The sequence below is a fragment of the Corvus hawaiiensis genome, chromosome 2, assembly GCF_020740725.1.
Source record: "Corvus hawaiiensis isolate bCorHaw1 chromosome 2, bCorHaw1.pri.cur, whole genome shotgun sequence".
Lineage (NCBI taxonomy): Eukaryota > Metazoa > Chordata > Aves > Passeriformes > Corvidae > Corvus > Corvus hawaiiensis.
In genome coordinates, this window is record NC_063214.1 from 679,697 (window position 1) to 806,275 (window position 126,579).

The 126,579-nt window shown below is 48.6% G+C and overlaps 1 protein-coding gene across 3 annotated transcripts; it reads left to right on the forward strand.

Moving 5' to 3' along the window:
* Positions 1-7,831: 7,831 nt before the first annotated feature.
* LOC125337154 (glutamate receptor ionotropic, kainate 1) lies at positions 7,832-116,417 on the forward strand. 3 transcript variants are annotated; one of them, XM_048326522.1, is made up of 18 exons: positions 7,832-7,973; positions 62,343-62,510; positions 65,120-65,377; positions 68,126-68,307; positions 75,478-75,531; positions 77,097-77,270; positions 80,081-80,224; positions 87,265-87,372; positions 88,060-88,104; positions 90,670-90,783; positions 91,791-91,994; positions 92,366-92,589; positions 95,607-95,725; positions 100,093-100,310; positions 104,783-105,008; positions 109,228-109,478; positions 110,814-110,978; positions 115,951-116,034. In XM_048326522.1, the coding sequence occupies exons 1-17, from the start codon at positions 7,847-7,849 to the stop codon at positions 110,961-110,963; spliced, it is 2,766 nt and encodes a 921-aa protein (XP_048182479.1). In that variant the 5' UTR covers positions 7,832-7,846; the 3' UTR covers positions 110,964-110,978; positions 115,951-116,034. The 3 variants fall into 3 exon arrangements, with proteins under 3 accessions (XP_048182479.1, XP_048182470.1, XP_048182488.1); XM_048326513.1 differs by lacking the exon at positions 110,814-110,978 and having other exon boundaries at positions 115,951-116,417; XM_048326531.1 differs by lacking the exons at positions 88,060-88,104; positions 110,814-110,978 and having other exon boundaries at positions 115,951-116,417.
* Positions 116,418-126,579: the final 10,162 nt, after the last annotated feature.

A 126,579-nucleotide genomic window follows, 5' to 3' on the forward strand; every position in this document is an offset into this window, starting at 1 on the left:
ATTTCAGCTTTGGTCTTTTAATAGAAATGCTCTCCGTAATTTTGTGTGGGTTTTTTTCCCCTCTGTCAATTCAAGATTAATGAGATTCGATACCAATTAATGTGGATACTTAAGAAACTCATGGAGGACTCGGTGCTCTCAGAAGTCTTTTCAAACCTAAATGATTCTGATTTATGGGTTATGAGCAAAGGTTTTGAGCTCAACAAACAAGCAAGTGCATATGTAGGTCACCCCTTGTGGAGGAGCTCACACTTTTCCTGCTGAATAAAGGCAGAAACTGGGTATTTTTTACCTCATTTTGCTGTTGCACAGAGGAAGTTTTTAATATATTTGGAAGGTTTTGCAGCACAAACCCTTTGTCCCATTTTTCATCTGGTTTAAGATGGCTTCTCACCAGGACCCTGAAGGTAAGAGGAGATGTTTTTACTGTCAGAGTCATCAGATGCTGGTACACGCTGCCCCTGTCCTGGGAGACACTGAAAGCCGGACTGGAAGTGACCCTGAGCACCCTGGTTTGGGTGGAACCAGACAATTCCCGGGGATGTCCCCAGCTCCAGCCACTCAGTGATCCAGAGATGGTGCTCGGGTGTGGATGTGGATCCCACATCCCCGACTTCAGTGGGAGCCTTTATTAACTGCACCAGTAAAAACGCCTATTCCTGCAAGCCAGATGGAAACACCAACGTGGGAACATGACCAGGCATCCTGGCATGGCCTCCCCAGGCTTCCTCCTCCCAGAATGCCAGAAGGGGCTCTGCTAGCCAGAGCACCTTAACAATGCCATCACTGCCATTTCTTCTCATTGATATTTTTAATCAGTAATCTCCCCTAAAATAGTCACACCTGGAGATGGCCCAGCAAGGTTATCATAAAATTAATAGAGCTGATAAAAATCATTGTGCAGGAGCTAATGCCACCATAAATAAGATCAGGGTGTCTGTGCACGTTAATCAGCAGCTCTCAGAATAAACCCAGCCCCACTGAGGCTGAAATCCACTGCAGTGAACACCAGGTGAGGACACTGAGTACAAAATATCAGAAGAACACGTGAAGATTCTTGGCCTCTGCCTGCTTTCAATGCAATACCTAATCTGAGGGGGGGGAAAAAAAAAAAAAAAAAAAAAAAGAGCTCTTTGGAGTCCAGTGCCAGCAATTTAATCCCAAATCCCCCAAGGGAAAGCCCTCATTGCTGCCGGTGAGGATGGATTTATCTGGGTTGTTTGACTGCCCCACAGTTAAACTTTGGTGTTGTGTCAAGGACCCTGAGAATTCCCTTCCCTGCCACAGGGGATGACAGCAGCTCCTTATTTTTAATGGCACTCCTCCAGGGATAGAGGTTGGATTTTTGTGTCCCTGGACTGTGTTGGAGCTCAGGATAAGAATCTGATTGATTTCACATCATTATGCGTGGCTTTCAGGTTGTTTTGGCTTGTAGCACTGAAATACTCCATCAAATGGGCAAATTCCATCCATCTGGGAGATGGAACATTCCTCTGCTGTCACCAACACAGCCCAAGGGACACCCCCCAAGGGGCTGGGGTGGCACGGGAGCTGTGCCCTCAGCAGCACAGGCTGGCACAGGGCCGTGGCAGGCACACAGATCTGCCCTCAATTATCTTGCCCTGAGTTCTGTGCACGGTTTAATGCTGTTAATGTGCATAATCAGGGAGACCTGTAAGCACATCCACTTCCAGGCACAAAATAATGAAGCTTTCTCTGCTGCTTTGGGGCTTTTTCCAATATTTTGTGCAATACCTCTCCATTCTTCTTTCCTCCTTGGTCAAAGAAGTAAGAGTGAGAAACAATTTATTTATCATGGCTAGAAAATCAGATTTGTATAAATTACGTGAGTAGGAGAGAATCAGGAATTAGTGCTGTGAAGGAAGATTTAAGTAACCCAAGGCAATAAAAACAACTGTGCTGATTAACTTCTCAGCTTGGGGAAGCATTTCATTCACTCCTAAAAGACACTGCCCTACATCAACTGGAATATTTCAATTGCACTTCAAGCTGCTTGAGAACCACAGAAAAAGAGAAAAAGAGGTCTGGGAATGCTGGCTGTGGGTTCCTCAGTTACAGCTTCACGGGTTCAGAGCTGATCATCTCCTCCTGCCCCTGCCTCGGGTCACAGAATATCAATGCCAAGGCGGGAGAGGGAGAAGCTGCTCAGAGGCACCTGAGTTTGTTATACAGGGCTTTTTCCAAAGGGATATTTCAGCAATTGATGATGCCAGCCCTAACTGTGTGACACAGCACAGGGAAAAAAGAGGAGTTTTGGCTGAAATGTATTATCCTGTCCTATTTCCAGCAGAAGAGTTCTTCCAGTGGGTCAAATCATGGTCTCTCATCAGCTCACTGCAGGGAGCATTCACGCAGCAACACAAGGGAATGGGCAGAATGTGAATTAGCCAGGACAGAAAAAGCCCAAAACAAACCCAAAACGGGCAGGAACGAAGGGCAGAGTGAATGTGACTCTTTCCACCTCACAACAAAATGCTCATACCAAAGTCTTCAGCATCACTGAAGGTGTCAGAGGCAAAAGGCAAAGCATGCAAGGAGCTGGTTTGCAGATGCACCAGAGCAGCTCGAGGTCAGTGGGAACTCGGCAGGGGAGAGGCACTTGAGGAACAGCCACAGGGCGCTGACAGAAAGGCCCTTGGTGCTGGGTGTGGGCTGCAGCAGCTGTACAAGGATACCCCATCAGACACAGCTCTCAGGAGAACATGATTTGTTCACTCCTGGCTAACTCTGGAAGGACATCCCCTCCTCCTGGCTGCTTTTAACCGGCATCACGTTCATGTAGAGCTCCTCTTGCAATTACAGCCAGTGTGTGAGGTGACAAAGTCCCCTCAGACATCAGGACATCCAAGAGCTTGGTGCAGCCCTGGAGCCAATGGAATGGACACCCCCGAGGAGCGGAACACCGCTGGAAAGGGAATGTTCTATCTCAGTGCCAGCAGGACACCGCGCCTGGAGCCCCTGGGAAGGACCAGGGGTCACTGGCACACTGGTGGTTCCTGGTGGAGCTGGGGCAAACGCCTCCAGGCTGAGCTGTGGCCTTGCTGAAGCCTGGGGAAGGGATCAATAATGAGGCCCAGGAGAGGCCCAGCTGGCTCCTCACGCTGCACCACAAATGGGACGGCAAATGGAACTCCCTCTTCTTCCTCCAAGGAATAAAATCCTTCTCCTTCCTCCCTGCCATATGCCAACCCAGCCCAGGGACTCCTTGACCCTTGGGTGGAAGCCACAGGAGTGGGAAGTCCCCAAAATTTATCCATGCCTGACTCCTCATTGCCTCCCTGCAGCTCCACTTCCCTCTTCTTCCTTCACCTTTCCTTCTGGGATCCAGCCCACAGGAATGAAGTGACACATTTATATATAATACAGACAGAGATTATATTTTATATACGTGCAAGTGTGTAATGCACAGCTCCTAAAATATTCTAAGTATCCTTTCAGTGATGTGCTGACACACACATAAATTTAAACCTGTTTATACACATTCTCAAAATCCCATCTATTGTTTTTATCACATATTTTGTGTGGATATATAAAATAGATCATGCAAATGCCAAGGGAGACACAAAACATTCACGGAGTAAACACAGCTTCCATGATCCTTAGAATGCAGAGATTTAAACCCCAAAACTGCAGCTGCCTGTGGGTTTAATTTTGCCAGGTGCTATGTAAACGATGATGTGAGCTATCAAAGCATGTACTGCACGTGTTTAAATTGAGACATTCCTCCTTGCGAGCACAGTCTTAGCAGTTCTTAAGCAGTAGAGCATTTTTTCCTTACCAAAATCCTGTCCCACATCTGCGGATGAGTGCAAAAGGGTCTACAATGCCAGGACCAAGGCGAATAAAGTGAATAAGGTGGAATACTCTCTTGCTGACATTTAAGTCACTCTTTTGAAAGAAGTGTGGAAGGAGAACAATGAGTTAGGACACATTGAAATGATGCTGGCAGAGATTTGGGACAGTCATTAATTTACCCCACCAGCTTACTCATAATTAATAGTAATGAATGGCAGAAAAGAGAAATATGCACTGGGAAAACAAGCCAGAGGAATAAAAACATTAAATGTATTCTTCTCCCCTCCTCATTATCTGCTAAAAGGCTGTTGTTTTGGGGGGTTTACTTCTCCTGTAAAAAGGAAGTACAGAAAGAGCTTCTCGGAGCAGAAGCACTGCCCTTGGTCAGAGGTTGGAGGCTCACACTCATTTCACAGAACTTTCCAGGTGCCTGTGACTAAGCAGGAATGAACAGAAGCCTCTCCTTGGATGGAGGATGTGCCAGGATTCTCTGACACCCAGGCGGGGGGTGCTTCTTTTCCAAAACTCTCCAGTGCATTGTATAGTGGAGGAAAAACACAGCAAGTCTCTGGCTGAGAAGGGTTTGCAGGGGGTTGTGTTTGAGTTGTGGGTTATTTGTGCCTTTTAGCTGAACACTGCGGTGGAGAAAAGCCCCCCCAGCTCAGGGAGAGGCAGTTCTGCAGGTTCATGTTACCCTGGGCCAGTGGGGGAGATCAGAGCTGGTTTGTTCAGAGTTTCACTGGCACATCTTTAGAGAAAAGGGGACTGCATTTATGGGCCTGGGAATATAAATAAAGACAGCACTTAAGCCCAAAAGCTTTTTAAAATGTGATGTTTAAACTTGTTGTGATCACAGTGCTCTTTTCATTGGGAGGATAATCTGTAGTTGCTTTCTTATGTGTTATGGTGCTCCAGCAAAAGTACTTGGGTCTTCACAATTTTGAGTTTAAAAATTAATTTTACCTCCTCACTTCCATGGAACTCAGTGCTGTTTTGGTCACGTGCTGTTAAAGAGAGGGAAAAAAACTACTAAAACTATTCTGTAGTGCCTTAGGCTGGATAGGGTCTGGTTAAAGTCCTGATACAACAGAGTCAAAATTTCTCAGAAATTGACCAAGAAATGGAGAAAACTTACAAGGTTTTTTTTGGAAAACTTCCAGCTTTCCCTACACACTTGAATACACGTGTTCTTCTGGTATTGTGGCTGCTTCCAAACTCGAACCAGAATCCCAGAAGGATGCAAAGGGGGAAGGAGGTGTTTGACATCCCCAAATTCAGTCATGAGGCCCCGATATCAGACAAGGCTTTAGCTACTGCAGTGCGTGTAATGATAACACATTGCATCCAACTGGAATTCCATGTTGTGGAACAAGAGTAAAGACTTCAAATTCCTGAGTAAAGGCCTCTGCCACCACTGGCACTGTTAATGTGCTACATGGCAAAGGCAGATTGTTGTTACTTTATTTTTATTGCTGCTACCCACCCTACCTTTTATTATTCCCTGCACAGCAATGGAAGAACAAGCGAGCACAGTGTGGGCTGAGCAGCATCTTACATCTTGAAGTTCAGGGCATCCCACCCTGGCTTCATGGAAGGAAAAGGATTGCCCAGGGACCTGGGCTGCGGGAGGTCCCTCTGGGCACCAGCACCTGCTGCTGCCTCTGGGCAGTTCCCAAGGAAAGGGTTTCTCTCAGGGAAACAAACAAGAAACCAACAGTGCTGATTTCAGGCAGGAACTGTCTCTGGTGAACCCAAACCATGCCCTGAGTGTGGGAACTCACACCTTCTGACCCACGAATCAATCTGATTACACAGAAGCTCCTTCGTGTTTAAAACACCCCTGTGCTCACACAGCTCACAGCTTCGACATCAGACCCTACTTATACACCTTACTTACTGATCCATTCTACCTACTCATACATTTCACTCGCTTATCTTATACTACTTATACAGACACGTACCACAATACTTATGCGTTTTTTACTTGTACTTTTTACAGCTTCTACATACCACAGTACTTACACACTGTACCTACTTACACACTGTACCTACTCTTACAGACTGCTTTACCTATACATTTTACAACCTTCAAATAACGCAGTCCACACACATTTTGCAACTGCTGTGCACGAGACCTCACAGTGCTGGATTGGTTTCTCTGTTCTGTCCATGAGCTCCACACACACTTTCTGATAATAGGATTGGTTTTAATGCAGTGCAGCACAGTCCCTTTTATCTGTTCCTTGCTGCCTTGGTATTTAGTTTTTCAGCCTCTCCTTTCCCAATTCTTTCCCAATTCAGCACAGTTTACCTTTCAGTCCTTGATGAATTCCTGAGGGCTCTAACAGGTGGGGCTCCTGATGCAGGCAAGCAGCATCGAGATGATGGCAGCAACAAAACCCATCCGGTGCTCAGCAGCCAAGTTAGTCCAGGAAATCCAAACAACAAGAGAGCAAAGGCCAGGGAGCAGAAATAAACCTGTCCCACATCTCCCCCTGAACCTTCAGACTGGAGCTGAAACCCCTCTTGGGGCTGATGTGCTGCAGCTGAAGGTGGAAAGGCCAGGTGAGGCTGGTGAGGGTAATTCCAGCCTGGTCCCACTCTGAGGGCTCTGGTAAAACTACCCAAAAATGGTTTGTGTGGGGCACACTATCAAGGTTCAAATACTTTACAACATGTGAGAAACAGAAACTGGGGCTCTAACTGGAATCCTGCCTGGGAATCTGATCACTGGGAACTCCCGCACAGCCTCCATCACTCTGTAAACAGGAGGCAGCTCTTTCCAGGATCCATTTGAGACTGACTGGGAGATATAATGTGGATGCTTTTCTTTCCATTGCGTTCCAGCATGTGCTGCCACCGCTCCGAGGAGTTAATTTCTGCAACAATAGTTAGGCAGGCTGGAGAGGAATACAAAGTAAACAAATCTAAATGATTTCAGTTTTGGATCTCAGCTATGCAATTTTAGTTCTGTTGCTAGGTGGGAGTCATTCTCCTCTGGTGGTGTTTTCTTTTTTCAGAGCAGCTCAGGACCCATATATTTGCTTTATGTGAAACACTCCGAGTTTCATCAAACCTTCAAAAACCAGACGGAAAAAACTGTTTGAGAACACCAAGTCACCAGGCCAAGCCAAGGACAGGGGATGTTGTGATCCCTGTCACCGAGCGTTCAAAGTTGGCCTCGAGGATTCATTGCTTGGCGGACACCTGGCCCCAGCCCTGCTGTCCCCTCGCTGAGGCTCCTGCCACGCTTGGGGACGGGCGCTGAGGGGACGCATTTCTTGTCCCTTACTTGGCTGCAGAGCAGCAAAGACACTGCTGAAAGCGCTTCCTTCCCTCCCCCTCGTCCCCAGGGGTGTCCCTCAGCCTGCCAACCCTGGGCACCCTCATCCTGTCCCACGCCAGGCGCCCAGGACGGAGCTGCCGGGCACAGGACATCCCCCCAAAGCCCCGTGCAGCTGCGGGACTGGAAGGCACGGGGGGAAAGCTTCTCCCGTCCTAGGAGGGGCTGCGGGGAGAGACCCGCGGGGGCTGGACGGACGGCGACAGGGACAGCTCTGTCCCCGTTCGTCTGTCCCTGACAGAGAATCGCGGGATCGCAGGGTGGCTGGGGCTGGCAGGGACCTCTGGGGAGCATCCAGACTAAACCCCCTGCCGCCACCTGGAGCAGGTGACACACATCCCGGTGGGTTTGAGATGTCCCCAGGGGGGAGACTCCACGCCCTCCCTGGGCAGCTGTTCCAGGGCTCTGTCCCTGTCCCTGTCCTAGCGCTCCCGGACTGCTCCGCGCGTGTGCGCGCGCGTGTCCCCGCGTGCGCGCGGAGCCCGGAGCCGCCTGGCCCCGCCCGGGGCCGCCCCGCGGGAGGATCCTCCCGCTCCCTCCGTCCCTCCCTCCCTCCGTCCCTCCGTCCCTCGGGCGCGGGGGGCGCGGGCAGCGCGGCGGCGGCAGCGCGGAGCCCCCGCGCCATGGGCGGGCGGCGCGGAGCGGCGCGGAGCCGGCCCGCCCGGGGGTAGCCGGCATGAACTGAGCATGGCGAGCGGCCTCGGCCCGCGCTGGCCCCGCCGAGCGGCCCCGGGCGGCGGCGGGGGGCTCCTGCTGCTGCTGCTGTGCGCCGCGGCGGGGCTGCCCCGGAGCGCACAGCAAGTGCTGCGGATCGGTGAGTGCCGCCGGGGCGCGGCGGGGCCGGGCGGGGACTCCGGGCATCTCCCGGGCCGCGGGGAGCTCGCCCGGGCGGGCAGCGGGACCCGCGCGGCTCCTGCTCGGCGCAGCCGCCGCTCCGGGGCCGGGGATGCTCGGGAGTGCTCGGGGATGCTCAGTGGTGCTCGGGGATACTCGGGATGCTCAGGGATGCTCGGGATGCTCGGGGATGCTCAGGGATGCCCGGGGATGCTCAGGGATGCCCAGGGATACTCGGGATGATCGGGGATGCTCAGGGATGCTCAGGACGCTGCGCTGCCGGGGCTCCGCGGGGCCGCTGCCCAAAGTTGGCTCCGGTGAGCGGTGCCGGGGTAGTTGGGTCCGGGGATCCCGGCGGAGCATCCCCGGAGCCTGCGGGGTGTCGGCTCCGGGCGCTCCGCGGGGCACGGTGCGAGGGAGCCCGAAGCCGGCTGTCACTGCCGCAGGAAGGGTTCGGTGACCGTAAAATCCGCGCCGACGGCTGCGGGGCGTCCCGGCTCGGAGCGGAGGGCGGCTGCGGCTCCGGAGGGGAGGTGGGGAATGCGGGACGGGCTTGCTGCCGCTGCCCCCGGGCGGGAGCGGCTCCGCGGGGCTGCGCGGAAAACTCCGGGAAACGGGAATTTATTTTTAAGTAGAAAAGTCCGCACCATGGAAACGGGGCTCGGCTCACAGGAAGCCTCTCTTCCTACAGTGGGTTTCTTGTGTCAGTCAAGTGCGACGGTGAATACAAAGTATCGGAAGAGTTCGGGGTTAGGAGAGACTGTGGGAAAGATGTAGGCAGGATGTGGCACGCTGCTGTTTTTGTCTATCCCTCTTTCGCTTGACAAACACTGAACATGAGGGGCGAAAAAAGGAAGGAAACAAACAAACAAACCAACAAACCAAAAAAAAAAAAAAAAAAAAAAAAAAAAAAAGGAAAAGGAAAGAAGCTGTTCACGGCACCGGGGAGAGCATCCCTCAATTCCCAAAGGCGCCTTCCCCAAGGTGCCGAGCTAAAGATCCATGCCTTTTGACCGGGCAAGCCTTAACCCCTCTCAGCTCCCCCACACCAGCGTTTCCTGAAACACCACGGGAAGGTTCCTTGTGCTCAGAGAGCGAAGGACCCGGAACATTTAAGTAAAGGACGGGTGCAGCCCTTCGGAGCGCTGGGCAAAGGCAACGCGGGCTGAGGGGAGCGAAGCCGGGGGCACTCGGCTCCTCGCAGCGGAGAACCTGCCGTCAGCTCCCCGCTGGCCCCTTTCGGGGTGGGCTCGCCTTTCCCGGAGGGTTCAGGTGAAGTTTGCTGTTCCCTGCTCACCCCTGCAGGGGAGCCGTGCACACACCGCACAAAGCTGGGTGATCCCACAAACACAGGGGGAATTCAGGGCCAGTGAAACCCGGGGAAGAAAATCGTGTTCAAATCCCTGAGCCACGGGCACCGGCCGGATGCTCTGGAAATGCACAAAACGTTGCCTTAACTTACTCTGGTTATGGGGAATAGCCTCCGAAGCAAGGAGGAGCGTGCCAGCGTTTAAAGGGCTTGAGCTCAGCCGAAATGCCCGTGTGCAGGATGAGAGCTCGGCTTCGCAGCTGCCTCCAGCCTCGCAGGGAGCCGGGCAGAGCTTTGGGGTCCCCCTTCGCCACCCTGTGCCCTGCAGAACTTTGCTGCGTCTGCTGTGTCCAGCCCGGCCCCGGGCGATTGCCCGCGTTGCTTTCCCCAAACTGCTCTCCGTGGGGTGCCCGCAGGGCTGGGCGAATTTCTGGGTCAGATTTGCTCTCTCGGGGCACGCGGGGATGGGACCCCAACACTGACTCCCCTCTCTCACTTCCGCCAGGATGGAAAGAGCCACAAACCCGACAAACTGCTCTGCTTTCAGGCACACCCATGCAGAAGGATGCGCAGGGGAGTCGATGCTCCGGCTCTGTCACGGGGCTGGGAATGCATAAAATATTAAGGGTATTCTTATTGCTGTGGTTACGCTGCCTATAAAGGAACGATGCTATAAAATATTAATCCTTCACATCCGTTAACAGCAGCAAAGTTTCTCATGGAATCTGTCACTCTTGGAGGTGGCAGAGAGGAGTAATGGCAGTAACTCCTCCAAATCTCTTTGTGATAACATCATAAAATCATCCCCAAGCATTTCTGACAGCGAAGGAAATGCCATTAAGCCATCAGAGTCTCTTCCCCGTGTTTCAGTTAATTAAGGGAAGAGAAGCACTGCCGTACAATGGTGCAGCAGTTTGCACCCAAATTCATACACTGAGAGCTTAATTGCGTTTGCCACTGTCAGGGAGCTTTCAGATTTACTTTTTAGTAATTTTTTTTTCTGGCTTGTAATAAAAATGGATTGTCTTGCTGGTGTTTAATTAGTTGAGAAAGGACGTGTGAGTGATATGAATTATAGTTATTCCCCAGCATCTAACTAACGACTCCTTTTCCAGCTCTCTAAACAAAAAAATGAGGGATGGCAGTGTGACCGGTAAAACTGACTCATTAGGATAAAAATAATGGATTCGGAGATAAGATAGAGTCTGAAGTTTCAGTAATAAAATAAAATGCTGGTGTCTTACTGGGTATTTCTTCCCCACTCCTGTTCCAAAGCTTTTCCCTTGACACATGAGCTAATGGGGCTGTGCAAGGAAATACTCTCTTTATCTGCACATTACCCACCAGCCTGTATTACACAAAAGTGTATTTCAAGTTCATGACCCCAATAGTTTTCATTGAATTCCAAGGAATTTTCAGTTTTTACACCGAGTCCTTACCTATCCTATTCGCACCACTTGTATGAAATAAATGATCTCCAAGGAAGAACGGAAATGAACTGGAGCAGATGCTCAGGTGCAGAAACAGCTTCCAAAGGTATCTCAGCACCAACAGAATCATCCATTTATTAGTGATGGATGCAGAGCTCTCATTCCTCACTGGACATCCATTGCAGGTTATGAATAGGCTGTGAGGGTATAATTCAGTGGAATAATGGGAGAATTTACAGATGGTCATCACCTGAGCTCCAGTCTGGGTTAGAATACCCAGCAGCAAGTTATAAACAAAGCACTGGAGTTATTCAGAAGAGGAAGGAAGTTGCTTGGACGAATCTTGGAATTATGTGTGAGATGATCAGCTCCTGGCAATGAACAGAGGAGCAGGTGTCAGGGTTTGCAGGAATCGTTCGAGGTGAGGAGAGAGAAACCAGAAGGGTTTTTAGTAATTCCTGTGTTTGTGTGAATGGAGTACTTATGTAAGGGTTCGTCCTTTGCACTGATTTACTCCTTATTCGAGCAAAATTCCCAGATGTAGGGAACTGTGTTCTCCTCAAGGCCAAGCCCCCTCTCATGTATCTCCGACCGAGAAATATCAGGTTTAAACCAAACACACGCAAGTCAACCTCACCCACAAATTACCAATTTCTAATAAGCTGAAATTTTCAGTATACATTTCAAAATCTCAGTTGGATTTCCCCAAGCAGGGCTAAAGCTGTGAGTTCTTTTCCTGTGTGAAATTACCATTTCCCCCTCACGAGAATCACAAAGAGAGAAACCTCATTAATTTCACTGCAAATCTGCTACTTTTTGCCAACTATTTGTTTGTGAAGGGAATGACACTAACACACATCTGAGCTTCATCAATGTGAAATGGCAAAAACCCCTTCTTGCAAAGTCTCTTAACGTATTTGAACATCAAGAAAAATGTTCATTTGCAGTATTTATTACTAGATATCTACAAGTTATGCCATTTTATGATATTATAGGGAGTGGGGTTGCATTTTTCTCATCAGATGATGAGACATTAAATACATTTTGTTCACTGGACTCTGAATGCTCAGTGGTTTATCAATTCACTGAGATACACTTTACCTAAGTTTCCTTATTCTACACTCTGGGAAAACTATTTTGCTGCAAGTATTTCTAAAGCATTGTTACCAAAGCATCCAAAATTTGATTTTCACGCCTCTCCCTCCTCTCTGGATTTGAGAGCACTGTACAAGTGGGAGGCAGGGCAATGTTTGGCTAGCTTTAAATGGGTAATTGAGTTAAAAATCCCTATAAAAGGCTGGTGAAAAATGCTTTGCAGCCCCTCAGCAAGAGAACTCCTGCTGCCTGGGTGAGTGGCCGTGCCAGGATGTCCTGGCTGCCGGGGAGGGGGAAAGGGCTGCTCGGGGTTTGGGGAAGCTGCACTCTCCGGAAAAGCAGCGCTTTGTGCCTCCCCTGTCAGAACGGCCTAAACACCTCCTTGGGCAGGGAACATTTGGGCTGGAAAGGTGCAGGATAGTCCTCAAATGTTCCATAATGCAGGGGCTGGGTGAGTTTGCAGCATCCAGCCAGGGCTGTGTGAACAAAACCAAAGGGTGTGAGCGACTTCTGTCCCACACCTGTCCCTAAAGGCTGGTGGAGAACAGCAAAGGAAAGGTGCTGAGGGCACAAAGTGCAAACTGAGGAAGGCAGGTTGGGTTTGTCCAGCCTGGACCAGAGCTGGGGTGGTTTAGGCAGGGCTGAGGGAGAGAAAAACCTGACAAATGCATAGTAAAGTGAAATATAAGTGTGGCAGTGCTGCGTTTCCCAGGAGCTCCGTGGGTGACCGCGGCAAGTTCCCCTCGCTCTCTCGGTGAGGAGTTGCTGGGCTGTCGGGAAGGAGCTGGTGCCTGTGCTGGGTAATTCACTGTCTCCCCCTCACTTACTCACGGTGTGTCCCAAGGTGTCCCCGTGGCTCCAGGCGGGCCGGGAAATGGGACACCCTGCGAGCCTCCCTGAGGTAGCACCCGGAGCCGCTCGGGCAGCCCGGGATGGAGTCCTGGAGCAACGGAATTCCCGAAATTCCACCCAAGGAGCAGAGTATTTTGGTCAGGTGTTTTGGGCAGGAGAAACCTTCCTGACAAACAGAATAAAATGCGATTTTCCAGAGTTTGGTCTCCTGCCCAGCAGCCTGTTTGTAGTGTTCAGGGGTGGTAATTGTTGTTCTAACTCCCCTGGCTTCCCCACAACACCCATTTCCCTGACTCAGAGGGCATTTCCCTCGGCAGCAGCCCTTGCCGGAGCTCTAAGCTCCTCCATATGGCCCTGTCCTCTCTCAACATTTCCCATTCGGGCTGCAAATACAATCCCAATACTGTTTTTCATTACAGTCTGTTTTGTATATCCTGGTCAGTAATAAAGCTTAAATCCTGCTCCCCCCTCAATACTTTAAACAGCTGCCTCTAATCTTCTTTTCTCAGAAAGGCTTGATTTGACCAACTAAACTATAGATTGTACTGCAGCAAAAGAAAAAAATCCCATCCCAGAACTGATTAGTTTTGCTGCACGGCTTTGGGGCTGTGACCAGCAAGCCCAGTCTGTCCTAGTTTGGGTCGACTTTAGATTTGAGTTTGCAGTAATGAGTTTATGATCTTGGGCAAGCTTTGCAGTTGGAGGGTTATTACCCTTCCCTTTCTCTCCCTGCTGAAGGTTATAGGGTATTTTCCAGGAAATGATGAGCTCTCAAATGATGAATTTGCATTCTCAGGGCAAAATCAAAATTCCAAATCCAAACAGCTTCATTATTCCACATTGGCATTGTTTTCACTTCAGCTGCAGGGGTGAGTATCTGACAGGGCTGTTAAACTCCTCCTCTCCCTCTCCCTCTCCCTCTCCCTCTCCCTCTCCCTCTCCCTCTCCTCTCCTCTCCTCTTTTTCCTCTGACAGTGCAGAAGATTCCTTTACCTATCTTTACAGCTTCACCTGTACCGAGACGCTAAATTAGGGTGGCACAAACAGTGGGAAATGTGAATCAGTTCTGTGGCCAAAGAGGCAGAAGGAGGTGTCAAAGGCTCAGGGTTTGAGCTTCTTTTCTGGGTCCTTCAGGCTTTTTGCAATCACACCTCCTAGTTGGGTTGTTGTTGGGTTTGGGTTTTTTTCCCTTTGAGCTTTCAGGCTGCACAAGTTTAAAAGAGGAGAGATATAAATTCCTTTAGCACTGAGATTGTTCCCACGTCCTGTCCCCGGCTCTGCACACCCAAACTTGGCCTATTTCAAGGCACATTCTGTTTGCAGCACACTGATTCTGGCTGGGGTCCAGGAGCAGCTCCCTCCCACCCTGCTGGGTGCCACTGAGGTCCTGCTGGAGGCCGGGTGGGTGGAAGTGACAGTCAGAGTGCAGAGGCACCCCCAGAAATGCAGAGTTTGGGGGAGCAAGCTGCAGAACTCCCCAGAGAGGGGCAGTGAGACATTCCATGGCCACTGTGTCCAGGTGCCCCCAGCTGGGAGCCTCAGCACCGCTCCTGGGCTCTGTTTTGGCTTTCAGGTGGAGCAGCACCGCTTCAAACACGGCAAAACACAGCCAGAGCCCCTCAGGGCACTGTAACTAACACAGGCTGCTCAGTTCCCGGTGTTTGGGGCAGAATAAGCAGGGACAGACATCCCTGTGTGCTGGGGATCAGAGGGTTTGGGGGAAAACAGATCTATTTCAGAAGGACAACATCAGGCAGCTGTAAGAAAAGGAGGAGAACTGTTTGAAGGTACAAGTCTATTGTCCTCCTGCCCTGGGGAGAGGGAAGGAGCAGAGTCCTGCCAGGGGGTTCTGGATCAGAAAAGTCAGGTCTAGTGTGATTCTGCAAGGCAGTACTGAGAAGAACAACTTCTAGACCTTATACTCTTGGGTGGTATAATTAGGAGACAAATCCCTGGAAACTGGTGCTTTTAGGGCCTTACAATACAAATTTTTTCCCCATTTTGGCACTCCCACAGACTGGTGCACTACGGCCCACAGGCCCTCTGTAGTTACACACGTTTTGGACACAGCAGCAGCATTCTGTTCTTTATGCCCTTTCAGGAGGGCACTGGGCACTTTGGGAAGGTGATGAAGGATTTTCCTGCTCTGTCGCTCGCTGGCAAACACAGAATGGCCCTGACTTGTTCTCTTACACCATGTCTGTTCCAGCACAGCGTTTCCCTCTTCTGCTCCCAGCAGGCTCCGAGCAGAGGCTTTTGGAGCACCTGAGCCGCATGCAGGGATGTGGGATGTGCCTCCAGACTCCTGAAGTCTCCATCAAAGCTGCACGTGTCCTTACACAATCATCCAGCCAGGCTGGCTGGGATTAACTCTGGCCTTGGGACAGGCACAGCTCGGTGCTCACAGCCCTTGGCTTTCACTGCTTCCCTCCCGGCCCAGCGAAGATCTGGAGAACTGGAAATGGGATGCACTGACATGTGAACAGCCAGAGGGAACACAGCCCCCAAAAACGCAGCTCCTGCTTTCCCAAAATAACCTTTTCCGTGCCCACACTCAGGAAAAAATACAATAAAAGCCAAATCCATTTTAGAAGTCCTTGCTGTGACACAAAGAGCTTTCTCCTGACCCTCCTGGGGCCCTGTGCCAGCCCAGCCATTCCCACAAAGGTTACACATGAGGGAGGGGGAACGGCAGGAATTTCAGGAGTAGTTTCCATGGAACAGTCACTTCATTTTCGAGGAACTGCAAATGAATCCCGACCTCCCTGGCACAGTCCCAGGGGATTAATCGGAGCCATCTGAGCCGGGATCAGGCAGAGCTGTGCCTATCAGCAGTCAGAGCAGCCAGGTTGCTGCAGCAACTGCCTGACACCTGTAAAACTCCCTTTGATCGTGTCACCATCACATGGGAGGCTGCTTGGGAGTTAGGTCAGGTTTTGGAGCTGTCCTACACTTTTCCAGGTCTGTCAGCCACTGCCACATCAGGGCTGGGACTCGAAATGCACCATGAATAACTTCAGCAGTCCCACGTGGATCGCAGCGTGGCTGGCCACAGAAAATCATGGAGCAATCATGCACCAAGAACTGTTAAGCACACCATGAGTGAGCCACCTCAGAATTCCTCCCTGCAATTTGGAGACAAAATTACAATTTCTGACCAAAACATTTTCAGTTTGGTTGCTTTGACTCATCTTAGAATTCAGAAAGAGCATAGGAAATGACTTAAAAATGAAAGAGGTGATCCGTAACAGTCTGTGGGAACGGGAGAGGAATGAGCACAGGGCACAAGAAGGATGTGGAGTCACTGCTGGGCTGTTTTCACTCAGGATTGTTCAAATGCATTTAGTGGGATAAACTGGGCTTGTGCCAAACAGCTCCAAGCCTGTCTGAATGCAAGAAGTGTTCGGACACCCAGGCACAGGGTGGGGTTCCTGGGGTGTCCGGTGCAAGGGCAGGAGCTGGACTGGATGATCCCGATGGATCCCTTCCAGCTCAGCGTGTTCTGTGACTCCCAGCAAAATGGCCTAACAGGACACTAACCCTCCCAGTGTATTTGCCTGTGCTTACCAATATGAAATGCAAAATGCCACACGAAAAGGCTGCAGTGAAGGAGGTAGAAATCTTGTGGAGTTGGTGTGCAGCTGGCTAACACAAGCGGGATTTTGGGGTTGCTCAGTCAACATTGGTGTGGTGTTTTCCATCCTCTGGGCTTTCACCTTCCCATCTTATTTGTTTATTAAAGACTTTAAGTGCAACTCTCTGTCCCTGCGTAGAACACAACCAGCAGTGTGCTCTGAGCTCCCCAGCCTGGCCCCTGTGTCCCTGCTGTCCCTGCTCTCCCAGCATGGGGCTGCTCAGCTGCCCTGGCACCTGCCCTGTGTCTGAGGCTCACCCCTGCCACTGAGGCCACTTTCAGAGTTCTCCTGTAAAAGTGATGTCTTTCTTCTTGCTATCTCCGATCCAACAACTTGTACACAAAAAGCTTTTTATTCTTCCAGCGCCGCTTCCTTTGAGCTGTGCCAAACCACCCCAAAACCTTATCAGTGGGGCACTGCAGCTGCAGTTTAACGGGAGCTCCTGCCTCCCCGGCTGCGACTATCTTGGAGAGTTCCAAATTGTTTACTTATCTGCCAGAAACACACGCCGAGGGGAGTTCAGGCTCTGCTGCCCAAGGTGCATTTTAAATCACGGGGAGAGCCGCTTCAGATATTTCACATTACATCTCCCAGCTTTATCTGCCGCTGTAAATTATGAGGCTGCCCCATTGAGCTGAATGAAGATTAAATTTTTGAGCAGTGTTTTCCAAAGAATGGAGATTTTTCTCTCTGAAATGAAGAGCCTGGCGTGCCCTGGCGTGGCTGGCTCTCGCTCTGCTGCCCAAGCCTCTCCCTTTCCCATCAGAGCCCTGGCAGCTCCCTGGGGACCACGGCCCCCGGCTGAGCCGTGTCCTGACGTTAAAGGCATCTGCAGATGGAGTGAGGGTGGGATGTGCCCTGAACAGTGAGTGCACTGGGGAGCTGCAATCCTTCTGCTGCCATCCTGAAACCCCAGCTGTCCTGAAGGAAAAGCAGCTGGGGCAATGCATCCTCTCCCATGTGCAGCCCTTCCCCTGCAGCGCCCGGCGTCTGTGGGGCACGGGGATTTTAGCTAAACCACTGCTTGCTGCAGCTCTCCCGTGGGTGCCTGCACAGCAGCCCCAAACGCTGCTGGCCGAAAATGGCAGCACGATTCCTGGGGTGGGCACATCCTGGGGCCAGAGGGTGCTCACGGGGTGGGAAGGGCTCCCCATGGACACCTCTGCCACCCACCGCAGACCCCCCTGCAGAGCTGGCCCACCCCTGGGGCCCAGCACAGGCAGGACGTGGAGCTGCTGGAGAGAGCCCAGAGGAGGCACCAGGATGATCAGAGGGATGGAGCAGCTCTGCTGGAGGAAAGGCTGAGGGAATTGGGATTGTTCAGCCTGGAAACAAGACTGTGGGATGACCTAACTGTGTCCTTTCAGTACCTGAAGGGAGCCCACAAGAAAGATGGAGAGGGACTTTGGAAAAGAGTCTGGAGGGACAGAACAAGGGGGAATGGCTTCCCACTGCCAGAGAGCAGGTTTAGATGGGAGATGGGGAAGGAATTCCTGGCTGTGAGGGTGGGCAGGCCCTGGCACAGGGTGCCCAGAGCAGCTGTGGCTGCCCCTGGATCCCTGGCAGTGTCCAAGGCCAGGCTGGACATTGGGGCTTGGAGCAGCCTGGGACAGTGGAAGGTGTCCTGCCCATGGCAGGGGGTGGGATGGGACGAGCTTTAATGTCCATTCCCACCCAAACCATTCCAGGATTCCATGACTGTCTGTGGGGTCCTCATGAGCTCCACAGGGCAGTCACAGGATCATTTTTCCTCGCTGGGCTTCCCTTCTCTCAGGAATAGGGAACTGAGGAGCAGTAGCAAGGAAGGGGAAGCAGAGGTGGCCCCTGGCACAGCTGGCACTGCTGCAGGCAGCGTTCCCTGGGTGGCTGGCTCGAGAGCAGCTCGTCCTTGCCAGGTTGTGCATCTGGAGGGCCTTCGGGAAGGGGCAGCACCGGGGTGAGCACAGGGCAGGGGCAGAGAGGAAACGCTCTGCACCGAGGAGATGGCTGTGGGCTCCCTGCCCTCTGGCTCCTGCTGCCAGGGGCAGTGTTCCCCTGTTTGAGCAGATTACTGGGGCGGGAATCAGGCTGTTCCACAGGCAAAAGTTCACCCAGTTTTCCAGGATGTACTGAAATACTTGGCAGGGCGAGGTAACGAGGTAACAAGAAAGAACAATTCTCGCTTTCCCTCTTCAGCCTTTCTTTGAACTCCCCCCGGCTGATGTGACAGCTGCTCTTTTAGGATGACTCGTGTGCTAATTGATTTCTACACGTCCTTGAGGAAGGTGAGGAGATCCCACCTTTTTCACTCTGCAGAGAGGGGATTATTTCAGGGAGCTGCTGCAGGAGTCTCTGCAGGACTCTGTTGCTGAGTGTTTCTGTGAGCACTAAATTGTTACCCTGCACTGTCAGCAATCAGGGGAAACTTATCCCTGGGCAGTGTGCTTGTTCCCAGCCCTGTCCCTGGAAGGCTGCAGCCCAGGGAGAGGCCCCACACTGCAGCAGGGAAAAAGGGGGAGGAGAAGGGGGTGGCAGAGAGGAGCTGCCCCGGACCTCATTCCCCATCACCTCGGTGCTGCTCGGGCAGGGGAGGTGGGGCTGGAGGTGTGAAGCTGAGCCTGGGGAAAGCTGGTGCTTTGACTTGTCTTTGTTTCTCACTGTCCCAATCTATTTTCATTGGATAAAACCTCAAAAAGCTGAGTCTGCTTTGCCCACGGCAGCAGCTGTTGAACCATGTCCCAGTCTTAACTCTGACCCAGCTTCTCCATCCTGGATTTGTCCTTGAGTCCTGGAGAGGAGAGGGAGTGAGGGAGCACTGGGGAGGCCGAGTACCCCTCCACAACTAGGAAAAATTGAGAGCTGTTACTTCCATGGCACATTGATTGGAATTGATGACTCTTAGCAACTCCTAATAAGAAGAGTGCGAAGCTTTTAGCTGGGGCTGAGCTGCTCTGTGGCACCAGCTGACAGTGCATCTGCACAGTGAGAACTGGGGGGTTTACATAATTTAAGCAAGGTAATTTAGGGGATGCGGAGCAAACTTTGCTGGGGAGCTTTAATTAATGCTAAAATTCCAGAGTTTTATGTTTGCACTCATCTGCTTGCAACACCAAGAGCGTATTTTATGGCAATTCTTAGAATGAGGCTCAAGTCCTGCTACACAAAGTGGTGCTGACAAGCTCATGCCTCATATTTAAAATCACTTCCTAGTGTTGGCAGGGCTGAAGAAGGGGGGCACAGGCTTTCAAAGAGTCAAAACTCCGTCCTTGTCCCATGGAGTGGCTTTGTTATACAGCTCATTGGCCACAGGTAGAGCCCAGTGAATTCACAGCCATCTTCTCCAGGAAATTTCAGTGACAGGAGCTTTAAATTTAGTAAATTAAACTGCAAAACTTCTTTGAAATTCCAGCCCTTGCTCTTATCTGTGAGTTCTTACAGAAAATCTGTGAGAAAATTGGGTACAAAATCATCTATTCTGGCTCCCTGCCCTTTGTCTTAAGTGGCAGAACACTTTTTCTCAGAAAAAAAAAAAAAGAACAAATGACCCAAAGGCTCCTTTAGCTCTGCCTGTGCCAGAGTCAATGGAGCTGCAGCAGTTTATAGTGATGAGCTTCTGGCAAGTGCATTATTCTGGCAGAAGAGAACAGTTGGGCAATTTACTGCAGCTCATCCAAACTGCAAATGAAGGTTCTGTATTCCCTTAGTTTGAGGAAATCAGCAGGAAAAGGCCTCCTCCTATTTTTTTTTTTAATCTCCAGCTGCTGATTTTGCCAAAGTCTCCCTCTCCTGCAAAGGTTTCCTTCTCTGCCTTGCCTGTTCTCAGCACAGGGGAGCAGGGAAAGGATGCCAGGATCCCCTGGGTTGTAGTAAGAACCAGTGCTGTTGGGCGTGAGTTATTCCAGCTAGGATGGAACGAAGAGGCTGGAACTGAAGAGCTGGGATGTCTTTTTAGCCACAGTCTCTAGAAATAACATTATTATTTACATACAATCCCCTGCCTGGAGCCAGGGCAGTGAGCAGTAAAAGCACAAGCCTTTCTTTATATAGAAAAATGCCTTAGAACTGAACCTGCCCCTGCTCATTCTGTACACGGATTTATCAAACAGGGTCAAGTGAGGCACAATCCTGGTGTCATGCTGAATTTGTGCTGGAGCTAATATTGTTACAGCCCTGTTGTGGCTGACATAAACCTGTCACATCTTCAGCAGGGTGATTCATGAGACACACAGGAGAATCAATGGAGATAAAAATAGGGAGTGCACTGACGGCATCCATCTCATCATCATTTTACTTGTATTACACTGAGTAACCTGATTAAAAGGGTCATATTTAAACATCATCTGGCACAACTGCTCATGCCATTGAGAGTGGGAGAGGAGGAGGCCAGACTGGGGAGCCTCCATCAGGCTGCACAGGGCAGCAGCAGTGGGGGAAAGGGGGCACTGGGCAGCCCCCACCATTCCCAAAGCCCGGACCCAGCTGGAAAACTGCAGGCAGCCTGGCATGTTCCTGCTCAGAGAGAGCCAAAGTGAAATAAAAAAGGCTCAGAGTGGTGTGCTCCAAAGTAGAAAATCCCCTCTGTATTCATGCCTAACGAATATTAAAAACAACAACAAAAAAGAAGCAATTTCCCTCCAGAATCGATCTCTAAATGCACACAGATACTTTTCCCTAGAAAATCTGTCTGGAAAAGGGACTTCAAGTGTCTGGATGAGCCTTGCCCACCAATTAGCTTACACCTAGAATAGCCGAAAGGCAGGTTTGCCCGCGCTGCACTCTCTGCAGACGCGCAATCAGAACCAAGGTAGCACACGAAGGTTGTGCTTTTGCTCAAGATGACATCTGGGGGATTCTCGTTCCTGGTGGGTTAAGGTGTGGTGCTGCTCCTATTCCAGCCGTGCAGAGACACACCCGCACCCCCTTCCTCCCCTGCAGCCTGAGTGTGGGCACACCGCGAAGGGAAGAGCTTGGACAGCAGCTTCTGCACTGTCAGACCCATCAGCGGCTCAGCTCCCTCCTCCTTGGAGGCAAACCTGCCTCGGGAAGCTCCGGAGCACACTGGCGCTCTGTGTGATCTGCATCCTCCCCACAGCTCGGTCTGCACGGCTGTGTTGGGGATGATCAGCACGAAAGCAAAGAGAGAACTTCCCTCTCCCCTCCCGGAGGTGCTGGCTTTTCTGGGATTCAGGACTGGAGTCCTGTCATCAGGAGCTCTGAGCTGCAGGCTTGCGATCTCCTGTCATCAGGAGCTCAAGCACCGGCACACAAAGAGGATAAAGGGAAGGAAGCAGAATGAAAGAAGTCTCAGATAAGAGGGAATTGGCAGGTTGATGATAATCTTAAGTACGTGGGACTGTGTTTGTGCCCGGTTTCCAGTGAAACTCCATTGCTTTCCAGCATGCAACATGCTTCAGAGATTGCAGGGTGTGGGGTTTATTGCAAGAGGTGTCAGGAAATTCTCAAACGCTCTTCTCTTATCCTGGCACACCGTGCTGTGCCCCAAACCTGAGAGAACACTGCAGTGGGAGCTCAGACATGCAGCAAATCACGGGGATGTGCTCAGAAAACCACCAAGGCAGTACCAGAATGGATTTGCTGCTGATGGGAAATAAAGGATTTCTCCATTTCCCTTTCAGGGATACCTTTGAATTAAGACCCAAAGACGTTCAGTGTTTCCTGCCAGGGTGAGACAAAGCCACGACCAAACTGTGAGGAGGACAGGGAGTTTCTTGTCCTTGGAAGGGTTAAAAACTGAGGTGGGTGGCAGTGCCTAGGCAGGGCAGCTCCGGGTGCTGCTGCCAGGCTGTCCCTTCACAGTCACCTTGCAGGGCCTCACTGCCGAGCAGCAGCCACAACAGTTGGCACAGCCAGGTTGCTGCAGCTGACAGGATCTTTACAAGGGGCAATCACGATGGCATCAGTGTTTATCCTCTGCAGCAAGTGGATAAATCACAGCAAATGGGCTTCCCCTCCGAGCTGGAATCTGCTGGGTTATTTCTGCCCAGCCACAAATATTTATCCAGCACACAGTGAAGTGCCAGGCACATCCCGTGCCTGCTGCAGCCAGAGACTCCTGCCCCCTGAGCACAAACCTGGGAGCAGGACGGCACTGGAGACACAGATGTGAAATGAAAGGTGGTTTGGGCAGTTATTGAGAGGTGTCCCACCTTCCTGGGAGTGATTTACAGCCTGTCAGGGTGAATGAACACGGGGTTTAACGGGGACTCCTCCTCCTGGGAGGTCACAGACCCCGGCCGAGGGGCTGCAGATGGGCCCCAGGGCACAGATCAGCCTCACTGCTGCCAGTGGCTCAGAAACAGAAGGTTCATTTTACCCAGGTACATACTGAAATGCAGTTTTACCTCCACGCTCAGGCAGTTTGTTTTCAGAGAACAGGCACTTCCCAGAAATGGTTACATAAATCAGAGGAATTACAATACAAGCATCCTCTGGAGCTTTTTCATTTCAGTTTTCAATGTCAAACAGTGTTCAGTCTTAGAGGTTTGAAAGGCTGAAATTAGAAACCCTGTAATGGAGTATTATGGAAAGATATCCCTCAAGAAAGCTCATTCCTAGCTCCTCACTCTCCGGTGCTTCGCCCATTACACACGAGCACGAATTCTGCATTTAATCTCATCTGATGTAATCAGAGCTGTTCTCACACTCCCCGAGCCTCCTCTTTTCCTGAATCCCCCTGAACCCTCAGCTCTCAGGATCACCTTGCAGCCACACATTCCCCGAGTTAATTATCCCTTGTATCAGACTGCATTTTCTTTTATCCCTCTCAAATTTGGTGCTTTCCCATTTCTCTGAGCATCTGCCTGTGCCCACACAAATGAAAAGGATCAACTGGAGAGGATAATCTTCTGCCTGTATCCCTCTTGCTATTCTCTGTATCTGCATCCCATTTTCTCTGCTCTGTTCCATCTGTTGGCTCCTCCATCCCCAAAGGTTGGGAGCCTGATTCCCCTCAGCACTAACTCAGTCCCAAATTTTAGTTGTGGTTAAATAAGATGCTTCTCTGATGAGAGGGAAGGAAAGAACCAGCTAAAAGAACAGAGGGTGGTTGCTTTTCCTCCTGGAGGCATCCTAATGGGAATTTTTTGGTCCTGAAGGAGGATTCCAAGGTTAAGAAACAGCAGCAGGAATTTCACAGCTTGGGGTGTGCAGGAACTCACGACTTCTGACCCACAAATCAATCTGATCATGCAGAAGTGTCTTACTGTTTAAAACACCCCTGTGCTCACACAGCTCACAACTTTGACATCATACCCTACTTACACACCTTACTACTGATCCATTCTACCTACTTCAACATTTCACTTGCTTGTATCACTCTACTTACACATTTTCTTACTTGTACTTTTTACAGCTTCCACATACCACAGTACTTACACACTTTACTTACTGAGACATTTTACCTACCTATACATAACATACTACTTATACACCTTGCTTACTTACACACTGCACCTACTCTTACAGGCTGCTCTACCTATACATTTTACAACCTTCACATAACACAGTCCATACACATTTTGCAACTGCTGTGCACGAGACCTCACAGTGCTGGATTGGTTTCTCTGTTCTGTCCATGAGCTCCACACACACTTTTCTGATAATAGGATTGGTTTTAGACCAGTGCAGCACAGTCCCTTTTATCTGTTCCTTGCTGCCTTGGTATTTAGTTTTTCAGCCTCTCCTTTCCCAATTCTTTCCCAATTCAGCACAGTTTACCTTTCAGTCCTTGATGAATTCCTGAGGGCTCTAACAGGTGGGGCTCCTGATGCAGGCAAGCAGCATCGAGATGATGGCAGCAACAAAACCCATCCCGTGCTCAGCAGCCAAGTTAGTCCAGGAAATCCAAACAACAAGAGAGCAAAGGCCAGGGAGCAGAAATAAACCTGTCCCACCTCTCCCCCTGAATCTTCAGACTGGAGCTGAAACCCCTCTTGGGGCTGATGTGCTGCAGCTGAAGGTGGAAGGGCCAAGTGAGGCCAGTGAGGGTAATTCCAGCCTGGTCCCACTCTGAGGGCTCTGGTAAAACTACCCAAAAATGGTTTGTGTGGGGCACACTATCAAGGTTCAAATACTTTACAACAGGGGTGTGCATCTGTGCTTTTGGTTGTGCTCTCTCCCTTCCCTTTGCCAGGAAAGGATGCCTCGAGGGGAACAGCATCTCCTGATCTCCTAAAAATCCCCTTTTCCTGAGTGCCCTGCTGAGGTGAGGTCTCTGCTGTGGCTTTCTGGATTTTTAGACACAGCACTCAGAGGTCACACCCCAAGATAAAGGAAGTGCTGATTTTCCATGTGTAAATCAGGACATCAGGGACATCACCATGCCTTGCATCTCACACAAAGTTCCCTCTTCTCCAAGGGGGCTGTCCCATCTGCCAGACAAGGTTTCCCTTGAAAACAACCTCCTGCCTTTCATTCAACATTCTGCTTTCTGGAGGTCTCTCCATTTTCCTGTTCTGAAGGGGTTTGGTCATTTTATGAGAAAGGGAATTTGGGCTCTTGCTCACTGGGTTAGTCCTCAGATAATGCTGTAATAGGTATTTATGCACCCATGTAAAAAGACCCAGGGACTTTGTGCTTGTCCAGGCCTATCCAGCTATATTAATATTTACCAATCCCTTTGCTTTTCATGCCCATGCACTAATTCTGGCCACTGCAGAGCTGCTGAGAATCCATTTTTTACATAAAAAGAAGAGCGGTCCTTTAAATCCTGACTACCATGTCAGGAAGCAATACTTGGATTTGTTCTTGTGGGGTTTTTTGGGGAAGAGGGGTAGTAACAGGAGGAATTTACACTGAAGGATCATGACAGTCGATTATGGACCTTCTCCCAAAGGATTAGGTATTTTAAAGTGCATTTTGCAGCCTCAGTGAGGAGCCCAGGCTCCTTTCTGTGTGCCAAGGAGTCACAGCACCATTCACTTGGGAGAAGACCTCTGAAAGAATCGTGTTCAAACCCTAACCCAGCACCGCTCAGCACAGCACTAAACCATGTGTGGTAAAATCACAAAATTTACTTCCCTTGCCTTTCCCTTCCCTGAAAGCTCTGTTCTTTGTGCCCTCTGGGAACTGGGAAACATCCCAGATGTCCCTGTGCCAGTCCCCACAGGGCTGTAAGGACACACTTGCTTGGGTGAGCACATGGAGCTGCGACCAAAGCAGCGTCAGTGAACCACTGCAGAGCAGCCCAGGCTGCCGTGCTGTGTCACGGGAGCCCTTCCCTGGCTCCACTCCAGTGCCTGCTTTCATTCCCCCGCCCAGGATGCTGATAAAGATGCTTCATATCCGTGTGGACAAGCCCTGACAGGATATCTGCTGAGCCAGGTGCTGGCCAAGCACACTCCTCCCAAAGGAGCAAATGTGAAATCCAACAGCATCGGGTTTCTATCCCTTAATGATGTAAAGATTGCAAATCAATAGACATAGAGATGCTTGTAGCACTGGGTGGCCTTGACCCATGCCAACACAGGGTAGTTAGGGAGGAAACTCTGGGGAGGTGCTTCATTTATACCTAGTGGAAACAGAAAAAACCCTTTATTATACTGGACACAGAAATAGCCCTTTACTGGACACAGAAATAACCCTTTACTGGACACAGAAATAGCCCTTCACTGCCCGGGCCCAACAGTTCATTTGTCCAATGGTTCGTTCTGATTTCTTAGAAGTTTCTGTCCCGCTTAGGAGGAGGTACATGAGGGCTTAAAGAGACAGAAGACACGCTGTGTATTTTCATTTTTGATTCCCTGGCTCACTTGATAGGCTCAAGGACAGTGGGCCAGGGAGCAGGTTCCACATCCAACCCAGCTTTCCTTTCTTTAAGGTGAATTTAGGAGATTGCTCGTGCCCTGTTTGGGAGCTAGCCCCACGTCAGGGCAGCTGCAGCAGGGTGGATTTTTGAGCTTCCCAACGATTTCTCCTGCAGGCTGTTCCTACAGGGAGCACAAGGGAGAACACAAACCAGGCTGTTTGCCTTCCTTTATGCCCCTGGCTCATGGGGCTTTCCGGAGGGGGTCAGGTTTAGGGCATTCTAAAAAAATCCTCCTTTGCCCTTTTCTTCTTTCCCTTGTCACAGTGTAAGATGCTGGTTTGGCTACTTTGTTCCTCTTTGCTTTATGTGTTTCCTAAAATAAGTGCAGAAATGGGCTGGGAACTTTCCCATATTGGAAATGCAGTGAAATGTTAATGCTGGGGTGGTTTTTCCCCAGAAGTTTTTCCCAGGCAGCTGTTTGCTGCTCCCTGTGGTTCAGCCACACAGAAACTGAAGAATTTGAAGTTTTATTCATGCCTAGAAGATTAAACCCCTATTTATATATCTCAATCCTATGAGCTATAAAGCTCTTTTTGGCTTCCTTTTATTTATTTTTTTTTTCTTCTAAGCTTTGTTTTTACTCTGTTCTGTGGGGTTTTTTGAGGTGTCAGTCACTCAGGTTTGGGAAATGGGCTGGAGCTGTTTGTTGTACGAAGGAGAGCGTCGTGGGGAAACTCAACAGAAGCTCACCATCAGTGCTTTTGCACTGTGCAAACACATTTCCCCCCCCAAGCCTGTCTATACAGAGAGGAAAAAAATTGGCTAAATAAATGGATAAAAAACCCAAACAGGCAAATAAATTACCTAGTGAGCCTCTAGAGAATATCCATCCTCATAGACCCTGCACTGGATGGCTCAGCACCACCTGATGTATTTTTAAGCACTGAAATATCACTTTTTAGAATTTAAATTTTTAATAGTTCTTCATAAATAAATGTGTGTGGAGCAGAGAGCAGAGTGTGGCAGGTCACTTGGTCACTGTGCTCCCTGCCCATGGGACTGGAGAGAGGAGGAAGGGCATCCCAACCCAAACGCCGCCCGTGCCCCACTTTCAGCTCTCCATTTCTGAGACGTCCCCCCCAGGAGCCACGAATTTGTGAGAACAGTGGGACACGGTGCTTTTCCTGAAAAATGGCATCAGGCAATATCCATCAATAAGCTGGGATTCTCCCAGCTGCCTCCAGGTCCCCCCTCCTGCATTGTTCCTTCTCGTGTGTGTACTCAGGGATGAACCTAAGTCTGCTATCCTCACATTCAAACATTTATTTTTTTATAAATAAGCATATTCTGCTGTGGGGGTGTCCATCTCCTAAAAGCAGAGTTTGTTATGTTTTGTTCACACGGGAATAAATAGTGAATGGTTTGTTTTCCATTTAACCCAATATCTCCTATTTTCTAATTCCTTAATCAAAGAAAATGGAAGGATAAATTGCAGTTTGATCAGATGGGAACAACTTCGATCCAGTGAGGCATTTCCTAGAGGCTGGATCAGCCTCAGGAGCTAAACTGACCACAAAGGAAGTTTGTGGGGAAAAAAGAAGCCACTTTGACAGGACTCGTTTGTCCAGATCAATGCTGTGCAACCCTGCTGGAAAACTGGTAACTGCAGGTTGTCCCTGTGGAATTGCAGTGATTTTTTTCTGCTGCTCTCCTAAGAAATATGAACCAGTGCCTGTCCAGGCGGAGAGCTACTTTAAGTGGCAAATAAAATTTAATTCTCTGAAGAGGTTTTTGTTGTAAGTATGGATTTGACTTAATAGCTTGAACACTGAAAAATTACTTCAAATTGCATTTTGTGCTTTGATTCCCATCCAGACATCTCTAAGCAGATGTGGTGCTTAAGCAAAAATTAAGTGGTTTGCTCTTTCCTGTGTTTATTTCGTTTTCCTTGTTGCCTTGTGGATACACACAGTGGCTTTTTCAGAAGGGATGCAGCTTCTCTTCAGACACGCAGCAAATTGGGCACTTCTCTCCAAGCAAACCCCAGGCAGGACTCAGCAGGGGGAAAAAATCAGCTTCTGGCACAAGAATGTTTTTGCTTCTGCTTTTGGGTGTGCTGAAGGCCAGAGGAGAGGGAGTCTGGTCACATGGTGGGTTTGCAGAGCTGTTCACATTTGGGAGAGATAAACTGTGTGCTCTCAGATGTCCTGGATCCTGCAGGGATGTTGGCTGCTCCTGGGGTTCCTCTGCCAGTCCTTGGAGAGGTGGGAAGAGTCCCTTGGAAGTGCTGTCTAAGCAAAGCAATGAAGGAATCTGGCGGAATAATTTCATTTAAAATAATTTTGAGGAAAAATTTTTTTGTGGAAAGGCTGCCCAGGGAGGTTTGGAGTCCCCATCCCTGGAGGTGTCCCAGGAAGGCCTGGAGGTGGCACTCAGTGCTCTGGGCCGGGGACAAGGTGGAGACTGGCACAGCTTGGACTTCTTCTTGGAGAACCATAGAATAACTCTGGCCACATCTTCCTGGTGTTTGCTTTTCCTCAGGCACAAATTCTTGTTAAACTGGCAGCTTTCTTAACCAGCCACGGGGCAATGGCATCACTGACATATCCTGTGATGTGTGCCCAGCTCTTCCCAAAGGGGCCATCTATTTCAAGGAATTAACTTTCATTTGGGATAGTCAGGAGCTTTTTTGTGTTATTTCTGCCTTTCAGACAGTGCTCCCTGACCTCTGTAGCACCATCCTCTGTGTGAGAGTCAGATGTGCTGCTTAGAGCAAGAATTAATATCCTCTTCCCAAATTCACTTTTGTGCTTTCCCCTCCCTGGGTTTTTTTTCCTCCACCTTGCCCAACATGGCACTTGCACTGCACTGGCTCTTCTTTGCCAAAATGGGATTGTTTTCCTGGTTTTGATGGATTTCACTTCCTCCTGTATAATCCCTGGCACAGATCCACCCCTCCCTGCTCAGCTTGCTGCTCCCAAGTGCCACTGAACAAAGTCCTGAGCACTGCACTGACTGCTTGACATAATAAATGTCCTTTCCCTGCCAGAGCAGCAGAGAGGCCTCCTGCCCTGCCCTGCATGGCAGCCTCTGCAAAGCCAGATCCGACTGTCCTCTGTCCCAGTGGCCCCACAGAGCAGGGACACAGAGAGGAACAGAGCTGGGGCACAAACACAAGGCTCACCAGGCTCATGCCCCTCTCATGGTGGAGCAAAGCGTTTCTCCAAGGAGATTTTCTGTTGTGCAGTAGAAAACATCTTTCAGTAGAAAACACCTCTCATTTTGTAGTCATCAGTTTGGAGCTGGTGAACAACTGGGAGGAAAAGCTGAATCCAGAAAATAATTGTATAGATGAGTATCTAACGTGAGAAAGATCCCTTCTGAGAAATCAGGCTTTTCTTCAATACTGCTGTGCATGCTTACAAAGACAAGAAAATCAGTGTATTAAGGTACCTGAAGACACAGGAAGTGTCTCTTTGTTTTCTTAACATCATTGATTCAGGGAAAATTTGTGTGGACAAATTTTCTCAGGGATGCACAGCGTGGGATTGCTGGGGTGTCTGTGGAGCTGGATCAATGATCCTTGTGGGGCCCTTCCAGCTCCGAATATTCTCTGATTTGATGATTGTCCAGTGCCAGGCTGGGATTTGAGGACAGTGCTGCATCTCACTGGAAACATCTGCCACGGAACACTTCTGACCCGCCCGAGCTGCAAGGCAGGAGTGCAAACGTGATCCTTCTGTAGGTACCACTCCCTTCTGCAGCCTCCCTTTCACACGGTGCAGGTTAGCACAGAGAACTGTGCCGTGACTGCTGCCCTGGGCAGCTGGAATATCCACAGGAGTGCACTTTGGGAACCGGCTTTGGTGCCCAGTTTAGGGACATAGTGGCACTGGAGATATTTCTCCCTAAGGCAATGCCCTGCTTGCCATTTGACTTTATCAGACTGAGGATTTAAACACCTCAGTTGCATGTCTAAACTGCAGGCTGAGAATCCTGCACTCTTTTGACACAATCCTGTTTCTGCCTCTCCCAGTCCCACTGACACTTGGCCGTTCTGGTCTGGCTTCACGGAGTCTGCAGCAGAAATATAAAATCCCAGGAAACCCCCTCCCTAAATCTTTAGAGGAAAATGAAAGCAGTGATCCAAAGATTATATTTCTCCCATGTTCTTCTGAGCTGATTTTACTCCTCTGAGGAACATGAAAAAAATGAGTAAGCCCCAAATTCGATCTCTGCCTTATGATCTTAGCACAGACATCTCGATGTGGTGTATTTTTTCTCATCTTGTGTTTACTGTGGAACTGGGAAGTTGAAAAGTACAAGATCTGTCTGTACTTAAAAATTCTTTTGACCCCTCAAAAAATACAAATTTAACCCCAAAATGGATTATTTGCTCTTGTGGCAAGATAAGGCATTTCTTCGTGCTAATAAATCCATGACTTTGCATCCTACTTAATAAAGGACAAAATAAAAATCAGTTTGCAAATTATTAGAATTCATTAAAATGTAATTATTTGTGAACTACCCGCTACTGATGTTCCTGATGAGCTGAGCTAATCCTGTGCCACTTCCAACCTGAATGGAATTGAAATGTAAAAGTCAGGACTCAGGGAATGCTTGGGGAGTTTTGGGGTAGATGCAAGCCATGAAATGATGAAACGTTTCCTGGGAGTTACAGGCTGAGCCAAAAGGCTGCAAAAATCTTTAGGCCTCATAACTTCACTATAGTTTTTGAACAATTAAAAGTAATATGATTTTTGTTCTGAAGGTAAGTGTGACTTAGTTAGGTGACAAACTTCAGAGGGATTTGGGTTTGGATCCAAGCTCTTGCTGAGGGATTGGCACTGGGTTTCCATGGACGATTCTCTGAGGGATAGAAATGGATAATCCCTCTTTGCCTGGTACCCATGGAAGTCCCTGCAGAATATAAATCCTGTGTCCAGAACGAGTTGTTTTTTCCTCACAGTCTTGGAATGAATAGGAGAAGCAAAGGCCAGAGTCCAGGCTGAGCTAATTAATGATATCCTTAAATAATGATGGATTGATATCCTAATACAGAGGCTGCTTTTTCCCCCTCAGTGTAGGAAATTCCTCTTAAACCTTTGTGTTTCTTTACCCAGCTGGTCAGAGAGCTCCACTTTTCTGTGTATTGATAGAAGAAAATTGATTGTTAATCCTGGCTTAACATCTCATTCAGGTGCCCGTGCCAGCATGTCTGACACATGTTTTGGATCCTCTCTGGAGTGTCAAGATGGGTTGGGAGGCAAAAGAAATGGGTAGGTTCTTTTCCAGTGCCTGTTCTCTGGTGAAGAACAATGTCCTGTGTTAGAGGCTCATAATGGCACTGCTGACACCCAGCATTTCTGTGCTGATTAATTTCCTGCACGGATGAGCTCCTTCTCTATTGCACGATGGCCTCAGAGTGCTGGTTCTGAGTGTGTAGCAGGGCTGTTGGAAAACACTGCTCTGGAAGGCAGTAAATTCAGAAACCACTGCTCTGGAAGGCAGTACATTCACAATTCCCCACATGTTTTCCCACTCCTGCCAGACCGTATGCAAGCCGACACTTTGCAGCAGGCCCCGGTGCCAACTCCTGAATTACTGCCGAAATAGAGAATATTTTGATCAAAGCAGAAAGCTTTCTGATGGCATTTCACACCCCATTAGAAGCTCGAGGAGCAATGGCTAGTGAGGTTATCCCAAATGTGCACTTTTCATGTTGTGCCTCCTCCCTGTGCCGAGGTCCCCAGGCTGCCCTGGCCTGAGCGTCGGTGCACAAGGAGAATCCATCCTGTGCATGCAGCCCCGGCAGTGAGGGCTCTGATGATGTGGGAGTGAAGTGCCACTGCATAACTCAGCCTGGCAGCTCTCTGGAGAGCTTCCTCTCCGTGCTGGAGAGGCTCTCGTGATGAGGAAATTCGTCTGCATCAGCTCCTTGTACCTCTGCTTGGGTGGCAGGCTCAGCGTTTGGGAGGGAAGTGCCACCCACAGGCACTGCTGGGGTGCAGAGGAAGGACAACGGAGTTCTGGGCTCAGTTCCTGGGAACTTTGAGCCCCAAAAACTGCTCTGCTGGAGAGTTTCTACTCCAGCTCACAAACCCCACCTCCAGCCGTGATCCAGGTGCCTTTGGCACGGTAGCCCCAGGCTTGGGCATCGACCACCTCCCTAGGAAACCTGTGCCAGTGTTTAAGCACCTTCTTGGTAAAAAAATGCTTCCTAAGGTCAAGTCCAAAAACTCAACATAAACTCCTAAATGCCCTTTCAGCCCCATCCTGCAAGTGCTGACTCCACATTCTCCTGGAAGCCCAGGGGTGCCACAGCGGGGACATGCAGTGGCTGTGCCCTGCAGCAAAGCAGAGACTCAGGGGCTCAAGTTCTGTCACCGGAGCATGTTCATGTTATAAAATTAGGGCCATCAGGCTGTCAGCACTGTTACATCAACCCCTGCACCAACAGGGGCTGTGCCCCTTTACACCTCAGCAGGGATCCACAAGAAGGAGGGAGAGGGACTATCTAAAACGACCTGGAGGCACAGGACAAGGGGAATGGCTTCAATCTGACAGAGGGAGGGGTTAGATGGGATATTGGGAAGAATCCTTCCCTGGGAGGGTGGTGAGGCCCTGGCACAGGGTGCCCAGAGCAGCTGTGGCTGCCCCTGGATCCCTGGCAGTGTCCAAGGCCAGGCTGGACGGGGCTTGGAGCAGCCTGGGATGGTGGAAGGTGTCCCTGCCCATGGGTGATCTTTAAGGTCCCTTCCACCATTCCATGACTCCAAGATCACCCACAGTGGTTGGGTGTTGGCACAACGTCAGGACCCAGAGCCGCAGTGGGAAGAGATCCAGGTTTTGTCCCAAAAGATGCAGCTGAGTGCTCTTTGTGAGTCTCTCTGAGTTGGGAACTTCATTTGATCTACGGGGTGTTTTTGAGCATTCTGCATGAATGCTCCTGTGTACCGTGCTCAGTGATTCCTTGCTATTCCAGCATCAGAATAATGAGGTCTATTATGTTCCTACCCGGCCTGTTGGGGCATTATTGCAAAATTATTGTTTTGTTTCTCCTAAACTCAGGATTTCTTTTGTAACGGTAATAATAAAAAAAGACATCGAGGCTGATGAATTATCCTCCATGTCAGACTGCAGCACAGCGGAGTCTGAAATAGCTGAGAGAGTAAAGCAGGAAAATATCTCAATTTACGAGTGGAACACTAACGCACACCAAACTTTTGCTGCACTATTCCTCATCTGATTTCTAGCTTTCTCTTCACAAGCAGACAAGACTCACGCTTCTCAGGTGATAAATCTTAAGCAGACTAAAGGGACATTCAGCACAGGCTTTCACTGGAAAGCATAAATTGTGATTTTTGTGCAGGCCAGGCTCAGAGAAAAGCACTACTCCTCAGTCTGGTAAGAGATGCATTTCCAAATGAGTGAATAAGCACTGCTGGATAATAGCTAACTTCCTGTATGATGTATCAGGTAGGAAAATTTGGAACTGAACTGCTGCTGCTGCTGGCCACGTGCAGTGACTGTTTTTCACTCTGTAATTCTTGGGAGCTGTACATCTGCAGGTGCTGGAGCTGGGAGAGCTGTCATGGGTCTTGATGGACACCAGTGGGCAGCTGAAGGCAGGGCAAGAAATGTGCCTTGGTGTCTACTTCCCACCTGAGGCTGCAGGAAGGAAGGAGGAGCAGGAGTGGTGGAACAGCAGGGAGAGACTCCAGGGCTGGACCTGCTCTGGTTCACATAGGTGTGGATGCAGCCAAGGGAAATTCCCCACCTGGGAGCCCAGTTGTGGGGCAGGAGCCCTCATTGTTGTGGGATTTGTTTGATACCCTCAAACCCTTCCATCTTTCCCGCTGGGGAGAGGATTTCAGTCTGTCTCTGCCTTAACCCCTGTGGTGCAGGTGCATCACCTGCCTTCCACCCCTGAAGGCCAAGTCCCATGGACACGAGGAGCATGGGTAGGTAAGAGCTAGCTGAAGAAATTCCCAGGTAAAGGTAGGAGTATTCATTTTCTGGCAAATACATCTGTCTTCCAAAGGGAACCAGGTGAGGTTTAACATCCCTTTCCATGAAGAAATTCCTCCTGACGTCCAAAAACATAACTTATGCAACTCTGCTTCCCTTCCCTTCCTACTCACCTGCCATATGCTCCACATCCTCCTTGGATCCCTCTGTGCTTCCCTGTGTGCAGAACTAACAGCAATCCTCCCTCTGTGCTGCAGAATTGGGAAGACAATTCAGCTTTCGATTAATTCTAGCTGCCAGTGATGGCAGAATATGCATGGACACAGCTACCCTTGGATCTCTGTTCAATCCCAAAGTTCCCAGCATGGAAACAGTAACCATTATCTCCCCAGCTGCACAGGATAAAGGGAGGGCTGGCTGATTATGGGGGAAATCACTTGATGGGTTGCAATGGAGAAGGTGGTGCTTAGTGTTACAGCACTGGGGTGAAAAGGGGCTTTTCTGTGCACACATCCTTGAGGATTCTAAGACAAAAAGGCCAGGAAAACCTACAGGACTCTCTGCCATTCATCCCCTCCTCTTCCAGCTTGTTTGGTGTCACAGAACACTGTGGAGGGTAATCTTGGGCTACCTGAAACTCGTGGAAAGAATGGGCAAGCTTTTAGGTGCATCATCCCTCCCACGTGATCTTTTAGTGTGGCCATCTCTGCTCTGCCTCCATGCACATCCTTTCTGTGAGCCTGACCCATAAGGTACCCTGCCAGTGGGCCTCTTGGCTCAATAAAGATGATTTCAGCTGGTTCCATTAAGAATGAAAGTGTCACTAACTCTCTAACAAAGTAACCACATCCACCATGGAGGTGGGATGAAGCCATGGCAGGGATCCACACTCACTGTGCCCCCCCAGTTGTGTATCAGATTTACCCAGAGTCAAGCAGCTTTCCCTGTCCTAAGCTCTCTGTGGACTCTGAGGCTCGAGGGGGTTTCTCTCCTGTCACTCACCACTGTTTTAAGCAGCCAAATTGTGCCCTCAGGTCCCTCTGTGCAGCCCTGCTGCCTTCCAGGTGCAGCCAGGGAGGTACAAGCTCATTGGGACCGAGGGGGTTGGCACAGGTTTGTCCAAAGGCACTGGCAGCAATGGACTCATGGAATATTGCATTAACTGCAGAATATCCTGCTGCTGCTGCTGGGCAGGACCCAGCTGTGCTGGCTGAACTTCTGAGGGGAGAGAAAATATTTGGAAGGAAAATGTGGGACACAGTAACTGCAAGCCTTTGATCTGTTTTTACAGCCCGTTTGAAACCGATTTTCTCAGCAACTCTCCCACTAAGCTGAGGTTTCGTAAAACAAGGAGTTCCTGGAGCTGCTGGTGATTCACATTTGCATGGGGCATTTCTTCTATGTCTCTGCTAAAGAAGGCATTTTGAATTGTCCCAAATGGTTCAGGCACCTGATTAAGAGAGACTCAGAAGTGCTAAGCAAAAGTAAACTCCAGAAATCACACGTCACAGAGGAACACGAAGGGTATATTAAAGGCAGCTTCATTTTTAGTAAGAGTTTTAATTACTTGCATTATGTCAACATTACCAGAGGAAATCCAAAGCCTCATCTCCTTGTGTGTCCTTTTCAAAAAAAGAGCTGCAAAGACTCATTTTGCTCCTCTGTGAGAATGGAGTGCAGATCAAGTTCAGTAAAACTTGTCTCTGATCAGACTGCAATAATTTCTCCAAATGGCTCTATAAATTAAAATATTTGCTCTGTGTTGAGCACCAAGGGAAGACAGATTGTAGCTCATTCACCAGGAAAGGTCAGCAGACCCAAATGAAAATGCAAGAGCATCAATTGTTTCCATTCACTAATCACATATAATTGGTCTGGCTCACCTGAACTAGAACACATTTGTTATTATAATGCATAATTAAAGTTCTTTTCATTTTGCTTTTTTCCAGATGCAATTATCTTTCTTTTAACAAATGCATGAGAAGGAAACTTCTTGTAAAACTGAAGATACATTTGACAAATTAGTATAATTAAGAAAATGTCCCTGAAAGAGGAAAAACTTTCTAAGCACGAACATTGTCAGCTCCCAGTACTTATTGCCTGTCCTTTGTGGCTCCCACTGACAGAAGGAATTCTGATTTACGCGAGGGAGGGAAGCGTCCAAATCAGCAGGGCTGAAACATGAACGACTTCGTTTTGCTCTTCACTTTCCAACCCTCTCATGCTTTCATTTTGGTTTAAGAGAAAGAGATTTTTTTCCTCTTATGTCTCCCATTCCTCGGACCCAGCGTGTCCCCCAGCCCTGCTGAGCTCTCCCTGTGCCACACTGACCTCTCCAGTCGCCTGGCTGGGCAGGGGCAGGGACATGGGAGCTGCACAAAATGGATTCAGGTGAAACATGAGGTAATGCCCTTTGGGAAACCAGAGGGGGGAAACCATTACAAATTGCACCTCTAAAGTGAGGTCAGACATTGAGACATGTTGTGCTGTCAGGCTTCTAAGTTCACCCAGCGTGGGCTGGGCTTGAGCCACTGAACCAGAGGCTCCTGATCCCAATCAAACATCTTGGGGTTTCTGCTCCTCTGCCTTCGGGAGACCTGCCCGTGTGCTGGATACCATGGGTTCTATAATCTATTAAGTATATAAAATATAGTAAAAATCTGTGCCCATGGGCTCCTGGGAGCCAGAGCAAGCCACTGATCCTGTCACTGCAGTGCCCCTCTGGGGACATCCAGGGAGATCTGGGATGAAATGACAACGGGACAAGGACACAGCCTCAGGCCGGGCCAGGGGAGGCTCAGGGTGGACACCAGCAGGAATTTCCCCATGGAAAGGGTGGTCAGGCACTGGCAGGGGCTGCCCAGGGAGGTTTGGAGTGCCCATCCCTGGAGGTGCCCAAGGAAGGCTTAGACATGGCACTCAGTGCTCTGGGCTGGGGACAAGGTGGGATCTGGGGACAGGCTGGACTCAGTGACCTTGGAGGGCTTTTCCAGCCTGGATAATTCTGTGGAACTCTGAAAAGAAGATTCTCTTCCAGCAAACTCTTGTTTCTCAAAGGCGGGGGTGTCCCTGTGCAGGGGAGGAGATGAGGACAGTGGGAACAGGGACATCTCTCCCTAAATTCCGGCCAGGAAGGTGAAGATCCCTGACTCACATTCTGAACCATCTTGTCTCTTTCTGGTGAATAATTTTGCCTTTTTCTGGTGCATAATTGCTTCCTGTAACTTAATGCTGATTTTAAATAATGATGTTAAAGTCAGTGATGGGTTAGAGAATTATTAGTATCTGCAGGGATCTAAGATTAAAGATTATAATATTAGGAAAATGCATGCAGTCATTAATGTAATTTTGAAGTGTAAAGCCTGTCTAATCTAATTTACTATATTACAGTATGAGCTATAATTTTGACTAATTAAATTTCTCTAATCTTTTGCTAGCTTAAGCTTCGATTAACGAATATTTACTTTGTTATGATAAGATTGAAAACCTCAGTTCCCAAGAAAAATCTTGAAAAAGTCGAGCATCCCAATTTCCATTGGATCAGTGAGGCACAGGGAAACCAAGAGCCATTTGAGAGAACCAGAATGTGCTCAGAGACAGAGCACAGCATCTGCCTAACAAGCACTATTAAGCTGGTAAAATGAATTTAATAGAATGTTGTTAGCACAATACTTTGTAATGCAGAATTCAGGGTGTGGAAAGAGGAAATTGCTTTATTCTGCTCTGTTTGTGCAGCTCACGATGTGAGGCAGGGCTGAGGCAGGTGGAGGTTCACCTTCTGTGGGTTTTCAGTGCCAACCAGAATGAATAATAACTATTTCTGTGCGCAAATAGGAGGCACTGCAGGGAGAAAATGCAGCATGACTGGAAGGCAACTGATTGAACTCCTCATTGCCCTTAAGTGCAGAATGAAAGTTGCATTGGCAGGCCAGGGAATGCATCAGACAGGACAGGAGATAGTAATGACATACAAAGGAGACAGCAGAAAACTTCTGCACAGAGATGGGCAGAGGCATCCAAGCAGGGCCCTGGCAGCAGCTATTTCATACAGAGACTCAGATTTAGGGCTTGTCAGACACACCTATTCCCTGGATAATAAAGCACCCCCAGAGCAACACAAGCAGTTCGTAAAGAGCCACCACAGGGGAGGCAGGCGCCTGGAAGGCATCGCCTGTCCTTCCCGCTGAGGGATGAGTCCACAGGAGCACAGCTCCCCTTCCCCAGCAATCCTGAGCACCCCCTGCTCCTGCTCCCACTCCCTCACCCCACCTGAACCTGGATTTTCTTAGGAAGGGGAGGAGCAGGGAGTGCAAGAGAGGACTTTTCTTCCCCACTGCCCTCTGAGAACTCAGTTTTCAATCTGAGCCTGCCAGGATGGGAGGCTGCTGCAGAACTGCCTTCATTCATTCATTTATTCATTCACAGCCCCACATCTCCTGTGCTGGTTGTGTCCTTCAGCCTCTCCCTCCTTTGTATCACAGCCCTCCACACCACCAGAAACTGGGATTAGAAGGAGAATCCTGGTGCTCTTGCAGCCTTTGTTGTGCTCCCTGATCCAGCCTGTCTCATCCATCCCCTGCTCAGAAGATGGATTTGTCCTCCTCTTGGGCACCTTGGCAGCTGTCTCTGCACACCAGTTTGGGATGTGCAGGTGATGGGGACTGTGTGCTGTGCTCCTGGGGAGCTCTCACCAGGGGGTTACACGTTCTAGGGGATAGAGCATCCAAAGATTTCATTTTCCTCGCTCATGGGTGCCCAGTCCAACAAGAAAATAAATGTCCACATAAACACCAGTCTCCTGCAACTTTGCCCCTTGATTTAGAGGCTGCACTTGGTTCCAAGGGAACATTCCCTTTCGGGAGCAGCTGTGGAAGCTCAGCAGCACTCTGAGATAAATCAGGCTGCCCCCTGCCCAGTCCCCATCTGGCTCTGCCTGCCCAGAGCAGAGCTGGGGCCCATTCTGTGACAGGTACAGACCACAGCCAGGCTTGCCAGGAGGGACGAGGGGAAAATGACACGGATTCACGGAGAAAGGAGATTGGGGAAAGCCAGTGGTGTTGGTACCCCCATCCCACCCCACAGCATCCCTGACTGGCTCTTGTGCACTCCTGGTAAGAGGCAAACAAACACCCACTTCTGGCCTCTCAGTCAGATCCAGGGTGGGTTCCCAGCAATCCCTGACTTTGTGCAAAAAGTGCTTGAAAACGATCCAGGCCAGATTTTGTTTGTTTGTTCAAAAGGTGTTTGTTTTCCCATCTGCTCTGCCAGTGTTTGTCTTGTTTGGGTGTTCTTTGCAGACAGTCCTAGCCTCAAAAAAATCCTGGAATGGTTTGGGTTGGAACAACCTCAAAGCCCATCCAGTCCCACCCCTGCCAAGGGCAGGGACACCTTCCACTGTCCCAGGCTGCTCCAAGCCCCAATGTCCAGCGTGGCCTTGGCCACTTCCAGGGATCCAGGGGCAGCCACAGCTGCTCTGGGCACCGTGTGCCAGGGCCTGCCCACCCTGCTAGGGAACAATTCCTTCCCAATATCCCATCCAGCCCTGCCCTCTGGCACTGGGAAGCCATTCCCTGTGTCCTGTCCCTCCAGCCCTTGTCCCCAGTCCCTCTGCAGCTCTCTTGTGGGCTCCCTTCAGAAGAGATACACTCAGAGGCATTTAAGTACAACCTACAGAAGTAATCGCCTTTTGAAGGCTGTTATGGAATAACACGGTGCTTTCCTTACTAATATTCCTTATCCCATACAATCCTGACTCAACAGACCAAAGCTGGGCTATGAAGCACAGAGCAAGCACAAACAACACAGAGGGATTTTGTTTTTCCCTGAAAATAATACAGTTTAAAAGCATTTTCCTCCCATTTTTCAGTGCAATGTGCACCAGTTTAGGGGTGTTTACAACAGTTGCTTTTATTTGGTTTAGTAAGGTGTAACCAATGGTAACATGAAGCAGTGCATGGTCTGTTTTGGCCACGGCAGTGGAACATAAATGATGAAATTAAAGGGGTATGATTGCAGTAAATACTACTGGAATGGAAATAGAAGTTGGAGCAATTACTGTGAAATGAAATTAAACCCGAAACAGAAAAAGTCCTGTAGCATAATGGCAAAAAATACTTCCATCAAGTGACCCTGCTCCTCCACAGCCCCTGTGCATCTCTTGCAGTGCTTGCACCTTGCTTGAAAAATGTTGTTTACACCCCAAAGCACTTTGTAAGAAAAAATGTCTTGGTCCATTGCTGAGTTAAACAATGCCAGGAATAGCGTACAGGAATTTTTAGCAGTGGGCCAGGGGTAGATAAAAGATGCTGCAGGTGATAGAGAGGGCCCGGAGGAATGTGGGTGGAGACAAAACCTCCGCCTGACCTGGAGCTGGCTGTGGCACTCCAGGGAAGGGAGGTGACAAATGGCCCCTCTTCTCCCTGGACACTCACAGATGCTGTTCTTCCCTGCTGGATCCAAGCCCTGGCACGTCAGAAAGTGGAGTCATCGCTGAGGGAGAGCAGTGTCAGCTCCTGCCTGGGTTTTCCCTGGGAATCTGCCACTCAGGAGGGGGCCAGAGTTGATCTGTAGAGACCTGAGGAAGGCACTGGTCCCCTAAAGGAATCCTTGGACGAAAAGTTGCCTGTGGGTGCAAATCTGAGAGCAAATACCCTATTGCTGATGGAGCACACTTTGGGGGGATTATCACTTCCTAATAACAATGCCTGAAGAAATGGGTTCATGTCTCATCATGCTAAGGGTATTTATAAACATGTTTAAAAAGCAGGAGGGGAAGTAGCAGGCAAGTTTGCTTCCAGAACACAAGTCAAGTGTGTATTATTAAGCCTAAATAGCCTGGATTAATCAAATGTCATGCTGGCACTTCTAATAATGGCTTTACATTGCAAATTCCATTACCTGGCTTTACCAGCCAGGAGAGAAGCTACAGAAGATCAATTAAACAAACAGGAAATTACCTTTTTTCTTTATAGTCCATGACTTTTAGCACTTAAAATGGTGCCAAGATCCTGAAAATTAAACAGGCATTTGCATAAGATTAAGACTCAGTCACTTTCATCCTAAGTCACTGTGGCTTGTTTAGGACCCCAGAGTTATCTCATGTCTGCTGGAGAGGCTGGGAGCAAATTAAAAATGGCTTAATGTGTCAGAGAGGATCCCAACATTTCAACAGGGCCCTGCCATTAATAAATGCACCTGCAGCATCCCAGAGATTAATGAGCAAGCTCTCAGCAGAATTAATGGAAGTAGCTCTTTAGAGGAGGGGTATGGAGGGGTGGAAGGAGGCACAAATTTCCTTTAGGGGCAGTTCTAGAGAACAGGCACAGAAAGTGGGAAGGCAGGAGATGTGGGGGTGAGGGGATGAGGGCAGAGATCTTTATCCAGTCCAAATGAGAACTCACTTTTGGCTCGGGTGAAGAACTATGAGCAACCTCACTAGAAAAAGAAAAAACCAAACCCATATCATTCCTCATTTTGGTACATGAAATGAATATACTTTAAAAAAACCCCAAACCAACCAACCAAAAGCACCCAAACAGGATTTGGCAGTTAATTCCTCTGTCATTAAAGGATGCCCAAACATGTGAGGCAAACCCAGCCTCTGAGGGTGATTTAATGCTGAAATGAACCCAGAGACCTTTGATAACTCCACAAGCAATTTACTGAAAGTGTTCCTTCTAATTCTGATGGCTGCCAGTCTTCACTGAAGGAAAAGAGGTTCAAGAAGCCCCCAAATACAGATTTTTTTATACACATATGGCTATATAATAGCTATAAAAGTGGGAGATTAAGAGTTTGTTGCTGCTGGGGTTTGGTTTGTTTGTATTCTGCGTTTGCCACCCAGAGCTGAAAATGCATTCCAGGGGAATCTAAAAATGCTCATATTTGGAAATATTCAATTAAGTCATTCTAGTTAACAGCTAATCTGCCTTTAAATTAATGATATGTAGGCACAACCTTTATGCCATCTTAATATGCTTTTGTCCTAGCATCTCCTTGGTTTTATTAAAATTTTAATAACTTCTCAAGAAGGGGAATTATGTCTGATATTGACTAAGTTATGGCTAAATTAGAAGCTGGCGAGTCCGGAACCTGACAGTTCATTTAATTCACAGTTCCAGACCTTATGGTCATAGACTGCCTGTACTGTCTTTAAAAGTTATAATCTCTTTTTGGGCTGGAATCTCTGTCTGCAGTAGATTTTGAGAATAGCAGCAAATTAGGGCTCTTATCTCTGTTCCATTATCCAGCCTCAGGCACACACTGCTTTGGGATGCAGGGATGAAGATCTCTCTACCCATGGCAAAACCAGTGCCAGGAGAAGGAACAAACTATTGGATCCCCATGGAAAAGGAGGGGGAGAGAGGTGGGGCTGCAGCAGGGATGGAGCTGGGAAATAGAGCAATGGTGGTGTGGCTGAGTGATGGAAACTTAAGGGAAAAAGTGAAGGGGACGGGGTGAGAGTGAAATGAAAAGAACAGAAGGATGGCCTGAGCTAAAAACCAAGGCGAGGAACAGAATAGCTGAACAAGGGTTTGAGAGGGGAGGTTGTGGAAGTTGTTATCACTCCAGGGCTTTTAAGGAAAGGAGCCTCAATTTTATGCAAGAATGAAGAATAAAATGTAAGACTCAAAGTAATATTGGTTGGGATGGGCTGGAAAGGGAATAAAGTGATTTAGGAAGGAAAATATTGGCAAGGAAAGTAAATATTGGCGCAGGGTAAAAGAACAGAGGTGGAGAGTGAATAAAAGGAGGGACGAGAAACAAACTGGTGCACAGAAGGAAACCAAATGGCTTTTTTGGGAACAGGGACCACGGCAGAAAGGAATGAGGGCACCAAGGGAAAGGAAACAAAACACCACAGATTTAGTTCTTAGTTTGTCAGAGACTGAACCAGGAGGGATGGGGGGAAGGAAGCCCAGAGGAGAGGTCTGAGGGGACCCTGAGCTCAGCCTCACCAGTCCTGGGGATGTTCAGAGCAGGGCAGAGGGGCCTGTGGCAGCTCCAAATTCCTGCAAGCACTTGGCTGCCTAACTCTAACCCTGCCCAACATCTTCCAGGTGGACACTGTGCAATTGGACACTGCCCAGAACACCATTACCCAAATTCACTGTATTTCCATAACAACACCTGCACTATGGCTAGGACTGAAAAAAATTGTAAAAGCCCTTCAATCCTTGTGGCTAAAGTGTTGCTATTTAATATTCCCCAGTTTTCTTGCTACACTTCCCCCGTGTCTAGAGCAGGGAGTGAGGAGCAGGCAAGGGTTGTTTGACAGCTTTAGCACATTGCAAAAGTTACCCATTTAATCGATGTTTGTGTGACCTTTGCAGGGGAAGGCAGAAGCCACAAGAGTAACACCGGCTGTCACAAGCCTTACCCCTTCCCTCCTTCCCAGCAGGGAGCTGGCACCTGCACTCAGCTTGAGAAGGCGGGGCAGGAAAGAGAGCAGCAGCCTCCCTGCAGAAGGACACATGCCAGCCACAGGGACATCATCAACCTGCCAGGGCAAGAAGGAACGGCCTCAGGCTGGGCCAGGGGAGGCTCAGGCTGGACACCAGCAGGAATTTCCCCATGGAAAGGGTGGTCAAGCCTTGGCAGGGGCTGCCCAGGGAGGTTGGCACTGGAGGTGGCACTCAGTGCTCTGGGCTGCGGACAAGGTGGGCATCGGGCACAGCAGGGACTGGATGGTCTGGGAGGGCTTTCTCCTCCTGCAGGTTGCCCTCCTGCCTTTCAGCCCCAGGAGGGATGCTCCTGGCCCTGCACACCCCCCTGGACCCGACCCAGTGCTGCCAGCTCATTTTCTGTCCAGCCCAAATTCAGAATAGGTCAAAGAAGAGAACTAATTCCTGTTTAACAAGCTGTCAGCTTCCACCTTCATTAGTGACAGAAAGAGCTCACAGCCATCAAAAGCCCAAAGAAATTCTGTCAGTCACCTCCTGGGGCAGTCAGAGTTTCTTCAGGAGATGGCAGCTGAGCTTCTGGGCCACCCTGACACATTGTCACCTTGCTCACAAGAGCAGCAGCATCGCAGGAGGACCTGGAACCTTCCCTGGATGCCCATATTCCCATTTATCTGGGAATAAATTGTGTTCTCAGTCAGTGGGAGCTTTCTGGAACCTTCTTTTTCAACAAAGTTTAGCCTCTGCTTTTGAACAATTCTTTTTCATACATATACTTTGAACAAAACATTCATTCCTGCAGGAACTCACACCTTCTGATCCACGAATCAATCTGATTACACAGAAACTCCTTCTTGTTTAAAACACCCCTGTGCTCACACACCTCACAGCTTCGACATCATACCCTACTTATACACCTTACTTACTGATCCATTCTACCTACTCATACATTTCACTTGCTTATCTTATACTACTTATACAGACACGTACCACAATACTTATGCGTTTTTTACTTGTACTTTTTACAGCTTCTACATACCACAGTACTTACACACTGCACCTACTTACACACTGTACCTACTCTTACAGACTGCTCTACCTATACATTTTACAACCTTCAAATAACGCAGTCCACACACATTTTGCAACTGCTGTGCACGAGACCTCACAGTGCTGGATTGGTTTCTCTGTTCTGTCCATGAGCTCCACACACACTTTCTGATAATAGGATTGGTTTTAGACCAGTGCAGCACAGTCCCTTTTATCTGTTCCTTGCTGCCTTGGTATTTAGTTTTTCAGCCTCTCCTTTCCCAATTCTTTCCCAGTTCAGCACAGTTTACCTTTCAGTCCTTGATGAATTCCTGAGGGCTCTAACAGGTGGGGCTCCTGATGCAGGCAAGCAGCATCGAGATGATGGCAGCAACAAAACCCATCCGGTGCTCAGCAGCCAAGTTAGTCCAGGAAATCCAAACAACAAGAGAGCAAAGGCCAGGGAGCAGAAATAAACCTGTCCCACCTCTCCCCCTGAACCTTCAGACTGGAGCTGAAACCCCTCTTGGGGCTGATGTGCTGCAGCTGAAGGTGGAAAGGCCAGGTGAGGCTGGTGAGGGTAATTCCAGCCTAGTCCCAGTCTGAGGGCTCTGGTAAAAATACCCAAAAATGGTTTGTGTGGGGCACACTATCAAGGTTCAAATACTTTACAAAACATTCCCTCTCCTTTTTGGATGGAATTCCTACTTTTTAAACACATTTTTCTACTGATGGAAGTTTCAGTAGTACCAAATGGAGGATATGGTGAAAAATGTTAACAGAGTTCCACTCCACATATTTCAGTTTGAATGCATCCACTAAATCCTGCCCTGTGATAGCTTTTCCTGGGAAATCCACGGTATATTTATGGTGTGTGCCATTTTGTGGATACATATGTTGCAGTATCTTTATCAGCTCTGTGGTGTTTGCGTTAAATTTCACTGGAGCTACCAGCACCTCTGGGAAAATAAAGGGTCACCCAATTAAAAAAAGACAGGGGCAAGTTTCAGATGGGGAGCTCAGCAGGTATGGATACAAATATTACTGCTAGCAAGAATTTTTCTCGCTTCTTTCCAGTCCCGTGGGATACTTTTCTCTCTCACAGAAGTTTTCAGCAGAGTTCTATAAGCCATGAACACCTGCGACTGTGCAGAGCTTTGTTTATGGCACAGTAGAAAAATATTTTGACAATGGATGTTTTAGGATTTTAGCCAATCACCCCCAAGGGGGGGCTGATCCTCTGTCCAATTAGACTATGAAGAAAAAAGTCTATAAAGGAGTTTGTAAAATAATTAAATAAATCAATCTTGCTGCACAATTCCTGCCTGCTGGATGTTCTCTCCTCCCTACCACTGCGGGATACCCTAATAAGCAGGAGATAAAAATCTTGTTTTTCTGAGTGGATTAGCCCAGGAAGCTGGGCCCTGGCTGCTATGATTGGGTCAGAAAAGGGGATCTGTCAGAAAATACAGAGTGATTTTGCCCAGAGAACCTTTTCTACACCTGAGTGAAAGCTGCAGCACTCAGCGCAGGGAGTATCTCAGCTCCTCAGGGTTTATTAGGCAGCATCCTCCTGCTGCCTTAGTGTCTCACTGGCTGCATATTTACTCACCTGGCTGGATAAGGATTGCATCACTTGCATTTGCAAAACGCTCCTTTTATTTTTCTCCAGGAGAGTTAACAGCCCTGACAAGACTTTCCAGCTTTGCCTGGCTTCATAGTGGGGAAAAGCCCACCTCAGCATTTCCTGCCTCCTTTGCATTTTCAACAGCACTGCTGGGGAGGGGGTGCATGAAAACCTCCATCAGACTGGGGTGTGAATCTGAGTAACTCACAATATTTAGATGTAAGCAGTCCCAAGGCTATGGAGAAGAGTGGAAATTAAGCCTTATAAAACCCCTGATGTTTTGCTCCTTTAACATAATACCTTTTATTTTGGTTGTTGTGTTCCTTTTATTTTTTACTTAATGGGGGCCCTATTTACTTTTTGTAAGTCTACTACTTTAAGATAAAGTTATATAATATAGCCCATGCTTCATAAATCCAAATGCTGGAACATGAAAATAGTTTTTAGAACAACATGAAGGAAGATCTGTCTTTTTTATGCGTACCAAAGGCACCACAGCGACGTTTTTAGGTGATGCACCATAAGTTTGCCTGTGCAGCAGACTCCAGGGAAATGATGATAACAATAAAGCACGTATTTAAAGAAAGATTTTTAAGATTTTTAAAACTGTGTTGCGAAAAAGATAGAGAGTAATTGTATAATTAATGCTTCACTTTGGGTTTTGGGTGGGGCTCTTTCCAGAGGACTTCAACTCAGGCTCGTATGGGAGCGATTTGCCAGAGACAGATTATTCTGGGAACATTTTATAGCACAGAACCATCTTTTTGTGGGATAATCAGGCAGGCAGAGATCTACACAGAGAAAACTGCCCTTGCCCCTGGTTGCTGGAAATTGTCCCTGTAATTACTTGCAGGCACAGAGGCTGAGCCTGAAAACTGGGGCCTTAATGCCTTGAATAATTTCTTGCAAATGGGATTGGGTAGTTTGCAAGTCGTAAAGGCATCCTAAAATCCGAGCCATTTCCTATATCCACGTGGACATTGGTCAGGATGGGCGAGCTTGGGGTGTAAAAGAGGGTTCAGCAGTAAAGAGGCAAAAGGGCTTTTTGCTGTTTGCATCAGCACTGGGCACCCACGGCACTGAGCTGTGGCAGTACCGGTGACATCAGTGAGCATTGCTGGAGTCTGAACATTCCCTGGGGAGCCCGCGGAGCTTCCCCGGCACTCCTGGCAGCCCTAAATGGGGCGTTCCACACCCTCAGGGCAGGGGATTCACTAGCAGGCTGCACTCGACACTCTTGGAGGTCTTTTCTTATGGATTCGGTGGGAAACGTAAATTCCCTTCCAACCCAAACCACTCTGGGAGTCTATGAATAGGAAAATGAAAAGGAAGAGGGAAAAAGAGAAAGAGAAGGTGTCCCTGCCCGTGGCAGGGGATTGGATGAGCTTTAAGGTCCTTCCCACCCAGACCGTTCCATGATTCCATGGAGTGTGCATTATTTCAGCCAGAACCCCCCTTCCCAAACCGTGGGGCTCTGTCCCAGAAAAGGTCCCCGGCTGTTCATGGGATCACTGAGGCTGGAGGGGACTCAGGAGCTCAGGATAATTCTGACTGTCACTTTGCAGCAGGTTGGAGCTTCAGTGTGATCCTCAGGATCAGGTTTTCACCAAAACCTGTTCTATTTTTATGAACCTCTTCTGTTGGGTGCTGTAATCACCTCCCCATGGAGCAGAGCTCGTCCCTCTGCCTGTCTTTCCACCTCCCAGTGGAGCTCCTCAGTGACTTCCAGTGCTCAAAAAGGAACAGAAAGCAGAGCATGCAGTGCTGTGCAGGGCAGGGGCCGCAGCAGGGCTGGGCTGGGTCCCAGCCTCGGCAGCACAGGGCACACTTTGCACAAGGGGCGCTTTGCTGGCTGAGGAAATCTGCGATTAATCACCACCAAGCCTCAATAATGCAAAGGAGGCACTTCCATAACAGAAGTCCCCACATGAAAAAAAACTCTGTTTCTTTAGAAAAGAATAAACCTTTAAGCAATTTAATCTTTAAAACCCCATTGCTGCTTGCAGATGATTTAGATATAAGGAACATCTCCAGCACATGCATGATTCAAATACGCTTTTCAAATAAAGTCCTTTGATGAAATAAGGGAATTAAACATGAAACCCAACATCTCCCAATTGCCAAAGAGTCCTTGGTGTGATGGCTGGTCAGCTGAGCAGCAGAGAGCTGACAGCTCCATCACTCAATTCATTATCCAAATGTCGCAGAACACGAGATGGTTTTATTAAAGCAGCGATGTCTAAGAGTTGTAAAGAAAACCTGCAGAAAATGTTCCCTAAAAGCAAAAAAGAAAACACCAGAAATGTGTTTGGCACTCTGGATGGAGCCATACAGCCTCCAGCTGAGCTGCGCTGCTTTTCATCCTAGTGCCACAATATAATTTCATGTGCTAAGGAAAAAACCAGTCTCACTGCTAGAACATCAAAGCAAGCCCAAACAATGCTGTGTTTTAAATAAAAGGACAAACCATTGGTTCCCCCATGTTCTTTTCCTCCTTGCCGGAAGGCTACATCAGCAATATTCCAAAGGTGTGAAATGCGGAAAACAATTTTTATTTTCTCTTCTGCAAATTCCACTGGTTTTCGGATGCTTCTCACCTCTCCATTTGCAGTGAGACAAAAAAGAGGGAGAAAATGAATTAATTTATGTTTGCACTGCTATTGTACAGCCCTCCTGATTTTTAATGTTTAGTTTGACGAATGTCACGGGGAAGGTTGCGTAAAGGTCATGTCACAATTTCCCAAGTTCATCTGGGTTTAGGCAGGGCATGTGGCAACATTCCTTCACGGGCAGGAGCAGCATGAAATTCATTTTTACATCCTGGTGTAAAAAATGCACAACAACCTTCAGACTAAAAATATTTGTGGAAATTACATGGGGCTTTCAGAGAGACAGATTCATTTCTTTCTTTCTTTATTTCTATATTTAGATTTCCAAAATAATGCCTTGGACAAGGAAGCTGTCCATCAGGTCATTTTCACCAGCCATTTTACAAATCACACCTTGTGATTTACCCTTTCCACTGATGTTCCAGGGAGCTGGGGATTCTCGACAGCGTTCCTGGGCACCTTTTCCCAAAAGCTTGTCCAGCAGTGTTTGCTGCCTCCGAGTCCTGTGCCAATTCCTGCACTAATGAGAAGCTGCATTTGCTTTTAGCAGCTCGGCTGGTTTGCTTTTCTGCTGGTTTTTCCCCCCAGACTTGTCCAATCCGTGCCATCTGGGCTCCTTCGCTGTTCAGAAGGGGCCTCGTTGCCACAAAAGGAGGTTTTAGAGATCTCCACCCCTTTGAAAAGATCCCAGTCATGCTCCAGGAGATCACCAGAAAACACCTGCACAAATAAACACTTGATTGAGGCACCAGGAGTTTGTCAGTCAGAAACTTTTTGATGATCTTTTTAATTTTCTCCTGCTCTTCATTTCTTGCCAGTTCTCACACATTGATCGAAATGTGTTAAGGACCAGCAGCAATTTCTTATATTAATAAGCTAACTCCACTCCCTGCTGCAGCTTTATTGAACAAAAATGAGTTCTAAATGCCTAATAATGTCTTTTTACTGCCTTGTCTAGAATTCAAACCTTCAGTCCACCTCTGCTCCCACTTTTGGGGAAGGAATTTTCCCTGACATCCAGCCTATCCCTCTGCAGGGCCCTCCTGCTCTCCAGCAGATCCACACTCCCACCCAGCTGGTGTCATCTGTGAATTACAGGGTGCCCTCACTTCCCTTCTCTGGAACAATGTAGTATTTCAGTGATGGCATTTGCTACAGTGGATATGAAGGCAAAGGTTTGTCTCAGGAAATACTCCATACTTTGTGCAAGACAGATGTAATAATCATCAGGGAGCAGAGGAGAATCAGAATGAACTGTTACGAGATACCCACACAGAGAGAGGTGTGAGATTTCACACTCCCATGTTCTAACTCTTTTTACTTAAAAAAGCTTAGCGTTTGTTCTCCTCTCAAGCCCATTTAGCTGGTTTCTATTTAATGGTCCCTTAAATCCCAGGTGGTTTTCTGTACAGGTTTCTCTGAGCAAGAGGCTTTTGATGCTGCACAGAGCTCAAGGTGGCTCCCTTCCGCTCAGGAAAAAGAGTGTTTCCAGAATGTTCCTGGGCTAGGAGGGAGTGCTAATCTCCTCTGTGGGGGCTGGGTTTGTAAGAAAAAGGGTTCTAGGGAGGTTTGGAGTCCCCATCCCTGGAGGTGTCCCAGGAAGGCCTGGACGTGGCACTCGGGGCTCTGGGCTGGGGACAAGGTGGGCATCGGGCACAGCTGGGACTCAGTGATCCTGGAGGGGTTTTCCAGCCTCAGTGATCCTGGGATTCTCTGATAATGAAATTAGCACTGCTTCAGCAGCCCTCAGCCTTTTCCAAGCCAGCTGGAACTGCGCTGTAGGAAACAAGGCATTCCCTCTGTTAGTGACCTTCACCTGCTGTCCCTGGTCCCCACCTGCCCCTGGATTTCCCCGGCATTCCTGCTGAGGGCCAGAGCAGGAGTGCTGGGGCCAGCCCAAAGGCCAGGGAGGTTCATGGAAAACCTTTCTACAGCAGATCAAACCACACCTGCAGCCCCAGACAGCTCCAGGGAGAGCTGTGCACTCCCCTCCCACGGCATTCTGGCCAGGGATGGGGCCCTGGGGGCTGCAGGGACCTGCGGGGTGGGTTTGTCATGGGATGTGACAGCCCAGGGCCCTGGCAGCTGCGGCCTCACACCAAGCTTGGGCTGCCACCAAATTTGGTGGTGACACTTCTGAATCCACACATTTCTTCAATCAGCAGCTCATGGAGGAGCGCTGAGAGACAGAGAAGTGGAGAGCTGGAAAGCTTCTTGAGAGGTTGGATGGCCAGTTCTTCCTAATTCTCATGGGAGCCAGATATCCAAAACCTGTTGCCATGGTGGCTTTAAAAATTGAAGATGTTATGATTAAATAAATAAAAACATCAAGTACCAGGATTGGGCGATTTTGTTCAGGCATCTGATTTTACAGCAGGTTCTGGTTGCTCCGGGAAGTGGTTGGACAATTGTACAGAGATGTAAAAGTGTGGCAGGAGCCCACAGCCGAGATCCTGCGGGAGACAAATGCAATGTAGGCAGCGGATGATCCTCAGCTGAGCACAAGCTGCGGGGTAAAACATAAGCTTCAATCAACTCTTGCAAATCATTTGAGCCCGGTGCCGTAAGTGCCTTAAATTAAATCCCCCTCAAGAGCAGCCAATGGCCATCATTAGACATATGTCACGTCGGGAGCCACAATCACCCAAAGAGCCGTGTACACAGCATTCCATTTACATAGGGAATGTATGGCCCTGGGTAATTTGACCATTTTTCCGTGTTCTGTGTCTCAGAAAACATGGAGTGAGAGCAAGGCTGGTGCTGGCACTGAGAGCACAGAATTCTCTCTGTGCTGTGATACACAAGTGTGCCACGAGCTGCCCTGCCCCACAGGAGCGTCCCCCTCTTGTCTGAGCTCCTGGCCAGAGTTTATTGCTGCTCCAGGATCTCAGGAAGTTTTGGGGCAGGCAGGAGCATCGGAGGATCTACAGTGATCTCTCAGCATGAACAAGCAGCTGGATTTCATGCCCTTACCCCAAAAGTGAGCCCAGCCAGTTGTGCCTGACTGTGGCCCAGCTTTCAGGGTGGATTTGAGTTGCTGGCAGCCTGGTGAGGAGCAGCACTGCTGGATTTGGGGTTTAAAACTGGACCTGGTTGTTAAAAAACAAACAAACACTTCTTACGTGTTAGGGAAAATAATAACCAGAGACGACTCTGTGTTCCCTGTGCTTCCTGCTCAGCTCTGGATTTACTGGAGCCCATGTGATGATGCTAAAAATGTGCGTGTGGGATTGATTTTCAGGGCAAGATTGGCCTCGGTGCCACTTTGAACAGACTTAAAATCCAGTTCCCCGAAAGTATAAACCTGTTGAAATGTGGAATCACAGGATCCTGGAATACCCTGAGTGGGAAATCTGACACACACACAGAGGAAAACTGAGCAAGGAAAAACATCAAGTGTCTCCTTCAGCTGAATTTTTGATTTTCTTTTGAAATTTAAGTTGTTCAGTCAGGAGATTGGTGGTAACACATTGGCCATCATTTCTTTCATCAATTATGGAAATGCTTAATTGAATTGAAGCCATCTTTACGCACTGGACTAATTACAGTTGCCTCTTCATGGCAAAGTTATTTCATGGGCTTCTGATGGAAATTTCTTTCTTACAATGAAGCTATGAGGCTAAAAATACTAAAGCTAAATCCAGTTTTTCAGATAATTGTCTTTTTCTTTATTTAATTTTTGAATTAATTGTTTAAATACAGTTTTAACCCCTGGGTAAAATTATCCAGGAGCAAATTTTCCTGCCATTTTTTCCCAAAGTACATCTCTAACTTCCCTATCAATAAGTGCAATAATTACAACTAAGAATACCTTGAACACAATAAATGTAATAACTGTAATTACCATCCTTAATTAGCGTCAATACTTCCTGATGAAGCTGCTCCCAGTGAAGCTGTTGCAGTGGAATGTCTCAATCTGAGTGTGATTCCTCATGAAGGACATTGCTGTGCACACACAAGGTGCAAATGTCAAACATTTCGTGGTTGGGATTCATCTGCATATAACATTGCTGCCTCAGGCATCCCCAAATTTGCCTGCACACCATGAAAGTGTCTCTGCTAAAAGATCCCCCTTTTTACAGCTCTCCTGAGTGTTTTGAGCAGGAGCCTCTCAAGGCCGTGGCACAGGGTGCCCAGAGCAGCTGCGGCTGCCCCTGGATCCCTGGCAGTGCCCAAGGCCAGGCTGGACATTGGGGCTTGGAGCAGCCTGGGACAGTGGAAGGTGTCCCTGCCCATGGCAGGGGGTGGGATGGGATGAACTGGGTCCCTGCAACCCAAACCAGTCTGGGATTCTCTAAGTTCTTTTTGAGGGAAGCACTACAAGAAGGAAGTGTTCCCAGAGTTGTTTGGGTTCCCACTCCATATTTCTCTTGGAGGTGTATAATTTAGCACTTGATGGAAAGTTGTCATCAGGTGCAGCCATGTTTTGTTTACACTTGGTGCTTTAATATTTGCAAATGTAGACAGTGAATAAGGCATTTTTCAGACTCAAATGGCCCTCGGTAGACTGAGGAATAGAAATGTTCCAGATTGATAATTACCAAGAAAGCTTTAAACTGCAGGCACCTCCAGTAAGTGTCTTTTCAAGATCATTACTATGAGGAAATGTGGCAGCTCAAAGCACAGGTGCTGATTAAACATTACTCGTAAGAGTGGATCTGTGGCAAAATCTGCACCCCCCGCCCTTAAGAGCATCATCTCAGATGAGCTCCTCAGATATTACACTTCCCAGGACTGAAAATGTACCTTGGTTTTCTTAAAGCCAGCTGCTGCTGAGGCTGCAAGATAAATAATGCCCTGCTTAGGAAAATGGCAGCCCATTTTCTCTGTGCTCCTTCCTGATACCTGAGGATTTAAGGATGAAACTGCATGAATGCCAGTTAAAGGGAGGCAGAACAATGCAGCAGCATGGGACAATATGCTGCTGCAAGGTTCAAAGGAAATCCTGAGCAAAACCTGCAAGTTTCCCCATGCCCCCCAAACTATGGAGTGCCCCACCCCAAATATGTGTCTGGACCTTCAGGACAACCAAACCCACGGATCCAGTGGGAAACCTGGTAACATTTGGGTTTATATCCTCCCTCTGTGCCAAGAGAAGCTAAAGGGGGGGATTTATTTCTTATACTGAAAATCAATCAAATCACTTATGTCTCTTTGCAGTTTTTAAACTTCAGGTTTATCCCTCCTTAATGCCAGGCCTGGCATGATCTGGGGAGAAGGAAGGGTGGGGACAATCAGAGGCAAAGTCCTCTCCAGTTTAGCTGAATGATTTTACGCCTTTTCTCCAGTGTGAGAGGAGGAACTCCAGCCTCAGAGAAATCTGCCATCATCAATTGTTGCATTTGGGATGGAAGGCAAAGCCAAAATTCCCCATGGCCTCGTGCAGAAGGTGTGACAACAGGGGCTGCTGTTGTTTGGGATCCTTAATGTTTTAACTCTCGATCAGGACACGATTTTTTGCACAGTTCAAGGTGCAAAGTGTGCCCAGCAGTCTCCAAATGGGGGACCTGCTGCAGCTCTGGAGCTTCCAGGCATCCCCGTGTCCATCATTCCTGGCTGGACAGGCACCTCTGCCTTCAGGGCACCTGCAGCTGCTGCAATTGCAAAGAGAACAGCCCAAGACTAAAGTCAGAGCTTGAAACGTCCCCCTGCCAACCTCAACCTCTGTCCAGCACCTCCTCGCTGGAAGGGATGTACTTTGGGACAGTCTGTGATCTGATTTTATCCATGCTTTTTCAGGATAAACTCGGATTTCTTCAGCTTTAATAAAGACCTTATGTTCCTAAGCATCTTAGAGATAATAGTGCTTAATGGGCACTCAAGAAAAGACAGACTGTGTCATTTTTAAAGATATAACCCTGACATTTATGCACAAAAACGCTGTTTGCTAAATAGCGCTCATTTCAAAGCATTGTCTTGGATTTTGAAATGTCTTTCTATTCCTGGCTAACAGCTGGAGAAAAATGGCTCATCCTGAAGCAGTTCCATTGCAAATGAAACTCACAACTGCTCTGCAGTGGGGCCATCTTCTCTCCCCTCGGGGCTCCTCTCTGGAGTAACTTTCCAGGGCTCAGTCGAGTGAATGTTTCTGTTTCCAGGGGTCATCTGCTGTCAGAGTGCAGAAAACCCTGCATGTATTGCTGCTATCTGTGAGTGTCACCTCTTGCAGCAAAGCACAGTGCAAAGCACTTTTCGCACAGATATCCTCCTGGTTAAACCGGGTGCCTGTGTAAAATCAGGCGGCAAAACCCTTCAGAGTTCTATTGTCCTTGCTGTTGTTTTAGATGGGGGCTCTAAAGCTTCGTTTGGTTTGAGCTTTCCTCAAGCGTAAGGTACAATCTGCCAAAAATTCTCACTATATTTGTAAGCAATTGAATGCATTTGATAAATGGACTCAGATAAAAGCAGTAAATAAAAATTCCACCAATGCCTGCAGCTCAGTGCCATCAGTCTGTCAGTCTTCATCCCACCTGCTTGCTGTCCACTCTCCTCCTCTGCTTTTTATTTCTGTCAAATTCTTTTCCCCTTCCTTTACTCCTCAATATAAGCACTGATTTTTTTCCTGATTGTCCCTTCCCCTCTGCTTTCCCGTTGCCTCTCCATTTCCAGCAGCACCCTGTAGCCCTGCCCATGATCAGCAATTAACATGTCAGGATGTCTGGGAAATCCTCTGACTCAGACACTGAGGGAAAGCAGATCTGTGAAGCAGGGCTCTGAAAGATTTAAAAGGACTCGGGAAAGTAAGTTTCTTTGCCAGTGGGACTATTTAAGTTGTTACAGCATGGTGGGAGGAATGCTCAGCCGTGAGGGAATTTGATCAAACCCTGCTGGAATCGGGAGAAGTGTTTGGAACAGCCCACAAGCCATGACATAGTGCAGGCAAAAGGAAATATAAAAAACAAAGGAGCAAGGACACAGTTTTAAAACTTTTACCAAATTGAGAGCTTGCACCTCGAAAACGACACTTTAGTTCCTGCCTGGCGTTGCAAGAGATACCTAAATCAGGTCAACCAGATTTTTTTCCTGTTAGTAAAAAGGAAAAAGGTCATCAGTTAGAAATTCTGTAACATGAATCATGCCAATTGTGCCTTTGGGAAATATCTCCACTCACAAGCTGAAGTGAAATAATTCCCATTGGAAAAGGCAGATCCTTGTATCTTAATAAGCTCAACTTCTTCTACCTATACATACACACAAGTATTTTTATCCCTCTGCTTTCCAAAGGATCAAATCAGGGCTGAATGCACCTTTCTGGAGTGCAGATGATTATAAAAAGCTGCCCTGGCTCTCACAGGGGCTGTTTTGGGTGGAGAAATGCTGTACCATTTTTACTGAGCCCTTTTTTTCTGTCCTCTGTGCTGGGTGACGGGTTCAGACCCCTCGTGAGGGGTTGCAGCTCTCGGGCAGCCGCAGAGCCCGCATGTGTCTGAGGCCAAAGTGGGATTTGTAGCAGTTTCATCACTGGTTGTTAAGCACCAGCCATGCTGCATGAAAAGGGCAGAAAGGCCGAGTCCTCCTGAGAGTTCAGCAAAAAATCAAGCAAATTTTGAGCAGCCTTGTTACAGCTGGGAGCAAAACCTTCACAAAAGCAGCTGGAGTAAAACCAGATCTGGAACACGGAGCTGGATGTTGGATAGGCAGCTGGGAACAGAGGAGATACCCAGCTTGTCAAATAGGCAGTGACCTTGCTATAAACAAGCCTAGTCTTCTTTAAAAAATCCCATTTGCTGAGTTTGACACTTGGGGCTCATCCCCTCCCTTGGTCAGGGTTTGAGTCCTGAGCCTGTCCCAGGTTTCAGCTCCTCACAGCCACAGAAAGGAGAATTAAACCATCAACCCTGAGTCAGAGGTGATTGAGAATTAAACCACCACCCCAACCCCAGAGCCAGCCCTGCATTTATTACATTTAAAAAATTATTCTGTTTGGCTGAACATTTCTTAAAGTCTTGCAAAGCTTTTGGTCTACAGAGACAGGGAGCAAATAGCTGCAGACATGGAGTGAGGGAGGCAGAAATCCAGGCGGGTTCCAGAGCGGGGTATTCGCCTTTCCGTGCTCAGCGTCTTTTCTTCGAGATTCTGATGGCTGAGAACAAGGAGGGGAAAGGGCAGGAAGGGCAAGGGCAGGGGCTGGGAGTTGTGTTTGAGTGCAGCCTAAAAGCAGGAGTGCACAGGTGGGTGCTGAGTCACAGAGGGGGAGTGATCCCGGAGCTGGCAGAGCCAGGGCATGGCAACGACATCTGGCAGGATGGAGCACCGAGGCGGAGAGCTGGGGGCAGGCTGGCCAGGACCCAGGCTGGCCAAGGCAGGCATGATGGATGCCAAGGTAGGGCCAGGGGCTTGGAGAGGGCGGGAAGAGGCTGGAACAGAGCACGACACATGGAAGGCTTCCAAAGCAGCTTTTGAACAGATTGGAGAGGGAATGGCGGTGGGAACGTGGCTCCCAGCTCCACTGTGTGTAAAATGAGGATGATAATAGCTCCTCACTCCGAGGGCTGCTGCAGGCTCAGCCCACCCGTGCACGGAATGCTGATGGGCTCAGGGTGGGTTCTGCCAGCCAAACACGGCCCCAGTTCCATGAGAACCTCGGGGAGCAAACCCGCTGCAGGATGGGCAAATGCGAATTGCACTTGCTGCTTGTGACAGGAGTGGGGCTGTTCCCCGTTCTTCCTGAGAAACTCTTAATGCACATCCACATCACAGAGCCGTGTATGGGTCTGTCTAAATGAGAGGCAACAGCCAACTTCTGGATAAGCTTTCACTGCCAGAGAGGTAATTTTTCAAAGGAAGATGCTGCTAAACTGTGAGCAGTAACTTCTTTAATTCTCCTCTGGGGAGATGAGTGTGCTGAGTGCACAGGCACTGGCTCCCAGCTGGACATCACGTGGCACAGGAGAATCTGTCCTTTGCTAAGAGATAAGGATAGGAAAACTTGCTTGGAGGGGGTTCCCAGCAGTAGGTGCTTTCGGTCCGAGTGGGACTCTGTCAGACGGAATTACCTGGAGGAAATAATCTTCCTCAGCACTCTTTTGCTGCGCCCTGCTCCTTTTTGAGCCTTCAGCCCCACTGAGGGTGTGTGCTCCAGGCCCTCATGGGATCCATACCCCTCTCAAAGAGCCCAAGGGCAAACCGTGTGTCAGTTTGGCTTTATGAACCCCCTACATTAACCTGGCACCACCACCAGCTTCTCTTCGGGGAATGCAGCAGCACAGAGCTCACCATCATCAGGATTTTAGCTCTCCTTTCCCTTCAGTGACTGACAGGTGGCTTTTAATGAGCTCTCGTGGACCTCCCAGGGTTCACCGTGGAAAGGAGGCGAGGCTTCTCCGAGCAGGAATCCCTGCAGGAAATGGATGTTCAGATGTTTCTGGAAGCCCTGCTAGCACATCCCCTGCCTGTCGTGGCCCTGGGCTGCCTTTGGGACCTGTCGGTGGCTCCCAGCTCAAGGATGGAGCAGCATCCCACAGTCCCTGTGCTTCCACATCCCTTCTTCCATGTGTTATCCCGTGTCCCAGCAGCTCCCCAGCTGCACAGCTGACTCTCAGCCTGGGAAAATTCCTCCTTTGAGCCAGCACAGGAAATCTGGGCATCAGCCATGTAGAAACAGGGGTTTATCCTCAGCTAGAAAGAGTCATAAACTGTAATATCCCCCTCTGGGAATGGATTCAGCCCTGACCTTTACTGAAACTCCCTCAGTCCCTGCTGACCCCTTGCAATGGAAATATTTGCTTGCCTGGGAGGGCTGGAGGAGCTTTTCCAGGTGTGCCTGCTGAAGTGTGCTCTGTAGTTGTGACATTTTCCTTGCTGTGGGGCGTGTTTGTGCTCAGAGAGTGAATGGAGCTGATGCTTTGCCCCGTGTGCCACTTTGACTCACTCACGTGGCGCAGCCCCCTTTGGCAGAGCAGCTGCACCCAGGCTGTCGTTCCCTCTTACCTTCCATGGCTGGATTCCAAGGAGGGGCAGATAAGGGTTTTCTCCTTCATCCTTGAAGAAATCACGTTGCAAATGAAGTGCTGCAAGTGAGAAGTCACGTCTGCCACTGACCAGGACTCAGCAGCCTTCAGTTTGCTGTGGAGGATTCACTCTCCGACTGAGGGAGGAGGGAACTGAAAGAGAGGACTCAAAAATTTACGTTTTTTCTCACCTAAGTGCTACCAGCAGCCCAACATGAAAGCCAGTGCTTGTTTTTATGCTCAGCAGTAACAGCTTCATTCCTGGAACATATTTATATCTTGAGTTAACACTGATTTCTCCTCCCTCCCTCCCTCCCTCCCTCCCTCCCTCCCTCCCTCCCTCCCTCCCTCCCTTCTTTCCTTCCTCCCTTCTTCCCTCCCTCCCTCCTTCCTTCCTTCCTTCCTTCCTTCCTTCCTTCCTTCCTTCCTTCCCTTCCTTCCTTCCCTTCCTTCCTTCCCTTCCTTCCTTCCCTTCCTTCCTTCCCTTCCCTTCCTTCCTTCCCTTCCTTCCTTCCTTCCTTCCTTCCTTCCTTCCTTCCCTTCCTTCCTTCCCTTCCTTCCTTCCCTTCCTTCCTTCCCTTCCTTCCTTCCCTTCCTTCCTTCCCTTCCTTCCTTCCCTTCCCTTCCTTCCTTCCCTTCCTTTCCTTCCTTCCTTCCTTCCTTCCTTCCTTCCTTCCTTCCTTCCTTCCTTCCTTCCTTCCTTCCTTCCTTCCTTCCTTCCTTCCTTCCTTCCTCCCTTCCCTTCCTCCCTTCCCTTCCTCCCTTCCTTCTCTTCCTCCCTTCCTTCCCTTCCTTCCCTTCCTTCCCTTCCTTCCTTTCCTTCCTTCCTTCCTTCCTTCCTTCCTTTCCTTCCTTTCCCTCCTTTCCTTCCTTTCCTTCCTTCCTTCCTTTCCTTCCTTTCCTTCCTTCCTTCCTTCCTTCCTTCCTTCCTTCCTTCCTTCCTTCCTTCCTTCCTTCCTTCCTATGTATAATGCTGTGATTAATTTGTTTTTAAAATGCTGTACAGTAATTATTTAAATGAATCATCTGACAAACTGCTTCTTCATCAAACTTGTCACTTACTCTGCCATTTTTCTTTTTACCTGGACCTTACAATAAATTCTGAGCTTGGCTGTCAGTCACCAGCAGAAGGAGGAGAAGAGACTATTTATGGACTTGCTGGATGTCAGTAGGGATGTATGGGTGAAAATGCTGCAGCACAGCTTGTTTGTGATGCAGATTTATCGAGTAATTCAACTCCTTTTTACACAAATAGGCCTGAACAGAAGAATCAAGCTCAAATAGGTGCAGTCCCAGCCTTTTTAATGCAATGTCCCCCAGCTCAGGCACAGTCCATGGCAGAGGGTGGAGTGAGGTAAACTTTAAGGCCCCTTCCAACCCAACCCAGTCTGGGATTCCATCTTTTATCCGAGATATGTCACCAGCAAATCAAGCCTGCAATCACAGTTCCTGTGGGTGCTCTCCTGCTCCGTTCATGTGTGCAAAAGGAACATGGAAGTGTGTTGATAGCGCAGAGTTCTGATAAGTTTGCTCAGAAAACGCATCCACACAAAACTCCCCCTCTTTCCATCACTCCTCCTTTCCCTCACCGCCCTCCTGCTGTCCAGTGAGCTTTTACTCTTTTCCAAAAGGAAAGATCCTGCGGAATTCTGCTAATGAAGTATAAATAGTTCCTGGTTGTACAGCAATTAAAATTAATCTTCATTTAATAGGCAGCTGATTAGAGGGCTGGAAATAGTTCTGGCCCTAGAATGAGGAAGTGCTTGTGTACATCCAGGTATGAAGGTTGCCTCAAGGGCGGTTGGATGAAGTAGTTTTAATTAATAAAAAAAAGCAGAAAGGGACGGAATGCACAGTAATAATTTCTGAGGTGGAGAGGATTTTTTGCCAAGATCAAATGGCCAAATACTCATCCTATTGGAAGTGGGGAGGCATTGTGGACACCCTTATTTCCGGGTTATCTCAGGCTGTCCCTTGTACCTGTGACATCCACCCTCCCTGATGGAGCAATGTTCTGCTGCTTCCAGCAGGGATTAAAGGAAAACTCAGCAGTGGGACTTTCTGGCCCAAGCCCAGGCTGGCACTGCAGCTGACTGAAAAGAATTGTCTTCCTCGGGTGAAATGAGGGAAAGAGAATTGAATTTAACCACTAAACTTGCTGGGATCATCACTGGGATGAGGAATTACAGGACTGGATCTGAAAGGACAGGCTTCAGATTTTTTCCCTCCAGGTGACCTGGAGTTTGCAGCTCTGGAAAATCCTGCTGGCTTTTAGCATTCCACTTGATGTTTTGGTTCCAAATCCTGCAATTAGGCTTTTTTGGGGGGCTGTTTTTGTGTATCACACTCTTTTGTAATCACTGGGATGTTTTCTGAGGGAGGGGGAAGAAATCCCAAAGGTTCTGATACCTGCACATTTTGCATGAGGAATCCATGGAGTGAAGAAGAAAATTGCTGAAGCTGGCAGATTGCTTAAGCCACGTCAAGGCATTGCTCTATGGGCGCTCAAGAGATAAAATAATGCCGTTTATTCCACAGGAGCCAGGGATAACATTACCAGGCTGGGGCTGGCAAACTGCAGGGTTTTCATTGCTGGATTAAGATTCAAACCAGGTTTTAATTCCAGCATGTTCCCATTTCTGATGGTCAGCTAATGACTGCACTGTTCCTACATGGGTGACATCAAAACTGCAGGAATTGCAGCTCATGAGCTGAATGTGTTCAGATGCCCAGGAATTACAAAGAGACGGGCCTCAAATTTCACTTGGGGAAATGGGGAAATATGTAAGTGAGAAATCCAAAGTGTTCTCTAGTGACTTGCACTAAATGAGTAAATTACACTTGCAAAATCAAGCACTGAAGCTGGAGATTGCTGCTTAGAGGAGCTATTTTTTTTAATCAGCTGTGTTTGCTGTGCCTTCCTCAAATCCCAGTGCCCCTGGACAGCAGGAATGTGCTGCTGGCATAATAAGGTCTCTAGAGGCTGGAGGGAGCAGACATCCCAGTGTACTGGGACTGGCTGTGGCCTTGAGACACCTTCCCCATCCCAGGATACACTCCAGGGAAATTCATTATGCTTCCAAAATTCAGGCTGGTTATTTACAGCCCTCTTTTGGAAAGCAAAACTATTCCCCTGCCCCTGAGCAAACTGAGGAATGACCAACAGCCCTGCCCGAGGTTTATGACAAACCAGAGGAAACACGGAGCTCGAGGGGAGGTTCCCAGCCCGTGTGCTCTCAAACTCCTCAGTGGATCTTGTTCTGCCAGGATGTGCAGAAACACTTCAGAACACATCCACACGTCCAAGTTTCATCTCCGAATGTAGATTAGACTGGAGCAGGGGGAACAAGACCCATGCTCATCCCTACTTTCATTAGAAAGGAGCTGGATGGAAGCTTTCAGAGCATTTAAAGTGTTCCTCTGAAAAGGCTCGATAATAAACACGCGTTGGCTTCCCCAGATGTTTGTGGAGCAACATTCATAATACTGAGTTAACCCCAGTGCCACTGCAGATAAAAGCTAATGATCCACTGTGCTCTTGCTGTAGTGCTTTGAAGAGCCATCAGGTTTGCCTTGATGAAGGCTCAGAAGCTATTGCTCATGATTTAGAAGCTATTGCTCATGATTTATTTTCCTCTCTTTATGGGCGGCGATTAAGAGGTGAATAATCCTTCTCATTTATCTCTGTTCCAACAGGAGGGATATTCGAAACTGTGGAAAACGAACCTGTTAATATTGAAGAATTGGCTTTCAAGTTTGCTGTCAGCAACATTAATAGAAACAGAACACTGATGCCTAATACCACATTAACCTATGACATCCAGAGAATTAACCTTTTCGATAGCTTTGAAGCCTCGAGAAGAGGTAATTATCTCACTTACTGTGTCCGTTACATACATGGTTTGTACCCTATACCTTTCCCCAGCCTGATCTCCTTTTGTGCTCTGCTTGTATCATGTGCACCAACAGGAACATAAAATCAATCTTTCCAAGGTGTTTGAACCAAGAACCAAGCTGGGCTTAGACCTGTCATGTGCTTTCTGAATAAACCCCTATGTCCTGTCTGCATGCTAAGAGCCACAGATGGCAGGTGGCAAGTCCAAGGCATTTTTCTTTCCAAAACCTACATTTGCCACCTGGAATTCTGCAGAAAAATGACCACGGACTCACAGGAAGCACAGCGGGACATCACAACCCATAATTAGCGCAGATACCCATTATTGGTAAATTATTTCCACTGCACTTTAAAGACCAGAGGCCAGTAGCCTCCCTGCCCTGAAATGTTAATGCTCAGTGGCCTAGAGACAGAAATAAGTTTCTCTGCTATAAATGACTGTAGGAATTGGAGTGGTCAAGTTTGGAATTTTTTGCCTCTTCTTTTTTTTTCCTGAGAAGGAAAATTACGGCCCAATTTAGCCCCTTCTAATTGGCTTGCAGGCCAAAACTGAGAGGGGCAGAAAGTCACAACTTTCCTTAACCTCCATGTGTTCCTTGGCCTCTAGGAGGCAAGCTTGAAGTTTGATAAAATGTTATAAAGAGCAGCCCAGTTCCTGGAATGGGATTTGCTAGAAGGCTGGAAAATAAAGATGCCTGGCTTTAGAACTCAGGCTGGTGAGCTGTCACCTTTCAAACATCTACACTACCAAATTTTCCTCTGCTACTTCAGTTTCTCAGTAAGAGTGGGGAAAAGGAGAATGCTTTCAAAGAACATCAAAAAGAGCTTTAAACTGCATGTATTGCGTTCTTTTTCAGTTATCAGGTATGTGCTGGAGCTATATGCTATCAAACCTCAAGTGTGGTGGATTTATAATCCATATCATCCAGGCCGATACAGTATTTCAGATTCCCAGTAGAGTGAGAATCTCTTCCATGACTGTTGTGAAAGTGCCTTCTCCACTTAATGTGTAGGAAGTTGTCAATCTACATGCAAGAAACTCACACAGACAGCAGTAATTTCTTCTCATCATAAATTACTGAAGTTATTTATACAATTTGCACGTTAAAACCTTTAGAAAGGCTTGTGAATGAAACCTGGAAAGCCTGTGCGCTTTATGCTGCCTGTAAAACACTCATTTGTAGAACGGAAACAGAAAATAATTGATTTTTGGTCATATTCCATTACAGTCAGAGAGCTAAATACGCATTGAAAGAATCTCAGCTGCTTGTGGAAGTTGGTGTGTTTAATAGTTCACTCAATCAGAGTCATTTCTGATTTCCCAGTAATTTCCCAGCCTCACAAAGAGAGCAGCACTGCAGCTCAGTGCCAGGCTTTGTCCCTGTCGGGAGCCTTGTTAAAAACATTGGCAGTAAATTTTACCAATGGACAGAAATAACTGATATTACTTCATCTCCTGTCTGTCAGCCTGCAAAGACATGGGAGGGAAAGAAAAATGCAAAGACAGCTCCAGGCAGGGTTCTTCGGGCTGAGATATGGGCACAAGGAGAAGGAAACCTTTGCTGATGTATTTGGCTGATTTGGAGGGGTATAAAAATGTCAGTGTGTGTCGGTTCTTTATTTCCCTTTGCTGTTACTGAGGGCTTTAGGCTTTACTGCCTGCTTTGTAAACACAGATTATGGAGAGCAGTGAGTCGTGGTGCCCTTTGCTGCTCGTGTTCCTGCAGCAGCCTGAAATTAGAGCAGCTGACACAGGTAGCAAGGTGCCAGTCCCGGGGGGATCCAGGGACGTATTTCCATTACACTCTGCCATGGAACCTCATTGCTGTGACGTTCCTTTGGCAGCCACAGAGCTCCTAGTACCTCCAGGATAAAGCTGTTCTGAGAAGGGCAGTTCAGGAATCCACGTGGTCTGCAAGGTAATGAGCAGAGAAGGTTTTACATGGAGCAAGCAGGGTCTAGGATATAATGCTGATCAGTAAAGCCATTTGCAGAACCTCAATCCGGCTAGAATCACTGAGGCTGGAAAAGGTCTCTGAGCCCATCGAGGTCAAGCTGTGCCTGATGCCCACCTTGTTCCCAGCCCAGAGCACTGTGTGCCATGTCCAGGCCTTCCTGGGACACCTCCAGGGATGGGGACTCCAGACCTCCCTACGCAGCCCCTGCCAAAGCTTAACAACCTTTTCCATGGGGAAATTCTCGTGACAGGCAACCTGCCCCTCCCCTGGCCCAGCCTGAGGCCGTTCCCTCTCCTCCTGTCCCTGTTCCCTGGGAGCAGACCCAGACTCCCCCCCGGCTGCCCCCTCCTGTCAGGGAGTTGTGCAGAGCCACAAGGTCCCCCCTGAGCCTCCTTTGCTCCGGGCTGAGCCCCTTTCCCAGCTCCCTCAACCTCTCTCTTTACCCTCCAAATCACCTCTAAATGCCTCAGGAACCACTGGCACATCTCTCAGTGGGTCTGAGGCAACGCAGTGCCCCGTTCTCGCTTTGAAATGATGGGGATGGATGGAGGATGAAAGCTCCCAGTGAGCATCCCACAAGTCCCTTGCTGTTGGCAGCTAAGAGCTTCTTGTCCCCTCAGCCTGTGACCAGCTGGCCCTGGGCGTGGCCGCGCTGTTCGGGCCGGCGCACAGCTCGTCGGTCAGCGCCGTGCAGTCCATCTGCAACGCCCTGGAGGTGCCGCACATCCAGACCCGCTGGAAGCACCCCACCGTGGACAACAGGGACGCCTTCTACATCAACCTCTACCCCGACTACGCCGCCATCAGCAGGGCCGTGCTGGACCTCGTGCTCTACTACAACTGGAAAATCGTCACCGTGGTGTACGAGGACAGCACGGGTGAGTGGTGCTGGGCTGCAGGGCCTGTGCTCCTGTCAGAGTACAGACGTGACATCCTGGGGAAGCTCACTCTGCCGTGCCCTCAGCAGTTCTCCTGCGTTGCAGGAGAAAAACCCCTGTCCTGCTGCCACCATGGCTTCTGGAAAGCTGCTCACTTCACCAGACCTTGGGAAGGAGCCCCTGGGGTTTGAATATTCAATCCCATTTTGCTTCCTGGTTGTGGAACCGTAACACAGCTTCAAACTGGTCACAGAATCTCAGAATCCCAGAATCTGGAGATCACCCAGTCCAACCCCCCCACCATGGAGCAGGTGACACAGAACTCTCCAGGTGGGTTTGGGATGTCTCCAGAGAGGGAGACTCCACACATTCCCTGGGCAGCTGTTCCGGGGCTCTGCCCCCTCCATGGACAGAAATCCTTCCTCAGGCTGAGGTGGAACTTGTTGTGCTTCAGTTCATGGCCACTGCTCCTCATCCTGTCACTGGCACCACTGAGCAGAGTCTGGGACCATCCTCTGACAGCCCCTGGGGACATTTGTGTGGATTGAAGGGACATTTGTGTGGATTGAGGGGACATTTGCATGGATTGATGGGATCCCCTCTCAGCCTTCCCTTCTCTGGACTGACCAGGCCCAGCTCCCACAGCCTCTCCTCACAAGAGAGATGCTCCAGACCCCTCATCATCTTTGTGGCCCCTGCTGGACATTGTCCAGTAGCTCCTAGATAAATCTTCTAGACAGAATAGAAACAAGGAGAGGTCTTTTCTGGCCCACCCCATGACCAAATTGGCATTCCAAAACGCCAAATGCTGTGTACCTGCTCAGTTACAAAGATGCCTGATATTGAAAAGATTTCATTTGCAAAGGTATTTGCAAAGTAAATTAATCATCAATCATCTCATTAACTTGGAGTCAGGAAAGTAAACGTGTCAGCTTTGATCAGTATAAATAGTCCTTGGATTTGGGGTTAGAGTGATGCCAGTTAACTCAAGCTCTTTCATTTCTCATCCCTCGTGTTTGACATCGTTACACCACAAGAAATAAAAACACCTTGGCCAGGTTGGACGGGGCTCGGAGCGCCCTGGTCTCATGGGAGGTGTCCCTGCCCAGGGCAGGGTGTGGCACTGGATGGGCTATGGGGGTCAGGCTTTTGCCATGTCCTCTGGAAAAATAGCTGCAGCTCTTTCCAGTGCTGCTCTGGTTTCTCCAGGACACCACACCTGGGCTCCATCTCCACGTCACGCAGTGCAAGGTCCCAGTCTGATGTGACCAAAGGAGATATTTTAAGGCACACAGTAATTTCTGCCCCCTAAAAGGAGAGGGAGGTGGGTGGGCAAACCCTTTGTTTCTTCCGCTTTTCGCCACACTTGCACTCAAGTGCTTTCTGTTGCTAGGAGGAGAAACACCAGTTCTCAATGTGAGGTGTGGATGAGACGAAGGCTTCCCTGAATGCCGGGCTCCTGCTCCCAGATCTCAGTTCTCCCTCTTGGAGCTGCCATCCCGGGGCACTGCAGCCAGGAGTGAGCACTTGGTACACCCGGGCTGCACTTCCCCAGCCAGGTGACACCAGCCCCTTGTCAGTGAGTGCTGGGAGCCCATTCCCATCATAATCAGCTCCAGAGGCTTCCTGTTCCCCAGCTGGCTCCCGGCCAGGCCCGGCTCCCGGCGCGTGCGGCATTTCCAGCTGAATGCTCATAATGTTGAGTATTCTCTATTGATTGTTGATACTTGAAAACCTGCGAGGAACAGCCCCGGCCCTGCAGGCGGGGGCAGAGCAGCTTTTCCCCACGCACCTTGGCAGCACTTGAGTGAAAGCCAACAGCTCTAGACTCAGCAAGGCCTGTGAGCCTCAGAGGGAAGAGGGAGCTTTGTCTTGCCTTAAATGTGCCATTCAACCAGGGGCATTCACACCCCACACAAATATTATCCCAGCAGGGGAGGCAGGAGTTCCTTCATTTTAATAGTTTGTTTGATTTTTGTTCAAGAAGTGCTCCTTGCCTTCGTTCTCTCTCTTTGTGCATATTTTCCAGGCAGCCTCTTTGTCTCAGCAGGAGATCAGGAATATTTTTGTGGGTGAATTGCATTCGTGGGTAATGAGAGGCTGTAATCACACACCTCAAAGGGCTCTTAACTATCTTGCCTAGGTTCTGGAGGCAGTGCAAATTACACAGGAGTGCTGAATTAGCCAGTGGAACTGCACTGTGTTTAAACACTCGGACAAGGCTCTGGCTGAGCTCCACTGACTTCAGCTAAGGCGTGTAAAGCTGTGCCAGCTGAACACAGAGCCTGAGAAATCACCTTCTGTGTTTGAGGACATAGAGCTGGATCTCAAAACATTCTAAAAGATCTCACAGCTGCTGAGAGACATCAGGCAGGAAAGTTAGGAGGAGGTTTCCTCTGTTTTATCTTCTTGCTGTTTGGTATTGGAATAATAATGAGCTGCCAAGGAAGAAGCCTTATGTGCTTTTTGCGTCTCAATTTGAATATACTACAGTATGTTTATATTGCATTTCACCAGTGCAAACATATCCTGTAGTCAACCAGTTAAAAACACCTTTCAAAAATATTTAGATGTGGAAGCCAGTATAAACATGGGAATGAAAAGCTTTAATAATATTAGCTAGGAGGCTGGCAAATACGGAACTAGCAATTATCCCTAGGAAGTGTGGAGTGTGAGAGACCCTGTTTAACTGACAATAGACCCTTGTGGCACGGGATGGTGATTGTATCATTGCCTGTCATTTTTCAGGTCTAATTCGCCTGCAGGAGCTCATCAAAGCCCCTTCCAGATACAACATTAAAATCAAAATCCGCCAGCTGCCCTCTGGGAACAAGGATGCCAGGCCTCTGCTGAAGGAGATGAAGAAGGGCAAGGAGTTCTATGTGATATTCGACTGCTCGCACGAGACGGCGGCAGAAATCCTCAAGCAGGTACCGGGGACGGGGAGGCAGAACTCGATGTGAGTACCCTGAAATCTGCCAGCCTCTCTGCTTTCCACTTGCTGGGAGCACTAAAAGCAAAGGCACTCCCCTGCTGGGCTTGTGAGGACAGGGACAGAAGTCCCAACAAAGGTGCAGCAGCCCAGGGCTGCGCAGAGCCACACTGCCATCCCTGGGGAGCCCCACGTGTGTCCCACAGGAGCAAACAGGCTTTTCCTTCTAGCATTCCAGGTTCTGCCTGACTGGGGACATCACTTCCTGTGCTTCAGCTTGTCCTGGTTTAATCGACAGTGCTCTTATTTCTTTCCCATCAAAAGAAAAAAAGAGGCAGAGTCAGAAGGGAAAACTGTCCTTTAAAACATTGAGAGAGGTTGATGTGCGAGGGTTGGCCCAGCCCGAGTGCGAGATTTGGGCAGCCACAGCAGGCGAGGACAAACAGAGCCTGACAGTAATGGGCTGGGACGTTCCCAGGGGCACACAGGGAGTGGTGGGAATTAGAATTTACTGGTGTCACTTGCTATACATTCCTCGACAATCAAAGTCTAAAGCACTGGCTCCTGCACTTCGTTGACCTGCAGGAAATAGTTCCGAGCAAGCCGTGCTTTGTGACGGCAGTTCCCTTCTTGCTGCACCTGGAGGGATGAGGGAGGAGTTGTTATTTCTCCTGCCAGTCAATCTGATGGGATACCCTGATCCCAGAAGAGCGCCAGAGAGGTTCCACTGACTAAATGCCCGTAAAGGTCCCTTTCTGCTCCCATCCCAGAATGTTTTACTGAAATATTTAAGTTCTGCAGAGCAGCTTTTTGTGTCAAAGTTCGTAGGGCACGTTACTGCATTCATCTGTGGAGCCTGGAACCTTCCTCTCCAGGCTGGAGAAACTTGGTGCTGGGGACAGGGACTGGCAGCATCCTCAATGAGCTGCAGCACACAATTCCTGTGAGCTTGTAGGGTGAGATTTCCTGCTCTCAGGAATGCTGGCCTGCACTAAATGCTAGGATTTTTTCGGTGTGAGCGATCTGAGGTACGGGGAGGGCACTGCAGCAGCACTGTTTGGGCAAGGGGAGTGGGCTGTGCCCCCACTCTGCTCCCTGCAGGGCTGCCCAAAATCATCCCCACTTTTGGCTGCTCCAAAACGAGATTTGTGGGGGAAGAGTTGACAACACAGATTCTGAAGGGTCTTCAACAGGAAGGTGCAGATGTCTGGCACACTGCAGGAGGCACAAAGTTTCCAATATGCCAGGCTGAGTATGGAAAAAAACCCCCAAAAACAAAACCTGGGTGTCAAAGGAAGAGGAGGGAGTGCTGAAAGATGCACCAAAGCGGGGCAAAGCAGCAGAAGAGTTTGTGTGGGATATGGATCAGCCAGCCAAGTGACAGGCTGCAGATACAGATAATGCTCTCCAGTGCCTGAAGAACTGGGAGAAGGAGGGGGAATGACAGTGTGGGAAAAAACAGGAAAACTGAGAGAGGTACACCTGTGGGTCAGCACTGTGGGAGAGGAAACAACATAAATATAGGCTAGAAAGAAAGGGAAAATGGCTTTTCTGTGAGCTAGTTCTGTGGCTGAGTGTGGATGCTGGCAGCAATAACTCAGGGGTTGAGTTCCTCCCCACCAGAGGCAGCAGGGAAATGTGCAGGCGTGGAGGGCTCTGCATTCCTGTGGGACTCCTCTGATTGCAGGTCACAGGGACAGCCCTGGTTCACCTCCCCATCCTGGCACTCACACACCCCTGTGGCTTTTTACCTGGATGGAAGCAGGATTTCCAACACTGGAGAAATCATTTCAAGGAAACTCTGTGGTTTTAGTAGAGAATATTTTTGACTTTGCAAACAATCCAGTAGATGTCACGGGAAAAACAAGTGCTGTTTTCCCGTGTAGTTAAATTCTGTAAGGTTTCTAACAGGAGCAGGACTCAGGGTCACCTAAAGCCGTGCCAAGGCAACTCTTCCTTGCCTGTTCACTGTATTTAGGTAATGTAGTAGGTGTTTAGTAGCCCATGGAGCAGGGAGGGGGCACCAGCCGTGGCACTGCTTGTTTCCCAGGGACAGAGGTGCCCAGAAGCTCCTTTGGGAGCAGAAGGATTAGCCCAGAACTCTGCTGGAGCTGTGCTGGGAGTGTGTGCACCAGGGCACCTCTTCACTCGCCTCCTCCAGCCTTGGCTTTACAAAGATTGCTTCTCTAATTTCTCCTTATTTATGGCCTCCACTAAAACCCCATCAAGCCACACTTCCTTGTGTGCACAACAAGAACAGGAAAATCAATAACCTAATTTAGCCAAAATACAGAGCTGAACAAGCTGTTCCCTAAACTCCCACGTTGCCCCTTCTCTGACATGCTCACAGAGCCTGGATGTCCTCAGTCCCTCACCAGCCCCACGAGGCCTGGCCCTCCTTTGCTGGCTGTGGCATTTACCTGGCATATTTGGTGGAGAACGGAGGTTGGTGCTCTGTCTGCAGTAGACGAGCACTCCCCAAGTAAATGAGATCTGGCTCTTGCAGATTGCCCTCTGTTTTATGCACAAATCCTGCAATTTATCCCGCACGTTATTTAGTCTGATACTGCCTTTTGTAAGAGAAACTTGGCTGAAGAGGTGTAGTTGTTGTGGCTAACCCTCAGTTTGTTCCAACACACCAGGAGCTGGCACAAATTTTACTGCTAGGCAAACTCACCTCTCAGGAAGTATGTCCCTGCTAACCTTAAATTACCTACTCCTTTCCTCACACCTCCAAAACACACTTGAGGAAGTGTACTGTATATTTAATCAGGTTGAAGGCTCTCACAGAGCCTCCTGTAAAGACGATGTGACAGACAACGAAAGGAATCATTAATTCAGTTCCTACAGAAGGCTGAAAACCGGGTGTCACCAGGGAGCACATTCCTGGTACAGTAATAGACGTGAGAATAGAAAACTTCAGCTCCTGACTGTGCTCCTTCAGGAACCTGGCAGGTAGGCTGGAGCCCACTCCCTGCTAAGAAAAGGCAGGATTAGCTCTGTTCCCACTTTCATGGGAGAAACAGCAGTGGCAGATCCCCCAGGTGCCCCGCTTTGGGTGAGAAGCAGAGACGTGCTTGCCTGGCTGGTTCTCCTCCCCTTCCTGATTTTATGAAGGGTTTGCTGGTGGGGGACACCCTCCTTCGGCCCCCTGGTTCCTGCTGGGACATCAGCAACACCCGTGGAGGGGTGTGACAGTAGTAATTCAGCCCCAAACCCAGCAGCGAGCCCAGTTCCCAAAAGGACAGGTGGGTCTCTGCAGAGGCAAATCCGCCTGGGCTCTGTGGGATGATGGGGTCTGAAGGGTGGTGTGGCTGCTCCAGAAGCCTGGGATCTCCTCAGGAAGCAGCAGGAGGCACCCCCGGCTGCCTGGGGCACTTGTCCTGCCCCAGTGCCGTGGTCCCTGCTCCAGCTGGGCCCCGGCACCACACGGTGCTTCCAGAGCTGCCTTGTCTCTTGGCAGGGCCGCAGGGGAGGGAGCCACCCCGGCTGGACACCTGCTGTGCTCAGAGGGATGCAGACTTCCAGGGAGTGCAGTCAAGTCCAAATAAAGCTGTCTGCATGGACTGTGTGCCCAGTGTAAACCTATGACACTCGAGAGCCGAGCAGGCAGAGGGGCTTTTATTCACTGTGCTGCACCTTGCTGATCTCAGAAAACAGCGGGGATAATTAATTGGAAAATGAAATGCATTTAATGATCACTACATTAAATAACTAAATCACAGCCTGAGCGAGGGAAATGCAGAGTGAGAGCAAGCACAGGATTTGGTGCAGTTCCCACTAATGCACTTGCCCGTCATTCCAGTCCCAGCCCGCCTCGAAGGGAGATTGACAATGGATCTAAATGAGGCAGGGAGTTTTTTACAAGTTGAACAAATGCAAGTTAGAGCTGGGATGTGATTCAAGCCAGGAACAGGGCACCCAAAAGAGATTTTCAGACATAAGGGAGAGTATTTTTACCCAGCCTCTGTCAGCTTGCCATATATAATTTGACCACTGATACTTTTTTGGATTCACATTGCGGTTCGTGACCCACAGCTGAAAGTGCACAGCTGCGAAGGACAAGGCCCAGGCTCCTGATCTGGAACAGATAATTAGAGATGGAAGTGTCTTTATCTCCCTTTGTCCAACCATCTCTGGGTTTGGCTGGAGAACAAATGTTATACAGGGAAGGCTGGGCAGGAGACGCACAAGGAGAATATTTGAGGCTGATTTCCCCAGTTTCCATTCATCTGAGCTCCACTGTAAGCAAAAGCTATTATTATTTAAATAGGACATTTGTATCAGGTGCGTAATTATTTACATAATTACATGCAAAGTTATTTAAATAGCAACGTGCAATGAAACCTCATCCCCGTTTCCTGTGGGCAGGCACACAGACAGAGATGCTGCCTTCCCCTCTCTCTGCTGGGCTCCTTCTCTCTTTCAGGTTCCCTGCTCTGTGGGAAGCTTTGCCAGGTGCTTCAGGGCTGTCCCAGCCTGAAATCCATCTTTGGTCCAAGCAGGCTCTTACTGTCTCCTCCTGGAGCTACTGGGAGCTGCTTTCCTGTGCCTGCTGTGCTGCAAACACTCAGCAGAAGAGCCCTGGAAACTCCTGTTTACACTGACAGGAGCATCCAAGGGATTCAGCCTCGGGAGCAGTTATTGATGCTTTGGAATGTACAGCATGATTCTCAGCATTCCTCTTGCTTTTGCTTTGGCTTGATTGCATCTCCTGTTTTCCTGCACTGGAGCAGTAAATCATCCTTCAGTGGGAATTTCACTTAGCAGCCATATTACCCTTAAACATAAACAAGTGATAATTGCAAAGCCTCTTTGATCCACCAGCAGAAAGCCCCTGTTCAGTATCTAGTGCACACGTCACAGGCATGTCTAAGTGATTAATAGCTGTTAGCTAATTATCATCCTTAATGACTGAGAGAGGGGAGGACAACCGGTTGAGGTTGTTCTCCTCAGGGGCTTTGTTTCTGGTTGGTGTGGGGTTTGGGGGTTTTGCTTGGTTTTTGGGCATGTTTTGAGGCTCATTTTGGGCTTGTTTTGCTTTAGAGAACAAACCTGTAGCTTGACTTGTGAAATCAGGATCATTCACAGCTCTGTGTGTGTCCTGCCAGCTCTGTTCACTCTGGCGATCAATATTCTCCTAAGAGCTTTCACCCAGCGCGTGCTCAGGAGGCAAACGCTGCTCTCAGCTGCTCTCCTGGATCTGGCAGGAGAGCTGCCCTGGCTCAGCTTGCTGGTACCCTCAGCAGCGCAGCTGCAGCAGCACAAGCTGGGAAATGCTTCGCAAAGGTCCAGGCTGCACTTTGTAATCCCTGCAGTAAATGTGTCTGGCTGCCTCATGGAAATCTGTGTCTCAGGGCAGTAGGGGGGGTAGCACTGGCCACGCAGGCAAGCTGGAGGTTGTATTCTCTGCTGACAGAAGTGCAGTGGCCTCTCAGCTCTCCTGTCTCGGGCTGCAATCCGAGCAGGAAGGAATCATTTATTTCAGTCTGGCCGTTTGGATTCCCCCATGTAAACTGATAAGAACTTGCTTTCACCCCACCGTGCACTGACTGCAAACACCCTGCAAAGGACCAAAGAAATCTGGACATCTCCTGGGCTCAGAGCACATTTGTTTAACCTGGCAGCTGCTCTGAGCCCCACAGGGTCACAGTTGGCTATTTCAGTGCAGTTTCAGCTCAAAGGAGATCTGCATCGTGAAAATCCCATAAAATTGGCACCTCCTTCCCAAAGCCACGGAAATCCAAAGGCTCCAGGGAGGGGGACTGAGTCCAGCCAGTCCCAGAAACACAGCACACAAAAGCTCCCCTGGATGCAGACCTGTATTGTTGTCTGTGCATAAACAGGGAAGGATCAGCAGCCTCCAGCTTATTCTACAGGTAATAAAACAGCTCCAAGAAACAGAAGAGAAGAGGATTAATAAAATCAGAAATAAAAAAGGCAATTTTGATGTGTAAATCCAGTGGAGCATTTCAATAAAATAGTTGCCTTCTGGCTTGACTTTTAGTGGCTGGAAACGGATCAGTTGTTTGCGATTAATCATGAGCTGGTCTTACTATCTGCTGCAGCTCAGGAAGTTCAGGGTTTGCTTTCTCCCTTTCTTTTTCTTCTTTTTTTTTTATGTGAGGAATTGCCATACACAATCACTCAACTGATGTTCAGAGGCTTCTGCCAGAAGAGGGAATTTTGGCTGGCCAAATCCCACTATGCCCCTCTGCCTTTCAAACAGCTACTCAGGCACTCCCAAAACTGTCCTAGAAGGGAGGAATTAATAGCAGATCCTTACACTGCTGTGATCAGGACTGAACTGGAGTTAACCTTGCTCCCTGTTGCTGTCGTGGCAATGAATCCCTCAGCAATTTCCCAGTTTATAATTCCTCCTCCTCCTCCTCACAAGATGCCAGAGGGCAGAATTTTCCCATCCTGGCAAGAGCGTGTGGGGACAAGTGTAGGAAGGCTGGGGGGAGGCTGTGGAGCAGCCAGGTACCCACACACCCTCGGGGGTTATGAAAGCATTCCCACTGATTCTGGGGAGAGCTGAGGGAGTAAAGCACATCCTTCTGGAAGTGTCCTGCAGCACAAAGCCTGGGAAGGAAAATCTCATCCTCCTCTGCCCCATGTGGCCGTCAGTGTCCATTTAGACCTCCGGAAGGTCAATCCAGCCCAAACATTCTTCCACCCCAGTTGTTTTGGCACCCTCCCGCTGACCCACATTCCCAGGTGGAACAAAAAGCACTTAGAGAAACTTCCTTCTTTCTGTTTTCCTCCTTTACTCCTGAGCCCTCACCAGTGTCCTGTTCTCACCTGGCAGCAGAACAAAAACCTGCCCCTAAGCACTTCCCCCTACAAACTGTGTTGTCTGCTAGTAAATTCCTTTTTAACACTTCCAGACTGCAGACTAAAGGTTTTAAAAATCAGTGTCTCGTTATCTCTAGTAATTTTTCTTGTCCTGGAAGTTTTGCAATCTTTAATCTCTTTCCTGAGCAGAGGTGATAAAAACACCATTTAAATACAACAGGATATTTTTGGCTCCTGAAGAAAAATGTAGGGTTTATTGCAATCAAGCTCTCATGACCTGTGATGTGTTTAACCCTTGCTTTTCAAAGGCACTGCAACACACTGGGAGCTTTCAGAGTAAAGTACCCTCACCTTTCCATCTCTTTCACAGATTCTCTCCATGGGAATGATGACAGAATACTACCACTACTTTTTTACAACACTGGTAAGGAACACTATAAAGTTCTGGGGGGGGATTTCCTCTGTTTCAGAAAAGACAGCTAAAAACTTCCCCTTTTTCTACGAGATCTTTGTTGCCATTAGTCAAGGAAAGCCCTGCAGAATGGGTGCTAACACTCCTTAGGAATATCAGCACCCACAATTTTGTAAAGAAATTGTTCGGCCACTAACACTGTTAGTGTTTGCTAACACTTTAATGCAGTGAAAATTAATTGCAGCATGGTGATTAAGGAGAAACTGCCAGTCCAGATGGACCAGAGTGAAACAAAATAAAGAATGAACGGCTTTGCACCGTGGGCACTGCTGGCTCATCACTGGAATATTTCATTTACATATGAAAACACAAAATCACTAATGGAAAAAAATCACTCAGTAAATTTTATAATAAATGCAAACCCCGAAGTTTTCTTTGGTGGTCAAAATCTATACTTATTTCAGCGTGTTTTTCCAATTTTTTTACCTTACATGAGATATATAAACATAATTCAATTTGTGCTTAAGGTTCATTTACATTGTAGAGTAGAAAGGCAGCAAAGATCCGATATTGCTGGAACAGTCCTAGAGGGCTGGACTACATCATGTTCATCAGCTTATTCTTTATTTCCTTCCCAAATCAAATTTTATGTGGAAGTGACAAATCACTTTGAATCCAATATCCAATTCATTAGAAGAGATGCTCCTGCTCTTTGGAACTTGAAGAAGGAGCTTGAAATAGTTCTCCTTGAGGCCATCTTAACATCAAGGAAAATGTGAAAATTTAGGATTTGCTGTGGAATTCGCAAATTTATACAATAAACAAACAAGAATCTACCAGAATACGGTCACCACCAGCAGCAGTGTGCAGGAGATGGTGCAGAGCATTTCAGAGCAACCACCCACCTCTGGGGTTGTGGTGTTGGGAATGTTCTGGTTTGTGGTAGCAAACCATGACCAACTCATTTGTCATTTTCCTGCCCTGCTGGGATCGGGAAAAGCGGAACCATGGAAAAGCAGCTTCCGGCTTTGAGGAGCAGTTCTCACGTCTGCGCTGCCTGACCAGCACAGCTCGGGAGGGTCCCACACGGTTCAGTCACCCCACATACCCACTCTTTTCCTGCCCTGAAAATGCCAGGCTCTGGAGCACGTGGAGCCTCTGCGCACTGACACATCCTTCCCACAGGCTGGCAGAGGTGCCTGGGGAGGCACGGCGGGGAAAATGGGATTCATGAGCAGGCAAAGCGCAGCGCTCGCCGTGTCTCTCGGCATTTTCCTCCCCCGAGCTGAGAAAGGAGCTTGACACTGGCCAGCTAATTCCTCATGTCGGCCTGTCAGAGCTGCAGCACTGCTATAAATTGGAATGTGCGGGTTGCTTGCAAAGCATTTCTGCTGTGGGGAACCGGTATTCTCGTTCCAAAAAGCAGGTGTGTGGTTCGTCACCCATCTCACATGGCTTTGGCTCAGTCGGGTTTCAAACGGGAGCAGCCTTTGAGGGCAGCCAGGGTGGGCACACGCGAAAAACCCCACCTTTGCCTTTAAAAATGCCACATGTTTGCGTTCTTGCTGGTGCTTTAGGACCTGTTTGCACTGGACCTGGAGCCCTACAGGTACAGCGGGGTGAACATGACGGGCTTTCGGCTGCTCAACGTGGACAACCCGCACGTGTCGTCCGTGGTGGAGAAGTGGTCGATGGAGCGGCTGCAGGCGCCCCCCAAGCCCGAGACGGGGCTCCTCGATGGCATGATGACAGTAAGTGAGCATGGCCACGCTGGGGGGTGGCACAGGGACAATTCCCCGTCACGGTGCCGTCATTCGTCTCGTCGCTGTCAAAAACTAAAGTGCTGCCTTGCTTGTCCAATCTCCTTCTGCACTGGGCAGTGGCAAACACAGCAGCAAATCAAACTTCCCGAGCAGGTACAGGATTTATAACCTGCAGGGGCAGATTTCACATGTTGGGAAGGGAGTAGCATTTTTAAATGGGTAAAGTGCCCTTTCGCATCATTTCCCTCTCTACAGAAACTCTGGCTTTTGAGATGTAATTTAAAGATAGATGAAAGGTGTCATCAAGCCAGGGAATTACAATTCCTCCCTAGCACTCCCCCAAGAAGGAAAGGAAACAATAGGAACAATTACATGGACAACAAGGGTGATGGGATGCCATCTCTTTGCAGTATGAGAAAATGTATCTCATGGACTGAGTGGAGCTCGAAGCAATAAGAAATAAGACTTTATTGCAGATGATTGCAGGGAAAATTCGGAAATGCCTTTACATCCTGAGGAGAGACGCATTAAGTGTGCTGTCCCTGGCATTTCACACACTGGTGCTGCTTTGGGCAGTGTCACTGTGCTCACTCATACCCAAAGCAGGGAGAAAGTTGTCCCTGGGAATTCCTGATGGGAATTCACACAGAAATACCCCAAACAGAACACTGGGAAAAGTAAATTTCTCACCACTCTTCTGCTCTCCTTGGCATCCCCAACTCTTGTCCTCTCCTTTGCATCTCCATAATCTCAGCGTCCTTGCTTCTCTGGCACAGCCCTGAGGGTAGCCACTCCCTCCCGCTGCGATCATTTCCATATTCCTGGCAGGTTCCATGATTACCCAGTTTGATGGAGAGCTGCACCACTGCTGCATTTCATTGACAATGAGGCTCTGACAGGCTGCAGAGTGCACGGAGATCAGGACTGTACATCCTGTTATTAACTTGGGATTTATCCCTTTGGCTTTGTGCTCTGCTGCTTGCCCTGAGAGCAGCTTGTGGGAAGTCAGCAGGGCACAAGAGAGACAGTTCTGAGTTCACGTCCTGCTTGGTGCCCACACCGCACCCAGAGGCAGAGCTGTTCTAATGACATCCCTGGCTTTCTTTGCATGGTTTAAGTAGCACACAAAAATCAGAAAGACCAGTTCCAGGACTGACTCTGAGTCTCTTTCTCCTGACATAAAAGCACAGACATCAGGGTGAGGTGGTTGACTTTGGAAAATGAGGTGACCTGTTGCACCCTGCAACCCTAAACAAAGCCGCAGTGAGGGGAGAAGTGAAAAGCCAAGGAGGTGGCACAAGCTCCCCACTGCTGCACGAAGGAGGGACGAGTGACAGGTGGCACAAGGACAGGACTGAGCAGCCAGGCCTGGCAGTGCTGCGGACACTGGGGATGCACCCAGGCAAAGCAGCAGCGCTCCCAGACAGAGCAGCACAGTGAGGGCAGAGGAGCTTTGTCATAAAGCATCTCCTCCCAGGGCCAGTAAAATCCAATCCTGAGGGCCCAGTCCAGTGTAAAAACCGAGGTCTGCTGACACTGATGGGAATATTTCCATTGATTTTGAGGGGTTTGGGGTCAGCCTTTGGTTCCCTGAGTGTGGCTGGAACGACTGTCTGTTGTGAGACACTCCACAGTGAGAACAGCTGGTACTGTCTCCTCCTGCTTGACTCATCACTCACAATGTCTTCTGATTTCACAATGTGCTCCCATTGTGGAGCATTATTTTCAGCAGATCCTGGCAAGCACATCAAGACCAATTCCTATTCTGCACTATCTTAAGATTAGTCCTTAGATTCAGATACATTTGAGCAAAACCCTCCAATGCTGATAACACTGATGCTGTTGTAATTTACCCAGGTAAATGGCACGGACAAAGAATCAAATGTAATAATTTCCCAGAGGAATTGCATGGAAAAGAAATAGAAAATTGATCAGCTCAGTAGTTCCCATAAAGGAGTCCAGTTTCTCCTCTGCAGAATTAGTGCCTTTTCTTTTTCAGGCCACTGCTTAATTACTCATTAGGTTTACCTGGAAGGTAATTTGTACAGCATCATTAAGGGAGGCACAGCCATTCCCACCTCACTGTGAGAGCACTGAAGCACAGCGCAGGTGAAGGTGAGACTTTTCTGAAGTGACAAAGCGGGACAGAGTGTGTGATGTCAGTTTGAGGCCGTGCCTTTGAACCCACAAACCCACTCTCAAAAGAAACACAGATGCACAAAGAGCACCCAGTAATTTTGGTATCTGAATCCATGGGGTAATGTTCAAGGACCTAAGGGCTGTAGTGAGAAGTCAGATGTGCGAGTCCAAGTTAATCCCCCAAAAACACACCTCAGAAGGACAATTCCCCTCCCTCTAGGATGCCATTGCACAGGTTTGTGCCAACAACCAAGATCCTTGAGGGCAGCAGGCACCTGGAGGCAGCAGATACCTGGGCAGTGGGATGTGTTCCAGGTGATCAGTGGGACTGGTTTCCCTGGAAAGCAGGGCCAGCCTGACCTGTTGGGAAGGCAGCAATCCCACGAAGGCCATGAGAAGAGTGGCTCATACACCTGGGACTTCCTAAAACCCCTCTCCAGCCTGCCTGGGACCCCCTGAGCTCCCTCTCCCCGTAGCTCCCCGGTGCAGTTTCCCTCCCAGTGTGGAAAACACTCTGGACTCAATAGGAGAACCGGCTTTTGCTGCTCCTCAGGGCTCCACGGCGAGCCCAGGCGTGGCTTTTCCCCGGGAGCAGCGCGGGGCCGGGCTGGCAGCAGGAGCAGCCCGGCAGGCACTAACCCAGCCCTGTGTTTGTGCAGACGGAAGCCGCGCTGATGTACGACGCCGTGTACATGGTGGCCGTGGCCTCGCAGCGAGCCTCCCAGCTCACCGTCAGCTCCCTGCAGTGCCACCGGCACAAGCCCTGGCGCTTCGGGCCCCGCTTCATGAACCTCATCAAAGAGGCAAGTGCAGAACCTCTGCCTGTGGGCAGTGCCATCCTCCCTTTCCTCTCCCCTGGCTCGGGCTGCTGCTCCCTGTCCTGCTCCTTGCCGTGCTCCTGCTCCTGGCACTCTCAGGGTAAAGTCTCCCTCACTCAGCACTGATTCACAGGCACAAGGCTCTGGCTTCCATTCTGCTCTTCCCAAAAAACCAAGCTGCTAAACCCTGGCTGTGGCAAAGTCTCAGACTAAAACACTGAAACACCCCCCAGGTTTTTTACTCGGGTAATGTTTGTTACGGTTGATTGATAACTTCTACAAATGTGAGGTGACTACGACAGTTGTTCTGGAAATTGAAAGAAAAGCGAGTCTGTAGCTCTGTCCTTGCTTCACTGGGTAATTCCGACTGTTTTGCAGATTGTTTGATCAGTGATCAATATCCAGAAAACATTGCAGCCAGTATTTCTAAAGAAGGAAATTGCTTCCTGAAGCAACGGAGCTTGATCCAGAGGTGTCCTAAAAAGATGCGTTTTAGTTGAAATGCCTTCACTCTTTCAAAAGTACCAGGTTTTTTATGAATTTCAAATGGAAACCTTTCCTTTAGGGAACAGCGCAGAAATGAAAATCGGAAATTACATGGAGTGTCCCACATATGCTTTACCTTTTCCCCACCTCAGTCCCTTCCATTTGAAGAATAATTATAATGACATTGAAAGTTAACAAAAGACTTTGTATCAGTGAATAAACCTATAGTGATGCCCTACTTTTTTGGGGGATGCTGAGTATCAAACTAAGGGTAGCAGATGTGCCCCAGCAGATCGATTCAAAGCTGAACAGTGACACAGCTCTCATACATCATGGACAAGCAACTTCTCCTGCATGGAGTGAGATACGGGAGCTAATTACTGATGGCCTTGCAGATAGAGTCTCTCATGGTCACTAAAACACTGATTTAAATACTCTTGAGAGTCTCATCTTCCTGTGTCTGTTGTGGCCAAAAAAAGGTGGTTGTTAAAAGCAGAGGATAAGGTTTAATAAGACAGTATTGCATTTCCTGCAAAGCCTAAAACAGGAGCTGGAAACAAATAGCAAATACATCTGAATTTCCCTAGTTCATGTTAGGATCTGGTTTGTTCAACAGGGATAGAGGAACTTCATAAATTAGGGATCAGTGAATAGGTATGGAGGAAATAAAGTCAAGGAGGCAGAGTGATAGCTTGGGACCACATAAATAGAATTTAATTCTCCTGTTTTGTGATGTGGTACTGGCATTCTGTGAAGGCATTTTACAGACTGGACTAAAGACAAATATTCGGTACTCCAGTCTAAATAAACCAGCTTCAAAGACTTTGCCTGCAGTGATTCCTGCAGTTGCTGGAGTTAACAAGTGCATCAGTGCCTGGTGAGGTTTTTGCATTTTATTCTGCTGATAAGAACTGAGGTCACCTCATCTGCTTTGTGGGCCAGGGCTGTGAAATGTCTGGCATCAAGGCTCTGCAACAGCTCATTAAGGAGTTTTTCATGAAAAGTAAATCCTTGTCAGAAGCTGTGTCTGAGTGACCCAATGCCATTCACAAGTGAGGCATGTTCTGATCTCTGAGCCCTTCTGGAGGAGTTTGCAGGGAGTGCCCCTTACCCCTGCTCAGAGGGAAAAGGAGGTTGTTGTCTGTCTGCAGAGGGGGAGCAGGGACAGAAAGGATCATCCCACCTTTCCTGGAGGAAAAAGGGATGTAAACACAAAATGTTTTTATAATTGAATGATCAAGTCCTGGTCATGTCCCCTCTAAAGCATAAGATAAGGCCCCAGATCATGGTTGTTTTTCAATTGTCATCAAAACCAGCGTGAGCTCCCCTTGTTCAAACGCAGCCACAATTAAAAGAACAACTGCAAAGACAAGGAAAGAGATGCAGATTTGACTTCAAGTGACTGTTAAATGCCCTCAAGAAGAATCACAGAGAAAAATCTCAGAGACTGAAAGACATCTGAAGAGATTTCAGTTCCTGGTGTGTTTCTGACGAGATCCATGCCAAGCACTGAGCCCAGGAGTGAGAGCAATCCATCTGCAGAGGTATCCATCAATTTGTTCTGTTCCCCACTGACGGCATCTCCAAACACAGGAGCACAAAACATCTTCTAAGAAAACAGAACATTTCCGTTGTTTGATGGTCTTTGCTCCCAGAGTCAGCATGTCAAGAGTGTTTTCGTGGGACTCCAACCCTGCAGAGTGGAACAAATGAAAAGGAGAGAGCAAAGGAGCTCCCCACCTCCCCTGCTCTCTGAGAGAGGGGCTCTGTGGCAGCACTGAAATCTTTGTGCAATGACTGGGAAAAGATGACAGCATTTTGCTCCAAAACATGAAATAAAATCTCTTCTGCTGCATCTTTGTCATTGCATTTTAGCACTGCGCCAGTGACAGGGTCTGTGGGTACTGGCTGGATTTATTCTCTGGCCTCTGGTGCTACACTATTTGGTTACTTCAAATTAAAACAGTTGTTACTTTGGTAGGGCTTCTCTCAGCAGATGATTTAATATTGACACTGGATCCACTCCCACGAAAGCAATCTTTTTCCTTTGTTTTACTTTTCAAAACTTACTTCTTGTCCATGAAGTGCATTTCTGCTGTGAGCCTACTGCTGGCTGTTACTTTGACCTGAAAGCTCTTAATTAGGAGAGCAAACTAAACAACTTCCAGACCTGCAGCCCATGGTGCTTTATTAGGAAGTAAAGCTCGGCTTCCCAAGAAGACAGTGTATGGCTGAGGGTAATGTCAACAAGGATCCTTATTCTGAAATCACATTTCAAGTGGAAAAACACTTATTCATGCAATGATCTCTGCCCAGATTGCAAAGTAATTGCAGGATTGCATGCTGAGAATAAATACATATGGAATTGATGAAAATTGATAAAAGTTTATCTGTGAGGTACTGATACTGTGATATCCCAAGTCAAAACAAGCTGCTTGACACAAAGATTACATATATTTTCTTCCATTCTGTTTTCAGTTCATTAAATGTTACCCGGGCAGTAGATTTGTTTATGAAAGCGAGCAAGAGCTATGATAAAGTGACTTTATCTGACTACATGGGGGATGTTTTGACATTTGCTACACAAAACATTTTTTCAGGACATATTTTGTATATCCAGGCTTACTCAAACACGTTGCACAGGTTACATTTTCCACGTTCACAGTCCAAAATAATCCCACCCCTCCAGCCATGGAAAATGCACCTTCCTGCTTCTCACTGCATTTCCATTCCAGTGCTGCTCAGTGAAATCCCAGGACTTTTCCTGGACCCGTTCCAAGGAAAGAGGCTGTGGAGCATCATAATTCTCAGTTTATCTCCACAGATAAAGCTCTGTGCTGGCGAGTGCTGAAATTCTCTTTATTCCATCGGTTATGGCAGATTTGGAGCAGGATAATGGCAAAGTCATACCCTAACTCACTGTATTCCCTAATCCTGGGGGATCTCTGTTAATAAGGGGATTAATTGTAAGCACTGACAAGTTGATGTGTGGCTCACCACACACGATGATTTCCCCTTCAAGGAGAAGCAGTATCACTGTCACTTCAATCTGGCAGCTCTCTTTGCAACTCCAATAAAGCAGGGACTCTCTCTTCCCAAAGGAAAGAAAACCAAAGGAAAATTAAACTTGGTTCTTGGTCAGTAGCATCTTGGTTATTACTAATATTATTATTATTATTATTAGTTATTATTCCTTATTATAGTGGTATTGTTATTTATGGCCTTGGGAGATTTTGTTGTGTAAAAGTGACCTGAGGTGTTCTGAGCGTTGCTTAGCTTTTTAAATTTTTCATTCGGGTGTCAGGTACCATCACAGCCCTCATCAGAAATTTGGGCATATCAGTTCCTTCACCCCTGTGGTTAATTAGGAATGTACACTAAATCATTAACTGATGTTCGTTTTGTTAGGAACTTCTGATAATAAATAAACAGATTATAACCCCAAGAATTAAACACATATGCTATGGGTCAGGATAATCCCAGGACAAAACAGAATAGGCAGGAGAATATTCTTACCTTCAAATAGACTTCACTCCAGCTTCTGAGTGTATTCCTCCCCCAGTGAAGAGTCCAGCTGGCTGATTTCTGACCAAACTCCCACTAAAGCCAGAGAAAAACCCAGCTGATTTCTGGCCTTTAGGAAAAAGTTTCCAAATTTTCAAGTTACACTTAAACAGCAAGAGCAGGAAAAAAGAGAGAGGAAATAAAAAAATACAGGTCTGTTCTACAAAATAAATAACTAAATCTGGTCTGCTTGGGGAATTTCTCGGGTCATTTCTCAGGGATGCACAGGCTGGGAGTGTTTGGTGTCTGTGCAGGGCCAGGGGCTGGGCTGGGTGATCCTTGGGAGTCTCTTCCCTCTCAGGGTATTCCATGACTCTGTGGCAAGTCCGGAAGCAGCCGAACGGATTGATTCTGGGATTGACCTGTTGATTGGCTCTGGCTGGAACGGAGGCTGCTGCAGGGATTGATTGGAGATGGTGAAGTGGAAATTGATACGGAGAGCGTTTGATGGGTGGGAATTGATAAAGCTCCTCTGGGGGGTTGGACCTTGGAAGCTGAGTCAGCTCTGTTCTCCTGTTGTTGTAATTTCCCATCAATCTATTGATGGGGATTGTAATCGGAATATTTAACCCCAGAGTTCAGCTTGTACTTTCCCCACAATCCTCATCTTTTCAAGCAGTAAAAACAAGGAGTTTCGCAGTAAAAACAGTTTCACAGTTTTCTCATTAGGTTGCTTTGTGTATTTTGGCCATGGCAGGTCCCTGGCAGGCTGAAGTTGTGTCTGAAACCTGTTCTGTCCACTCCCTCCTCGAGGCTTAGTCAGAAGGGGTCTGAGCAGCTGCTCACAGTGATGCTCTCTGATGAATTACATGATCAGGTTCCAATTCAACTCTTATTATGTCCTGTGGCATTCAATGTGTCACCAAGAACACGAAAATTGCTATAAATCCTAAGTGTGAAAGCATGAAATCCCATCTCTGTGATACACACTCATGCAGCTCCTGGCTCTTCAGAAGTTCTGCTTCATTTCAGTTTGTTAATTAACACGAACTCTGCAGCTGCTGCTTTCTCTATTTCTGTTTAGAAGAAAGAAAATAAAAATCAGAAATTAAACTTAGAATTCAGATGGTATTTGAAGCGTGTTCCTCATCATTAGGGTTTAGAAATCCCATCAAACATTTAACCCTTCTGAGAAACACTGCCTGGCTCCTGTTTATATTGAAGTCATGTTTGGGTTGTTATTTGGTGGTCTGAGTGGGACTGAAGTTGGACAAAGGCCCTGTTCACTTCTCTGTACCTTAAAATTTAAGCAGCTTGTAGCACCTTTTCCTTCCTTTAGTGCAGAGGTAGAAGCACCAAAGCCTGTTTGGAAAAGTGAGATGCATTTCACCATCTAAATCTCTTCTCCGCAAGAGCGGAGATGGAGGCTCCTGCTGCCAGTGCCCAACATAACACGTTAGGTGTTTACTCAGGATCCTCCCCTGTTGGCAGGGGAGCCGAGCGCAGGATTTGTGATCAATGAACGGGAGCATCTCACAGGAGCAAATCACCCTCCAGGAGAAACTGATCTCTAAAGAGCAGATTTTGTAAAATCTTCCATCTTTGTGAATAAGAGATGGGGGCACGCCAGAGGAATAAAAAGACAGGCTGGAAAAAGAGATATTAGAGATTGAAATTCATTCATATGTGTGTCCCCCCCCGCTATCTTGATTATATCAGGCATAACAAACAAACAAGTAATGAATAACCCTGCAAGTGTTCTGCTGTTTACAGCAGAGACTTTTGTATATTCCCAAGTCATTACGATGGAAAACCTCACAGCAAGTTTATTGAATTTATGCTTTTCCATTCTTACGTTACTTGAGTACATTTCAAAGTCCTGCTGTTTCCATGAATTCCAAATGCACCAGATTTGCCTGAGACACGTGGTGAGAACTCCCCAGCACCCGAGATTAAATCCTGCAGATTCAGGGCTGGAATTCAGATTAAACAGGGAGACACCAGTCTGTAAGTGTGGTGATTTTTGATGCAGCTCTCCTTCTGTCCTCTGTCTCTGATAAATCAAATGAGGGATGATGTGTGGTGGAAAAGCTTGTAATTTTAAATTATATGGCTGACACACACGAAGGAACAATGCCATCATTTACCGGCAGCTCTCCTTGTAGCTTTGACCAATTTAATCTAATGGGGGAGCTCCCAAAAATGGATTATCAAAATTGTCTGCACTTTGAAACCCATCACTTTGTTTTATGGATAAGCACCAGCTCTGGGGACAAGATGGGCTGGGAGGGAGAGAGATCTCGTTTCAAGGCAAACGGGCTGGGTGGGAAGCTCACAAGATGCAGCAAACTGACACTGCGGAGGAAGTCCATCCTTGCCCCTGGTCCTTCTCCCTGAAGAAGGGTTCCCAGCACGGGGAATCCTCCTGGCTGTGCAGGACAAATCCAGGCCCAGGTGCCAGCGTTTACAACAAGGATTAGGATTCACTGGGTTAGGCTGCAACAGGAAAATGCTGCTTGGCCACACCTGCTCCTCTGGGACTCGTGTGCTGTCCCTCAGCCCCGCGTGTGACACTCCATGTCCTTACCCTGCAAAGCTTTCATGGGGTCTCTGTGACTGCCTGGGCTTCTCCTGGGAGCTCCAAGGTCCAGCCCCACAGCCTGGGCAGAGCAGACTCCTTTTCTTAATTCCTCAGTGAACTCCTATGCAGTGCAGAACTGCCCTGGCTTTGGGCACGTGCAAGTCTCTCTTTCTCTTTAGTCAGTCTGTACTTTTTTATCGGTACCAGACATATGTAAATCAATCTGTGTCAACTGTCACAGACTTGTGCCTGGCTGCAAAACGCAAAACATATCGGAGAGAAGCTAAACAACAAAAAAAGGGGGTTTTGTCAAAGCAGCAAAGCCACATATGCTTAAAAAAGCCCCAGATTTGGAAGTGATTCAATGCTGTGGCGCATTTAAATTGCAGTACTTGTTCTGGGTTCCGAGCAGCTCCTGCTGGGTGCCACAGGGAGGGTGTGTTTGTGTCCCCAGGCACGGTGGGACGGCCTGACCGGGCGCATCACCTTCAACAAAACTGATGGCCTCAGGAAGGACTTCGACCTGGACATCATCAGCCTCAAGGAGGAAGGCATGGAAAAGGTAAGCAGGCCTTTTGTAAAAATACATGGCAAAAAGCTAATTTGACAAGGGCATGGCTCCTCAGCTTGACTCTCCCGTGATCGGGATAAAAAACCCCACTATTCTCAAGTGATTTGAGTCAAAGTTAAAGCAGAGCTGGTAGGATTGGTTTTTCATTTTACAGTGTGTACCGTGCATTTCGAGGTGTGGGAGAGGAATCTGGGGCAGGCAATACTTATCTGATGGAAAGAATCCCTTTAAGTGCACCTCATTTTCAATCCGTGCCACTGCAACGGTGAATGGTAAATTCATATATGAGAGAGAGAGAAATTTATACAGAAATGCACAGACAAATGGGACACGAGGGAGAGAGGAAAGGAGGTGCTTGAGTAATAACCTCAACAAAGTGGAGATGTTGAGAATCCTCCAGGTTTTTAAGACTGGATTGGTTCTTCTTCCCTTTCCTCAGCCCTCAGCCATCAATATGGGCTGCCCTGGGGGTGGCTGCTGTGGGTGTCCCAACCCCCAGCACAGGTGACAGCAGCTCCCGGGGCTGCTGGCCCTTGCTCTATGTGCTGGTTCAGCTCTGGATGGTAATTGCTGATGGGTTAATTGAGGCTTTAACTGTAATTGCTCCCACACAGCTCTCCAGACGGCTTCTCTTTTCATTTTTAATGAAGCACTCTGTTTGTTTTTCCCTGTACCAAGGCTGCTGGCGAGGGTTCTAATCATTTATATAAAGTGTGGAAGAAGGTTTGTACACAGACAGGTGATGCCAAAACCCTTTGGGCTGGGTCTTCACACTCAGCCCTTGGGTTTTGATAGTGACTCTCCTATTGCAGTTTAGAGACAACAATCTCTCTGAAAGCAGGAATTTTCCTGGCAGGATAAGTTTCTCTCCACTTGAGACACTGTAATTCCAAAGACTATTAAGATCTTGGCAGGATTCAGATTTCTCACCAAAATCAGGGGGTGTTTAATTATTATTTTACTTCTTGGGAGTTGTGCTTTTCCCTTTCTTTGAGCACAAGCCCCTGGCAGCAGCAAAACCGGTCCCTTTCTCAGGTGCCATCCTTCCTGATCCACCTAAAATTTACCACGAGGGGTAAATTTACACTATTTTGGATGTGTATTGGCATCAGCTGCAAAGTCTGGTTTAACGTGCAGGGCTGGGGGTGGTTTTGCCCACACAAACCCCTCAGTGCTGGCAGCATTTGAGCATTATTGCCTCACGATTTGGATGAGTGTGTTATTAGCTCCTTACAGCAAATAATCGAGATGATTAAGTGGGTGCTGCCATTCACTAACATACGGAAATTGGGACTAAGCTTGTTTATAAAAGATGTAAATTACCCCAGGAATCTCATCCCTCTTTGAACATTAAGTGCTTAAAGCACAAAAGTGGGATTTGGAGACCAGCTCCACACACGGCTCCCCACAGGACTCACAACCCCTGGGTGCTGTTCTATGAGGAGAAGATAAAAACTGCATCCACCAAGTTTAAAGCGCTCTGCAGTCATGAGACAGGCATTTTTTATAGTGCTTAGAGTTGTATTTTGTCCGTGGTTCACACAGATCTCATTATTCCACTCCCCTCCCTCATATGCAGCTTAAGAAAGTTTGGGGTTTGTGTTGTTTTTGTGAGAATAGACCAGTGTAAAACACTCTCTAGAACCCTTTCTGTGTTCTCATGAAGCACACACATACTTAACAGCCCAGTTTAATCTCCAGTGGATCAGGCTGAGGCACAAAGGCCCTCTCCCCTCGTTCCTGGGGAGTACATCATCCCCTGACACGCAGAAGCAATCTCCCTTTTGACTGCAGGCATCTCGTGTTCTGCTGAACTGAGGTAAAGCCAATTACAGCTGCTTCAGAGCAGGGGCTCGCTGGGAAGGGCACATGACACCTCTCAAACTTGTCACTAAACTGCAAACACCCCCTGGACTCCCCACAGTGACGTCCTACCTCGGCCTCATCCTTCCCACGCCCTCTGACCACTCCCCCGTCCAGCCAGGGCTGCCCTGCGGTGCTGTCCCCTTGCCCAGATGTGCAGTGCTCTCCTGGTGTGTTCTGTGTGCTCCGTGGCCATGCAGCTCCCTGTTCTCATGGTCGTTGTCGCCCTTCCCTGGTGCCAGCCAAAAAACACATTCCACATCAGTAACAGTGAGCAGAAGGGCTCATCCACCCTCGTGCAAATCCAAGGATATTCACTGTATTCCTGGCTCAGGCTGTCATAATAGCCAACACTTTATCTCCTTTGTAGATTTGTGTACTTTCCAGATCAGCTTTCCAACCTGATCTAGTTTTGGAAACAAAGGGAATGACTGACAAATGCTTGGCATAAGCATTTTTTTTTAAATGGCATGGCTGTCCCCATTAAGAATTTGGAAAATAGAAGTTTGCGAAAGGCAAGAGCAGTGGCACCCGGGGACACAAACCCCAAGTTTGTTTGAAATGGTTGTGCTCTCCACAGTGCCCAGCACAAACCAAACTGCCTGAGCCAGCTCCTCGCCTGGAGCTCCTCACATCAGCCCTCAGACAGGCTGGGCACCACAGTCCAAGGGCAAAAACACTGGAGATGCTTCCAGGCTGCATTTAAGTTGGGTAAATATTGAGCTGAATAAATCACGTGGTTCTAATTTCTGCCCCCACAAGGCGTAGATCCAAATTCACTGAAATCACACAGATCTTCCCCGGAGGCTTTGGATTGGGTAGTAAATACTGGAAGTTGTCACTGTCTCTGGGGCTAGAAAGGAATTTGCCTTTGGCCACTGATGTTTGCTGAACAAATGTGTGAAATGGTATCACCTTGACAGCTCTGGCATATGCAGGAGTCCAGGAATGACAGAATAATCTTTACTAAACCTGCTGAAGGCACAGGGCAAGCAAAAGGCCAGTGCATCCATCAGTCTGCTCCAATGTAGTTATTCAGGCTTTTAACCTGTTCTATCAGAAGACAGAGGTCTTGCCACGTGTCTCAACTCCGCCATTGAAAAAATTTTTAAAAACTCATAAAAATAGACATTTGAGATTTTCTTTAGCAGGGAACAAAGCCAATGTGTTCCACTTTAGTAGCCAGTTGGCCACCCCAGCACTGAACTGCCAAGCCTTGTACTCTCCCTGCTCCTGGGTTTGCACTTCTGCATTTTGCAGTCGTTCCCTGGGGGTTCTGGACCAGCCCTTGGTGCTGCTGCCTTTTTCCGAGCTCCTGCCCTCCTCCAGCACTCAGTCCCTTCCTGAGGTGACCAGACCCCCGAGGCCGGTGCTTTAGGGGTTTAGGGGATTAGGGCAGCCTCTCACCTGCTCTCCTCTGTGCAGATTGGGGTCTGGAACTCCTACAGTGGCCTTAACATGACGGACAGCAACAAGGACCGGTCCACCAACATCACGGACTCCTTGGCCAACCGCACGCTCATCGTCACCACCATTCTGGTAAGGCTCCCCAGATCCTTAGATGTAGGGTCAGGATCCACATACCCATCCATGAGATTGACTCGAAACCACCCCACTGCCAGTGGAAGACTCCCAGGAACCTCTGCCTCCAAAACTGCTTCACTTTCTCCAGCATTTCAGAGAGAGCCCTGCGCACTTTTCCTCCCAGGAGAGCGAACACACATAACCACTCAGGTTTGCACTCAGCGCTCATACAGCCTCTGTTTTCCTGAAAATGAGACAAAGAGGGCTGAAAGGAAGTGCCAAACAGCAAACAGACAGATTGAGCCATTGTTCTTATTGTGAGGAATGGAAAGGGTGTAACTGGGGATTTGGGAGCTGCTCTGCCTCCTGCTTTCTGCCTGCCCAGTAATGCCACATTTTTTTCAATTGCTCTGCCTAATCCCTCAGGAGGAGGGAAAGAGCTCAAAGGGTCCCTGCTACACTACTTGTCTATTGCCAGAGGTGTTTTGCCACATCAAACTGCTTGCCCAGATCTTCTTCTATCAAAAATCCTGAGAAAGGGAAAGCAAAAATGCACTTTGCAATCTGCCTTTTCTGTTCTCCATTCCCTCGTTGCTCCATTTGAAGACTTTTCTCAGTAAATGCTTATTTTTCACAGAATATAAAATGTTAGGTTCCCCTTAGGGTTTTTCTCTGTTATTTGGATCCTCTCTCCATCAGTATCCCTTCCTGTCCCTTGGAGTGGGACAATGTAGGATCCAGACCTTGGGTCTGAGTTTGGAGCTGCTGGGCACAACTGGAATTAAAGCTCCTGGGAGCCACAAATGGTCCATTCCACTGAAAATTAGGGCCCTTATGCTCATCTCTAATTCGTTCAGTGAGTTTGTTAACACACCTAGAACAGCTTTTAATGCACAGGGAAAATTGTTGGTTTCCATCTACTCGCAATCCCTTTGGAAAACATCACCATCGTGTAGAGAAACTGATCCAACCCAAGGCAAGCCTCAGGTCTCTCGCTGACTGACTGCTGTCTTTTCCTGCAGGAGGATCCCTATGTGATGTACAAGAAGTCTGACAAGCCCTTGTATGGCAATGACAGATTCGAGGGGTACTGCCTGGACTTGCTAAAGGAGCTGTCAAATATTTTAGGCTTCATCTATGAGGTCAAGCTCGTTTCTGACGGCAAATACGGAGCCCAGAATGACAAGGGAGAGTGGAATGGGATGGTCAAGGAACTCATAGATCATGTAAGACTGAACCCTTCTCTCTCTATTCTCCTTTCACCTGGGGTATTTTAGAATGAAATCTTTGCTGTGGTTTTCGCTTTTTAGAGCCACTGCTGTGTCTGTTCTGCCACCCATCAGAGTAGGAGTGTCTGAATGAACAGTTTGCAGGTGCTGGGGGGAAACCTCCATCAGTGGCCACATCCCAAATTTCCCCTGCCTTGTAAAAAGAGAAAACAGAGTGTCACCCCCCCAAAATACCCTAGAAATGTTAAATTTTGTTGAATTTGAGCCAAATTTGGCATATTTTTTAGTTCTTGGGGAAGAAATGGAGGGAGTTGCGGTGGGTTTGCTGAACATGAAGGAGACGAGTGTTTTCCCTTTTGTGTTCCCAGAAAGCTGACCTGGCTGTTGCTCCTCTCACCATTACCTATGTCAGAGAGAAAGTGATTGACTTTTCCAAGCCCTTCATGACGCTGGGAATCAGTATCTTGTACCGGAAGCCCAATGGGACCAACCCCGGCGTTTTCTCCTTTTTAAACCCTCTCTCCCCGGATATTTGGATGTACGTTCTCCTGGCCTGCCTTGGAGTCAGCTGTGTCCTCTTTGTCATTGCCAGGTAAGGCCAGGACAGAGTTTTAGACGCACCCACAGCCTCTCCCCTCGCAGGTGTTGGATGGGCTCTGGAGTACAGGGCTATCAAACCATCCTAAGGGGGTTATCCAATCCTAAAACCTTTCTGCAAAGGCTTGGTATTTTCTCATCAACACTGCTGTCCCCTTTGTGTATTGCGCTGAGGTTTTGCTTTTCCTAAGGGCTGTTCCAAGAGAAATATCCAACGGGATGCATCAGGAGGCAGCACCCCAGCAGACATGTGCTGAAAAGCAGCTTGTTCCTTGCATGTAGGCATTTCCCTTTTCCACTCACGGTGCACACAGTTCAAAGGTAAAAAACCCAAAAGGTGAACCTAGTTTTGCTGGAGGTCCAACCTTGGAAGTCTTTTCCAACTGAAATTGTTCTGTGAATTACAGGAGGAGAGGTCAGGGGTTAACTTCCCGGGGTGGCCCGAGGTGAGAGGAGAGTTTATCCCACCCTGGCAGCTGTGGGGCTGTGTACAATTACTCGTGACTTCCCGCAGGCTCCTGCAGCGTCTCACTGTACCATAAATAATAACGCTACTGTACACAACCCATGATCTCAGTCATGACTAATCTGGAATCTGCTCCACTCTGACAGACTGACTTTTCTGCAGTTGTGTGCCAAGACTGAAAACATCCCCCAGCCCTCTGCACTTCAGAACAGTGGAAGGGAACATAAATGCTTTCCTTGAGCTGCTGCCGGAAAGCAGTGCCTGGTTACATTCAGCTGCATGGGTTGAAGAAGTGAAATTGTGTTCAAGTTAATTTGGATTTATGCATTTTAAGCTAAGCTGTTCTTGCAACCCACATCGAGACCTGTCCACGTCTCCAAATACATCAAAATTTCTGTAAGATTTGCGAAGTGTTTCAGCAAATATCGGTTGGTTTTAATAACCCCAGAAACCATCTAAACACTGCTGCAGTAAATTAAATGGTTACACACATTTTGACATCAGTTCCTGAAAACAAATACTTGGGAATCATGTGCACAGACCGGTATAATCCTCCTGTTATTTAACTTTCAGCAGCTGGATAATTTCTCATTTGTCTCTGAGCCTTAGGTAGCCCTGTCATTGTTACATTTATTTTTAATCTCAAACACGGAAGTTTTTATCACGCTGAAGGGCTGCAGACTGGCAAAGCTCTGTCCCAAGTACATTGGCAGTGAATGAACGAGGTGCTTTCTGCCAAAATTCCCCTTTCTGCTAATGCCATGTCAGCTGTGCTGTTACATCAGTGATGGTAGAGCCAAGTAGCTGAGTCAATAAGTCACACAGAGGCTGTGATAAAAGGTGCTTGGGTGACCTTGAGCATCTCACCTTTATCAGAAACCTCAGCACAGCTGCTGCTGAAGAGGGAGAAAACCATGGGGAAAAAAGGCCAGGAAAACAGAAGGTCTGAGCAGTGAATTCTGCTGAACTGTAAACCAGAGCTCAGCACAGCAATAGGAACACGAGAAGAAAATCAGCTTTTGTTTCAAGGTGAAAAAGAGGCAGACACCCTGCTAACTCATTGAAATATATACCCAGGGCTAGAAAAACCTTTCCAGTCTGGAAGACAGAGCTTTGCTGCCAGAATTTCATGGCCACTTTCTAGCAGTGGCTCTCCTGCTCTTTCTGTGATGAGACATTTGTGTCCAACTCACTGAATGCGGTGGTTTTCTGAAACCCTGCAAAATCCCAGCCTTGGGCTTTCCAGGCAGGTCAGGCAGAGGGATTTATTCTTCTTCCTGCCCTGTGTGAACACTGTGGGGGGAGCTTGTCACTCCTAGGGCTGTTGGCAACCTACTGGTCCTAATTCAGGGTCTCCTGCTAGGGATGTGCTTCCCTCTGTGTGCATGGACTGAGTCGGGAACAGTCTGGTCACTCCACAACACCTGCTTCCATTATTCCAGCAGAAATCTGAAACATAACTTGGGAATTGCTTTTCTTGTGACGGGTGCATGCAGAACTGTTGTAACTTGAACCTGAAAACTTTGTCTTTTGTTGTGATTTTTTGCTACTCTCGTTCTGGGTATTGTGCAGCTGATGGCATCCTAAGCTACACCCTCTCCCAATTAACAGGTTCATTATTACCAGATTTCATTACTCAGCTAAGCAAGGCACTCCGCTCTCAACCGTGCATAGATTCAATGCGTAATTATACTGTTGCAACAGTAATTAGAACGTTGGGTGAGGTTGTCGATTAGAGCTGCATTCACACGCTCCATGAGGAAGCAACGCTGCACTGGAGAGCCAGAGCAGGCACCCTGAGGAGGAACGGTCCTCGGGGTGCTCCTGCTGGGTGTGTGCTTAGCCCAGAGTTCTTCCAGGAATCCCTCTGCAGTGCCCATCCTGCGTCCCTGTGGCTTTGGAGCTGCCGCTGCTCCGAACGCCCCCCAGAGCGGGCAGAGCAGGGTGCTCCTAAGGCCCAGGCTGTGGGGCTGGTCCTGTATGGGCCCTGTCCTTCAGAGTGGGACTCCACATCCCGGTGGGGCCCCGCCAGCTCAGAGCATCCAGTGATTCTGGGAATGATGGGCACCTGCTGCTGCAGGGAGAGCACGTCCAGCGCCCACAGACAGCGAGCGCTGCTGCCCTGAAAGGGCTGCTGCTCCTTCCTTATTCCCAAAATGCTTCCCAGGAGCAGCCCCGTGGATCCCAGCGGTGCCCCGTGAGCAGGGCAGGGATCTGTGGGGCTGTGGCAGGGAGGAGAGGAGCAGCAGCCCCGTGCCAGGCCCAGCACTGTGCCAGCCATCGCTCCACAGCTGCTCCACCACTGGCACAGGGCGCTGATGATGTCCCGGGGCCAGCCCTCCATGGCAGGCTCTCCTTTGCTGGATGTCCCGGGGCCAGCCCTCCAGGCCAGGCTCTCCTTTGCTGGATGTCCCGGGGCCAGCCCTCCAGGCCAGGCTGTCCCTTGCCCATTCCCTGCGTGGTGCCGTGCCGGGGAGCACCGCTCAGCAGGTTTGCTGTGTGTCCTCTGCTCGATGTTTACAGACTGTTTCTGTTGACTGCCACAGGTTTACACCATACGAGTGGTATAACCCCCACCCGTGCAACCCAGACTCAGATGTGGTGGAAAACAATTTTACTTTACTAAATAGTTTCTGGTTTGGAGTTGGAGCTCTCATGCAGCAAGGTACACCGGTTACACTTCGGTCTCGCACACGTCCCACAGTCTGCTCAAGGGCTTCTGTGCTGGTAAACTCCACCCTCTGTAAATGCAGCATGTACTGTAAAACCTGATCTCACACACCCAGAGTAGCAGAAGGGAACAAAGCCATGTGCCACTGCCACAGGGGAACCTGTGCAACCCCGACCAGGAGGAAGGAGGGCAAGCAGCTGAGAGAAGGGGGAGCAGACAGGACCACGCAGACGTTCTGCAGCTGAAATGTGAATTAATTGCAAGAGGGATATGAAGTGCTTCACGCTCAATTTGAGTTCATTGGTATGAGAGGTTTGGCAACAGGAAAATGTTGGGCTCCATCCCAACACAAACAGCCTTAGCTGCCCTAGAAGAACTGTTCCAGCTGCCAAACAAGGGAAGATGCTCTTTCTCCAGAAGGGTTGTTGAGTTTGCAGGCACTTGTCAAACACGTTGCTTAAAACCAACACCAAACCCTTGTTTTCTATGGCTTTCCTGCAGGTGTGAGTCCCATCCCTCTGTAAATGCATCCAACCCCAGAAGCCTTAACTTAACCCAGTCACAAGCCCCCGTTGCTGATGATTTTGGAAAGAGCTGACATTTTACTCAGGTGCCAAGGAGGGGCAGTGAAGCTTACTCCATGTGGGAACTCAAATAGACCTGTGTACTAAACACATTTGTTTATGGCATTTATGTTCTAAGGTATCCAATTAAACCACTTTTCACCAAAACTGGGCTCCACTGAAAAGAGAGAAAATGTTTTCTGACAAACTTTTCAAGTTCAATCAAAGCTGAACAAAAAAGACCCCACTCCACGACAACCAAAAAGGCAAAGCCCAGCGGTACCTTGGTATTAAATTCCTAAAAATTTAAGTAAGGAATGTAAAACCATCTCTGCAGTCACACAGGTACAGTTTACTCTTTCCTCTTTAACAGACATGAGTAGCAGTAAAAGAAATTTTAAAATAAAGAGGACTTTTTCCTAGATATGGTAGAGAATAAAGTTTGTATTGTACCTAAGATGCACTTGCTTTTAATGGTGCATTATTGTATTGAGAGGATATAGAGCTTCCCCACAGAAATTGCTTTGAAGGAGGTTGGATGAAAGAAGAGCATTTCTGCTTTGTTTTGGAGCTTTTTGGTTTTGTTTTCCTTCCAATTTGTCAGTAAAACACAGGCTGAGGTTTTACAGTATCAGGCAGGTGTGTGTATCTAACTGTGGTGGCCCTGTGTGTGAAAGTGCCCCAGGATTCTGTGTTTCCTGTCCTGCCTTTTTTGGAGTTTACCATCATCCACAGCAAACTGTGGGATGCAGTGTCTGCTCGTTACCACTACCTTGGGTACATGACAGTCAGCCCCAACCAGACTCTGCTTGTCTTTTAAGAAGATTCAAAACAAAACCAAAGAAAGAGAAAAAAAGAAAGAAAGAAAGGAAAAAAACCGCAAAAAACATTTGTAAGGCAACACAAATGTTTCCATGTGCAAACTTGTGGTGTGATTGTCTGTGCATCATGGTCACGTGAAGAGTTTGGACATGATGTGAGTGGTGGTGGAAGTCTGGGTCTAGCGTTGCGCTCCTCCTCCTTGGCAGCAGCTGCTCGTTATGCTTGACTAGAAGCCACTTGTGATTAAATTTTAAAATGTGATGATCAGACTTTCTCTTTTCTACAGAGCGTGAGCAAAGTCTGGATCAGGATTGGCTGTCATGTCTGCCATAAAAAGGCACTAGAGAGACTTCAGCAAGTATTGTCTCTGCCCCTGAGTCTTGCTGGCAACATTTTGATTTAGATGCTGCTTCCCCTGTTTTTCCCCTGGAAGTCTCAGATATGTTTGCATCCTCTGAAAGCATCCAAACAGGGCGCATTTCATCCAATCCATCCAGGGAAGCTGTCACTGTCAGAAAGGAGAGCTGTCCCTCAGAGCCCAGCTCAGCCAGGGACGGGGCAGAGAGCGCCAGGGTGGAGCAGGGGGATGGAGCAGATCCCGGGCTGACCCCCCAGCGTGGGCAGCAGGGGAGGGGGATTCTGCCCCTCTACCCCACTTAGGTGAGACTCCACCTGCAGAGCTGCCCCAGCCCTGGGGCCAGCAGCACAAGGACCTGGAGCTGCTGGAGAGAGTCCAGAGGAGGCCCCGGAGCTGCTGCAGGGCTGGAGCCCCTCTGCTCTGGAGCCAGGCTGGGAGAGCTGGGGGTGCTCACCTGGAGAGGAGAAGGCTCCAGGGAGAGCTCAGAGCCCCCTGCAGGGCCTAAAGGGGCTCCAGGAGAGCTGCAGAGGGACTGGGGACAAGGCATGGAGGGACAGGACACAGGGAATGGCTCCCCACTGCCAGAGGGCAGGGATGGATATTGGGAAGGAGTTGCTCCCTGGGAGGGTGAGGAGGGCCTGGCACAGGGTGCCCAGGGCAGCTGTGGCTGCTCCTGGATCCCTGGCAGTGTCCGAGGCCAGGCTGGACATTGGGGCTTGGAGCAGCCTGGGACAGTCCCAGCCCATGGCAGGTCCCTTGCAGCCCAGGTCACTCTATTATTCTGTGATAAACTTTTTGCTGCCTCAAGGCACTCAGAAAGGTGGACACTGGAATGACCATGGGGAAAACGAGATGCTGCCCCACTCAGCCAGGAGCAGGGTTTGCTCTCACCTCCGCGGAGCAGTCACTCCATGCAGAATCACCAGGCTGTGGTGCCCAGAGCCCGGTGAACTGAGCCTGTTCTTTCCCACAAACACCACTTGCTGCAGAAGTCACAGGAGGTTTGGCATCCACCCCACAAGCGCAGCACAAGGGATTTTCCATCCACTCCTGAGCAGCACTGGCACGTTCCATGGGTGGGGCACAGCATCAAGGGCCAAGTGTAGGAATTCCATTTGTATGGCTGCCTAAGCTTAAAAGCAAGAATTCCTTCAGGGTGACCTGAATCAGCACAGCTTTTGCAGTTCAACCCCAGCTTAAAAAGAGAGAGCAATGAGGAAATATTTCATTGTATTAAAAAAAAAAAATCTAAAAAGCATGAACCCCAGCAAAACCCCAAACACAAACCCAGACAGAGCTACAGCTCTGGAAACAACTCCTTTTGGACTGGAAAATTTCAAGTGAGAGTTTTTGCCTTCAGACTGCTCTCGCTGCTTGGCAGTTCTGTCAACACACTCCAACCCTTGGGCTAAGCTTAGCTCTGACCTTTAAGAGACACAGCTCTGTGTTTACAAAGCCAGCTCCAATCTGTTTGCTGGTTGGTGGAGAAGGTTCTACCCTTTCGGTCTCTGCCCCAAAAGTCACATTAAGAGTTTTTGCAAAGTCTGAAAACCTTCTCTGAAACATGCTGAAATTTCTTGCAGAACCCATTGAACAGCTGGGGAGACATAATAGGTCTACGTGTCTTTCCAGTAATAAAAATACATTTGTCACATCAAAAGCTTTAGCCCTGAGCACTCTGTTCACAGGCACTTAAGTATTTTCTTAAGTCCATCCCTCATCAGCAAAATAGTTATGCAAAAACTTAACTTGAAGTCAGAAGTCCTCAGGTGGCAGCCTAAGAGCTTTGCTGAACCAGATCCTTGAATCCCACGTTATGGACAGAATTCAGTGGGGATGGGCCCCCAACAAGAGCAGAAAATTTGCCTCAGAGCGCTTGGAAACAGCAGTATCTCTGTGGCTGAGGTTAGAGGTTATCCGAGCTGCCTGAAGCCATTTCAGTGCAGGTAGCATGTGCTGCTCTGTGGGGAGCTAGGGCAATGGCAGAGACCTGCTGAAACCTGTTCAGCAATAATGAGTGTTAAATACAGTGTCCAAAATTTTGCATCGCCCTGAAGATGCGAGGGATGTGTCCATCACCCCTCTGATTTCTCAAATGTGAAGCACACATTGGTAGGAAGAGGTTTTCTGGGGGCTGAGCTGAGGTTCACTGGAGGTCACTGGAGCTGTATTGACCTCCCTGCTGGTGCTGAGATGTGTCGATAGGAGGCACAGGGCAGGCTCCTCCTGTGAGGTATTTCTGTCAGATACTTGTGAGCAGAATAGAACTCTGGTTACAAAATCAATTGCAGTGTACAGGCACAAAGGGACTCCAGAAGCAGACAAAAATGCCAGACTAGCTTGCTGGGGATGTACAAGGTTAATATCACAAGCATGGTTAGCTCAGAGAGGTAAGGGGGCTCAAGGGTAATTCCATTTGTCATGTATCATGGCGCACATCCCCTTCCCGGTGTGTTACCATTATAAATGTCAGCTGTGCATCTGTGAGATTATTGTTGAAACCATTTTATCATGCTGCAGCTCATAAAAGCATTGTGTGCCTAAAACCAGTCTGTGGTATCAGGCAAGGCATCCTTCAGCCTCATTTTAATACGATTGTCTTGGTGGTGTTGTAACAGGATCAGAGCTGATGCCCAAAGCTCTTTCCACCAGAATAGTTGGAGGAATATGGTGGTTTTTCACCTTAATCATAATCTCATCCTACACTGCCAACCTGGCTGCCTTCCTGACTGTGGAGAGGATGGAATCCCCCATCGACTCGGCAGATGACCTGGCAAAGCAAACCAAGATAGAGTACGGGGCTGTCAGAGACGGATCCACCATGACCTTCTTCAAGGTAAGGCAGCCCCGGGAGGCGGAGCCACAGCATCCCGAGGGATTGGAGGGGTAGATAAATACACCAGGTTCCCACAGCCACGGCGGACCCTTCAGCACAGGAATGTAAAACCCGGCAGGTTTCCCCCAGGACATGTGGAAAACCAGCCTGGCACTGAACTGCAGCGAGGAGTAAACCCATCTGCCTTTGATGGGAGCCAGGGCATGGACATGGGGATATCCTCCTCCAGCTGGGATCCTATTTCCTTGCAGCCACCTCACGAAAAAGCAGCTGAAAAAGTCTGCTTCCCCTTCTGAAAGTCACATTTGCACCATGGTAATTCCGCAAATGCAAGTTTGTTTGTCCCTTTTTCTAATGCTCCATGGTCAGTATTACCCAGACCATCAATACAGGGGCCACACACACACCTGAACACATCTACAAGTGACAGACAGTTTCCTGTGGCTAATTGTTTGGTATTACTGTGATAATTGTGTTCTTTTTTTTTTCTTTGTTATTAGTATCAATTATATACAAAATGGGTAATCTCATAAAATGTCAGTGTAAAAGCCAACAAGCTATAAATACAGAATACATGCACAAAAATCCTGTGACAGTCAGAATTAATTAGCAGCTTCGTCAGCAGTCTCAGCAGGGAAGTCAGGCTCAGGATGAGGCCGGATCAGTCTTCTCCCTGTGGTACCTGAGGATGGTGTTTATGGAGGCCCACATGCAGAGCCTTTGAAGGGGATGGGACTCTGGGGGAGCAGCAGTGGGGCAGAACAACATCTGTGCCAGGCAGAGCTGCCCCAGCCTGACCCTGCCTTCCCTCAGCCACGAGCCCTTCTGAGGGAAAAGGGATAATGCACACCCAGAATGGTCCAGTTGTGGGAGATCTGAAGGTCCAGAGGGGGCCACAGAGAGGATGAGGGGTCTGGAGCATCTCTCTTGTGAGGAGAGGCTGTGGGAGCTGGGCCTGGTCAGGGTGAGGAAGGGAAGGCTGAGAGGGGATCCCATCAATCCACACAAATGTCCCCAGGGGCCGTCAGAGGATGGTGCCAGACTCTGACCACACTGCTCAGTGGTGCCAGTGACAGGATGAGGAGCAGTGGTCATGAACTGAAACACAACAAGTTCCACCTCAACCTGAGGAAGGATTTCTGTCCATGGAGGGGGCAGAGCCCCGGAATAGCTGCCCAGGAGGGCGTGGAGCCTCCCTCTCTGGAGACATCCCTAAAATCCAAATTCCTGTGTCACCTGCTCCAGGTGGCCCTGCCTTGGCAGGGGGGTTGGACTGGGTGATCTCCAGAGGTCCCTTCCAACCCCAACCATCCCAGGATTCTGGGGTTCTGTATAGTCTGTCCCTGCTGCTGCTGCCAAGGGTGAACTGCCCCTGCCAAGGCTCTCCTGTGGCTGAACAGAAATGTTTCCTTGCTGAAAGAAAGACAGCAACTACAGCATTTTGCTATAGTCAGCTCCTGAAATGATGAGCTGACATTTCCACTGAGATGAAAACCCACCTGTCAGGCAAGCTCTGGATTCTCCTCTGGCTCTTCCATGCCCAAGCATGCTCACTGCCACTGATATTCTGAAGTAAAATTTAGCTTCAGAGACAAAACTTCAAAACCTGTTGCATCCCCGCGTTTTTAGGGGAAATAGGTCCTGAAGCTGAACATGAGAAGTTCAGAACAAATTTCCTAGAGCTGTTTCCAGTTTTACACTGATTTCTTTTTGCACCATTAATCCCTCAGGCAGAAATATGTAGGCTTCAAAGCATGTAAGCTTCTAAAGGAGAACTTCCAGACAAGGTGGTTAAATATTTATGCACTACATGTGCCAGCTTACTTGTGCCTGAAATACATGTGCACAAAGCACAGGGGAAGGACAGCGCAGAACCTGGGGATGGATTCCCTGGCACAGGGATGGTGACACAGTGGAAATGCATGAAAAATGCAATGTCTCACACTTGTAAACACTCCGTGTTTTATCAAAGGTGTTATGATTTTTATTACAGAAGTACCTCCTGACCCTCACAAGATCAGGGGTTCTTTGTCCTGTCCAAAATTTGGAATAAAAAACCCTGGAGTAGATCTCTGAACAAAACCAGATACTTCTGTCTGCAAAGCAAGGCTCTGACTTTGCCTCCCTCAGACTGAGAAATGCTGCAAATCTCCTACAGCTACATGAGTACACACAGCCCAGGGAGGGGCCAGGGGACAGAGAGAAGGCAGCAGAGGGGAGTTCAGGCAGCAGTTCCTCCATTTCGGACTCCACCCAGGGTCCAGCACAGTTACAGCGCCTTTGCCGTAACACTCCAGACGCCGCCTCTCTTCTGGGAGCTGTCCTGTCCCCGGCAGTGCTGGAGTGCCGGGAACAGGGAGAGGGAAAGGAGGGATCGGCACCAGCAGCACAAACCCCCTGAGGGAGTGAGGCGCAGGGCTGGGGTGCCCTGGGGAGGGTCATTCCCTCGAGTGCTTTCTGTGCTGCCAGAGGTGATCTGGCAAATCAAACAGTACTAAAGCCAAGGAATGCCGAGAGGAACAGATTTCTTCAGACCAACATTTTCTAAAGCAAACCACAACAGTTCCTCGCTGTGAAGGGGACAGGAACAAGGGAGTGGCACGCAGGACACGAGGGGCAAAGCCCAGATCCCTCTGGTTGTCAGGACTGTAAGGGAAACACACACAGGAAGAAGGATTTCTGGAGCCATCAGGCACAGAAAAAGACGCTGGCACAAAGCAGACTCTAAAGGGCTTTGATTTAGGACTTTGTGCTCAAAGTAGCAGCAGGAAGCCCCTGGAAGATGAGATGACCCAGCGTAACTGCTGGGTGGGATGGAGATCGGGAAGCATATTAGAGGAGCAAGGTACTGCCACTGCTTTCCTGAAGGCTCCATCTGCATTTATTCAAGCTGCCATCACTTTCAGTGAGTGGTGTCTATAATGCACGTACCAACAGCTGTGATTGTTACTGGTTTGCAATGCCTAGCACCAGTGTCCTTGCTGCAACAGTTCCCCCAGAAGAAAAATTATTCTAAAGATGGAATATTTTTCAAGGAAGTTTCTGCAGTGACTTTTAGCCAGACAGTGAGGGCAATGAAAACAGAAGCAACTGGATTTATTCGTGGGGGGAAAATGGAGTTCTGACTTTGAAAGGAACCTCAGAATCAGCCTCCTCCCTGTGCAGAGATCCCAGATCTGTCCAGAACAGATGAAAATGCCCCAAAACCAGGGCCTGGGCAGCTCAGGACAGTTCAGCCTTGTAGGAGGGCAAGCCAGCAGCACCCCAGGCAGCACTGCCCATCTGTGGGGATGGCTAGATCTAGGAGAAATCCAGCTGAAGGCAAGATGTTTCCCATCCCCAAGCAGTGACACACATTTATTTCTCCGGACTGCTGCCCTGCTCTGTTTCCAGCACGTCCATAAATCTTCCATCGCTGCCTTGCCCCTCCATGATAACAGATCTTCATCCTGTGTGGCAGCTCGTGCCAGCTCCTCCCTTCTAAAGTGCAGATGTGTTTCTGCTGAAACTAATGAAAATTCAAAGGGCACATTTGGCACAGGATCTATCCTGGAAAAAACGGGAGCTGGCAAGTTGAGAAGGCAAGATCTTTCTTGCAAACTCTTCTGAATAAGGAATACATCCTTCCAGTAAATTCACTGTCAGACTCAGTCTGGTGCATAAACATAGCATCAATTTCAAAAATATTCCCCACTGAGCACTGAGTAAAAAGGGTTTCTACTTGCAAAGAGCCACTTAGCCACCTTCAGAGTTTAGTGGTATCCTGTGGCTCGCCAAACTGAGGGGGAATTTAGGTGACATTCGCAGATATTGAATTTACAGGTGAGGCATATTAACGTTTAAAGCTTAAAGAACCAGAAAATCAACTTCTCACAGGAATCTCCCCTGAAGCTGGTGCTTAAAACTGAGCCTGGAACCAGGTGAGATGGCTGCAAACCAGAGACAGGGCCTGAGGGACTGAGGAGACGCTGCCCTTAACCCTGTGGCAAAAGGATCACATCCTTAAGTCTGATTGCAGTGGGAAGCACAAAGCAGGAGTTTATTCGGTTTGTTTCTCAAACTTTATCCCTGAAGTGCATGACTTTTAGGCACATGATACCAACATAACAGGGGCAGATGAATGCTTTGCTCATCACCAGGCTCCTGGAGCAGTGGGTGTGCCCCAGCGGGCGGGAGTGGGGTGTCCGAGGGCAGCAGTGTCCAGCTGCACTGGCTCAGCTGCTTGGCTGCTAGAGTCCATGGAAAGGCATTGGCCCGGTAAAGCTCAGAGCACTTCACAGCCAGGCTGGTTATGAAGTTCCTGGCACTGCAAAGAAAGCGGGAAAAAAAGGGAACTCCTCTACAAAGGCCAGTAAGAGGGAAAAGCTGGGGGAAGAAAAACCCTGCCACCGATTCCAGATGTGGTCACTGGCGTGATGTGTCACGCCAGATGTGGTACTGGCGTGAGCCTGTGCCCTGCTTTCCCTCCGCAGAAATCCAAAATCTCGACGTACGAGAAGATGTGGGCGTTCATGAGCAGCCGGCAGCAGACGGCGCTGGTGAAGAACAACGACGAGGGCATCCAGCGCGTGCTCACCACCGACTACGCCCTGCTCATGGAGTCCACCAGCATCGAGTACGTGACCCAGAGGAACTGCAACCTCACCCAGATCGGGGGGCTCATCGACTCCAAGGGCTACGGCGTGGGCACCCCCATCGGTAAGAGGCTCTGGGGCTGAGCTGCTGCAGAGCACATCCTGAGGCAAACGATTCACTCAGTCCTGGGATCTCAGAAACAGGACACAGGGAATGGCTTCACACTGAGAAAGCCATGGTTAGATGGGATATTGGGAAGGAATCCTTCCCTGTGAGGGTGGGGAGGCCCTGGCACAGGGTGCCCAAAGAAGCTGAGGCTGCTCCTGAATCCCTGGAAGTGTCCAAGGCCAGGCTGGACATTGGGGCTTGGAGCAGCCTGGGACAGTGGAAGGTGTCCCTGCTCACCTGACTGGAAGAGCTTTAAGCTCCCTTCCCACCCAAACTATTCCAGGATTCTCTATTTTCTCCAAAGAAAACTGCTTACTCAAAACACTGAAATCCCTGACGCAGAACCTTGCAGTTGATCCTCACTGCTCTTAGGTGTTGCTCTGAGGTCATGAAATAACTCAGAAATTCATCTCCTTTAATGCAGAACTTTAAGACTCCCAGTCTCTCTGAACTCTCTCTGGCAGACCTTTGCTAGCATATCCCGTGCCCTTTCTGAGAGTTTCTAATTGTAGAGCATTAAAAATTGTGTCAGATTTCTGTGCTGTGCACTTCTGAACAGTTGGCACTGGGGAGCCCAGTTTTGTCCTGTGTTCATAAAATTATAGAACCACAGAAGGGTTTGGGCTGGAAAGAACCTTAAGGCTCATCCATCCCACCCCACCCCCTGCCATGGGCAGGGACACCTCCCACTAGCCCAGGCTGCTCCGAGCCCCGTCCAGCTGGGGATTGGTTCATCCATTGCTCGGCAGAGCAGATATAAATAAGGGAGAAACACCTCTGCACTGGGAACTGTCATTCTTTGTGGTGCTGAGCACCACAGACAGATTGTCACAGACATGACATCCCAAGTAGATTTTTCCTGTGGCTGTGTGAGAACAGCCTTGGCACCCTGAGGAAAGCGATGCAAAAGCTAAGATCCCCGAGAATGACAAACTCATGGCAAGAGTTTCCTTGCGGTTATAAAGCTGCCACACTTTAAACCAAGAACAATGAAGGAATAATTGGAACAGATGGCAATCCTCAGAGACAGTGCAGCCATTGGAAATGCAGCTGTGAAATATACTTATAAGATGTTTCTTGTATGAGAAGTGCACCTTTATTTTTTTCTTAAGAAAACCTGCAAAATCCAGGGGAATAGATATCCCCAAGCACTGTGGAATAATCCAGCACCATCAAGCACCTCATAAACAACTGATTTCATAAACAAGATAAACCTGCCACTATTCAGAGGGACCCCCAAGGCTCTGCTATTTCTCTCATAACATTGAAGAGTATTGATTGCAGAGGCTGTATGGAAAATAAAAAAGACAAATAAAGGCTTGCCTGTGCCCCTTAACACCAAAGTTTCAGCAAGGCTTAACTGGCCCACAGGGCAATGTAAAACCACAGGGCATTTGCTGCAGCAGAGGAGTGCTTGGCACTCCAGAATCCCAGTGAGAAAGCTGGACAGCCCCTTATGGCTCCCGAAGAAACAGGGAGGAGAACTCTTGAATCCAGGAAATGTATTATTTTATCAGAGCATCTTCTGCACGTAAAATACTGCCGTTATAGCCATCAGGAGAACTTCTTCCTGGAAAGGGTGCTCAGGCCTTGGCAGGGGCTGCCCAGGGAGGTTTGGAGTCCCCATCCCTGGAGGTGTCCAAGGAAGGCCTGGACGCGGCACTCAGTGCTCTGGGCTGGGGACAAGGTGGGGACTGGGGACAGGTTGGACTCCACGGTCTCAGTTCTTTTCCACCCTCAATGATTCTGGGATCTGTGATATGTCAGGGCAGGTTTAACTCCAGGATCTGTGCCAGTGCTGATGCAGGTAATTGTAGCACTAAAGCTCTTCCCAGTTCCTTGGGAGACTGCTAAGAAAGTAGATAAATGCATTCCTTGGCCTAAGAGGTTTGTTAATAGCTCAGAGGCCATAACTAATGTGCTGAATATTCAGAGAGGTGTGGAGATAGATTTGTGAGTGGTGTTAGAGCTCACCAATAAACCACCACCAGTGCAGCTCTCCAGGCACTCTTGACAAACTCTAAAAGCCCGTGCAGAAATATGGAGGTGCCTGTCACCCTCCAGATGGATTGTGCTAATCCTGATGGCAACGTAAGCACCACAAGAAAGGGTGGACAACCCCACAAATGCGGTGTTGTGACTCTGGCTGCTTCATTTACCTCCCAGCTGTGTCCTTCCAGAGGGGGGAACGGATGAGTCCTGCAGCGTTACACATCGCAGGGGACGAACTCTCCTAAGGCACAGACAATTCTGCTCTCTCTTCTGCGAGGCACTGCTGTTTGCTGTGGGAATAATTCCCTTCTCTGTGCAAAGCCAGTCTTTGGAGGTGTTTCTGGCCTGTTTGCTGTGCTGTTATTTTTGGGCCTTTAACAGCAAGCACACAAATCTTCCACTCCTACAGCAGGCACGTTTTCCTCTCAGAGCTGGCTGCCTCCAGCAGTGCTGGTCTCTGGCTTCCCAGATGGATTTGGGATAGTCTGACACATGTTTCCTGGCAGCTGTGGTCACAGCATGGCCCAGTGCTGGCAGTGCTCTGCCCTGAGAAGCAGCTGAGTGCTGGCACACCAGATGAGGAACTGCAATGTTCCTCACGCTGGTTCTCCTCAGACGGGGCTGGGGGATGAAGGGAGTGGACAGCAGGGAGGGGGACGTGTGTTCATGGGACAAGAATTTTTAAGAATTTTTAATAATGTCCTGCACAGCAAAATAAGGAGGAAAACTGAATCTGTGAGGCCGAATTTCCAAGGCTATTGCAATGCATAAGGACTCAGGAACAGCGCCCTCAGTGAGATTTTTCTGAAGTGCCACATGATCCCTGGAATTCTGGTACACAGTGTGCCTTAAAGCTTGGTGTGCCTTGACGGAGTTGACTTTGCAACAACTTTAATGTGCAGCAAAATGTGACTTTTGGCGAAAAGGCGGTTTAAGAAAATCTGAGAACCGCAGAATCACAGTATGGCCTGGATTGGGAGGGACCCTAAAGCCCATCCAGTGCCAGCCCTGCCATGGGCAGGGACACCTTCCACTGGACCTGGCCTTGGACACTTCCAGGGATCCAGGGACAGCCACAGCTGCTCTGGACACCCTGTGCCAGGGCCTGCCCACCCTCACAGGGAACAATTCCTTCCCAATATCCCACCTAATCCTGCCCTCAGGCAGTAGGAAGCCATTCCATGTGTCCTGTCCCCTCATGTCTTATTAATATGTGTTCCTAAAGGAGGGAAAAGGGTGGGCAGGAGTAGCTGCATGGACACAGGGCTCTCAGCACTGCATTTCAGCCCAGCCTCTGAATGTTTCCAGCTGTAGGGAGTCCAGCATGGCAGGATTCGGGAGCACACGTGTGCCTTTGGAGCCCAGTGGCCTCTCACAGAATCACAGAACCTTTCTTGCAAGCCCACCCCACCCCCCCCCGCATTGAGATCACAAAATCCTGCTCCCACAAAAAAAAAGTCCCTCACAAACATGGCCTGCAGAGATTCTGGAAGATGGAGAGGTTGCGCAGAGTGTGTGAGAGCAAATCTGAACAGCCTGAGCCACCCAGTGTGGCCAGACAGTGGCCAGGTCCATAAAGCTGCAGAGCCTGCACACACATCATTTAGCAAACGATGGCCTACAAACCAAAAGCATGGAATGGTTGCTATTTTCAGCTTGCAGGGCCGCGGTTGTTGCAAATCACAATAAAAAAGCCTTGTCCACACGGTGTTCTTACAAGCTGTAGGTAGCTGAGGCGGAGCTGTGCGTGGTGCAGGTGTACATGAGAAGAGGAAGTGTCAGGGAGACTGTGGGCTCCTCCGAGGCAGGCACTGATTTACATGCAGCAGGAAGAGCCAACAGATGCTCAAGTCAGTAGAGGGGATGCAAAGCAGAAATCCTCAAAGAGTGCTCACAGCAATATTCAAATATGATGTGGAGGGATGACTTAACCAGAAAACCCACTGCCAAGGCTTAAATAAACCTCACTAGGGGACCCTAAAATTATTGTGAATTCTCAAATAACTGCACCAGTGGATCCCTCTGCTTCCCAGTCCCCAGGGCAGACACCAATAGAGATTCCCCCTCCCGCCTCCAGCCTTTCCAGCTGGAATAGTCCCTCCTGTGACAAGGGAGTGCTTCTGCCTCAGATTTTGGCAGCTGCTCCCCACCAGCACTGCCAGGCCTCGCTGTCCCCTTGCAGGGTCCCCGTACAGGGACAAGATCACCATCGCCATCCTGCAGCTGCAGGAGGAGGGCAAGCTGCACATGATGAAGGAGAAGTGGTGGCGAGGCAACGGCTGCCCCGAGGAGGACAGCAAGGAAGCCAGCGCCCTCGGCGTGGAGAACATCGGGGGCATCTTCATCGTGCTGGCCGCGGGGCTGGTGCTGTCCGTGTTCGTGGCCATCGGCGAGTTCATCTACAAATCGCGCAAGAACAGCGACATCGAGCAGGTGAGCGAGCCCTGCCCCGGCCCTGCCAGCCTGAGCTCTGGGCCTGGGGAGGGCTCTGGAGCACAGCCCTCCTTGCTGGAGCAGGGATCTCGTGCTGCTGAGCTCTCACCGGCCGTTCCTGGCTCTAACGACAAATAATTTATTAATAAGAACAGGGAAGTGCCTCACCCACGGTCCAATTAGTGCTGCTTAGCAGGGCAGTGCAGAACAAGGGCAATTAATTTCTCAAACAGTTTCTGCTTGAACTTTAAGACTTCGAGCATAAATTACACACCTGGGCTGCTGGTTTTTTATGTGGCATTAACACAAGCCCCTTGAGTAACACAGGAAAGCACATCCAAATCCCTAGAGTCGTTTTCCTCTTGCTCTAGAAAGCATCTCTTTTCAGAGCCGGGGGTTTACAAGCTGTGCTGAAGGGTGCACTTCAAAGCAGGGAGAAGTGAGAGAGATGAGACGTGATAGATGCCACTGTAAAGTAAGATTATGGAGCCAAAGAAATTCTGGTTATAGCTCCACTGAAGTGTAATGAGCAATTTAAAAGGGCAGAGGGAAAACAAAGGAAATGCTGTGTGTAAATCACACCTTGAGCATTAGAGCAGTTTGTGAGAAGGGATCAATCTTTAAAATTGAGTGTAAACACCCATTTAGAGAACCACCCGCCCTGTGAAAGAGGCAGGGCCGTATTAGCACAAAATGCATAAAAAATGTATTGGTATCTTTGTTTTGTTCATGTCTCGGGAGGTCTTTTATTCAAATACGTTTTGGAGAACAGTTGCAGCTAATTAAAATATTTAGTATAATTAAAATGTTTAGTTCAAGTGCTAATATGGTGCAGAACCTCCTGGAAACCAGGACTAAAGCAGACCTAAAGCTTTAGGCCAGGAGTGTTAACTTACTGAGCAATATGTGGGGTGAATAACACAGAATTCGGGGTTGCACACACACCCCCTTTCTGCACCTGCACTGCTGCTGCACAGCAAGGCGTTGCTTAATAATTAGAATCATTAAGTGAGTTAATGTGGCACATCCTGCTTCTTTTCCAGAAGCAATTTCACAGAGAGCCCAATACCAGCGATTCCAGTGTTTCTCTCTGGTTTCTCTGGGATTGTTTTCTCCTTTCCCTGGTGAAATAAGCAGCTTAGATGGCAAATGCTGTGCAGGGTGCGTTATCACTAAGCTAATCCAAAGCATTGTTGAATACAATCTGTGACTTTTCTGTTTCCATAACTGGAGTCTCTTTTGATTTAAATGGCTTTTGAATCATTCTCATGCTTGTTTTCAGTTTTGCTTCGTTCATTTATTTACTTTCTCCATTTCTCTTCTCTTGCATGCAAGGCCTTTTGTTTTTTTTACGGACTGCAGTGTAAGCAACCCCACCCGTCCAACTCCACCTCTGGCACCACCTTATCCACGGAGTTAGACTGTGGCAAGTTAATCCGGGAGGAGCGAGGGATCCGAGCGCAGCCCTCGATCCACACCGTGTAGTCAGGAAGGACAAAGGTGTGTCCGGGGAGAGCATCCCACCCAGGCAGGGCTCAGCACTGCACAGGGTTAACACAGGAGATAAGCTGATCTAGACTACATTGCCAAATTTACTGAAACCTGCGCAGTTTAAATGTGTATTTAAGTAATTGCCCCACGGCCAGCAGGGAGCTCAGCAGAGCGTGGCAGCCTTTCAGAATTATCACAGTCTCTCATGTGCAATTGTCACCTTGTCATTTCCCGGGGTCATTCACCTGCTTCAGGTAAGAAAAATTATTTACCTCCTTTTCATCTCCTCCCCAACCCCAGCTGAGCAGTGGCAGCCTCATCACTGAAAGCAGGCAGGAACATTCAGCTGGGTGTCTGCTGCAAGTGGGCCAGGCAGCTCCTCAGGAACCTCCCCAGTGCCCTGCAGGGCTCCATTAACTTCCTGAACCCCTGTTACAAGCAGCCAGAGATGTTGAGCTGGCATCTCTTATTCCCTGTGTCAATATTTAATGAATGTTAATTCCTCCATTTAAAATTCATTACTCAAAGCCTGCAAGTAACTATCATAGCACAAAATCAGAGGCATCAGTTAAATTTTATGCCACGTAACCGTCAAGAACATATTGAACAGGAGCACCCTCAGGCAACACCCGCACAGACCATTAACAGAGCAACTCCTCTGTCTTGGTTGAGCAATTCATGACGTTCATTTGTAACAGACAAAACTCTTTTGTGGGAAAATCAGGATATCAATTCATCCCAGACAGCAAAGCCCTGGCATTGCCTCGCATATTGAACCCCTGGTGGGATGTATTGTGTAGGAGGCTGGCACTGGATGTGTTTTACACCCTGCAAGGACAACACTTGGATTTCCTCCAGCCCTCAGCCAGTCAGGGACTGACAGGGCGGGGGACAATGGGCTGGATGTGGTTTTGCCACCAAAAAACACATGTCAACAATTTGAGATGCACAAAGTGCACGGAAACGCCAGCTCGTGGGATGTCATGAACTGTGCCAAACCCCAGTGTTTCCAAAACCTTTTATCTGTATTCCATCGTATCCCAGATTCCCAGCAGCCTCACCAGCTCGTCTCCCTCCCCTCACCTCTGTTTTATGTTTTCCTGCTCAGTGGAGCTCCGGCTCATCAAAGAAGTTGCTGCTCTGTTTTCCGGGGGCCGTTTCTGCCCCCTGCTGCTGTCGGGGACTGGTTGGAGTGGATGCCTTCACACCCAAAGTGTGAAATCCTTGAATGGTTTCTGCCGTACCTGGCTCCTGAGGAAAGCCAGAGCAAACAGTGCCTCGTGGTTTTCTCTCATCCCTGTTACAATTTTTATGGTTTTGTGACAAAGCTGTGCTGCTCGCAGCTCGGCTGTACCAATTCTCCTCCGCTCATCCGGGGCTGGGAGTTGATGCTCCACTCCAGATGCTGCAAGAGATTGCAGATTGCTCAGAATGGTCTCTTAACTTGTTTGAATGGGGCCCTGAAAGCTTCGGTTCTCCATAAAGTGCTCCTTCTTGCCGGCAAGGACCTGAATTAGGTCCTCTGAATACCTGATTTAAGAAAGCACTTTTTATTTGCAGCTTCCCAGTAGAAGAGGCTTAAAACTAATTAAATTCAGCTCCTCTCAGCTCTCAGAGGAGAAGGAAGATGCCTAATGTGTTTATCTCCATCATTGCTCCACGCAGGAAATCCTCTGGGTTGCAGCTTGGATCGGTTTTGTAATTGTTCCTTAGATTAGTGCCAGATCCAGAGCGTTTCTGTCACTTGCTGGGTAAACATTTTCCCAGCTGTCAGTCCCACAGCCCCGTTGGCAGTGACAGCCATCGTTCCCTGGGTTTAGCTGTCCCCACAGACAGCCCCACGGGCTGGGAGCAGTTCCCTGGGGGGATTCCAAAGCAGCTCCTGCTGGCCCTGACAGAGCTTCATGCCTAGCTACAAAAAGAGTTATCAAAAACTATCACTGGTGTTCAGATGATGTGGGAGACCAGCAGGCAGCTTGGCTGATTTTTTTTTCTTGTGAACAGGACACAGAGGAGCAGTTTCTGTAAATGGGGAAGAATTAAATTAAGCCCTGGATTACTGTCACACTGTTTTGGCAACCACAGCTCAATAGGCTCCGGCAGGTTAAAAGAGTTAATTTGGGGATCGCCTCATGCCATCAGCGACAGAATACTCACACAGATCCTTAGTGTGCCCCAGCAGCAGTTTGCTCACTAAGAGAAACTATTATGGTTATTTTTCCTTTCGTGCCCAGCTTTTTCTTTCAGCACAAGACACAGGTCAGTGTCCCAGCTATGGGTGCAGGAGAAAAATCCTGACGTCTGCACTTCCTCCTCTGACCCTGAGCTCTTCTGGAGTTCCTTCAGAATGAAGCCTGCCCCACATCCTTTGATTTTCACAGCTCTCAGCACTTCAACACAGCACACTGGGCTTGGGGTGGCTTCTTTATTGTTATTTGGTTGGTTTTGCAAGGTATTAATAAAATGCCGTGTCCCCAGTGGTAGTTCAGCAGCAGAAGCAACAGACTGATAAATCCTGACTACAACTCCTTTTTTTTCATTGTTTCGACTTTATGTTTTGTTGGGTTTTTTTTTTTAATTCTGAATCTGTAATTCTCCTAAAGCTTAGCACGGACCTCTGCATGGGAGTGTAAGGAAGGATTTGGGAGCTTCATGACTAAGCTTTAGCAGCTGCTGAAATGACCAAAGGGCACAGAGAAAAGAGCCCCACATCGCACGGAGAGCAGAACCTATTCTGTTTTTAAAGCATGACATTTCCTTTTACATGCCACGGCCTGCAGCATTTTGACACTGCCAGAATGAGAACGTTAAGCTGGCTGAAAGCAAAATGTTAAATTCATTATTAAGTTGTAAAAGGCATCGCTCCGTGCCCACTCTGCTCTTGTTCTGGGCAGACCTCAGCAGTGGACTGAACAGCATGGAAAAAAGAGGGGTTTTAAAGCAACCCTTTCAGTCTGGCCACCTGAATATGAGATGAAAGAACAATCCATTATTACCCGTTTAAATCGAATTTTAATGTCAGCATCCTCTTTCTGAAGGCTGCTTTGCAGGTGCTGCTCAGAGGGCCACGTCTTGGGCTTCCCCATGGGGTGTGCTCCTTATCCATGGCTTTCCTGCAAATCCCACACTGTTCTGGCTGAGGGGTGCTCGCTCTGCACCCCTTTTCCTGAGAATAACTTGACGTCTTCCTGATAATAATTATTTTAAAATTCCAGACAGCTGGAAGTGGAACCACTGGGCACTCCACAGATGAGATATTACAAACCTCCCAGCAATATGTTCAGTGTAGCTGCCTGCAGATATTAAATGATCTTCATGGGGCTGTTTTGTGGGGATGAATGTGAAAGGCGTTGTGGTTATTGCACAGTCTGAGTAATAGGAATCTGCTTGGAAAATTAAAATACCAGCCTATTTAACAAGGCAGTAAAATGCACTCTTTCACCTGCAGAAATCATCCCTGCCTGTGCTCTGCAGACAGTGATGCCTGGGATTAAATACAACACATTAGAAGGGTAGTGAGAACGACAGGGAAAGAAAATAAAAATAAGCCTGATCAATCCTACAAAGGGTTAATAGGATCCTGTCCCTATTTACCACGGCGTTCCAGATTCACTTTGTAATCCAGATTTTAAAAACTCAGTTAAAGCTGAGATCACAGAGAGCAATAATCCAGGCCAAGTCAGCCACTCAGAGCATTTGGGTTTATTAGTTTGGCAATCAGTGGTGCTGCTCCCCAGAAGAGCCTGGAGCAATACAGCAAGTGTGTTTAGAGGATACCTGCTCCTCCTGCTGCTTCCAGGGGGAAGGAGGACAGGAATTCCCGTATTATATTATCAAAGGAAGGGTATTTAAATGATAATTGCAGCAGCAGAGGCCTGGCTACCACAGCAGGAATTTGAAACAGCAGCAGTGCACTGCCCTGGCTGTGCCTATTGACCCTGGGGAGGGGCACGAATTAACAGGAGTTTAATTGACCTCGGAATTTGAGATGAACAAAAATGAAGCACCTCAGAGAAGGAGCACGTTGAGCTATAAATCTGCCACAGTCTGGGATCTCAGCCTGTGTGCAGCCCAGCCCATGAGGACGGGGTGGCACACACAGGACACAAAATTCACACCCACACTGAGGCACTGGGGGCAGGAGCTCGCTGCAGAACCAGGCTCACACACTATTCAGCTCGGTGAAGGTAAGGGGCTTGAAGCTTTGTTTCCCCCTGCTGCCATCACTTGATTTTCAATATAAATAATCTATTCATGTATATTTGCACAGAACAATTGTTCTTCCATTTAAAGGCTCCTTGTGTTCCTTTGTGTTATATGTAATTATTCCAGCTGCGGATTTTAAAAGATGTTTCCACTTGCCTCAAATGTCTTTGTTAATGTTGTGATGGTGGGAAGAACAAAGATTTCTTCTTTCTTTCTAAGCCATTCAGCTCCCTGATTCTTGTAGTAATTATCTCCTTTCTTCAACACACAATATTTGAAAAGATTCTTACCAAAGAAGAGAAGAAGATTGAGGGCTGGGCTGTATTTTAGAAATGTCTGTTCATTTCATGAGGGGAAAATAAGTAAACGACAAAGAAATCTTCAAAAACTCTTCTTTGACATTTTCTCTAGCATGCTCATGGGTTTTTGTGACTAAGGTATATGGCGTTTAAAACAAGATCTTTTCTCTTGTGAGGTCAGGGGAAAATGAGAAAGGGTAAATTTGGGGATGTGAAGCCAACCCAAACATCGTAAATGTGCCTGTGGGGGATTTCGGAAACATTTGTAAGCAGCTTTAGCTGAGCCAAAGTTAAATGGAAGTCAGTGGAAGCCGAGTTAGACAGAAAGCCCAGATGTGTGCAGTGACGTGTGGCAGCCGGGGGTTTATTCCCAGCTGGATCTCCCGAGGAGCTCCCTGAGCCCCATGAGGGCCCAGGTTGGTCCCGGGCCGAGCTCTGCGCTGGGAGGTGTTTAATGCCATCCCCTCTCCCCACAGTGTCTGTCTTTCAACGCCATCATGGAGGAGCTGGGAATCTCCCTCAAGCACCAGAAGAAGCTGAAGAAGAGGTCGAGGACGAAGGGGAAATCGTCCTTCCCGAGCATCCTGACGTGCCAGCAGCGGCGCACGCCGAGGAAGGAAACCATCGCGTGAGGGGCGGGGGCAGCCCGGGCAGGACAGAGCCGCCCTGCCGAGGGACACCGGGGCCCTGCTGGCACGGGGACACACGTTCCCGGCCCTCAGAGGCTCTCTGCGGTGTCTTTTTTTAATCTAGAGGTACAGCAGCCGAAATGCTCGCCTAGACTGATGTACTCCTGATTCTCCGGGGAGCGTCTGGCTCTTCCTCCGGGCTGGATTTCTCTGCTCACCCGATCTGCATCTCTGTCCCCCCCCACCCCGTGCATCGCTGTATGTGCTTTCTAAATAAATAAATAAACAACAGACAGGGTTCTTTTTTCCAAGAATCTGGGAGTGAACCTTTTCTTTTCCCTTCTGAAGCAAAGATTGCAGCTCTGCTGAGCACAGGTGTTTGGGAACCAGGCCCGAGACACCAAAGTGGAAATTCACACCATTAACTCACGAACTGTGACTACAGAAATGTGTGAAGCACAAGGGTATCCAGCAACAAGGCGTTTCTATTTTCTCTGATATTGTAAGGAACACTCTGCAGGCTCTTTTCTGTGAGAAACTTGCTTTCCACCATCTTTTCCCTTTTTCAGTTCTTTTAAAACATGATTATTTGGTAATTATCATAGCACCAGGTGATACAATCAGCAGGTGCTGGTGTTTAAAAAAGAAAAATCAAAATGCCACAAGGAGTGATCAGTGAGCAACCCTGACACAATCACACTGTCATATCCTCCAGATCCTGATGCCAACAAAGCAATTCTTGACTTGGAAATGACAATCTCTTAGAAATTAGGGCTGAGAATATTAGATTTATAACAAATCTTTGCCACCAAGATAACAGAAGGTCTGGCCTGGGTTGGGTGACCCCTCCATGGTGCAGGCAGGGAGAATTTCAGCCTGGGTTTAGGGACATCAAAGGCTTATTAAGGACCCCTTCCCTCACCCATGGAGGGTCAAGCTCTTGAAGAAAGGAATTAATCAGATTAACAAGGCATGGTTTTGACAGACTCATATTAATTCCTGTTCATTCTCTCTCACTTTCTTAAAAAATCGTTATTTCATTCAAGTGCTTGTCAGGCAATGCAAAACTGCCTGCGTTCTTCTTTTCCTCCATCTGAAAACAGGAAGTATTATTGCAGCTTTCCAGCATTTCCTCTGGAGGGTGTCTGTCCTCCAGGAGGTTTGGGACAGTGGGACAGGAGAGAGCAGGGCCTCTTTCAGGTGCCTCCAGTGGGAAGCTGGAACCCCCGTGCCTGCTTTGGGAAGCTCAGTCTGCTGCAGAGGCTGGTGAGCAGCAATTAGGGAAAGCAACCCCTGGCTGGGAGAGCTCACAGAGAATCTTGTAACAGGCAGCTTCATTCATTTGTATCATCATCAGGTGGCAAACAGACCTTGCAGACCCCCAGCACCGCTGTGAGGGTGGAAAAGCAGGTTATTATTGAAACTATGATTGAAAAGCAGGTTATTATTTTCCAGTCCTGTAACCCTACTGTTCTGCCATCCATGGCCCTCAGCTAAGGCATTTTTAAATGACTTGGTTAAAAGTGATAAAAGATTTATGATCAAGCCTTTTTTTTAAGCTTTTCCTGTGGCTTAAACCTTCAGATTAAAGAATTCCAAGTTCAGTTTTTAAAAAATCTACTCATGTTTGCCTGAAGAGACAGCACTTTGTTTGGTTACTTTTTACAGTTGTACACGTGGATGTAGGAGCAGATATGATTGCAGTGACCTTCTCCCTGTATCCCAGCAAATCCTGTTTCCCTGCCTTTTTCCCTGCATGGCAGCAGAGAAGGCTGGCTAGAGATTAGGAAAGCCAGTGTCCTCATTAGATCCCTCTCCTGGCAGCAGCAGGACGTTTATAAACAGAAATACAATTGTTTATAAAAGAGAAATACAATGTTGATGGTGTTCAGATTGTGGCCTTGCAGTGCCTGAAGGAGCTGAGAGGAAAGATGGAGAGAGACTCTTGACAAGGGCCGGAGGGACAGGACACAGGGAATGGCTTCCCACTGCCAGAGGGCAGGGGTAGATGGGATATTGGGAAGGAATTGTTCCCTGGGAGGGTGGAGAGGCCCTGGCACAGGGTGCCCAGAGCAGCTGTGGCTGCCCCTGGATCCCTGGCAGTGTCCAAGGCCAGGCTGGACGGGGCTTGGAGCAGCCTGGTCTTTTTTCTTCCAGTAAAGGAGCACCTTCTGAGAAGGCAACACCTTAAATGTCCAGAGAAAGAAAAATGGGCTGCCTAACAAGCAAACAGGCAGAAATACTGCTACCAAAGCTCTCCTAAAGCACAGCCCCTTGTGCAGGTCAGCACGTTCGTGCTCCCCTAATTGCCAGATGGGTGCTTTCCCACGGGCTACCAGCTCGGAATGCAAACAGAGGCTTGGCCTCCGAAGGAGCGATGTCTTTAGCAGTTAATCTCTCTAATCACAAGGGTTGCTAACTGCTAATCTAGCATTTTGCTATCCAGCAGGGATTGCCCGTTCCACTCAATCAGATTGCTGGCAGATTAATGCCCTGCTCAGACGCACAGCCTGGGCTTTGCTCTCCGGCCGGGCACAGGCATGGGGGAGCAGCTGCACCCCGCAAACCCTGCCAGGGATCACCCGGCAGGGCCTGGGGCTGCCCCATCTCTCACAGACGCTGCACACACCCCTGAAGCTGCACCTCCGCCACAACAAGGGAATTCAGAGGCTCTGCTGCTTTGGAGGGGATGGAGGAAGCACAAGGACCGAGCTCACACCTGTTTGACACAGGCTCCTCTTGTCAGGGGATGCCACCACAGGCAGTCCCCAGCAAGGACAACTTTCTGTCAGCCACACCACTTTCCTGCTTCCCTTTCCAAACGAACAGAGAATTGCTTCTCTTTAAAAAATCCAACCCCAGGTTCATGACTGATTAAATAATCTTTCTCTGATGATTAAATCACTCCGAGCGTCCCTAGGGGATGCTCTGAGGCTCGAGGAAAGCTCTTCCAGCATGCTGTCACTGTCCCAACTCTTCCTAAATTACCACCTCCCTTTTCTCCAGACAGAAACGTCACCCCAGCCAGACTGAGCCCTGCAAGGGGATCTTTGCTCTCTTCTAAACCCTAGAGTTATCTCCTCATTTCAGTGCATACCTGGAGCCCAGTCCTTTCAGAAGGCCCAGTGGTATAAAGCCAAATACAAAGTTGATCTGGCTATTGAACTACAGACAGCGAACTTGCCCAGCTGTTGATGGCTAAATGCCCTTTTCCAGTTTCTGCTCTCACCACGCAAAGTGCCCACACCTCCAGGCCCCTGCCCAGAGCTGCACTGTGCACCCAGAGCTGGTATTTCAAGGGTCAAGGCTTGCTCAGGTAGGAAGAAGAATTACCTGGGAGACCATCCCTGCCAGCAGCACTTGGTGACAGCTGGCATTATCAAAATAAAATTGCTTTAAGTAAATTCCTAAGCAGCGTGACCTATTTGCCACTTCATTATCTACAGGCTAAACTCAGTGCATACGTGGCCTTTTGTTCCGTGCTCCCTCTACTGATTTTAACGAGCCCCAGTGCTAAGGAAGAGGCGTTCATCAGGAGGGCTACATTAATTATTTATCTGGCCTTCAGCTTCATCTCTGCCGGTTGTTACCAGTCTATCACCGGCAAAACCCCCTCACATCCTGGATTTCTGAAGCAACTGGAAGCTGGGAAAGTGGTCTGTGTGTAGCACGAGTGAAAGCAAATATTCCAACAGCAGTTTGGGGCTTCCCCTGCCACAGAGCCGGGCTAGTGAGGCTGGAGGGGTTTTGCTCCTGGCTTTTCCTTGGACAAGGACCCAGTGTCCAGCAGGGGCACCGGACAAGGATGCCAATGCCACCGGAGGACACGTGAGCACCAAAACTGGAGGCAATTCCTCATCTGCTCCTCATCCTCACTCCTGTCTTTGATTAATCCGATATTTTAAGCTGTGTGCATTATGCAGAGGCACCAGCTGAACTTGTTTGTTTCTGCTTGTGACTCCACTTCGTGCCAGTGTCTGCCAAGCCTTGAGCAAATTTAATTGCCTGAAACTCATCCATAGTGTTTCAATGTGGATTTCAGGCAGGTGAACAATTAAGTCTGATGAGTGACATCTAAATTGTTCCAGCATGCAGGCTGTGGATGGAGCACACTGAGCCGTTCTGTGGGAGCCAGTGGAGATGCAGAGCTGATAACAGAGCTGATAAGAGCAAAAATCTGCATAATGCTAAGAGGTACTGCAAGAGTCTCTAAAGCAGTGGCAGATACCTGCAGGGAGGCTGGGTTTCCACAGCAGAGAACTCTTGGCACAGTTCTATTAATAAAATCAAACAGGACCTTTCAATCTAAGCCACATTTCTGCAATTATTCCAGTCAGTTTTGTCCAGCCTAATCCGGCCAAGGCAAGTGCAGGAAGTGACTAAAGTGTTACATGCATTTAGCTGAGGTGAACAATTCCCCCAAGTTTCCAGGAGAATCTGCATCCCGTTTGCAATTGATTAACTATTATTTGGCAGGCTTTTGGGCAACGAATTGCTGACATTTTGAAAAGAGCTATTTGATGATCTAATACAGACTTAAACCACAGCCTTTGATTTATACAGAATGCATCGAAAGTGGGTAAATTGAGGGGCTGAACTTCCTGCATCAGTTTTGGCTGACTTTTTTTCCTGCTTTCCTCACCTCCCAAGTTCTCTGTGGGGAGATTTGGGGAGATTTTTCAGGTACAGGTTTGAGCATCATCCATTCTGCAGAGCTATTTCAAAGCATTAATAAATGATGATGCTGATCCAGAGCCAAAGCAGCAGCAAGATGTGCCAGTCTTAATATTCATAGATGATCAATGTTTATCCAGCTCAGGCAGTGTTGGGGTTTGCTTTAATAAATGGCTGCACTTCTACATTTATTTTGGAAATCCAAGAGCAGCTTTGGGAGTTAAGGGCTGTAAAGGGGATTTTCCCAACAAATCTGACCTTCCACTGCTATTGAAAAGAGCACAGTAATTATACATATATATATACACACACACACACATACAAGACCTTTTCCTCTCTTTCTATATCTGTTCCAATGTCCTACATAGGGAAGCCAGAAAATTTAACTGGAAGGAGTCCTGAGAGGCCCCTCAGTTCCCCTACACAAAAACAGAGTTGCAGATATCCCTGTATTCCTGACAGATGTTGCTATTTAATTCCTCCAATCAAAGAGAATCCTAAACACATCCTAAACACATCTTCTTCTGGGGAAAGAATAGGGATGCCCGTGGCTTCCTAAGGGTTTTCCTTAGGATATCAAGGTAATAAAGAAATTGTGACTATTTTTTGTTGCTGTTGCTTAGGTCAATAGCAGATAAAGGGAAGAAATAGGGTGCTTGGGTCAGAAATCTAATCCCGTTAACTACGGGAAGCCCCTGGGAACAGAGGGAGGCAAATTATCCTCAATCCGCAATATACGGACACAACTCCCTCTGCTTTCCAAAGAAGTAATTTCAGCCTTAATTTTGATTGCAATTCATATCCCAGCTTCACGGCCCTTGAACTGCTGCAAGCCAACATCTGGGGTTTACAAGCCAAAAATTGCTCACTTTCACTTCCTATCTCTAACTCCAGTAGCAAACCTGAGCCCTTCCCTGCAGAGCCGTGAGGAAATACCCAGATCCGCAGTGCTGTCAGGCACAAACACCAGGGGAGGTTCCAAAGGAGCTTTTTCCCACTGATACAAACAGGTGGAACCCAATCTGGGTTTTGCAACTCCACCAATGGCCCAGGAAAGCCCTGAAAGAGCCACCAGGGCCCTGCATTTGTACACCTGGATGAAGTCCCGGAGGCAATAATTATTGACAGGAGTGTGACTTCCCATCAGCGCTCCGGGGCTGAAAAACTGGCCTCTGAATTTCATGGAAAAGAGATCCCTCCCGAGGTCTTCTGTCTTAGTTTGGCTAAATCAGAAAGGCTGTGATTGATAACAGCCTCTTAGAAATTCAGCACTTGGAACCTGCAGGCTGCTCCACCTCAGAGAGAAAGCAGTGTGCATTTACAGCTTTTCATTAGGAGAGGTATGCATTGAGAACGCCCAGGTTCCTCACAGAGAATTAAAACGCGGCTGTCTCTCATACCAGCCTTTCAAGCACTCATCATTTATTCCAGCATTTCAGCTGAGCTGCTCAGGCTGCAGTCCTTGTGGCAGCGAAAGTCAGGTCCCATTATGCTGAGCCCTGCTCAGGAGGGGATACAGAGCCAAGCCAGCAGCTGACACTCCCCATCCCCTTCAGACAGAAAGTGCAACTGAAAGCAGAGGGAAATCCATTTCCAGGAATTCACACAGGGTGTAAATTGCACCGTTCCAGACGTGTTCAGCACCTGACCAAGGTCACCCCAGGCATTGGTGGCGCAGCCAAGAACCAAAGTCAGTGATGGCAAAGTCTCAGACTCAGAGGAGTTTCTGAACTGATTTGTCTTCTCCTTCTTTAACTCCCTAAATAATAAGGATGAAATCGTGACTAACACCCACAAGGTGCCAGAGGTGTGTTACAGTCTGTAGGCTTTATATCCCACAGGCGTGGCTGGAAGTGAGCAGCACCTGGGAGAACGCTCCGGCACCCGGTGGCTGTCACCTGCCTGTGGCACAAAGGTGCTGGGAAAGGCAGATTTGATGACACTGCTCCGTGACTGGAGCTCTGCAAGGCCCATCTGCCAGCACGATCCATGGAACGCTCCCCACCCTTCTGAATCCCTGCAGTGGGACGCTCCCTGCAAGAGCCTGCTCACCAAAGACGCACCGAGGGCTCAAATAAACTTTTCTCTAACTTTGGCGAAGGTGATGAAAGGAATTGCAAAAAGTAAAGGCATTTAGACACCTTCCCAATTAGCTCTTCCTTTGTTTTTAAGGTGATTTAAGCATGGCAGCTGCACTGACTCTTGTAAAGGGCCACAAAATCTTTTGCCCCATACATAGGAAAGGGCAGAGCAAGGTAAAATCTTCCATGGCACAGCTGATGTGAAATGCCTGTTCAACCCCAAAGCCCCAGGCAAAAAAAACCCAGATTTTGCCATCCAGTGGAAAAATTGGCTGTTCCTGGTTCTGACTTGAGCCCAAACTCTGCCTGCTGAGGGCTACAGGACAGCTCAGAGGCCCCGAGGAGAGGCTGCTGCTTGAGCTGGCTTTGAAAAAGGTGCTCTTCACAACCAATAAAAATCAGTGCAATAGCTTGTACAGGTTCTCTACTGTTATAAATCACAAATGCATTTTTCCTCTCCAGGTTCCAAACATGCAGGTTGCCAGCAAGTAACCAAAACAAACAAACAAGCAAAAAAGCCAAGAAGAAAGATATTGTAAAAAGCATAATTTGAACTGCACTTTTCCTTTAAATGAATAATTTAAATATTTTTAAATAATCAGAAAAGGAGATTTTAAGACCATTTTTCTTTTTTACAGATGCAATAGTGGTTAAAAGGACCTGAGTGTTCCCAGCTAAAAGACTTTACACCAGAGCATATTCCTGACATTTATCTGGCTATAAACAAACACCCACGGAAGAGCAGCACGTTATCCTTAATTAAACAACAACAGTTGGATGGGGGAGGGAGCAGGAGAAGGAAATAATAGTCATTTAATATAACTGGGGAAACGTGAAGAGACTTATAATGCAGCCACAAATCCAACCAGTGAGTCCAAAATACAACCTATGGAATTAATGCTCCGGGCACTGAAGCACAACCAGCCCCAGGATCGGCCACAGGGGCAGCTGTTGGATCAGCCCCCTTTTGCTGGTGGCACCACGGAGTTGTTTTATCTGTAATTTTAACAGAAGCTAAAATGAATTTATCATCATCAGAGAATCATGGAGTGGTCTGGGTTGGAAGGGATCTTGGAAGGGATCACCCAGTGCCACCCCTGCCATGGGCAGGGACACCTTCCACTATCCCAGGCTGCTCCAAGCCCCAATGTCCAGCCTGGCCTTGGGCACTTCCAGGGATCCAGGGGCAGCCACAGGTGCTCTGGGCAATCAATATATTTTCTTTTTTCTTATAAAAATAAAATATTCTTTAAGCCTTGCTCCTGCAAGCAAAGCTGGGCCACAGCTTGCCCAGGAAAGAGGAATATTCAATAAGCAGGACTTCCAATTCACAGTGGCATTTTCGGTCTTTGGCACGTGATGGACCTGTAATGACAAAGTGGAGACAAGAGCAGCGTGGTGGGAGCTGTGTCAGAATGCAGACAAGGGGGGGGTTGGGGAGAGGGTTAAGAACAGACCTGTGGTGCCCAACAGGACTGAGGGCCCTGCTGCTCTGGGGAGAAGCAGCACAATGCAGCAGCTGGGCTGGAGCTGCTGGGAAACCATTCCAGTAATTCCAGAGGATGAAAAGCTTCATTCCAATATGGCTTTCTAAGAGTAGAAATATGCTGGGAATAACTACACTAAATAACCATTAGTAGTAACTGCACTAATAAAGGACTTTTGGAAAAAGGAACTCAAAGTTGCTTCTTTCTCCACTCAACAGCTCCACAGGGGACCAAATGGCACGGCAGCTTTACCTCAGGATTGCCAAAGGAGGAATTTAGGATTTGGGCTGCCTTCAACCCACAAACTCCTCCTGGGAAACTCAGTGTAGTGACAGTGAAGATTAAAGGGAATCACATTTTCATTGAATTCAGCTGTATCCCACCAGAGAAATCAAATAAGGAATTTGACATTGACTACACTTGGCAATAAACAAAATTTGCTAAGAAGTAGATTTGGTATAAACCCCTGTATTGGTAGATTAGCCATGTTTTGATATAAAATGTGGGCAATCTGAAAGATCCGTGGGACAGAGTATTGCAGTTTGTTGGGAATCCCTCCCCTGCCATGGTTGCTGTGGGCTGGGAATCACATTCTGCCACTCCCATTCCTGTCTGCAGCTCGCACATCAGAAGTGAAACCCTCAGCAAGGGGAATTCAGGTACAAACCCTACAAGTCCGACAGGAGCAGGATGCCAAGGCATTCTTAAGCAACAACTGTTTTCCCTCCTTCATTATTCTCCTTGTCCTTCCACATTCATTTCCCTCCCATTTTTACTCAAAAGCCATGTATAAATTCTCTTCTGAAAGCCTGTATTTTATTTGCTGAATGAAAGCATTTTCAGGTTACGTGCAGTACACCCAGAACGAACGAGAGCAGCAAGCAGCTTCCAAAAAGATGGTTATTCCTACTACCGGGGAAAACACACCCATCGCAGTGACCGCTCCCCCACAGCCCGGCAGCAGCGGGGAGCAGCCGCGGGCACTCGGCTTTGAGGCTGCTCCTCCGAGTCTCAGCTCCGCCCAGGGGAGCCGAAACCCAGGCGCTGTGATTGCCAGCGGCCCCGAGGAGGGAAGGGATACAAGGCTGCGAGGAGGCTTGCCTCTGGATACACTTCCAAGCTTATCGCCAGGACGGTGCCCAGGGAGAAGCAGCACAGACCAATAACTTACAAATGCGGGGTGTGACAAGGGGAATGGCTCGACTGGCGTCCAATAGGGATCTCTGGGGGCGGGATATGGACAGGGATAGACATGTACACAGACTAATGGCCTTAAGGGGCAGAGGGAAAGGGATCACATGCCCCAACGGGGCCTCGAGGCTTAGGGGATTTCCAGAGGGGAGGCACTAGAAAGCGCAGGGTCTCAGGGGATTGACAAGAACCATACAGGGGTAATCAGGGAGGGCCTAGGGGATGGGCACAGAACCGTCTGGAGCACGGGAGGGGTTCGGGTGGTTGACGGAAAACTAATTAGAACGAGGGGAGGAAAGGAACCAATGCAGGGAGCACTGGGGGATCGGCTAGGGTTTGGGGTGTACCACCTGGGAATGGGGGCAAGAGGGAAACAGGGTTGAATATACACAACATGTAGACAAAACATACAGCAAAACATCGCATCACCACACTCACCGTTTCTTCGATGTCCTGGTATTGATCCCTCGTCTTCCACCATCCAGAAGAGTATTTCTGAAGGACACCAGGTGCTAACTACAGAACTGCATGTTCACATAACTCGTACAGCAGCGCTTCTCAGTGTCCCTTACTGAGGGAAATGACCAGAAACAGCCACAAGACACAAGAGTGTCGGGGCCCCTTTCCCCCGCCATGCCGCAGCCCCGGGCGAGGGGCGCTGAGGGCGGCACGGGGTTTCCCAGCCCCTGCTCAGCCCCGCTCCCATTGGCTGCTCTGTGCTCCCTGCGCGGGAAGGGCCCTCGGGCCCGGGGCGGCCTCAGCTCCTCGGCACAGCCCGGCCGGGCGGCTGCAGGGAGAGACAGCTCTCACACAGCTCTCACACAGCTCTCACACAGCTCAAACACAGCTCAAACAGCTCTCACACAGCTCTCAAACAGCTCTCAAACAGCTCTCACACAGCTCAAACAGCTCTCACACAGCTCTCACACAGCTCAAACACAGCTCTCACACAGCTCGCACACAGCTCTCACACAGCTCAAACACAGCTCAAACAGCTCTCACACAGCTCTCACACAGCTCAAACACAGCTCTCACACAGCTCA

Bases quoted from the DNA above. Each gene is read 5' to 3' on its own strand.
- LOC125337154 (XM_048326513.1), top strand. From the start codon at position 7,847: ATGGCGAGCGGCCTCGGCCCGCGCTGGCCCCGCCGAGCGGCCCCGGGC. The intron at 87,373-88,059 runs GTAAGCAGGCCT...CCCTGTACCAAG, and splicing joins AGGAGGAAGGCATGGAAAAG to GCTGCTGGCGAGGGTTCTAA. The intron at 92,590-95,606 runs GTAAGGCCAGGA...TGACTGCCACAG, and splicing joins GTCCTCTTTGTCATTGCCAG to GTTTACACCATACGAGTGGT.